General features: G+C 40.9%; 7 protein-coding genes and 3 long non-coding RNA genes across 21 annotated transcripts in view; 5 read left to right on the top strand and 5 right to left on the bottom strand.

Annotated features, from left to right (window-relative positions):
- Nucleotides 1–8,388: 8,388 nt before the first annotated feature.
- On the top strand, nucleotides 8,389–54,832 carry LOC126864381 (protein tramtrack, alpha isoform). Of its 9 annotated transcripts, none has more exons than XM_050615672.1 (7): nucleotides 11,967–12,274; nucleotides 24,040–24,426; nucleotides 24,655–25,408; nucleotides 25,519–25,578; nucleotides 46,912–47,183; nucleotides 48,340–48,578; nucleotides 49,297–54,832. In XM_050615672.1, the coding sequence occupies exons 2-7, from the start codon at nucleotides 24,208–24,210 to the stop codon at nucleotides 49,358–49,360; spliced, it is 1,608 nt and encodes a 535-aa protein (XP_050471629.1). In that variant the 5' UTR covers nucleotides 11,967–12,274; nucleotides 24,040–24,207; the 3' UTR covers nucleotides 49,361–54,832. The 9 variants fall into 9 exon arrangements, with proteins under 9 accessions (XP_050471625.1, XP_050471623.1, XP_050471631.1 ...); XM_050615671.1 differs by having other exon boundaries at nucleotides 11,969–12,274; nucleotides 48,420–48,578; XM_050615670.1 differs by having other exon boundaries at nucleotides 11,969–12,274; nucleotides 48,303–48,578.
- A 317-nt stretch (nucleotides 54,833–55,149) lies between these two features.
- On the top strand, nucleotides 55,150–58,437 carry LOC126864382 (frizzled-7-B). Its single transcript, XM_050615675.1, has 3 exons — nucleotides 55,150–56,156; nucleotides 56,438–56,817; nucleotides 56,900–58,437. Exons 1-3 carry the CDS (start codon nucleotides 55,357–55,359, stop codon nucleotides 57,436–57,438), a joined length of 1,719 nt encoding a protein of 572 aa, XP_050471632.1. The 5' UTR covers nucleotides 55,150–55,356; the 3' UTR covers nucleotides 57,439–58,437.
- A 347-nt stretch (nucleotides 58,438–58,784) lies between these two features.
- LOC126864389 (uncharacterized) lies at nucleotides 58,785–61,291 on the bottom strand. Of its 2 annotated transcripts, none has more exons than XM_050615691.1 (5): nucleotides 61,050–61,291; nucleotides 60,861–60,979; nucleotides 59,832–60,338; nucleotides 59,352–59,607; nucleotides 58,785–59,136 (listed from the first exon to the last, which is right to left on the bottom strand). In XM_050615691.1, the coding sequence occupies exons 2-5, from the start codon at nucleotides 60,922–60,924 to the stop codon at nucleotides 58,905–58,907; spliced, it is 1,059 nt and encodes a 352-aa protein (XP_050471648.1). In that variant the 5' UTR covers nucleotides 60,925–60,979; nucleotides 61,050–61,291; the 3' UTR covers nucleotides 58,785–58,904. The 2 variants fall into 2 exon arrangements, with proteins under 2 accessions (XP_050471648.1, XP_050471647.1); XM_050615690.1 differs by having other exon boundaries at nucleotides 60,861–60,958; nucleotides 61,050–61,289.
- Nucleotides 61,292–61,498: 207 nt separating this feature from the next.
- On the top strand, nucleotides 61,499–62,334 carry LOC126864402 (uncharacterized). The gene is made up of 2 exons (XR_007689163.1): nucleotides 61,499–61,827; nucleotides 62,094–62,334. It is a non-coding gene; the product is annotated as an uncharacterized LOC126864402 (long non-coding RNA).
- Nucleotides 62,335–63,283: 949 nt separating this feature from the next.
- LOC126864384 (synaptic vesicle glycoprotein 2A-like) lies at nucleotides 63,284–67,320 on the bottom strand. The gene is made up of 12 exons (XM_050615680.1): nucleotides 66,700–67,320; nucleotides 66,539–66,595; nucleotides 66,284–66,445; nucleotides 66,045–66,207; nucleotides 65,805–65,926; nucleotides 65,475–65,713; nucleotides 64,934–65,094; nucleotides 64,691–64,865; nucleotides 64,469–64,586; nucleotides 64,065–64,224; nucleotides 63,770–63,897; nucleotides 63,284–63,691 (listed from the first exon to the last, which is right to left on the bottom strand). The coding sequence occupies exons 1-12, from the start codon at nucleotides 66,743–66,745 to the stop codon at nucleotides 63,615–63,617; spliced, it is 1,608 nt and encodes a 535-aa protein (XP_050471637.1). The 5' UTR covers nucleotides 66,746–67,320; the 3' UTR covers nucleotides 63,284–63,614.
- A 5,782-nt stretch (nucleotides 67,321–73,102) lies between these two features.
- On the bottom strand, nucleotides 73,103–92,755 carry LOC126864393 (uncharacterized). Its single transcript, XM_050615697.1, has 5 exons — nucleotides 92,105–92,755; nucleotides 88,646–89,372; nucleotides 81,256–81,374; nucleotides 78,057–78,150; nucleotides 73,103–77,795 (listed from the first exon to the last, which is right to left on the bottom strand). The coding sequence occupies exons 2-5, from the start codon at nucleotides 88,859–88,861 to the stop codon at nucleotides 77,628–77,630; spliced, it is 597 nt and encodes a 198-aa protein (XP_050471654.1). The 5' UTR covers nucleotides 88,862–89,372; nucleotides 92,105–92,755; the 3' UTR covers nucleotides 73,103–77,627.
- Nucleotides 92,756–103,601: 10,846 nt separating this feature from the next.
- Nucleotides 103,602–104,579, bottom strand: LOC126864400 (uncharacterized). Its single transcript, XR_007689161.1, has 2 exons — nucleotides 104,092–104,579; nucleotides 103,602–103,995 (listed from the first exon to the last, which is right to left on the bottom strand). It is a non-coding gene; the product is annotated as an uncharacterized LOC126864400 (long non-coding RNA).
- A 138-nt stretch (nucleotides 104,580–104,717) lies between these two features.
- On the top strand, nucleotides 104,718–106,120 carry LOC126864396 (uncharacterized). Its single transcript, XM_050615705.1, has 3 exons — nucleotides 104,718–104,893; nucleotides 105,229–105,414; nucleotides 105,564–106,120. The coding sequence occupies exons 1-3, from the start codon at nucleotides 104,836–104,838 to the stop codon at nucleotides 105,779–105,781; spliced, it is 462 nt and encodes a 153-aa protein (XP_050471662.1). The 5' UTR covers nucleotides 104,718–104,835; the 3' UTR covers nucleotides 105,782–106,120.
- A 370-nt stretch (nucleotides 106,121–106,490) lies between these two features.
- Nucleotides 106,491–111,328, bottom strand: LOC126864398 (uncharacterized). Of its 3 annotated transcripts, none has more exons than XR_007689155.1 (3): nucleotides 110,382–111,328; nucleotides 108,672–110,238; nucleotides 106,491–108,576 (listed from the first exon to the last, which is right to left on the bottom strand). It is a non-coding gene; the product is annotated as an uncharacterized LOC126864398 (long non-coding RNA). The 3 variants fall into 3 exon arrangements; XR_007689156.1 differs by having other exon boundaries at nucleotides 108,672–111,012; nucleotides 111,186–111,328; XR_007689154.1 differs by having other exon boundaries at nucleotides 108,672–111,328.
- Nucleotides 111,329–111,522: 194 nt separating this feature from the next.
- LOC126864388 (outer mitochondrial transmembrane helix translocase) overlaps nucleotides 111,523–111,580 on the top strand; it is a 2,274-nt gene continuing 2,216 nt past the window's right edge. The window contains exon 1 of the mRNA XM_050615689.1: nucleotides 111,523–111,580. This exon is cut by the window's right edge and continues 345 nt beyond it. The gene's annotated coding sequence lies outside the window, so the exon portion shown is untranslated.

Below are 111,580 nucleotides of genomic sequence, written 5' to 3'. Positions count from 1 at the left end.
TCATGAGAGGCACGTCGTACGCGATTTGTCGGGGCACGGGGTGTGACGGGGACTCGAGGGATCGTAAAGGCAATGCACTGTAAGGAGCTCACGACGACTATACCCTCCTCCCGCCCCTCGCGCGATCGCGCTCGCGCGCGCGCCGTCCTCCCTCTCGTTCTCTCGCCACCGTCCCTTTCTCTCCCTTCTTTCTTCGCTCCCTCCCTCCCCCTCCCTCTCTCCCGCCATCTCTCTTCCTTTCCCTCGTTCCCTCTCGTTCTTATCAGAGAGCCTCGACAGTACGACCACATTCATACTCTCGTTCTATTGCTCGCTCGGCTGATCTCTCGAGGAGGGCGCGTTAGGGCGCTCGCCAGCCACTCGTGTATCTTTCAATTCGTGCTCTGTTTCGAAATTTCTTCGATACCAAAGGAAATTCGCTGCCCCTTCGGAATCTCTGTGTCATCGCGTTCCCCGATATTACTCGCTCGCACACGTGCTCCCGCAAAGGGAAACAGCGAGGCCAGAGGACTCGGAAGTTACGACATCCGGTACACAATACTACCGTTTCCTGTCTCTCGTGACCCTTGGTCCCACTTGCTCTAGCCCACGTGACCCTGCCGTTTCACTTCGCGCAGTTTCGATTTAACACGCACGCGCGCGCGCGCCTCTAACTGCCGCGGCACCGCGTGTGCACGTAATCTCTAACGAATATCGCCACGATTTTTCAAACACGTTTTCTCGAGTTTCAAACCCTTTCCCAGGTACTTGCTCTTTCGAATCTCACTTAGACACGTTACGCGATGTGTAAAATATGGCGCGACTCCTTTGTACCGATTATAAGGGTTCGATGTAGCCTCGTGAGAATTCTTTGATATCTCCTGTTGCTCTGCGAGCACGCACTTAGCACCGCGTATCGGCACAATACATTCTCCACAATAGGTGGTTGATTCCTTTCTAAATCTCCGTATTTCCTCGCGCGGTTGATGGTTGAAGAACGGATACATTCACCGCCATAGCGGCCAATTGTTCCGCAGGAGCATGCGTGTGGTGCTGTGCGCACTTGGGAAAAGATTCGGATAAAAGAGGCGAAATCACTCTGATTTGGACTTTTTCGTTGTCACAGTCCTACGCCTTGCTTCTCTCCAGCGCAGCAGCGAGCTTCCCGTCGTCACGTGCATGCATGCGTGCATGCGTACATCGCGGCATGGCGAGTGCATACATGCCGGGTCGTTGAACGAGCAGGGGGTACCGAGGACAACAGTAACGACTGCACCAACCCACTTGTCTCGACCCTATACAAGTCACGTGCACGTACAGTGCTCGGTAATAATGGTCCCCAGAGGGTGTGACCTATTCTATATGTTGGATTCTCGCGCTCGTGCACGCGCCAGGCCGACTTGCTGGTACCAACATGCTTTGGTACCGCGGCTCCCCATGGAAAACTGCATAAAGGAACGTTTTATCATACAGGCACGTTTTGTCTACCTCCGCTTTATTTTTTGAGACAAGATATCGGTGTTTAAATAAGATGTTGGAAAATTAATTTGATTAAAATTGATCCTCTCAGTTAATGGATGATATTATTCAGATTATACTTTATTGATCACTTTAATTAATAAGAATATTCATATCTTTATGCATAAATGAAACATCATTGGAGGAATAAGCAACTACATAATCTCATCTTTCGTTATATGAATAATTGTGTCCTTCAATAGAAAGTGGATAAAATCAATCTTATTAGCGAACGTCGTTTGCAACGTAAATTTCATTACATCGATGTTGGCAAATTCGCGTTTAGGAGATTAAAAATGAATATATCCATGTTTTATTAATGGTAGCGATGAATAAGTGATCGTAAAGCATTCTCAAGCTCACTCAACCGGTGATACTTTGTTGCAAGACACGCCCTCTCTTTTTCTGCCTCTCTCTCTCTCTCTCTCTCTCTCTCTCTCTCTCTCTTTGTCTGCACTATTACTTTCTTGGACGAATTTAGCGTGGTGAAGTCCCACTCGTTCAAATATTTTGAGCCCCTGACTCGAGATATTCTCTCGGTTGGTGGATTGCGAAATACGCAGCTCGGACGGTGTCGGACGATGTACGAGGACGAAAGTAGGTAGGTAGGTAGGTAGGTGGGCAGACGGAAGTCAGTTTAACGGTATCACCTGAGAGTTCAGTCAGGCTTCGATCCTTACGCGTGGAACGGGGTTTCACGAAATTCGTAGTTTCCTCGTGGCGTATTTCTTCTTCGCAGCGCTCAGCATATTTTTTTACGATCCGTACGCCCACCTGCGAGAACAGTTCGATGAAGGAACGGGGAATTTTCGAGCTGTTCCGAGGACTACCACTGTAACTGCTTTGGTCGTTAGACGCCTACTATTGCATCGAACTTAGAAAAGAGCATCGGATGCATTCCTTCTTCTCTTTCAAGGGCTAGTCGTGTTATTCTTTTTATAGCGATGTTTAGGTGGACGTGATCAGAATTTACGAGTTTGTCGTGCATTTTAATCTTATTTTATCTTCTATCGGCATTAGGTGAAAAAATGAAGAAAATTCGAAATAAATTATGTAAACAACGCAACTTTTATATTATAGGAGTGAATATTTCTAATTTAATATTATTTATATCATAAAATTTTTAGCCAATAAACTTACCTTGCGAGCAACTGCGAGAACATGCGAGAACTATCTTCGTATTTCCTTTCTATTAATCTTTTCTTTTCTCTCCTTCGTGACCTTTAGATTCAACGAAGGAATTTAAAAATTTTGCTTAGACGCAATTAAATCCGTATATACAAATTACCGCGGAATTCAACCGAGTGATAGGGTGAAGCGAGGTTTACTTAGGAATGGTTCCTAGTTCTTTCGTTTATACGGGGTTGTTGAGGAACTGTGATCGCCGGGAACCAGGGCATTGACCCTCACTGCCACGCCACTCCCACACCGCATTACGTCAGGCTACGTCCACTGCATCCTGCTCATCTTCTCGACGTTTTATGAGGGCTTTGCTACCCGCGAGTATTCACGGAGCGGGGTTGCGGTTCGCGTAATCCTTCCGTGTTCTCTGAACTTATCAATTCTAAGAAAGAAAGAAGAAAACAAAGTTTGAAACTCGAGCAAATAGAAGAGACGTTAGGTTGATTAGAACGTTCCTCGGAACAGTTACCATTCTTGTTCTTGGCTCGCTGAACCGAGGAAGTCAAACAGCACCAGATACAGGAGAACAAGATGTGCATGTGTTTAGTAGAGGCAATGCCCTTCTTTAAGGGCGATGATATAAGATAAAATGATATCTTTATCGCATACGACAGTAGCTATCGAACACAGAAGAACAATATCGATATATTTGATTTGGACACGCGCATACGCACACAAACACACGTCCAGAGACCCGTACGAATACATTAATTTTAGAATAGTACCGCGTACCATGATCACCTTCGACTTTGGTCCTGTGGAGAAAGTATCCGAATAATCATGGGGACTCCCTAAACGTCGTCTCAAAATGATCATACATGCCGTAGCTAGTCAAGTTGCTTGGTGGACCAAAGGGAGCCGCTGGTACTGGTGATGGTGCTGCTACAGCAACAACCTGTTGCAACCACCCCGACACGCCATAGCCAGCGGGAGACGTCCAACTGGTCCGGAGCAAACTAAGAAGCTACATAACCATTGGCAGCCGAGTTTCTCGTTTACTCCGGTGGACTTGTGCCATTTAAGACTAATACGCTATCGTTTTCAATATTTACTGTATCTAGTAACACAAATTATCGGCCCTATTGTTATAATAATAATTTTAATATTTCTTAAAACACACGAACCGCAAACGGCGAAATTTAAAAAATTGATATGTACAATATAAAGTATTTCGCTGAGAAATAGTTCTTTGTTTTAATAAAAAGTCGATTATGTATGGCAATGGGGAAACAGGTGTATAGATATCGCTGTTAGGTTAAAGTATCTTTAGTAATCCTGTATCGATTGGATTTAGATCTTCCTGAATCGAATTGAAATTGGCTTTGCTACCTGTCTATCTACTTTACCTGCGGCCTTTTAGGGTACCGAGGGGGATACGAAATAAAAGAGAACGAGAGAAACAGAGAGGCAGGAACGAACAAAGGGCGTATTCACGCGTCAAAAGTCACCACAGCGTGACGATAGGGTGGTCCATGGAGAGACCTGTAGGACCTACTTTGGTATTTCTGCGGCATAGCACTTGTCGCGCATTTATTCCTCTCGCTTTACGAGCTTCGCTGTGCATCTACGTGACTGGTTATCCCGCGACCAACTTTGAAAAATGTTAAAACTTCCAGGCTCAAGTGGAAATTTATTCGAACGATCAACAGAAAGATAATATAATGTAATATATGTATTTTTCATTTATATGCTGTTTGCTCTTGGTTTATCGAACAGTATGTAAATTCTTTACCAAAAAAGGTCTTTAAGTTATACGAGATAGTATAGTGAGAAGTCGAAAAGATAGGGCTGAAAAGAAACGAGAGAAAAGTCAGTTCTTTAGTAGGTCAACGGCGATGTTGTTCCTTCCCTTCGGAGATTACGTCATCGCGCCTCCCAACTCGCGCCCGCTCAGCCAACACTGCACGTATCGCGCTAGTTGGTGTATGTGAAGATATGTCATACATGTGTACCAGCTCTGTTCCTACGTGTGTACTTGACCACCCACCCGTCCACCCACTTAGAGAACTATGGCTATGTTTTAACATACCAGGTGTCAGTCACGTTTGAATTTAAGCTCGAGTCATACGAAACACAAATATGAACCACTTATACGACATTAAACATTTGTCGGAACTATCTTTTATCTTTTATCTCTAATTGAAAGATCATTCGAATTTTTCGACGGTTTTAATAATGAAAGAAATATAATTTTCGTATTCAGGTATACATACATAACTGTTGGGAGCGATGTAGCCAGTGGTAAATTTACCACTCACTTTCAGAACAGCACTATTCTGAATATTGAGCGCGAGATCGATGTGCCACGAGGGTTTACGTTTCTATGCGTGAGACTGGTGAAAAGGAAGAACAGGGAAGAACGGTGGGAGAGGTATGCGGGTCGGGGTCGAGTCATGCATATCGATGACGACTTGTATGAATTTTTCATAGTCTTTTACAATTTGAAAAGCTGTTTGGCCTGAGTTTATGGTTCTATAAACCCAGTGACCCCGGCGGTGGATCTGCTTCACGATCTTTGTACCGATGCCGTCTCATCGTGCTTCGAACTAACTGTTTACGGTCGGTTCGACTGGTTCCAAATGGTCGAGTCGGAGGAAGATTCCGCGATCAACGAGAGGATTCGTGGCGTGCACTTCCTCCTCTCCTTTCTCGATATAGGTGCATAGCAATTCACCATTGATACACTGGCTGATAGACAAAAAAAGTACGTTCCTTCGTGTAGAGTAACGCGTCGCAGCAATGGAAAGAAAACAGAAAGGAAAATGAAAGGAGATGGTGACGGTTAGTACCTACAGTGGGACGGGGGAGGGTGAGTGGTGGGGGTAAGGGAAAGAAGGTTGGGGTGCAAGAAGAGTTGGGAGGAAAGAGACGAGCGAGGAGTGAAAGATATTGGTAATCGAGGAATCCGGGAACCCAGAACCGTTCGAACGGTTGGCTGCCGCAGACGCAAGGTCGTTGTCCTTGGGGGATCAACGACCCCTCGATGAGGGATGGCGTGGTGGGGATATATATACACCTCCCCATCCATGACGCCGCCGTCTGGGTATAAGGGCGCCTCCAGGTTGGGTTAGACCTAGGGTTAGATTTAGAAGTCAGGAATAGGGATGCGGATAGTCACGTAGGTGCATGGGCAGATAGCTGAGTGGAGGGGGCGGAGGGAGACAGAGAGAAGGGAACAGGCAGAGGGAAAAAAGCTGAAAGGCAGCCCGGGGATAGAAAGTGTATGTTGGGTGGTAAGGCAGGAGGGCGCTGTGAGAGAGGTACAGGGATAGTCGCGTTGCGACGACAGGTTCGTAACCGAAAATACGGCACATAGGACCAGGAGGTTCGATCGTAGGGGTAGAAAGTTTTATCTTTCGGTCGGAGAGTCTCGTAACCACCTGTTGGGGTGGTGATTCCGCTCGAAAGCCATTGGAAATATTTTACTAGCCCTTTACTTTCGACATCGAATTAATCTCGAATATCCTGCGGCTTCGTTGTGCCTTGATAGCGCACCTTTGAGTTTCTCGAACGACAGAAAGTGGAAAATGGATATACATTATACATATATATATATATATATATAGAGAGAGAGAGAGAGAGATGCGAACAGTATCGAGAAGGGAAGGAAACGTGTTTTCGAACAATTGTCAGGAATGCTTAAATTTTTCTACGTTTTACTTTTCATTCTTCTGAAGAAGAAGTTTTATAATTGCATCCCAGTGATCGGAGTAAATCATGGCATCGACAGATATTCTACTTATTCCTGGTCACTTATTTCGATCTTTCGCTTTTGCGTTTTCTTCCCGAGGCGACTGAACAGGAAGTGTTTCTTGCGAGGTACCTGTCGCCGGAAGGACCCGAACTCGAGGTGTCACGGTCCGTAAGGGCCGTGAGAGTGCAGGACGATAGGTGGATCCTTTCTGGACACAGCAGAACAGAGCAGGGCAGGCGAGGCCAGGGAGCAATGTCCCTTCGAGTCATCCCCTTCCTAACGTATATGTAAGGTATGCACGCCGTTACTCGCCTCCACGGTTACTGACTCTTTTTATCGAACGACAGACTTTTTTACGATTCCTTTCTAACTTCCCCTTTTGAAACGTTAACCCTCTTCGCTATGTCTGTCTGTGATTTCTCTTTTTCTTTCTTTCTTTTTTTTTCTGGAAAAGCCAGCTATCAATTTCTATTCGACGTTATACGTTCAAGAACAAAGTATAATCGTTCGAGACAAGAATCGGGGAACAATGGTACGTTATTCATTAGTTACAGTTTAAGTACTGCACTTACTAATCGCGCACTTTTCATGAGAATTCAAGTAAAATGGAATAAAGCATCGTCTAAAATGAATGGAAGGAACGACAGCCTGACCGTTTCCTTCTGCTCGTGGTTTCTTGGAATATCCTTTGCGGTCGGCAATGGATAAGGATATCTGCTTTGAACTCTGAACAACTGTCCGTCCGGCCGAGTCATGCTTCGCCAGGAAACTCGATGAAATCTCATCAGCGTATCTCGCCCTTTCTATTTGCGTTGACCTCAAAAACTCTAACGTTGACCTTAAAAGGGCCTCTCTTCAATCAGCACGGGGAACCACTGTACTTTCCAGAGCAAATAGGAAAAATATCGTTTACGCCTCTTAGGGTGTAGCTGGCATGATAAGATAGTCACTGCTGTCGCAGCGCATACATGTATACGTGATATTAAGGAAGGAGATAGAGGAAGAGGCATGGTTTAGATTTCTGTTATATATCTATCACATCGTTTTTTTATGCTATTGCTATTTCCGTTATATTTCCAAAACATCGATTCGACATTCTACAAACAAATAGAGATTGTACACTCGATCGGTATCCTCGGAGATCGTATGACATTATTGAATGACGAAATAAAAAGGAACGGGGGACGCCCTATATACAACATCTCTGTCTGTCTTTCCTTCTCTTCAATGGTCCTAATTAGGTACATACAGTGTACACACACGACTGTATTGCGACATACCAGTACCGTTCCAACTGGAAACCATATGCGACGGGGGGTTAAGTGTCGTCTTAACCTCCTTTCAGTGTTTGAATTCCTAAATCGACACCGATATCTATGTAAAAATTAGCTTTCCGTGTTTTTTATTTTCTCGGGTCTAATTTGCTGTTTATGTTAGATTTCTAATGGGTATATTATTTTATTTACTTTCATTATTCCATAAAATTAATAACGTAGTAAGATACAACCATACACCAACTGACTACATTGTTAATTCAATAAGGTTGAGTAGTTGTATGTGAAAACGTTCTACTTCTCATTTTACCATAAATCACAATATTTTTTTCGTTTTAGAGTTACTAGAAAGTGTGGCAACCGCGATACTATCATACCGTAACCTGTCACCCTTGACCATGTGATTAGCTATACTCCACCTTCGGCACTAAGAAGTACATGTATGTAAATCATAATGTAAATTCACATATGGTTGTCTCATCATAAATATCCGAACTGAACACATGTCCAATTTTGGTGTTCAGAAACGTACGAAGATATGAAGACTGTGATTGACAATTCTAGCCTCCCACGAACGTATCTTGTAAATTTCCATATGCATATCATTAACCCAAAATTAATTAATTTTCCTCCTTCCTAACGGAGTTGTTTATTTGAATAGAGTTAAAAAATAGGATATCACATATGCAAGTATATAACTGAATTATTAATTAAATAATATTACAATGTGTACAATTTATATTATATCGCATATTTTTTTGTAGGTTTCGTTTTATTTCTGTTTTACATTCCGACAATTTTCTTGGCTTTAAATATACCTAAATGTAGCATAGAGTATAATTGAGATCTGCAGGAATTGAGAGCACATCCCTGATCTTAATTATAACATTGTGGTCATGGTGGTGGCGGGCAGAGAACCGCGCAAGTGGCTTTTCGAGTATGAAAGGATCGTTGTGCTATACATCTAACGGGCAGCCACGAGCCTTAAAGGCGAGGCAAGGGCTTGGCTTTAGCTAAGAAGTCGGTTGGCCATCGAACGACGTTGCTAGTCGTTTCTCAACCCTTTCGTGGTTACGTCACGTTAAAAAAGCTATTTGGGGTCAACACCCCGCTGCAGCGACACGTGTAGTACTCCTCGACTCTGTCTCTCCGCGTCCTCCCTCGACCCTCTCCGCCGTCCTCTTTTCCCTGGTATATGAAGGCAACCGTCTCCTCTCTGCCTACTCCTCGCGATTCCCGACGCCATTGCTGCCACCTCCTCCGATAGTATCCCTTCTACTCGACTTAGTTTCCACTGGATTTCTAAGTTCCCTAGATACTAGCTGAGCCTGTGTTCTAGCCGCGCACGAAGGAACGTCGTTCCACAGGCACTTTACTGGCCGAATCGTCGCGGCTATCAACGGACAGACAGTTCAAGGCTGTCAAAAGATCAAGAGACTACGGTCGACACCCTGTTTATTCATGAGTTACGTTATGATGGTATTAATTTGGGGATCGTAAAAGAAAAATAGCACGGTAGTGTGTTATATGGAAAAGATGTTTGGAGAACTGCGCGAAATCACGTAGATACACTCCTGCCGCTATAAATTAGGAAAAACCAAGATTTCTGATAAGATAAGGTATATCGGATCAGAATAGCTTGTAAGAAAAAACAGTTACTGATAGATATTATTTGTATGTTGGTATTTGTTTCAAAAGATAACCAAAATCGGTCGTACATATCGAAGAAGAAATTTGCTTTGGTACATATATACTTATACGTATATATGTATTGTAAAGGAATACAGTATGATGAAGCATAGCAGGGAAGCCATGAGATTAGAATGGACTAATACGCAGCCCCAAGCGATACAGCCCTGGCCGTGGGCGCGCTAGCAGTAGGAGAGCCAACCAAGTTTCTCTAAAACCGCGTCGACGTAGTAGAATTAGCACGCTGGTCTTGCTAGAGCGAAACCAAGGACACTAGAGGAATACAGCAGAGAGGAAGTAACAGCAGCAACAGCGGTGGAGTGGCCTACGGTGGTGGTTACAGTGGCGGTAGCGGTGGCGGCAACTAGCAGAGGAATCGAATCATCGTGTGGCGGCGTCAGCGGCGGTAGCGAGTAGAGTCAAATCATCGTGGCGCGGCGTCGACGACGAACGACGACGACAGCGGCAGCGGCAGCGGCGGTGGCGGCGGCGGCGGCAGTGTCGGCGGTGGTGGTGATGGTGGTGGTGGCGGCGGTGACGGCGGCGATAGCTCCCCTTTACCCCGACCCACGTTGTCTACGTGTATGTCTCTACCTCTTTACCCCGTCACCGCTGGTACCGTCCCCGCCGTACCTACCGCCCCCACCTCAGCTCCGCCACCGACAGACGATCCCTCCGTTCCCGCGTGCTCTGTTCTCCCCTGCCCGACTCTGAGACTCTCCGGAGCTTCCCCTTCCAGCGACTTTTTTTGTCCGTATACGCCTCGTCCATCGCGACAAGGCAGCTTCAAGCCTTTTTATCAGTCGACCGAAAAGATCCGTGGGGATCCTTCCGCGGCAGCGCCCCGCGTATCGCTTCCAGCCAACCCTCGTGTGTTGGAAACGCGTTACCTCGTGGTATACGATACATACATGTATTTTTCGTTTGAAGTACCAACCGAATTTTCATCGTTCATATTTACTTCACTTTCTGCACTCGACATTACGTTTAAGGGAGTACAAAGTAAAAGCGCGGGAAACAATCAGTGACTTGGCTCTTTCGTCGTTTTAAATCGATCGTATCGATAAAGATAGTGAGCATCGTATAATAAAAGCTTCCGATAATGAAGTCGTTTCGACATTATTGTAGTGGTGTAGAATACGCGTGTCGGGGTAAACGTGTCAAGGTGCCGTCAGCGTAGCGCAACGATTCCGGTGACGACACGCAACCAACACACATTGATTCAACGAGGAAATCAGACGAAGGTGCATTTATTTCCATAGCAACGTGACGACACTCGGATTCTTGTCCACGGATACGCAACAAGCCTCGAGGTACGAAGCGGAAGCTGTACCAGCGACAAACTACTACCAGGATACGCAAATGTGGTTGGTACTTGTACATTTGCAGCTCAGAAGTTGAGAAACAGCCTCGTGGCGGAGAGCGTTTGTCTCTTTCTATCATTCACTACTACTTGGCGAGTCTGTACAGAAAAAAGTGCGCAGACGCAAATCGTGGTTGCGTGTGTAACTCACAACGCATCTCCTCCACAGCCGTCTTATTACATTCGTGAGTTTCTTTCCAAGCCCCCTATGCCCAACCCCTGGTATTTTTCTACTCGATCATCCCTGAAACGAAACGTAGTTCTCGATTACGAATCTCTGTTCTGGATGTATCGTCATCCTTGCCCTTTGCTTACCGTATAGCTTTAATCTCTTTTCTTTTTCTTTAACATTAAAAATCACATTAACGACAAATAGAAGGAAAAAATAACAAAAGAAAGATGAATGAGATATCACGTTGCAAGTCCGTAACATAATCCGTGTGGCTCTATTTTAAAAACTTGAACAGAAACTCCGTGCCCCTTTAACCCGCATTTTCCTTTATCAAAATAATACGACAAGCGATAAGCGACTGTCGCAACCGCTGGAACCGCACATGACGTCGTCAATGGGTAACAACTTTGCGAGTAGTTGCACGAGCTCGTGGCGACTTTGCCAGAACGAGTGCGCAGTAACACGACGTAAGAAGTAGCTAGGAGGTAGAGAGGGAGAGGGTGTGTTCGAGAAAGAAGCCCGAGGAACGAGGGCGTATAGGCAAGGGGAGATGGTAGGTTTAAGGAAAGGTAGAGAGAAGGAGAAGTTGGTCACAACCGTGAGAACAAAGGGGCGAAAATAAGTGCCCTTTTTGGAGGGTGATCGAGGGTGAGGAGCAAGAAAGAGGAAGACGAATTGAGAGAGATTGCGTTTGTGTAGGTTTCGAAGAAGATAGAAAGAGAAGGCGATGGTTAGTAGGAGAGAGAAAGAAGTCAGGCGATTCGTTCCTTGCGGGCTAAGGAAAGAGTGGGAGAATCGGTGCGAGAGAGATAAAGTGCGAGAAAGAAAGAGAAATTAGAGAAGTGTGAGTGCGAGAGAGGGGAACCGAGAAGGACGAAACGCGCAGGATGAGGCGAGAGGGAGTAGAGGGTGTCGCAGACCTAGGGAAGGGAGGAGTGCGTGACGAGGAGGGTGAGAAGGTGGGGGATATAAGGAGAGGGTGAAGGGTGTAGTGGGGACTATTGGGTAGGTGGCGGTGGTAGGATTGCGGGAGGTTGTGCGCGGCTCAACTTCGGTGGTTCGGTTGAACGAGGGCGCGCAAACGGGCGGGTGTCGTGAGCGTTGCAAAGCGGTGAAGGGTACCACGAACGGAAAGCACGGTCGTGGCGCTAGGCGGGCGTAGGCGAGGTTCCGTGACGGCCGTTCGGTGGCGCAGCAGGAATTCCCAGCACGGCAGGCACCGGGTTGGTCAGCTACGTGGTGTTCGTGCGCTCTCTCTATCGGTGTGTATATGCGCGATTTGCCCCGAGTCCGCGCCTCGACTTGATGACATGGCGTCCTAGCGCTGCACGGGCGAAGTCGTACGTCCTCGGTGGAGAGGCTCTCACCCCGTCGTCGAATCAGCCGCATCCCAGGATGCCAAGGTAAGTCGACGTGGTGTATAGTGTAAATTCTCAAAAGTATCGTGTATTAAGTAGAATCGTGCTGCTATCGAACTCGGGTGTCATCGGGAAAAACCGGGCGGTGTCGATAAGGTGAAAACGTTTCGTGCGCCTCGAGCTCATTTCATCAAACCAGGTAGGGTCGTTGCCATCGTGCTTACCCTATGAATCGATATTACCAGTGCCGAAGAGAGGACGCTTCTTTCTCTCTCACTTTCTTAGCGCTTTCTCCCTTTTTATTTGTGCATCTATCTTTCGCTTTTTGCCTCTCGTTTTATTCGCCCCTCGTTCCCTTCATTTCACAATTCGTGTCGTGTGTTCTTCGTTATCGTTGTTGCTGTCTTCGTCGTCGACATCACCATCACTACTATCACCCTCGCTATCGTTGTCATCGTCATCATTATCGTCGTCGTCGTCATCGTCATCCCAGTTGCTGTGTGGTGTACTTTGAATCAAAAGTGTTTGCCAGTGCTTCATATGTTTATACGCTCACGTTTATGTGTGTGAACGTGCGCGCCACGGTGCGATATTGTGTATGTACACGTAGGAAGGGTTAACGCAGTAAGAGGAACAGAGAAAGAAAACGTTCACGGGGTAAAAAGAAAGAGGTTAGTTTCGCAATTTCTCGGAAAAACATGGAAAAAAGTGAAGTACGCATAAGGAGGAGGATACTACGTGGCTTATCGACGCATCGACGACAGCGTGCCTCTCGACGTGGATTTTCGCTTGGCGAGAGAGGGTTGCGTAAATCTTCTCTCCCTTCTCCTTCCCTCGTCTCTTGGAATCACTCTGTCTTCCTCGTGCACTTTGTCTCTCTCTCTCTCTCTCTCTTTTCCCCCTCTCTGTCTTTTTTATTCTCTCGAACGTGTGTCGCGGTCGGACATGGCGCTGCCCATAGGCGCCGATACGCCCCGGGGTGTCGAGGCTGACTCGACTCGAGTCGAGTCGTTCGTTCGTCCATCCGCCGGCCATCCTCCCCCTTGTTGTGTTCATTCAGCTGCTAGTTCCCTAGTCCCAGTAATACCTTTGCAGTTGCTTCCCTGATGAGGGAGCGTCATTGTTACTGTCGTTCGTGTTCACTTCCTCTTAGTGATTTCCCCCGTCTATATCGTATTTTCTCATTTGACTAATATAGCCTTCGGTTTAGATTGCAATCGTTACCACATACCATAACAGGTGAGTTGTGTACACATACCTTACTCGTCTCCGTAAACGCGCGAGATCGGATCAGTGCCACAGCCTCGAGTTCAAGCACGTGTCAGAATGTGCCTTTCGGTCGGCAGTCGACAGTGTCACCACCCGTGCGTTAATTAATCTCTCCGTTCTTATATCGTGGTGAAAAATTATGTAACTTGTGCTACATCGGGGTGTATAAAAAAATAGAAAGGAGTAAGAAAACGCTATTCGGTTGTGCAAATTGTTCGTAATCGATAAAAGAAGGCCTTGCGATTAAGTAAGTTTGTGGATGGAAGTGGAGTAGATGGTGACATACACGTATATCAGCGTATTACAGGTGCATTGTGCATAATTGTGATGTATTTATAACCTATGCTTCCACTTGCAGTTTTGCGATTCGCTTCGATATGTTTTCATCGTCTTCGTTTAATGCTGTGTGAAATATCATCAGAATTATTTTAAAAATTCGTGAAAGCATTTACTTTTTGAGGTGAATTTTATTTCCGTGTCTTCAACTTTGTGGGTGATCCAAAATTTTGTCCAACTATTTGTATCCCATTTGGATTTGTTTGCTTCTTTAACAGTGTTTCCCATTTCTTGAAAATCATTAAATTCATATATATATATATTTTTTTTTTGCCAAAAGATTAGAATCGTGAGTACATCGTATAAGAATTCAAAGTGCACATTTACCGTTATTCGTCGAGCCAAGTTATCTCAAACAGGGATTCGTTGTTATCTTTGAGATATAGACATACTTGAACAAAGATTGTACCTAGCTTACAAAATTGTGTTGTATAATTTCTCAACAGCTATCTCTCGTAATACGCATAAAATATATACACTTGTTTCATCACGTAAATTTATAGATGCAAATAATTAACATGCTTCCAAAAGTTATCGCATGATTTTTAAATACACGTGAAAAAATGTCAGGAAAGAAAAAAGCGTTCATCTATTGACCTCCCGCCAAGTGAAATAACCTAACACCCAGCCACGTGGTTTGGACACGTGGTGTCTCCACTGGTCTATATTATTCCATTTTGGATAGTGTATTAGTTTCTTATCTGTTGGTTTTACATGTGTTACATTAATGTCAAAGTTATACGCTTATAAAATATAATTTAAAAAACGAATGTTTTAAATCATTTTCTATTGAGACAAATGTTGCAAATGCCTGTATTGTTCATGCGTTATTTAAAAACGATACTGTCTATTTTTTTTACTATCAGGTAAAGAATTATGTATATTGACAGCATTTTGCGATTGAATATTGTTTAGCATCTGATGGTGAATTGACTATCTAATACTTTGTTTATTCGAAGAAGTGAGGAAACGTATACATTTTTGTCGAAATTTATTTCCATAATGTTGTGTCTGAAAACTACATTGTGAATCACGGAAACGTTTGAAAAAAAATGATATAACCTGCACATAAGCGACAAGTGTTAGCTTGTGCACTGAAGCTCAACATATTCGTACCCACGTGTGTTTCGATGAGAACTTACATGGAACTTCCTGCGGGTTCCTGATTAAAGTAGCGTGACGATTTTATCATGGTACCCGCGAGGGGTTGAAGCGTCGATTATAATGGTGATGATGGTGGCCGTTCGCATGTTATAGGGAGAGTTATACTAAATAACTGTATACCCTAGAAAGTATCTTTTGTGATGTTAATAATTTGTTAATTTACTAATGTGACAAGTATCATTTGTTAACTCAGAATGAATCGATAAGTGCTATATATTGACCTTCCTTTATTCAAACTTCCCGCACATCTAGATGTTGGTCGATAATATAGATTACTACCTTTGCGATACACTGTCTATTCTGTTAGAGGGTTATGTCAGCAGGTTATTCGAAAAAAGACGATTGAATAAGAAACATTTTTGCCAATAGAGGAACATTTTTGACATTTGGTTAATCAAAAAATATATTTTGTGCTCGTTTTCAATCATGTGAAATATTTTTGTGGTGAACAAACTTGAGAAACGGTGGTAACTTGTTAATTGTTGTTACGATAGAACACGTAGGAATAAAACTTTGCTGAACGCGTGTTTCACATTATGTTTCGTATTTTTTAAATTGTCGATAATGTTAAGATGAAGTAAGCTTTAAATTACTTTAGTATAAGATAGTATGAATTACCAATTTCTATTTTATGTGCAAAAAAACGTGTATACGATCTTCGTGCGCCTGCGCATTCGTGTAACGGTGATGACTGTGCAACGTGCTGCCTCTCCCTGTACTCCCCATCCGTTGTTCCTTTTATTACGTGTGTGGATTACGACTGCGTGGTCGTCAGGATATATCCATTACAAGAATGTCGAGCTCCGACAGCAGTTTGCATTTTTGCCAACTGGTTGCAGTTTTGATTCTCATGCAGATATAGTATGATACATTTGTGTTTTCGTTAATTGCTCAAGAACCCTAAATCTTTCTGGAAAACAATGGTGCTGTTACTTTTTCAGCGACACTAGGATAGTATATTTCAAACGGGTACTTCTCGAACTATATTATTCCATTTCTCGGCTGATCGGCAGAAAAGGTCGACTGATAGTAAATATATGAAGAGATACAAAGGATTTAACTTTATATATTAATCATCATAATGTGGTGACATACATTCTAGCTATATAATCTTCTCAATAGTGACGAATACTTCACCCTGTTTGCATTCTATTGTTGCATATTACACGTCACATTGTGTATAAGGGGTCAGTTACTTTGATAATGGTCCGCAGTAATAGATTCCGAGAGTAACGTTTCGAAGTATGTATTTATTTTCCGCTGGTCGTTCTTTTGTCTGAATCTCCTTTATCCTTGGAATGATTCACCGGGGATGGTGTGTCAACAACAGTCCGGTCGGTCTAAACTGGACGTCGTAGAGCAAGAATCGGGTATACCTGCACCTGTTTTCATAACACCATGCAACTATATCGCGAAATGGTTGTTCAGCTTCGCGCCCTAGTTACACCTGCTAGTATCGTGGTTGTACGTAATACAGTAATACGTTTGCACGACACTGTACGTCAACCGAGGTTGCCACGTTTCTCGTGACTGCGTGCTTGAAAAACTGAGGTCGCATTGAATAACGAGTTACAAGCAAATTATTAGTCAGTCCTTTAACAGCGCCGTAGTTGATCTAATCGAACAATTTTTTTCTTTTTCATGCTAGCTCAGTTTCCGCCGAAACTATGTTATTCGCGAACTAAACAATATTATATACCGACCTTACCTGCTCTCGATCTTATTAAAATAAAAAGTTAATAAGCAAGTAATAATCGAAGTTATTAATTACAATTATTTACAGCTATAATTGCTGCAGTACCATTTATTAATAGCATCGTTACGACATAGTAGTATCCGTGGAAATAATACATCTGAAAATCGTAATTGTTAACGGTCGAACTGCAGAAGGTTATTTTACAGCGCGGAATATTATCCTTTGGAATGAAGTTGATTTTTTATAGGATACTAGGGAAAAAAATTTAGTGAAAAAAGAGGGGTGACCGCCGCAGCAATGCGCATCGAGGGGCGATCATGTTTAACGGAGGGTCGGCAACGGTGCATAGATTTAATCGCTCTATGGGAACGGAACGTTGCGTAGGAAATCGCTGAAAAGCCACGCAGCTCGCTACAGGGTCGACCACTTTTATGTATAAACTCCAAAAAAAAAAAAAAAAAAAATTAACATAATATGTCCGTTAAATACAAGTCAAAATGAATGACCAAAATATTCGTAAAATATTTAATATCGCTGTTGAAAATTGCGTCAAGGTTTGACTTGACCACCTTTTTCTAAGTAATGTCCTTGTGGTTGTTCTCCACTATCGGTCGTAAATTTTTATTTTTCCTGTCGTAAACTGTCGTTATTCTGCATCGAGCCATAATGTTTGTACAGCTATTCGCAGAAACCTTTGAGCATGTAGAGGATGATGTTTAGGAAAGTTTTGAGAATCGAGAACGTTCGACTGTGAAAAAATGTAGGGTGGACGCCAATGCGCGTAGCGAGGTCGACCGTCGTTGTCGGCGGAAGGGTGGTGGTCGTGAGGGCGAGGAGCGTCAGAGAGGGGTGGGTACGAGGTTGAGGAGGTGTAGGAGGGCGCGATGGCGGGTAGGAGGAGTAGGGTGCAGGCTAACAGAAAGAAAGATGGCCGACCTGTCTGTGAGTGCATGCGTGAGTGCGTGAGAGTGGCTCAGACTAGTCTGTGTACGTTGAATCTGTGTTTGTGGTGGTCACATGTCTGAGAGGGGCAAAAGAGCAAGCTCTTCAGAGATGAGATTCAACGTCTCGGAATCCTGTGACGGAGTACACGATATTCTTTTAGGGTTGACGATGCTTTTCGACGTGTCGAAAAACGGCTGAAACTCGTTAAATTTCAATTGTTCGGGAAACACGATGTCAACACGAAAACCTCTCTTACGGTTACTAATGTGTGCGTGGTTAGACATTTCGGGCGACATCGCTCGTGAGTTTTTGAATTAAACCTATGCTTTCGAAACCTTTGAACTCCTAATTATGTAAATAAGACCGCATTATTCATTGAATGTTTTGAATTTATGCATGCATATTTCTCGTATATACACAATAGTAGTAATCACCAATTATTTTCGCTAAAAGCGGGGCGAATCTTTTCGAATATGCAATAAAAAGCTTGATGCGATTTTCCATTTGTATGGCGAAATGAAACCAAAAACGCCGTATATTCCGGTGTTGTGTGTGGTGTCGGCTTGTTGGCGAATGAACGAACGAATCAGAAATGTTGCGAGTATTTCTCCACGAAGGCTCTAAAATGTGGGACACGTTCTTCAGTAGCCAATCCCTCTTCCCCTTTGCCGCAAAATTCTCCGTTAACTTCGTACCTGGTGCTTCCACTACAACCTAACGGAATGAGCTGTACCTGTGCCTCGATGCCGACAAACTATCACGCGTATACGCGTGCCTCATGCACGCCTTCATACATTTTGCCACACACATACGCAGCCACGGTGTGCTCGGGAATGTGTGAACTGTGAGCGCGTTCATCGTTCCAAGCACATCCTGGCACTCCCCCAGTGGGAGGAGGTGCGACAAGGGACAGATATCCGAGTGTGCACGCTTGCCTCACTCGATTTGAAACACTCCCGAATTATATCACCACCACGCGAGGAAAATCTCGTCAGAAAGGTTACCCCAAATCGCTCTCTCTTTCCCCCTCTTTCCCTCTCTTACCCTCCCTTTCCATCTCTGTCTCAAACGGCTGTGCCGAGACTCTCGATTTGCTTCGAGCGTTTATTTCGTCGCTGGAGATATTGATTATTGTAAGCCCAACCTCGACGCTCGCTTCAATTTTCTCTCAGTTTTCCATTATCGATGGCAAGGAAGATGTGCCAAGAAACATCCCGCTCATCTTTTTTCACGGTATGATCCTGCAGAATTTCGAATCGATTACCAACGTTCCCTTGTCAAACAGAATTTGAATCTTTTCCACGTTGACCTATCCATTTAACCGCTTATCTAGCCATTTCACTTCTTCGTTGCACACTCGGTTGGCTTCGACCTCGATCCACCATTAAAATTCGGTCGATCGATGAAGCAACCCTTATTCTAGACCGGGTAGCGCCTCCGGATGTCCCTATTTGCTTCCTTTTTTCTCTCATATTCTGTATTTCCTTCTGCTCTGTTTCGTGACGCTTTCTTAACCGTACTTACAAATACGAGAAAATTTGAAGTGTAAAAGAGTCGGTTCGCAATGAAAACTCGACAGTGTGGCAATTGCGAGGACGGCCCTCGAGAATCGGTTCAAAGTGGCGGGGCGTGTCGTTATTACAACCGTGGTTGGTTTCACGCGGGACCGAGAAAAACGGAAAAATATTTGCTGGCGCAACGACGGTGCACAGCGTGACCGGCCGCAGAATTCCTTGCAGAAACGATTTTGTCGACTGACACGTACATCCTTGAGCGATGACTCAGCGGAATGTTCTCTCTATCGATACGTATCTCTCGGCTGAATCGCAGTAAGAATAATCCTAGGATAAAAACTATCGTCTTTAAACGCTATTAATGGATCCCAGAATGCCTAGTAGAGAACACAGCCACACTACGTCCGGCTCTTAGGCGTGCATGCGACGTGTGTACTGTACATATACCCGTATCCTCTATACGCGGAAGCGTCGAAACAGTAAAAGGTAGGAGGCACAGGCCAGCCAACAAGGGGAGGGCACGTAAGCAGAGGAACAAAAAGAGAAAGAGAGAGACGTGACAAGACAGAGGAAGAGAGAAAGACTGAGAATGGTGTACGAGGGAGGAAAAGAGTCGGAGAAACGAAGAAAGAGATAGGGAGGACGAGCGAGGATTTCAGGCTCTCGAAACGCAGCGGTATTTGCCGCGCTTTGTCGTTCGTTTTGTACCTCGGCGTGACTCTGCCGCTGGTGCTGATTACGCAATGCGTGGCCATGAGAGGAGCGAGTCGCGTACACTCACGTACGAACGCATACATGTATTCTCGCTTTAAGGACGTGTGCGCGTCAGAAACGAGAATGTAGCCCAGCCGTGTGCGTGACACGCATACGGATACGCTGGTGCACGCACGTGCGTGAGCAACAGGCGTGCGTGTACCGCCACTGTACGTGCGTGTGCGCGTGTATGTGCGTAGATTTGATTAGCTTTCTGCTACCGGTTGCATGAGTATACGTACGCGTGCTAGAGAACGCACGCGCGCGCTGACCGCTCAACATGGATCGTATACGACGTATCATCTCGCGGTGTCATCGATGATGGCCCACATCTCATTCTGTTTACAACATAAATCGCGATCGAGTACGCGTGCCGCGAAACGTTCTCTTCGCGCAACGCGCACTCGAATTCTCTTTGCGCTAGCTTCTATACTGTCTGCGGCTCCACGATTCTTTCCGTCATCGTTGCCGTCACGGTCGCGAAGGTATTCTTCTCCATCAATCGCGAAAACCTTGTTGTTTTTGGGGTCAACCGCGTCGGGAGACTCGCTCGTTCCCTATAGACGCACCGTGAGTAAACGTGTGCGTGTTGCATGTGACTAGCCATAGTAGCGTGATAGCGTGCAAATGTTTTTGTGAGCATCGTTAAAACTATCTTCGTAGTAACGATGAATATACATAGTCGTGTAAGCTAGGAACAATGGGGTCGGTTACGATGACAACGTTGTTCAACTAATTGTAAGAAAGAACCCAGCGGTGACGCTACATATCGTAATATCAATGGCAGTGATCGTAATCGTTAAGGGATTCTAACGGATCGAAGTTCGTACGAGAAATGATCGAGAGGGTGGTACATATACGGTCAGATAAAACCAACAGCAGCTCGATCGTCCCCTCTACTCGTCGCTCCTCTATTATTGTGCAACCTTTCACCGATTTGTAATCGGCGTTTGTTCGAACGACGTTATCTATCGAATGCAAATGTTTTAGCAGCATAGAGATGCGCGCACATGCATGTTATACAGGCTCTCTGTCGCGCAAATCGATTCGATAGAGAAGTTGTAAATATCATTTAATCGAGTTTTATCGTCCACGTAGAACACGGTCGCACGCGTGATCGAACGAATAGTGTACGGTCGCTGGATCCCCAACGATTCGCTTTCGTGCTTCCTATTTCACGAATTTCTCGATTTCCCGTTATTAGAGCGAAACGTACGTTAATCGGCGTTCGAGACCGCTTCCACATGTTGGAACGTCATGATACACCTTCAACAAGAAGAATGATACGAAAGCATAGGAAGTAATTAATGGTTTAATTATATCGCGAGAAGTGATCATCGCTAAAGCTCGAATAGAGACACGAGCGTATTCGCCAGGCGGCAGTTGTCGATAATCTGAATAGCGTTCGAGAATCGGTGATGACGTTTCGATTGGCAATCTAGAGACTACTTTTATATTTCGAGTCGTTAACACGGCCCTGTGTGTAGAAGCGTCAGGTTTTTTCATGTTCATTCGAAAACTGGTCGAACACGGTCCGATGTGTCTGCACGACTAAACAAATATGACTAAGAGTGGTGGTTCGATATTGGTTATACGTGCACCTTTCGAGGAACGCAATTGTGTACACTGTCACGGTCTTCATTTACGTCTGTTCCCCTCTCGTCTCGTTTCCTTCTCTATTAACTTTCATGTACGGTTCATTGAATACAAGTTTGCCAATCTTTCGCGTTTCGCAGCGATATCTATTTCGATTCGATCGAAAATATTCCTTTAACCCAAGTATTATCAAAAAGATGCTAATAATACCGATCGAAGAAGCAACGTATTTCAGTTGATTCAATAATTTTTTACGTAATCACCTAAGATAATGTCCCGGCAGAATAAAAACTGATTGGTACCCCGTAGATTTTCTTTAACGATCCTTATGCATTTATTCGCGTAAACGTTATCTCTGATACAGTCTAGAGTCTAGATTATTCTCGTATCTGCCATCAGGGGTCAGAATTTTATTTTAGAGTAGACGGAATGTCTACACTGATTAAAACGTCATCTTTTTTTTCCCCTCTTTCTCCGCTTGTACCACATGTATGTCGTAATCGTTACGCGAAAAGCGACTTCTTCTTCTTCTTATTTATTTAATTTTTAGCTCATAAGATGGAGAAAGAGAAATGAGCACATAGAAAAAGGTTCAAAAAGCGCAGGCTGATCGTTAGACGCCGATACACCGTCATATAGTCTTCGTAGTTACGTTGGTCACACTGTGAATTCCACATTTTTGCAGCCGATTTAATAAAGCGGTCGAGAGTTCGCACGATTTCATTACGTAATCCATTTATCAGGAAGTCGAGGTTGAATCGAGCGATGTCGAAAGATGAAGGAGTCGACTATCGAAACTCGCGCCACGACGTTTCAGAAATCTTCGATCGCGATCGTTTAACGTACCGCCACTGAGGTGTGTGCTGCACCATGATGACGTGCCATTCACCGTGAAAACCATTCACTCAAGGTATTAACAAGGTCGTGCAAGGTCGTGCACTGCTATCCTGCATTTATACCGAATATATAACGATACGACACAACGTTCACGATGAACATTCTATGTAGACTTCGCGTGGTTCATCGTGTACACGTGTCCATGGATATGTGTGTACGTGTACACATATATCGAGATTTGCGCGCGAAAGCAACGGAACACGGTATCGATCCGAATGCGTAGAAAATGCTATTGATTCTCTCGGCCGACCCGTCGACCTCTTCCACACGTTGTGTAGTTCCGAGGACTGAGGAGGCGGAGGCAGGACTTTTCTCTTTTCCTCTCGCTTTTATTCTCCTCCGTATCATTCGCTGAAAAAGTTGCTTCCCGTTTCTCGGATTTTTCATGCGGATATTTTTCTTGTTGCTCCATACCTATGGATCTTCAACGGTAGATATCACGTTCGGTACCTGTTATCGTTTTCGATGTGTCTTTAAATTTAATGCATTTCAACATCGAGGATTTTCTCCGCGACCAAAGTTTTATTTACTCGGTAGAAAAAGAATCTGCAGTGCAATGTAGTTTCTCATTTTGATATCAAAATTAAGAGCCAGTATGTATGTAAATAGACGGTCTTATACGAGTTCAATAATATTTACGATAATAAAATATAATATAGAGTATATAAAATGATAAGTAGATAAAACGGAATATGAAAGATATGACTATAAGATATGTAACTTCCAAGTTATAGAGGGTTCGTGAAAAACATAAATAATTTATGCTATCTGCGTTACGATTGCGCACAACGTTTTTGCACTTCTTTTTCTTTCCCCCTTTTTTTACTTTTTTTTTTCTTGTTTTCCTTCTGATCATATTGTTGACTCGCAACTCTGTACGAATATAATCTAAACTCGTCGTAGAAATGATCTGAAGGTATCGAGAGTCAACGGTTTATCTCTTTTTCGATAAATGGCACCAATCGGCTGATCTGTTTCTTTTGATCGTGGGCGACGGTTGGATTAGCGACCTGTTCGGCTATTTCTAGCCTTTTCCCTGGTGGCAGATTACGAATTCCGCCCTTCGACTAACCGAGGAAAGTCATTTCTGCCGCATCTCTGCGGTCTTGGCGAAACAAACGTTGCGTACGTGACCGTGATTGGGCTGGTGAAGGGGTGAGGAGAGAATTACATAAAAGGCACGAACGAAGCGAGTCGCCTATTCGCCCAACCTACGTCCTCCAGGGTCGTACACCCACGTTCATACTTCGTGCGTATCGTCTCGCAAGCTTATATGGACGATTATGCATGCAGGCGTTATCGTATATATACGTGGAACGTTTAGAGGACTCGTCCAGGATCGTACATGATTTTCAAGAAATTTTCCATGTGTAGGAATTCTGTCGAGCCACGGTTATCTCCTAGCATTTCCGCACGCGTTGATCGCGAGAACGAATTAGTAATATATATAGTGATTCATATTGAGATGAATCATTTACGTCGAAGCAAGTTCGACTATCGTGCAAGTAATTGAACAGCATTTTGTATAATAAATCTCGTATTAATTATATGAATGTGTAGATGCGTGAAATAATTTTATTTAAAGAAAATAAAGATTTTTAGTTAATTGTTAAATAAACGTTTCGTTTTTGTTGACGCAGATCATGTGAAGGAAGGATATGATAAACTGTGGCCGATGAAGAGAAGAGCACGAGCAAGAGTACGAGCAGGAGCACGAGCAAGAGCAAGCGGCTTCGTCGAGGAAGGCGAGAAGAAGCGACGACGAGGCGGCAGCAGCAATACCAATAAAAAGATCAACACTAGATCTGATGTTAGCGGACATTAACGGTAACTTGGCGGATCTGAGAAGTGAAGCGATGGCGTCGCAGAGATTTTGTCTGCGCTGGAATAATCATCAAAGTAATCTACTCTCCGTTTTCGATCAACTACTCCATGACGAGTCGTTCGTCGATGTTACGCTGGCCGTCGAGGGTCAGTTACTCAGGGCACATAAGATGGTGCTGTCGGCGTGTAGTCCCTATTTTCAGGTAAGGACAAGTCTCATCCAGAGAGAACAATGCATCGTCAAACCGGAGATCCTGGGGGAAACGTATGCTTTCTTTTTGAAGTCCAATGAATCGCGTTCTAGAACATTATTAATAATTCATCACGGTAGATTAATTCATGACGCGTATTAATAATTCATAACGTTTTCTTACTCGACCCTCTTGCCGAATCTATACCGACCGAGTATTTTTTTCTTACTATCTTTGCAGGCCCTTTTCGTCGGACACCCCGACAAGCACCCGATAGTCATTCTTAAAGATGTCCCCTACGTGGATATGCGCAGTCTTTTGGATTTCATGTATCGTGGGGAGGTCAGCGTCGACCAGGATAGGCTAACCGCTTTCTTGAGAGTCGCTGAGTCTCTTAGGATAAAGGGCCTGACCGAGGTAAACGAGGACAAGTGTGACTTGCCTAGTATTACCTCTTCGTTGCTTGGCAATCAAAACACAGTACCTCCACCACCACCGAATCTACATAGAATAAACCAAATCGGGCCTCACCACCACGTCTCGCAGAAGAGGATGCACCATATGTCGAGCCATCCTCTCCTTGGTTCGGCCTTATCCGCGCCAAAGAGAAAAAGGGGCAGACCGAGGAAGCTCAGCGGTTCTTCCGATACGCCGATCGGCGAGATCACGGGCCAGGAGCTGCAGTCCTGTTCGGGGACAGATCTCGTACAAGGTTCGCCAGAAATGATGGAAATGAAGATGAGTATCGACTTTCAGAGCGAAAGCACCGGTAATAATGGTAGAGGCGGAAACTCCAGTACTGCTTCGGCGAGTAGTAACAACGTGAACAGCAATAACGTCGGGAACTCGGCATCATCGGGAGCCAGTCTGGCTGCTTCCTCTTTGTCGTCGACGAGGAAGGACGAACCAACGGAAAATGGTACTGACACACCCGAATCACTAACATCTCGTGTTAAACGGGAACCTGAACCGACGCCTAGCACCTCTGCCCAAGGTAAAGCACTTTCTCCTTTTTATCTTAAATAAATGTGTTTATTTGTTTTTGTCATTCGTGAAAATTTGCTTGATTGTCAATAATCTGACTGGTTCTTGTTTATCTGTTAGCTTCCGATGAGACGTTCGCGCGGCCACACAGTAGGCAAGGGAACGAAGGTTTCAAGCAAGGTAAGGAATTCCATTATCAGCTTACACGATTAACGCAACTTTTTAATCACCATCTATGTCGTGAATAATCGAAGTAACACGATGTCATTACATATTTTAAAACATTCTTTGGTACAAGTACACTAGCTTGAACAAATTTAATCTTTAATCAATGGATAGTAGTATCAACTGATTTAGCTCTGTTCCTAAGTTCAAAAATTAAGAATTACGGGTGGTACGTATATCGGGTGGAAACGATACAGCGCGATCGTGAATTAAAGTTTTAAGAAGCGATATCTATCGATGTAACCGCACCCACGAACGTACGTGTCTTTTTTTGCAGTGTCAATATGATTTATACTTTTGAAAAAAAATAGAAAGATACGAAAGATACAAAATTGGCATTGTACGGTTTTAAAAGGGATCCCATACTCTTACCTTTTCACAACTATTTGAAATTACATGTTTCGGTGCACATAACCTGTAAACTTAGCTTCTCGGTAAATTAACGACAACATTGTGTCGTTTCCATCTAATATACGCACCAACTATGCCTATCACTGAAATTAAAAGATAAGACTCTGTTATCGAGTATCTGTGAATTGATTTCAGAATTCCAAATAATATTTATTAACTTGAGAACAGGATACTCTAAATGCACTCAGGATAAATATTAAGTAATTGAATGTATATTACAATATTGATATGTAAGCGGTGTAAACGTTCCCAATCATTTTTTATTAATGGAAAAGGAGGATATCGTGCCTATTTGGCAAACGTAGGTTTTCAATATTTAAATAACTCATTTTTTGCTCCATTTGAATTACACCGAATTAAATTTAACTTCCTGATACAATTCGATGTTGACCAACAGTGATTACACACAAATATTCCGTTTGCAATCTTTTCCAGGTGATATTGTATTCTTACCCTTAACAAATATTCTTACGTATTTACCTATCATTTGTTTTATCAAAATTATTACAATCATCTTGACAAATTTGAGTGATGAATATGCAAATGAAAATATTACAAAACACTGCTGTACGATGTGCTAATCAATTTAATTTTTCAGAATTTTCATCTGTTAATTTTATACCTTGCTCGTCGTTGCGCGACTGCAAACTAATTACGAATCGCAGTATCGCAGCAATATTTCCGGGGAGGCTATTTTTGGTCGTAGACTCAAGTACACTAAAAAAATAATAATGAATAAAAAAAAAAAATAAGAAAGAATATTGAGACTCGAGCCGATGAATTTGTTGACGAGTGCAATTCGTTAAGATGTTAACTCGAGGATACTGCCTGAGCTAGCATCCTTACATGGAATTAAGGTCAACAAATCTCGCTGAGTATTGAAAAAAGTATTTGTGATTTGTATCCGGAGAAGGTGAATAGGCTCCCAGGAGTTTATGCGTGTCACGGGTTTCACGCGGTCTGTTAAAAATATCAGAAAAAAAGAAAAAAGCAATACTACTACTAATGATAATAACCGTTTCCTTTTTCCGTGCAATCTGAAACGAATTTTTCGGCAGTGTTAAGCCGCGTAGGCGAAACATATCGAAACACGATGCGCACAAAGTTTAACGGGCTTTCGAAAACGAGACCACTACTTAAGTCACGCGTTGACCTGTGACAACTCGAAATAGAAAAAAAAATCTCGAAAAAATATGTATACATATGCGTGCCATGTGTATATATATATATACATACATACACATATATTTACGAAAAAAGAAACAAAGTGTATGAGAGAGAAAGGAAGCCGTCGTCTCGTTGAGCCCATACAGGCGTTTGTGTATGCTCCTCTGAAACGACGAGACGTTCGAGCGGAATCAAAAAAACGTGCCAACAAACACACAAGATATATATTCCCTTTTGAATGCTGTAGCCTCCAAAAATCTAACCTACCACCCACCGATTGTCGTTAAGGGACATAATATAAAATATACATACCCATTGTAATTTATGCTCGGCCAATGCGCAGCGCTTCGTTCCTTCTTCTTTACGCTCGTTCTCCTCACTCGTTTCTCTAATCTAGACTTATATATTTATATATACATTTCTATTTACTGCCACTTTTACTTACCTTTTTCGATCCCATTTCACATATTGCGCGCACGCACAGACACACACACACACAGACACACAAACACACGCGCGCGCGCGCGCGCGTGCGTGTATACAATATGTATATATTGTTATACGTATACATGTGCAACATATAAATATATACACATGTACATGTTATTATATATATGATTTTATAATCCCCGCACGCGAATGAGAAACGCTTCGCTGTCATTGGCCATTTGGTAAAAGGAGGGGGTGGAGCCAGCTTTTAGCGGTGCTTACTTTTTTCTGATTTTTATTTGAAACGCTGGTTTACTTTTTTTCACGTTCGTTCATTGTAAGAAAGTTGAACGCAATTTATGTTTGCGCCGAAGTGACGGACCGTGGTGAAATGGATAGATGTCATTACAACGAAAAAAAGAAGTGTGCGTAGCTCTTTTTAACAGACAACGAACGTCGGCAGGTTATCGCTTCCGCCTTCTCTTGCGTTCTTCTCGTTGCCTAATTGAGTTTTCACGACGGAGGAATGAAACACGGAGAAACAGAAATTTGGGGAAAAGTCCGAAACATGAAAACGAAACGGGAAGGAGAAAACAGATGAAAATATACGACAGGACGGAAAGAAATGGACAAACAAATGTAGTGACGGAAAAGAAAGAGCGAATGATGAGAGAGAAAGAGAGAGAGAGAGAAAGAGAGAGCGAGAGATCAATATAAAAAGAAATTGGTATCGAGAGTGTGACGTACATTCTTTTCCATATGATGTTCGAGAAAGAGAGAGAAAGAAAAGAAAAGAAATTACTTTACTGACGTACGCACGCACGCACGCGCACACATGACAGAGTGCTTCGAAGATGTCGAACATGATGATCGTTCGGTAGTGACCGTGAAACGTGTTGCTTTGTTCTCTTTGCGCAGGTGAGTTGAGATTATCTGAGTCACCATTTGATCTCTGAGAGATTACCTTTGCGCGGGGGAAGCGAGGGAACTAGGGGAGGCCAGCCGCTCAAAAAAATACAAAAAAATATATAACATAAAATAAAACAAAACAAAAAAAAAAATAATAAAATGAAACCGTTCCGAAATGCCAGAATCTAAATAAGAGAAAGTCGAATAAAAGAATCTGATGTAAAGTGAAGCCGAAAGCGGATTAAGTATAACAATATATAATTGCATCGAAGAAGAGAAAACGTTGCTTCTTCTCGAGCGTCCTCGATCTCGATGGATCGTCTTCCCGTAGAGAATGGATAATATGCGTATACGGTTTAGACTGACGGGACGCACGGACTATTTAAAACGTAAAGTTAATAGGGAGGGGGTCTTTTTCGAGTGTACATGATGATGATGTTTATTAACATTCGCATATACGTGCATTCTGCACGCGTATGTGTAAGCGTTCGTCTCTGACTGAGTGATGTGTTGCGTGTATACATGTATTTGCATACATTCCGTAGCAATAGATACGAGAGCGAGTCCAGGTGAACGGGAGGAAAAATACGAGCTAAATGGTGTAAGACTGCAAACGCGAGAGGGTGGAATGTAAGTGTGCGTGACAGACGAGGAAGAAAGGGTGCGTGAGAGCACGCGCGCCTGTGCGTGTGTGTGCGTGCGTGCGTGTGCGTGTGTGTGTGTGTGTGAGAGAGAGAGAGACGCATGGGAGGGGAGAAAGAATTATACGCGCGCGCGCGTGTGTATGAAAAAAGATTGTACGTACGTGTGATCGCGAGAATGTCTGAGCGCGTGTATGGTGCATATTTATTTGGAAGAAAGAAAGAAAGAAAGAAAGAGAGAGCCATCGTTGAGTCGCTGAAATGCTCTTCATGGTATGGCAAACGAGACCGTAACGGTCCTCTTCGCAGCCAGCCGGTACGGGATCGAGGCAAAGCCGCGATCAACAGTGAGCAGTAGCGAAAGCGTGCGTGAGAGCGAAAGAATCTGAAGAGGGAATGACGACGAACAGGGGTGGGGACACGGAAAAGCGGGTGCGGCATAAAACACTTAACATGGGACAGAGTTGACGGACAGCCGGTTCGAATACGGTGACTCTTTTTTGCTGGCTCTACCCTTCCTCTTGCTTCCCCCCACAAATATAGAAATACGTTATTATATCAGTACATTATTATACACTATTATATATTACTAGAAATATATGATAATTTATACCTAATGCATCGATATACTTAAGTTCGAATGATGTTATTATAACATTGATATATATATACATATACATACGTACGTATGTATGTATGTATATATGTATGTATATATATATATTATACGATACAAAGGTGTAGGCGTCGAGAACTGTTTAAAGAAGAAAGTTTTCTTCGTTTCAGACCCGGAGGAGACGTCGAGTGGCGGTGGCTCGCAGTCACCGACTCATATACGCATCAACTTCGAGCGATGCTTTCGTAAGGAGTACAGCACGTCTCTTCAAGGAAAAACATCGTCAACGGCAATTATGGCGTCCATGGATGACTCGCAGCAATATTCCGATTCCGAATCGGAGCAAAAGGTGTCGAAAGACAATTTGAGCAGTGCCATATTTAATCTGGTCGCCGGTGAATCGGAGATCAGTCAAAGCGACTTCGAAGGATCGTTTAAGGTCGAAAACGAGAGAACGGAAGGTTCGGTACGGGACTTCTGCGTGAAAGAGGGCGACGTATACCGGTGCACTGTATGCAATCGTACCTACACACACATCAGTAATTTCTGCCGGCACTACGTCACCTCACACAAGCGTAACGTCAAGTACTTTGCTTGTCCGGTTTGTTATAAGGAATTCACGCGGAAAGATAACATGGTCGCCCACGTTAAGATCATACATAGCCTTAAGTCGCACATGGCTCTTAGCAGCAGTGGCAGCAGTAGTATGGGTCAGCAGCGGTAGACCGCTGTCGGTGCGTCCTCTCTTCTCAGGCTACGTTCCTTGGCTCTTTCCCTTCGTTCTGCCTCTTGAGAAAGAATCCAAATTACCGTTACGATGCTCCTCCTACGTTTCCGGAGGTGCTCTTAACGGCCAAGTATCACTTCGCGTCGTGCAATCGTCGATAAATCGTTGAACAAATCGTTGATCGATTTCTTCGTCGTCGTGGTAAGGGTCAGGGGACGTTACGCAAGGAAGAGGCAGCAAACGAAAAAAATCGCGTGAAAAGCTCAAGAGCGATGCGAGCGTACGTGTCAGTGGCTTTCCGGATAAACCCATAGCTGTAAAAGAAAGAAAAGAAAAGGTCGCAGTGTTTCGAACGGACAAAGAGAGAACAAGTAGTAGTAGTTAGATTAGTCTCGTAGTTAATAAAATACAATCGAGGATTGGTTTTTGAAGACAACGCTAGTAGGACGAATCAAGAAAGGACGATATCAGAGATATGGGGGTAAACGGATAGTCAATCGAATATACAAATTTTAAACATCCGATGATCATCGTCATTGATACGTAGATAATTGTACATCTGTTTCCTTTATACAATTAACGAACGTTTGATAAACAACAAACAGCTAAATCCGAAGACGTTGTTTCCGCCAATATGGGGAAATTGAATCGTAGACCATGTGTCTACTGCAGCTCAAAACAGTTTCTCCTTTTTCAATGGATCAACGTGAAACGAAAGAAACTGGACTTTTAACAAATGGATATATGATATTAATCATAGCAGCTAGTAAAGTCAAATACAGTCGAACGGAGTACCTTTTATGTCCGGTTACTTTATTAAACGTGATATAATTCGTGCTATATCGGATCCTATAACTACTGGTTTTCTCTTGATTCGTTCGAAAGTTCGCTCTTTCGGACAAAATCGGCGGGTGTATCTCAGCCTATTTCGTAAACCGAAAGCTCCCTTTCTCGAAAAATGATTTTCGTGCGCGTAACACGAAACGGGCATTAAGTTACAAACGAAACGAGCTTTACCGCGTCGCTTCCCTTCAAGGGAATCGCGGATGTTATACAAATAAAAAGAAAAAAGAAGGAGGAACGTAAGAAAAAGAGATATGCGCATACAAAGAGTTTATATATGATTGAACCGGTGTACTCGTTTGGTCGTCTTAACGTAGTTGTACGACAACGAGGATCAGTTATGAAACAAAGAGGAGAAAAAAGTAAGCAAGATAATTGCAAAAGAAACGTGAGTCCAAATCAACAAAGAGTATATTTACTATTGTGTGACTATAATATTACGGAGAGAATCAAACGTGTTGCATGTAGCATCGAAAATATGCATACGTTTATTGAAGTAAAACGGCGGTACATGCACACACAATATAAATAAGGGAACCACGTAGACTGAGTAAATGCAATATATATGTACGATGACCGTTCGCCATGTTGTTGAGCCGTTGAGCTGTTGTCAAGCTGTCGAGCCTGATTCGAAGTTATATAGTAGCGTAATAGGGAGCCAAGGTGGAAAGAAGTCCGCGGTTAGGGCAGGCAAGGATGGAGATAGTTAATGGGGAAATTAACGGAACGGGACATGCAATTCTTGAAAGACTGCAGAGGGACGGTTTTAACGACACCAAATACAAGATAGTACTGACATTGGATAGACTGAAGGCACTTTAGTAGTAACTTAACGCCATATCGTACTGTACCGTACTCTATTGAACAAAACATTTGTGCTTAGCCAGTACAGCTGGACACAGTTTTACTACTATATATTCTATATATTCTGTATATTATATATATTATATTAGAAAACATGGATTTTATCGTTACCCAAAAAATGATACGTTCGTTTATTTCCTGTTTAACTTGAAATGAATCGTGGGTAAAATATCTATATATATATATATTGTTCCCAAGAGCAAAAATATGCGATTAAAACGACTATTAAATTTGTTACATAAATTCATAATCAACTAAAGCTAATCGTTATAACGTAGATTCTCTTTTTGTAAATATTAAATTCTAAATAACGTGAGACAAGGATGTGTGTGTGTCCAGGGTCATAGAAATTATCGTTGTTAAAAATATATCCTTGTCTTACTTGTTACGAGTTTTACGCAGTTTATCCGAAGCATAATTTTATGTATAATTTAATTCAGAAAGACCATGCTTAGAAAAGAAAAAAGGATACAGAGTTCTTTGTGAGTTCTTTTAGTCTTAAAGACTATAGCGTGCACGCGCAAACGGTCGAGTCGATTATCGATTACTGTTCAAAAGGGATACGGCTACAGTGATGGTACATAGGCTTAGTCGTGAGAGACAGCACTAAAATACGATTGTAGCTTACTATATTTTGCACTTTACACTTTGTCGAATCCTCTCTAGTCGGACCTTCGTTCATAGATCGATTGTTATGATTATGAACGACACGCATGAATCGGAGAGGAAGCGAAACGATTTATATACAAATTTTTTCACTAGTTGGGCATAGACATTAGACGACTAGAGGCTATATAATAATAATTATAAATATTATTACTGCTACTATTAATTAATTATAATCGTAACGGAGACCTTCGTTGTTATTTTAAATGCGTGGGATTTCAAGGTGAAAAGAAAAATGAAAGAAGAAGAGACAGGACACAACATGATTTATACGATCTTGTGTCCGATATCGCCCACGATTGACCAGTGTTGTTCGTTCGTTATTCAAGAGATATCTAGCGTTGCAAAGATAAAAAAATTTTAGTTGTAAGAAATACGGAGCGATCGGAAGATCGATCGCCTCCGGATGCAATTACGCGTACTTTTAGGAAGATAGAATGATATATTATTAGTTAGGCAGGCAGCAATGATTAGACGAGTAGGTAAAGTAAAGCAAAAAAAAAATAATAAGGAACGATAGAAAGAGAAACAAACTAAAAGCATATACGGATGTTTTAATATTTCTGATCGTAATGGACCGTGCCGCTGACTCGCAAAATCGATATGCTCTCAGGTCAATTATCTTCAAAATTTTTAACTTTCATGGACCAAAGAGTATCCACCATTCCGCGTCGGTGGATTATTTTCGGCGGGGAGAAAAGATGTGTGTGTGTGTGTATTCTTTTGTTTTAGTTTATCCTATTTTAGCTTGTGTTTTTTTTTGTTTGACGTACAGAAAGAAAATTTTAAGGACGAGAGACAGTTGCAGGCCGGTCTTGGTGAAATTGTTGTGTTCGCGATGGGTTAACGCAAAGCCCGTCCAAAAAAAAAAAAAAAAAAAAAGGAAGAAAATATGAAAACAAATTGAGGAAAGAGGGTATAAACTGATAGTTGAATATAAATATTATATATTAAACAAAAATAAGTGCAAAGAGGCAGCGGCTAAAACAGCTTATATCGATTTAAAATGGAAAAAAAATAATAATTAAAGTAATACACTCACATTTGATAATCACTGAGAGGCTAAGACTAACTCAATTTTAGATGGCAGGTAAAGAGGACGATTTATAGAAGCGGAATAAAGCGTGTCGATATGAAATGGAAAGTACAGTGTAACAGAGCTCTCGGATCGCCTAAAGCAAAATCAATTGCCAAATTGTAACGAACGACAATTCAATCATTTCGATACTAGGCTCACGATCAATTTCTCACTTTTTTAACAATAGATCAGGAAAATAGATCCACGTGCTTGTTTCTTTTAAACGGGGGGCTTTCCGTGATAGCTCGTTTGGGATATCCAATTTTATTCGTCCGTACGAAAAGGAGCGTTAGTTTACCCTAGTCGACTTTTGCGTGAGAAATCGCTTGGAAGACCTGAAACTCTTGGTGATCCTTGTTGACCACATGTTTGTTTTTTCTTTAAATTTTATTTCTCGCATAATATATTATTCTGTTAAATATCTTATTTGTCGTCGTCGTCGTCGTTGTCGTCGTCGTCATTGTACAAGAAAACAAAGATCCGCAAATGTTTCTATCCGCCGTTAAACTTTAGAAAGACAGTTGCAGAGCATTTGGCAAAGAAGCAAAAAAAGAACATTTGTAACGACGCGTATGCGAATCAAGTTGTTATCTCTGCTTACATCGAATTCCTTAATGGTATCTTAAGGCTCGTGATCAGGGTAAACTGATACCTAATAAAATTGTTGAAATTTAGCAACTGATCTTGAAGCTTGCTACGAAAATTTATCGTACAACATTCGCTCACGTTCGTTGCCTTTAAATGTTGTTAATCTTTAGAATTAAGGTTGTAAAAAAGGGGAAATTCATGTTGCCAATCAGTAAAACTTAGTAGAAGCTTGCGAGGAGTGTTTTTAAGGATTAAGGATTATAACGATACGAAATCCTTATATTCGTACAAAATTAGTGTTCAAGCTGTAAAAAGTGTTCATAGCGGAAGAAATAAACACTTTGAAGTGTTATGAGGAATTGTTTGTAAGGGGGTACCTTGTACTTGTACTACGCATTACATAAAAAATGATTAAAAATTAATTTCAACTAACGTTGTAGTGAAAAGAGAAAAAGGAAGAATCGGCCGAGTTAAAATTTTCTACGAAAATCTGCAACTGTTTTGCCTTCGTTTAAGTGAATTTTACTGGAAGCAGAAGCGAATTTCTCACGCCAATCGCGGTTAGGATCACAGAGGTCTCGTTGATGAATTTCGTGTTGAACATATTTTAATTAATTTATAAGTCTACGGACATTGCGGGTGGGTTACGGGGGAAAGAATATGAAAAACAAGAAAAATTTTACATAGATTATATTATATTTATATATGGTTCTTGCAATGGCGACACGCCAATAACCATCGTTCCCTTTTATTCGTCCCTTATTTCGAAAGCGGACCACCAGTCAATACCGATTATTCTAAGTTTCTTTTTCACGTGTTATCGGCATCAGTCGCTCTTGCAAGAAACCAACGCGAAAGAGTAACAGAGAGGAAGAAAGAGAGAGAGAGAGAAAGAGAGAGAGAAAGAGAGAGAGGTAAATTACGAGGCTTAAAAAGCAGACTGTACTATCGGATAGATTTTAATATATATATATTAAATATAAATATATATATATATACATAAACATATATATATATATTAAAAAAGAAAAGAATCATAGTTTATTATCGCAAATAAATTACACGCATATGTACACAAACACGTATACAGAGAGAAACACATATACAAAGTATGCGGCAAGCGTAAAGATGGTACATATATATATATATATATATATACATATTATTATTATTATTGCGATTATTATTATTAATATTATTATTACGATTATTATCATTATTATTATTATTATATTATATATATATTTATATATATATATATTTATATATATATTTATATATATAAACAAAAGTTATATCGAATATATTTTAGCGCTAGTTGATAATACCTATTAACGTCGTTGCAGTTTTTGAAATGATGCGTCAGAAAATGAGAGTAAAAAAAAAGAAAGAAGCAAAGGAGGTATGTGGTTGACTTTTAACTTTATATATTATACGTTGAATTAACGTACTTCAGTGGGATCCAATAATATGTAGCGGTGTAATCCCCGATTTGGTGCCTTTTTAAGCGACATAAATAATGACGATGAAGAAAAGAAAAGTAAAAAAATGAAGTAATAATAATAAATTGTTATCGACGCCCGCGATCTTAGGCGCGCGCGTGCGCGTGTGTGTATATCCCTTTTTTTAAAAAGCGCGCCCGATGATCGCAATCTAGTGCCAAATAAGTGAGACCTTGTCGTGAAATGAGCGTAAAAGAGTAATAAAGGGAAAATAAAAAAAAAAAAAAATAAAGAAACAAGAAAAAATTTTATAGGGAACTTTTTAGAGAAGATGAGTCTTTTCTGACGCTGGGTAGACTTAGTATATTTTATATGCACTGATTGTTTGATTATGACTATCGATAATAAAAAGAACGGTGTTCAATAGATTGTAATTGAAGGATTTTTAAGTCTCGCTGTACCGACTTTTGTCTCATACATTCACGTCTCCGTTGTTGCGCGCGCAATGCATACTCACGTTTTACATGCACTTTTAATCGTGCGTGCCTGGTCGATTTTACGAGATGCGCTGATAGAAATCTGAACGGATAGCTTTTACTTAAGGATCAATGAAAAACCGAAAACGTAACATCAGCGTTATCGTTCGAGAAGAATATTTAGCGGGCATCTCGAAAAATCGTTTAGTGTATCCAACGTACAAACTAGCGCATCGAAGGAAACAATAAGACACTGTGTTAAATGAATGAAAGAGGAAAGAAAGTTGTTTATTGTCCAACAGTTTTTTTTTTAAAGTTAGCGACTCTTATTGTTTAAACTTCTTTGAAAATCGATCATATTGTTTCTCCTTGTGATAACATGTGCGTAGAAGCCCGATATTTTATCTTTATCAGCGCGTAAGTCAAGCGAGTTTCTTGTATGAAGCTTCATCCATTAACTGCAATAACACCTTTAGTAAATTTCAGCTGTTACGTCACTTTTAATTTTATGTTATACATTTACCAATATTGTTTTCTTCCGTTACAACTTTTTACAAAGAAATCGACGTTCTGCGTCGTATTTTCTTATTTTTTTAAATGGTTTCCACGCGTTACGATAAAAAAGAAAAAGAATGGGGAAAAAGAAGTGATTGAAAAACTAGCGAATAAGCGTACTAAACTAGCGTACGTTGAAATATTTTGTTACCAATGGTTTATTCCGAAACGGAAAGAAAAAGGAAACAATGATCGAAGAGGTTGTCGTGCGAATTGTGTGTTGTAATGGAAATCGACCATAAATTAATGAGCTGGATCGTCTGTCTAGTATATGTATACGTATATACATGCTTGTCAAGGAAAGTAGCAGACTAATTGAAATTCGAAAAAGAAGGTAATTACTATAACGACTAACAGCGCAATGCTACACGCAGTAGAACTTTATTTTACTTCCTTTCGTTACGTTTTTCGTTGTTTTTCCGTTATGATATGCGTTATTATTGTCGCACGTATGTGGAACGTGAGTGTAAGTAGGCTCAGAGACTCGTGATCATTCATTAATCGTTTACATACAAATCTCTACTGTCCCGCGTAGTTGGAGGATATTTTCAAAGCGACGCATCATCATCAAAGTGCCATAATTTATTTCAAAACAAAGGATTTGTCACACGCGATTAATTCGCCACGAGTTGTCTACAACCATTCTCTGTCTTCTTCTTTTTCTTGTCTTTTTGGAACGAAAATTTTCTCTTTCTTCGTTTGTTTATATTTTCTTGTTTTTTTCTTCTAATTACCCTTTGTTTCTAATCTTGTTACTACGTTCCACAGCCGTGTTCTTACGTAGAGATTTCTCGTTAGTCACTTGAAACAGAAATCATATCGTCCCTTTGTATATCTCGATATGTTCACACATACACCAAATTCAAGAATTCCCGCATTCACTACGAAGCACCGTTACTCTTAGCCAAAAATTACTTTTATTTAGTTTCGTTTTAGTGATTGTGGATGCATCTGGTTGGTCGATAGCGATCGTTGTCTCGCCGTTGACGATTATCCATCAAAAGACACGCTGCCAATAAAATCATTGAAATGGCTCTCGTTAACGAATTACCATTCAATTTTTTATAGAATCGTCAACACAATCGGCGAGAAACGATTGTCAGAACCGATCGGACGATCTTTAGATATTAAGATTCCTACGTTGTGTGTGGCTTACTCGAATAAAAGCGAACGTTTCTTATTTGAAAATAACAGAAATTCGACCGATTTGCTCGCACGTTCGAATATAGAGCAGTCATCAGTGTTGAAAATAAAAAGAGAAAACAATCGACGTTCCAACTGCTTGAGAAGCCAATCACGATAGGAAATCAGCGATTATTATTTTTTATGGACTTTTGTTTTGCATGTTGCGTACGCGTATTGTTGATTTATTATTTTTACTGTCCGGACAATGAAGCAAAGTGAAATATTTGGAGATCAAGAAAAAAGATAAATATATATATGTACATGGTTTTTTTCGTTGCATTTAACTTCTGATTTTTATAAGTCCGCTGGCTGTTAAACTCTTTATTTTTTGTTTTCTTCTCATTATCTCAACGTTTTCGTTGCGAGAAACGATTTATAACAATTTTACGCTGATAATGTTCATTTTGATCGTTATGTAGAAGTTGAAAGACTATTTTTTGTTCTATTTCTTACTTATTAGCTTGCTTCTAATAAAACATTGCAAGATGTTTAAGCGAGTAAAGGACAAAGTCTGTCACATAATTTAGTCGCAATGCCGGAACTGGTGTCGTTTCTCGCATCGATCGAATTCTCGATACAAAGTACGACGTAGAGACCATTTTGCACGACAGAATCACGACTCTACGACGTGTATCTATCTTCTCCGCGAAATCACCCGACGTTTTCGATTTGGAAACTTTCCAGTGCATCTTGGGATGTGCATATTGGGATGTGCCAAAATTACTGATGCTTAAAAAGGGAGAAAAGCATCGGGTGAATTCTTTCTTAGTTATCATTGCCATTATGTTCCCTTTGCTTACCTTTCCCCTTTTTTAAGTTGATACACGATCGTCAAGAATTTTCAGCGCGGAATCGATCCGTCATTCTGTATATTACGAGTACACAAAGTACGCAATGAAGGCCCGATTTTTGCCTGACAACTTGTTAAAAAAAAAAAGAAAAGAAACTGGTACGACTATACTTTGTTTTGGTTTTGTTTGATCAATGCGAGATTTTTATTTTCATCGATATCCAAAATTCCCGATTCCCTCGTATTATTTATTGGTACTTTATTAAGTAGATTATTGTTCGTTCTTTTATATTATAATTTTATTTTCAGGTGTTATTTAGATTTTATTTGTATTACTTTATACAGAATCATTTATATGCCATGTTGATTTCACATCAAGCTATAAATTCCCTTTACGACTCGCAGTAGCCTCTCGTATCTCTGTTCTGCACGCATCAGAGTATACAATCATACATCGGTATCATTAAATATTTATTTTCAGTACGAATTAGATCGCAGTTGCATGCAATTTACACAGCCTTTACCGTAGCCAGAGAGCAAATCATGTTTTAGAAAGTCTCTTTGATAATGCTCATTGTCGTAATTGTTGTAACCATGATCGTTACTTATTCTAGATAAGAATCAGTCTCTTTACTAACTCGAATCTTTTCACAGAGTTTTCATCGGGGAACACGAAGTCGGATGGCGAGACGTGGAAAGAGAAAGGTCGAAATTCCGGATCAGGATCTTCGGCGAATCAATCGAGCACGGACACATCAAACGCGAGATCGAACACCACCACTTCGTTGACCACAACTACTAGCTCGACGTCCAACACAGCGTCCAGTTCCGGCACAACGATGACCACCACGTCGACAAGAAGTTCGTCAATGTCACCGGCAACCGGTAGGAACAACGCGCAGAACAGCGGCGGAAGTAGCAGTAGTAGTAGCCCTGCACCGACCACCAATTCCTCGTCGACGAGCAGCGGTCACCAGATCGGAACCATGTCGGCTCCGCCTGGTCGACAGGTGCCGAAGAGACGCATGAGGCGTCGCGCCACATCGCACTCGCAGGATCCTGCTGAACAGCTGACCGAGATGTCCGTTCGCGGTTTGAATCTCTTTCGTTACGCCTCGATATCCGAGGGTGTCTATCAATGCACTGAGTGTGCGAAGCTCGACATTCAGAAGACGTTCAAGAATAAATACAGCTTCCAACGACACGCTTTTCTTTACCACGAAGGCCATCAGAGGAAGGTATTCCCGTGTCCGGTATGTTCAAAAGAATTCTCCAGGCCTGACAAAATGAAGAATCATATGAAAACCGTGCACGACTGCTTCATGCCGAAGGATTGCGTGATGCCGTTTGGTTTTTTTCTCTCGCCTTAGCGGGCAGGGCGAGGGCGAGGTGGGATGGCGATCGGTCCAGCACGAAGAACGACCACTGAACCAGCGGAAGAGAACGCTGGCCGAGGAGAAACGACCGTCGCGACTAGTGACGTCCAAAGGAACTCGAGGAGCACGCTCTCGAGGACGACGTTGAAGCACGTGGCCACCTCGAGGATGCTCTCCATATTCAGGCGGGGGCGTGTTTGAGAAAGCGAAATCTTCCTTTCGTTTACTCTGTCGTCTTCTCAGCACCGCCCTAGTCTAGTCACCCGATAGTGAAAATACGTGGTCGTACAGAGAGACACCGATAGAAAAATCGATCAAGTTGTCTTCGGTCTGAGAAAACAAAATATATATCATAACCTGTGTGCCGCGGACCAATCGCATAGCCTATCTCACCCCCGCGATGATCGACTCCTCACGTTGTATTAAAGCGAGATCGGATTTCCTACGCGTGCGATCAATTTTTGATAGTCGTTTTTAATGGAAGCCCGACGAGTATCGTCTTTTCGGGAAGAAGGGCGACCGACGGTTGATATCGGCCAGTGGAGGAGACTAACGTGACAGATCGCATACAAACACTGCTGAGCGGAACGACGTCGAGTTATCGCGGGGATTTTTTTCTTTTTTCTTTTTCTTTTTTTTTTCTTCCTTTTTTTTTTTGAATTAAAGGACAAAGAGAAAGAGATGTCTATACTCGAACGTAAGTGCTCGAGTAGTGCTGCTGTGTACATTAGTATTATATAATCCTTGAACTGTGCAATAGCGCGCAATGCTTGTGGACGATCGATGCCCGGCTGTGTCTCCTTCACTTGCACGACCATCCTGATCGCCATGGTTTTACACATGGAAACGTAAGCCGCGTGAAATTTCAAAGAAATTCGCGGAGAAAGCGATTTGGCCAGTGGGAAAAAGAGGAACTTTTAACGATAGCGATTGAAAAGGCTATACTTGTTTATAGGTTTTTATCGTGTAACTAATATTGTAGGCGGTTACGTTTGCGTATGTATCATATATGGGAACCATTGTTTCACAATGTTGAAAGTAATGTTTATCGTGTCGAGTCCGCGTTACCGAAAAGTTTTCTTTTACTAAATATCGTCGCAGTATTTTACGCGGGCGTAGTCTGCATATAAAATTCCAATTTTCTCTTTATATTTTGAGAAACGAAATTTAACGATATTGGTGAACAAAAAGAGAGAGATATATATTCTCGCAAAACTAGCCAGCTTTCTCGTGCCTTTATCAACCGCGTATCCCCTTTTTCTTTTTCCTTTTCTTTTTCTTTGATACGAACGCATCATTTTTGACATGTAAAATTTATGTCTAGAGTATATCTTCCTTTTCTTCTTTTTGAAGCAAAATATAACGGAGCAACATAAGCAATACGATTAATGTGACTGACAAAGTATCGTATGGGTATATTCCCGTTTTAGATTATATCGTGATAGCTTTAAAAAAACTTCCAATGCTTTAACGCACGCGCGATGTTTTTATTTCTTTTTTCACTTCTTTTTGTTTCCTTGTTGTACCCGCTCTTTCAAATTCAGCAGTTCACGTGTGAAACGTTGGTTGTGAATATGTTCTCTCTTCTTTCCAGATATTTTCCAATTTTCCACCTTTCATAGTTCCCTATACATCTGCACAAAACTGTATGCAATCACGATCAAACTAGTTGTTTCCCGCCAAAAAAATGAAATTTGGATATTTTTCCCCTTTGTTTGTATCGGGGAATGTCACCTGTATCTTCAAACTTTCAACAAACATTCATCTATGCTTATCAATTTGCATAGAAGCTTATTGGAGCGATAATAACGTGCTTCCAAATTTTTGTCAGATGTGTTATATTCTAAAGTAACGAGAAGAAAGATGAGCAGATGGATTGTTATCAAAAGTGCAGAGTTTCATAGCCAGGATTCGTATTAATATTATTATAACTGTTATTGCTATTTTTCTCTTTTTAATGTTTCCTACGCCTTCCAACAGATTTGATTCCAATGGTGCGTAATAAAGCATATTAGTAAAATATTAAAAGAAAGAAAGGCAGAAAGAAGATGAAAATGTATATTTATCAGAGAGTTTATTAACGGTTCCCTACGAGGCACAGAAGTCTCGCAGAGTTCATTAGATAGTGCCTAAAATAGAGAAAAGGGAGGAAGAAACATGAATTATACTGCATAACAGACCGGTATATGTACAGGTTTTCTGGGAAAGTGTATTATAGTTATTACCAATAATTAATTATTATTCTTACTATTATTATTACTGATTTACTATTACTCGCACTACTATTAATGCAGCAAAAATAATATTATTTTTATTTTCACCGTTACTATTATTTCTATTAATATTATTGTTTGATAAGAATTATTAACTTTTAGATATGGACAAGCACCGATAGAATTGGTTATTATTGCTAGGTATATAAGTTAATAATGCACAGGCAAACACAGACAAGTTATAAAGAAAGTTATCTATACAGGCATAGTATATTTAATGACCCTCAGTTAGTTTTGGGTCTGGACCGTTTGTTTTTTCTCCTTGATTTATTATTATTATTATATTATTATATTATTATATTATTATATTATATTATATTACAATATTATATTATATTATACTTTTTTCGTTCATTCGTTCGTTAAAAAATCTGAAAGAAATCTATTATTTGATACATTGTTAACACGTTTTCTTTTTTTTCGGTGTTGGGACACCGCAAAGTAGAAATAGTTGAACGAAATATAAATTTATTCGCGCATATGTACGTGCGTGCGTGCACGTCCTTATATATATATATACATACATACATACATACCAATAACTTTTTGGGGAAATGTTCAAACATCGTTCACGCAGTCGAGCAGAACTAATGCAAACGAAGTGTTATAATTTGTTAGTAGGAACAACGCGTTACTATCCCTCCGTATCAGTTCTAAAACATAAACCAGGAAAGAAAGAACGAGAGGAAAATAATTCGCCATTCGTTGTAATTTCTACTATTCTCCATCGTTTCGTTATTTTTCAACCTGATAAAAGATAATATTATTCAGCAACAAAATTAAACATATCATTAAATTAGATGCTTACAAGAATGTATTTGTTTGATCGCATAACAATTTTACCCATAGATCTGACGTTATAAATCCCTTATTTTACAAAATTTGTTATAAATTAAAAATTAAATTAACAGCGAATTAATATTTCCTCTTTCGTCCACTCTTCCTGCTATTTTCCTTTTCTATAATGCTATAATTCGTTGCGAGAACTTTCGAACGAATACTGAACGGAAAGCAGTATTTTGGTCTTCCGCATCGGTGTTATACGCATGAGAGAAAATGAGCATGGATGTTAGACGTGTGATGTGTATGTCTCAGAATGATGAGGATGATGATGATGATGAGGATGAGGATGATGCTGATGATGATGATAATGATGATGATAATAATGATGATGATGATGATGATGGTAATGACGACGATAATGATGATAATCATCAAATCTTAACTATTACAGAGAACTATTTAAAAGAATATATATAAAGAGAAATATATTACGTGAGAGGGAATGTGAACCCGCGTGTGATTTCGTTGCCGTAACACGAGGAACTCGTCGAGTTTCTCTCTCGTAGATCCAGCTCGCACTCGTAGTCGGTATTTAAAAGGAAAAAAAAAGCAAAAAAAAATATATCGATATATATATACATATATATCTTTTATATATATATATATATGTGTGTGTATAATATATGTATTATATATGATTGATAATCATATGTTTAATATAACACATATATGTTATATATATATATATGTTATATATATGTATATTTATATATGTATAACGAAATTGCGTAAATGTAAAGGAAAAACAATGATAACTGTTTAGTTTCCGTTAGGTGAAGCACGAAATTTATATTCGCGCACAATTCTGTTTCTTGCGTCCAATTTGTAGTTGTTATGTAGGAAGCGTAACGTTCATTTTGATATTATGCATATACGAAAAAGCACACATCTACAATACTACCAGAATACAGAGCACGTTTTGAATTCCGTATCGCTTGTTAATCACTGAAAGATATATTAACAGTTTCGGAGAAATTGTGTATGGATTCGCAATTTGAGTCAGTGATTGATGTATAATATGTGGGATCGATACGTACGTTTATAGAAAATGGGCATCGTATGCAATTTCGATTGATTGCTTGTGTTAACGAAGAAAATTATTACTATTTGGAAAGATAAGGTTTGCGCCATACGTATACAGTTGAAGGCTCTAACGTCATTGCGATACCAATGAGTCTTAGGAAAGAAAAAGGAAATGACAAAACGAATTTCTTAATTCTATGATGTGTGCAAAAGCAATCGAAAACGATCGTGTTATACTTTTTTTTTCTTCACTTTCCATGCATTGTGACTACCTTACTTCTTACGTTTTAGTTTTATACCATTATTGTAATAGTTCTATTATATTATATTATATTATATTATTATTACACTATTATATATATTTATATATTATATATATAGCATATATATAATATATATGTATATATATTATTGTCATCGTCAAATAACGTTTATTATTTTATTTTTAGTTTTAACTATAACATCGGGTAATTAGGTTACGAGATAAGGTGCGTTAGGCTTTAAAGGAAGCCACACGATTAACACATACGGAATGAGGATACGAAATAACCGAACAAAATGCAAATGCGGTTACTTGAATTTTTCATGATGCAGAGATATTTTATTCGAGCGTTAAATGCTATTGTAGCTTGTGACATTAATGCGATGCCTTCTATTACGTTTCCAATTTTATTCGTTGAAGTAGAATGCAAGATATAGATGATATATATTTATGTATATTGTCACGACGTTCTGGCGAATAGACTTATTTATATTTACCATAGTTAAATCTGCACGTTTTATTCGTGTGTTAGCGACGAGTACGTTTTTTCTTCGCGTAAACCGATGAAAAAGTCGCAACGCATCAGTGTCGTTTGTGTCTCCTCGTCTATTACCAGAACCTCGACCCACTACAAATCTTTCGTTTGCTGCGAATAAAATTCGCGGTTTACACGCACGTTTAAATATCTATCGATAAAAAGAAAGCACCGGCAGACGTCTTAAATAAAGAAAAGGAAAAGGTATATACACGCATGTCCACCTGCATTATTATTCCTACTTACTGTTCTTCGACGCTTTAAAAATGGAGATAATGCAAGTGAGTTTTATGAAATTCACCGTAATGTTATAAAGATATACAGACATATACGAAATATATAGGTACCAGTACTGACACTTTTATTTGCACTCGATCCTGGAAGCATCACTCGACACTCTGTTTCGATAGAAGGAAGAAGCAGTACATAATTCTATTAGTGACACTAAAAGTAACAAAACGCATTCATGCAGGATGTTAAAACTACGAAAATGTACTAATAAGTAATGGTAGATTTTTGCAATAGAAGAGAAGGAATTGTGAGAATTATTAAAAGATATAGACGTTGCGAATACAGAAAAAAATCTATTATATATTATATATAAATACTATATTATATTATATTATTATATATTATATTATATTATATTGTACGTTCGCCCCGTTTGAGGGTAGAAGCGCGCTTATACAAACAAACAAAAAAAAGTTATATCATATAACAGTAATAATAAAGAAAATGAAGCTATACGTTCGCAGATTATCGTCGGTCGTTGACTGTACATTTAAGTGTACGTACATATGTACCTATTATAATCAATGCCGGGTGGCGATAAGGACTATAACAATTTAATACCTATTATTATTTTTATTTGTTTTTATCTAATTGTAGTTTCTTTGTAACTCTTTGTGATATACAACTGCAATACCCGACCGTTTATTTCTTGTATCGATTAGCGCAACCTTCATTAAAGCAAGACAGAGGAACATACATCTCTCCGTTTAGTCGTTCTTCTCTTTTGGTACTATTCATCCTTTGCTTTCGCGAAATACGCCATACGGAAATATTCATTGAACTTAAAATCGACCAAACGGATACGTTTCTTAAATTAATTCTTAAATTATCTTTAAATCCATTCTTAATCAAGTTTTTAATTGGATAAGACTTTTCACCATAATTCAGAGGGTTCTTGAATCTTTATCGAAAGAAACATAAGAGTTAAATTACTTTATCGAACATTTCAGGAAATCAACAGCTTTTCCTCCTTTTCCAAGTCCTGTTTTAAGATACTAACGTGGTTTGTAATACTCCTAAGAATCCAAATCACTAAATTTCCTAAAAGCTCAGATTAAACGCTGCTCGAACTGATAATAAATTCCAAGACTTTCAGACCTATTTTCAAGCTACAGATTGTAATATTCCAAAAACTATTCCCAAATTTCAATTTAAGACATTGCTTACACTCGATAATAAACCTCATTAAATTGTCCTTGTTCCTCGCCTCACAAATTCAAGGAACACAACCGATGACTAATCTTCCAGCTGAATGATACTAACGCTCCTGTACCTGTTCTCTTTCCATGTCTGCCCAGATCAGCTGCCGAGTCTACCGAGCGACATCACGTTCGAGATCTGCACGTCGTCGTCCTCGTCGTCGCCGCCGCCTCCTCCTTCAGCACCTTTGACGACGGCGACGAGGAGCGGCGATGATTCGTTCAGCGAAGGAAACACAGGCAGCACGTACATCAAATCCGAGCGAGTGGTTAGCGGAATGCACTTCCTCACCGACCGGGAGGAGGATCGGGGAGATCTGTTGCTACCTAAGTCAGAATCCGGGGAGGCCGAGCCGGAGGTCAGGAAACAGGTTGGTTGGTCTGCTGCTTTTGATACTGCTTCGGCAGGCAGTGCACCAGCTGTGCCACCTGGCTTCGTTCAGAGGACGATTATGAGAAGGAGGCGCGGTTTATCACCATGTCCTCGCGGACACGGCACCAACAGAAATGGGCAGAGCACCAGGAAGCCACTTGGAAAGCTCTTGTCGCCGCGCATTTTATAAGGTGTTTTCCATTCGGCTGGTTCGACCATTCTTTAGACTAAGAGCATTTTTGGGAAGTTCGTTAGAGAGTTAGAAGTATGTACTTACAAGTAGATGTATATCGTTACATACTTGTTTGATTGCACTAGAGTATAGATTAAAATCTTATTATAAGAGAGGAGATATAGGGACTGTTCATTGGTGTAGAAAAAAAGGCATAATAATCATTTTAATTAGTGATCGTGATACTTTGTATCCAGTTGTTGGAATTGTCAGGTAAATGTGGAAAGAATTTTACGGTTTTGCTTTACGACTGAAAGGTTATTTCTAATTATCTGTTATCCTAACCAGTTGGCAATGTGCATGCATTTTCGCAGACAACCGAATGGAAAGCATTCTGTAACGTTATCCGGGCATGTCTTATCTGGTTTGTCCTCGTATCTTTTTCATTAGCGCGCCGTTTACTTTTCGCAAGGAATTCGTTGAACCGCACTTTCTCTATATATAATTGCGTGCGGAGAAGTGGATTTTATTTCTAATCTCGTTTATGTCGGGTGACGCCTTTTCTGTCGGTGTATCGTCCGTCCAGCAAACACCGCGCCACAGAAACAGAGAACTCGATGACTGCATAAAGAAATCGCAGAACAAAAATACGAGAATATCTCGAATATTTGTTTTTGCCTGAAATCCAACAAATTCATGGTATCATGGTAACTCGCAGCTAAGTTCCAATCCGATAGCGATAGATTTTTGTCTCGAATCATCACCAACACCAGGTCAAAGGGTTTCGAATTCTATACCAAAGGGAATAAACCTAGAGAAGGGAGGAAAAGAAAGATAGGGTGGATACGATCGAGCGCGACGTGATACGATGGGGCGAGCGAGGATGATTAAAGAGGAAAGGGTGAGAGAGGGAGAGAAAAAACCAAATAAACGTTGTTTTACAAGCTGCTGGAATACCTCATTCAAAACGACGGTTCCGTAGTCTGCAAGTGGTGCGGCGAGGTGCTACCGTCTCGAACCCGTTGGTACAGGCACAAGTACAAACTCCACGTCTCCACCCAGGTCACCCAACCGGCCCCGCTGTTCAAGTGCCACAGCTGTAACGCTTACTTCAAGTCCCGTAAGGGTTACATTGGTCACCTCAGCTCCCGCCACTCTGACAACGAGAACGACGAGAACAGAGAAGAGCCAGCCAACAAGAAAGCGCGGAAGACCTCGGAAGTAAGTCTTTGACCGCTTCGCCATCTAGCCATACTCCTCGTACCCTGCTTGCCGCATCTAATTATTAGAAAACGCGTTTTATATAAAGAAATGATTTAATAACGATTTAATATTGGTACGGAACATCATACCAGCTTCCAATATGGTACATTCACAAAACATGAAGCTACTATCAATCACGCAATGATCCAAAATAATGCACGTTAACGAAGTTGCATCCTTAATATGACTTTTCTTCATCGCAATGGACTTGCATAACAAAAAAAAAAAAAAAAAAACTGCAGTTTGCCTCTGTATTTATTAAGGCTGCTTCAGATATCAGTTTTCGTCAATTCCAGTGAAATTTAGTGAGATACAATTTATATTTCTTCCATCCAAATAATTTTGCAATGGCCAAATTATGTTGAGGACGATGGTCTAGACGATTTGGAGAATAGGAGGATGAGAAAGTATTTTAAATACTGTCGAAAATTTGTTTGAAATTGGCGAGGACCACATCTGAGAAAGCCCTGTATGTATAGTAAGTAGAGTTAGATATCTGTCAGTAGCCGATCAAAAGCACCAAGCATGCGAAAACGATGGAAGAAAAGCTTTCGATATGACACTCCGGTTTGCGCGTGTTTGCCTGTCTGCTTGTTTCGCTCGCGAGTTCTTCGTTCGATCAATCGGATTACGGTCGAAAGAGTAAGGGCAAAAATTGTGAAACGTGCCCCAACAGGTCGGAAAAGGACCAGATTGGGAGCAACAGAGGGAAAAGGAAGAGAAGCTGGTGGCAGACATAATCGATCGGGTGAAGAAGGAGTGCGAAGCTCAGGGTGAAACGGTAACAAGACGAGGCTACTCCAGGCGATCCACCGTGATGAACAGCTAAGGAATGGATAAAGAGACGGATAAAGGGAAATATTGTGCCATATCATCGTCGTACGATGTCTTCTTCGTGATACGGCTCGAAGAGCATCGAGCGCAGATCGTTCTCTACCCACGTTCGATCTCTCCGCGTGTTTTAGCCGGTCATGAGCCAACTCTGTACTTTAATTAAGCGATTAAGACACTCGTGTTTAGGGACGCTACTAAGATCAAATTAGGATTAGTTTGTACAGGTTTTACGTCGGCGTTCTATGCTCAATCGTTATGTAAAAAGAATATCGTAAATCGATTTTCACTGCGACGACAGGACGTGATCTGTCGATTTGTACGAGAGGTCACTGATAGAAGTAATCTCCTCATCTGTGAAATTTATACATAGCTAAGATAGACTTCTCCCTCAGAGTAAAAATATTTTTCATACTTTGAAACGAGTATTTTAGATAAAATTTTACTTCGAGTAAAATAGAATCACACGTTTTTAAATCCATAGTTTAATTTTATTAGATGCAGAAAATATTCTGTATTTTTAGTTTTATACTTTATATGCTTTTATTAACGAAGTGTATCTACGCACTTAAGAATTGATTTCTTAAATTCGGTAATTCAAACTTTATCGTCGTATGCAATTCAGTGTAACGTAATACACAAGATGCGTACAAATTTCTATAGCTTTTCGTTCAGAAACGCCGAAACGAGGATGTTACTTGTCAGTCATCGTCCGTATTTATCGATATTCTGGCTTGACGACATTCAAGTCAGGTTGTTGTCTCACGAAATCGTCGTACGATCGATCTATGTTCTGTTGCATGCACACATGCAGCGTAACGGTGGATACGCGTTTCAACGGTGATGGAGAGACGAGCGTTGGCAGGAATGACAGGATCGATGATGATGATCTTCGATCGCCGAAGCGAGGACTACAAAGCTATCTAGTCATAATACACGCGCGGTCGCGTATATTTTTTTCATATCCTAGACGACCGCGCGTTGATACACAATAACAAAACGTATTTGCCGGTCCGTACGCGCGATTCGAAACTATTGAAACACGGGGCCTGGAAGTCGCGTCCATGGCTGCTGAGTCCGATAAGCGGAATGAACGGAGCGTATACGCTGTTCTCCTCGTTAAAATTCTCGATCGTTGCTCCATATCGTTCCTTTGATCTCGATGGGTTCCGCGGATCTTAATCGCAGCGATACGCGAACAAAAACGCGAAAGTATATCCGGTATGTAGCAAAGAAAAACGGTATTTTGCGTCGCTCATTGTTGCGACAGTGTTTATCGCTTTGTTCGATCCTGTCTTAGTAATGCCGGTTGTTGGAATTTTTTATTTTTGTTCAAATTCTTGAATAGTTTTATACTTATCGTTAGGATGTGTCTCAGAACGGTTTAATTTTCTGAGGCGAGACAAACAATTGGAAAACGAATAAGGAGACCCTGAAATTAAATGGGACAGAAATTGAATAATCCTTTACCTTTTATACTGACAGTTTTAAACGATAAAGATATTTATTCTTTGAAGAAAAGATCGACATTACTAATATAAGGTCAGCGCGATCGTAATTAATTAACGCGAGATGAATTGCGATTTGAGCCTGAGAAGCTCTGTCGACGGGAATCCAGTGCCAAATATATATCTTCCCAGGCGTACGATATATCTCGTTGCGTATAGAAAAAATATGCGAAATGTTCACTACGATACGCGATGAGAGCGATCGTTTGCTCAAAAGTGCAACTGTACTACTAAATTCCTTCGGTTTCGTTCGTTACTCATTTTGTTACATTCGACGTGTGCAGGTATCGCGTGTTATATCGTGATCCGCGTAACCAAGTGAGTACCTTTTTCCGTGAAACGGACACACAATGGCTGCGTGCGTGAACGTCACGCGTGAAATTCATAGAAATTATATCGGTATACGGGTATTGATACGTATAGATTACCGTGAATGACGTTCACGACCATCCGGGAATAAAATTGAGTGTATATTTCCAAGACAAACTGATCTTTAAAACTATGTTTTATAGCGTGCTCAATACGAAATTTTATTGCGTATAATTTCTCATTATTTCGGCGTAAGTTTCTGTGCTTAAATCACTCGAGGTAACTATAAATCATCGTTCCTTGGAAAGTACTAAATCCTTTTACAAGTGCCACAAGTAGCTTTTAAATTATTTTTCAGAAAATTACCATAAATTTCAAATCTAGGAGACTTTCGAATATAGATAAATATTAATCGTGAAAGATTTTTATTAATTTTAAGAAATTTGAGAATTTTGAATTAATCTGTTGAAGGCACGATTCAAAGAGTGGCCTAGTTACTGTTGCCACCATAAAACTTTATTGCTGAAACGATAGTGGAGAACATCGTATATAGCGATAAAAATTTCTTTATAGCGACAGTATCAAGATACGAAGGTCACTGTTAGTTCTTTGGATAAAATGATGTGTTACTTAATATGGTAAAGGCTCTTTAGATGAATACAAGCACTAACAAGTTCATTATAGCTACACTAAAAAGATTTAAAACGGCCTTCAATGACCATATTCCATATTCAAACGTCTCTATATTCGTCAAGAGATGTTTCAACACATATTTCGTACACACATGCAAAATACATTGTTTAATACAAATAAAGAAAGATGTTTATCGTTATAGGAAATATTTGTCAATCAAACTTTTCTTTAGCTTCTAAAATTATACAAGTATTAGGTGACAATAGTTGCCAGGCCACCTTGGGTCACACAAAGAATCTTTCTCTTTATCTTAATTTACAACAATTATCTACTTAAAATTTGATCCAAAGTATATGACAAGTATATTTACATAAAGATTTTACTTCTTATCCATCTTAAATATATTGCCTAAACTATAAAATTATACGAACAAGAGCATAAATCTTAAGCCTAACATTGGCTTAAAGTTTGATTATAAAATCTAGTTATAAATTAACACTTGATATTCATATTTGGAGAACCATAAAATTATTGATTGTAAATAGAAATATTTTACGGATACATTATTCCTGCATGTAATTCGTTTTTCATCGTGTACAAAATTACGCGATGCGATATACACGCACCTGACACACTCGGACAGGTTAGTTGGGCACGGACTAGTGTCGCTAGAAGAACGGTAGATAGAATGATAGATAGATGAGAATATATCTACACGTACGCGAAGTACGAATAAATATAATATAATGCGCACTGGCGATAATTTACGCAAGAGCATTATATATATTAATCTTGCTGAATATTCCAAGAAAGTCTGTCCATTTTTTCGAATGTCTCGAAAGTATTTTAATCTCTATTTACTTGTTGCGTGTCATACGGCGCAACGGCAGAAGAATGAATTGCATTTCACTCGAAGTTTTAAACACACGATTACACTTTAGAGTAGACCGTGCGTGGAGACATAACACGTACGTAAACTGACTAGTAGTTAAGTTCGGTGCTAATCAAGAAACGTGTATTAATTATACACGCAATTTTATTACAAACACGATTGCATCAATTATGTTTTTTCGGAGCGAGCGAACAGGCTTAACTCTTTGGAGGAGAAATGTAAATTTATCTAGCCACGCCAAAAATCCAAGATCAATGGCATATATGCTTCACATGTATAACATAACCTCCAAAGGGCTAATCACGAAAGAGGCAACTCTCTTCTGCATTGCGCGCGGATTTTGCACGTAATTATGTACAGGCGCGTATTTGCCAGCGAATCTCTGACCGTATACCACAATTCTAATCCTATATGTGCATAACGAGACTTGCGTGCACACTACGACGTGATTGTGTACGAGCAGAGGATAATCGACTTCTGTCGAGGTAAAACACGAGGCACGAGCCACTTTTCGTCTTCTTTTCAGATTCAGGATAATACATTCGTATACTTCTAAGTAGGTATATTACTGGATGTGTTTTAAAGAAAACGTTTATTTGGATATAATTACGTATCCCTAACTGATCTACCAGACGCTTATAATTTGTTACGCGTGTTTAATTAATCATAACCTTTAACGAGTTAATGGATCAGCTAGGTAATATACAAGGCGTAAAAGCTAATATATATTTGCGGGTACTCGAGAAGAAAGACTTAAAGCATTACAGCAGTAATAACAGTGATTTCACGTTTCTGGGACGTCTTAAGATAAAAAGCGCGCAGGTCGTGCCATAATTTAATGAACGTTTGTCTCATAATCTTAGTGCGTCCCATTGCGAGTGAGAAATACAAATAAATCATTCAGAGTTCAGAGGAAAGTGAGACTCGTAGATGTCTCACGGTACACTTCGCGAAGCACCTCGTATTTTGTGCCAATCATAACGTTTTAAGCCGCCCAAAGATCTTTAGATCTTCCCGCTTGTACAGCTGTTCTATACATATATGTATTCCAAAAGAAAAGAAGAATACTAGGTCCAACGAACGTATACGATCCATTTGAGAATTAACTTCGGTAATAAAATTTGAAAGGGTATAGCATTTAATATAGATATGTGTATATGGTATTACGCAAACCAGTTTTATGCACTTCACTAAATAATTTTACTTTCCTTGTCTACCCTCGCTATAAAAATTTTAAACCCATTATTATCAATCGTCTTCCTCGTTATTATGTTGTTTTATACGCGATAAATCGTGGCATTAATACAGATATGTATATGTATATGTATATTATAATCAATAGGTATTTGTGTATAAATGATTTGTAGTTGGTTCCCTCGAGCAGAGTGTAAGTGGTAACCAAAGTGACCTTTTTCTTCTTAATAGGAATGCGTGTTAGAAAAGTAACGTTGATTTCGATCGGAAGGATCAGTAGGTGCGACAGGCAAAAACAGGCGGAGTTCATTCGATCGTTCCGTCAGATCGTGTTTTCTTTAATAACAGGCTTCTCCTTCGTTTTATGCCGCAGAATGGTCATTAATACTGTTGAAATTGCAAGAAGACGAAAAAGTGGCTTCCTCGACATATTGCAATCTTCCGTATTGAATCTTAAGTGTTACTAATCGTAAGATCGTAAGGCTGACCTCCTATGTCTAATGTGACGATTCAAGTTGAGAATATTCCGAGGAGATAAATTATTTATTTGTTTACGATAACGAGGCCGTTTGTGAATCGTATTTCGGGTAATTCGTATAGACTCGAAAAACTACCATTACAGTATGCAGTGAGATAACCGCCCGAAGGTGCGACCCCGTCTGAAAGTGCACGAATTCCACGAGTACGTATGTACTATATAATTAAAACAGAAAATATAACAATGACAACCATAGTACTTACGACAACGCTAATCATCTGCGATGAATAAACATTACAACTAACGAAATCGAACGTATTGTGCATTGTATGTCGGGAAAGAAATAAAATCAAAATGAATCGATTGACATCGAGTCTTCTCATTTATGTAACCTCTACCTTTAATAAAAACATTGTAATATTAACTAAAGTATAATCATTTACTGATTATTTTTATTTTTTTTTGTTTAGATTTACTTTAGATTTATATTTATTTACACATAGATATATTACGCATAATTTATGGTTTAAAAAATATTATTTTACCTTTGAAGGTATAGAAAGAGATTTTTCGAATGTTCTGCTAATTTGAAGAATGCGTAGTGTTTGGACGTATTTTCCACAGATGGCGGTAGTATCGTTCATAAATTTCGGATAAGTTTCCTTGCTATCAGAACGTATTCACCGTGTTCTGTTTACAGTACTGCGGTCGCGTCCATCATCATCACTACGTACTAGGTACGCTCGTTTCCCTGCTCCTACCGTTCAGTATTATTATGTCTCGCACGATTCGTTGGTGATGTCCAAAGGCGTGGTGCATTCGCGTATTTTCGAAAGCTACTTCGCGTGACGATTGATCTCGGAAGTGGCGGTCGACCAACGATACGCAACAATGATTCCGTGTTACGCGACGATCTATGTTCTTTCAGTGGCCGTATTCAGTGTCAATGCTTTTCATGCAAAAGATCCGTTGGCGCATCACGGAAGATGTGAACCGATCACGATCAACCTATGCATGAATATTCCGTACAATGAAACGATTATGCCAAATCTGATGAACCATCAAAAGCAAGAAGAAGCTGGCCAAGAAGTTCATCAATTTGCACCCTTGGTCAAGATGAAGTGCAGCCCTGATCTTCGTTTCTTCTTGTGCACGGTGTACGCGCCTGTATGCACTATCATTGACAGAGCAATACCTCCGTGTAGATCGCTATGCGAGAGTGCTCGAGCAGGGTGTGAACGATTGATGAACAGTTTCGGCTTCGCGTGGCCGGACAATCTCGATTGTTCTAAGTTACCTGAAAACGGCGGTCCTGAATTATGCGTGGGTCACAACGAGACCACACCGCCTGAACCCTCTCCACCGGTTTATACGCCACCGCTCATGCCTGTACCCGAATTTCAACCGTCCTGGACCGGAGGACCAAAACCGTACGGTAGCGGATTTATGCTCGGTGCCAGAGATTTTGGTTTTGTTTGTCCAATGCAGTTCAAGGTCCCGCATGAACTTGGTTACTCGCTGAAGGTCGGCGACAAAGTTGAGCTTAATTGCGGCGCTCCTTGTGATGGAATGTTTTTCACCGAAAGGGAACGACGATTTTCAAGGATCTGGGTTGGCACTTGGGCCTCCATTTGTGCAGCTTCTTGTTTTTTCACTTTCTTGACGTTTCTTATTGACACAGATAGGTTCAGGTAATTGTATTTGTATTTATTTATAATAGATTATTTAATTATCATTAAATAATTAGTTATTAGTTAGTCATTAGTTAAAAGCACAGTCTTTTAATTACATGGCTGTTTGTATTATATGGTATGTCTTTATGAGATATACATTATAGTAAATTTTATCACAATACAAAAAGTATAAAATTCTCATACTAATATGATATGCACATGTATAACTTTCCTTGAATATAGTATATAAAATATATAATAATGTTATATTATATTATGCACATTACATTTATGTGTAGGTATCCCGAAAGGCCAATCATTTTTTTGTCAGTATGTTACCTTATGGTAGCATTGGCATATGTGATTGGTTGGGCAGCTGGCAATTCCATTGCCTGCAGAGAGCCTTTTCCACCTCCTTTAGATATGAGAATTCAAATGGCATCAACAATATCCCAAGGTACCAAGCATGAATTGTGTACAGTACTTTTCATGGTGCTTTACTTTTTTGGGATGGCATCCAGTATCTGGTGGGTCATCTTAACATTGACATGGTTCCTAGCTGCTGGGTTAAAATGGGGCCACGAAGCAATAGAAGCTAATTCACAGTATTTTCATTTAGCAGCTTGGGCTGCTCCAGCAATAAAAACAGTTACTATCCTTGCATTGGGAAAGGTAGAAGGTAAATAATCTAAAACACAAGAAGAAATTATTTTTAATATAATTCATGTACTTATTATGAATGCATTACTTTATATTTATAGGAGATATATTGTCTGGTGTTTGTTATGTGGGCCTCTGGAATGTTGAGGCTCTACGCGGGTTTGTTTTGGCACCATTATGCGTTTATCTAATTCTCGGAACTGCCTTCTTATTGGCTGGATTTGTTTCTCTTTTCCGTATACGCACTGTTATGAAGCACGATGGTACAAAGACTGACAAACTAGAAAAATTAATGATACGTATTGGCATATTTTCTGTGTTATACATAGTTCCTGCATTGATTGTCATTGCTTGCTTATTTTATGAGCAAGCATATTTTGATCAGTGGATGTTGACTTGGAACATGGAGATGTGTTCAAGGCCTGGACCACAATCTTTATATTCGATGCCATGTCCAGTTGGAGAGCGTACCCGCGATGTCGGAAGGCGGCCAGAATTTGAGGTTTTCATGATAAAATATTTAATGGCTATGATTGTTGGTATAACAAGTAGCTTTTGGGTGTGGTCAAGTAAAACATTGACTAGTTGGCGACAATTTTTCAATCACATACAAGGACGTCGTGCTGAGGCATACGTTTAAAGACTTGACTAGTTTTATGCAACAAAAATGGAAAAATTTTGCCTTTCTAATTGAATATCACGCTCAAATAATACATAATCAAATTAAAGTGGAAAAATATACATTTTGTTGCATCTGAAATTATTCAATTTATATAATGTAATGTTACTAAATTTGATTTAGTAGGAAGAGATCCGAATGATGCATTCGATGAAATATGCATTTTTATATTATTTTTGTATCTTATCAGTGCATTATAAAGAGTAACAAGAATTATACAAATGTACTGTGCCAAAATATTTTTTTATCGAGATGATTGTATGCTTCTTTAAGATATTTGTGAATCTTTCTATTGTATTTTTATGAGAGTTGCGTAAGATCTGTATAAAATGTTAGAACTAATCATTGCTTAGTTTACAAGTATTATTAGATGATTTTTGCATCATATTTTAAGTAATAAATTCTTCCTGTTTGCATTAATAGAACTCATAATTCATCACAACACAATAGCTCATCATTTAAATCGTTTATAAATGCTCTGAAGAAAATGTGTTCAATGTTTATAAGTGCACTGTTCTAATATGCATAAAAAACAATAGGTACTATTATGTGTCATTGTAGCTTCAAACCTCCCTTTTTAGGTTTGATCAATAAATTGAGAACAATTACGCTTACTAAACTCGCGAACAACTTTTATACTTTAAAGAAACAGTTTGAGAAATATTTTACAATATTTAATTAAGACCTACGAAATATTCAAAATTTTTCTACTCTTAACATTGAGCAATTTTATTAATGATCTTCTTAGGTTTCTTTTTTGTTATTGCATTTAAAAAAAGTTTGCCATTGTAGAAAACAATTGAGGCAAGCATAACTTTGAAATATATAAAATTACATAAATTGTAAGATGTGTATTACTCTAGGTTAACTGCATTGTATATATACTTATACACGTTAATTTTACTATGTACTATAATATATTTTTCAGAAGTTATGTACATAAACATGTTTGCCAAGTGATTGGCATTTTCGTATGTTTCCTATGCATAATCAAATCTCGAAGGGTTCGATAACTGCGAGCCGAATAGAAAAAACGCAGTAAAGATTTGCGTATCGAACGCAATCATTGTTCCAATATAACTGATCAATTCGTCCATTGAAACTGCCGAGCTTTTGTGTATGTCATGTATTTACGGCGATTAATAAAAGAAAAACTTATTAGTAAAAATATTGTAACTACAACTGCCGTACTTATAGTAGATGCGCAAAGTATCATATATGAAATATACGTGACGTTGTGTAAAGTAATTACAACTATTATATTCTTTATATAATAAACCTGAATATATATACATAAAAACAAATGGTTTATATGTGTATGTTAGTTTATTTAATCAATTTGGTTTATAAATATTTAATTACAAAATATACACATGTGCAAATCATACAGTATCAAGCAAATAATTATTATAATCAATCACTGAATATTATTGCTGTGTTTTTTTTGCTATATTTTTTGGAGGTTTAAGAAGTCCTATTCTTCTTAAATGCTTTATAAGAAATGGTGTTACACCTGCCGTTATTGGAAACCGAATAGGTGCCATGAGTTTATGAAAACCATACGCAACCAAGAAAGTTGAAGTATTACCAATGACATTATTTATTTGCTCATCTTCTACGTTGAATATAAAGTGAATGATAGGTTTTAAATCTATACCTCTGAAATCAATATTTCTATAATCAATGCATGAAATTATTTTAAATACGAGTAATATATAAATTCTATTTTTTCAATATTTATTTCTCGAATAATCTTAATGCTTATGTTTTATTAGGAGAGAAACCAAATAATATTCTGTAGAATTAAAACTTTTAAAAGCGTCAACGCAAAAGAAGCTTATATGTAAAAAAAAGTGGATTATGCAAAAACGAACCTAACTACGGCTACATAACAAGCACAGAGAGATACCAGAGAAAGTGCTACATGAAATATGACAACAGTAATCCCATAATCCTTTGCTACTATTTTAAATCTTTCTTTCCTGGATAAAGGCGGAGTAGGTGTAACCACCTGCTGTTTTCTATCATTCAATAAATTATTTGGCGGTTGAGATGCTTTCGTCGAATATCCCATATTGTAGATGTATTTTGGTTTAAACAGTGAATTTTCTGTGACACAGCTTGTTAGACCTGAGTAATAGATTACAATTTCTACACTATTTTCCTCGTCAATAAGAATTTTATAATAATTATTGATAAAAGCTTACTACTAAAATACATTTTGTAAAAAATATTTCCTTTTTATGTAATTCCTACACCACATGCAGAAGTTTTGATTTAAACCACCAATATTCTAATAAAAAATATTATGGAAAATCATTGAGAAAATTTGTCTTCATAGTATTCTTACTAACTGATTTTATTCAGTTTTAGTTGAGGTAAACGAATGCTTCGATAATGAGATTTCTGCATATCCTCGGCGATGTATTTTCCGTCTCTAGCCCATTGACCGCCTGGCATGTTCAAATGCGTTGATTTTCCATTCGAGCAAAATGGTTTCGGGACGTTGCTTTGCATCGATCCATTCAAACTAACTGCTCCAAAACAATCGTACGAATCTACATGTGTATCACTGGAGTTTTCCAAACCATTTGAACGCTCTGTTGGTTTTGATAATTGTTGCGAAAAAAATGATCTACAATCACTCTTGCCATATAACAGTACCGGTGCAGCGATGTCTCGTGCCCTTTCAGGTGTAAATCGCCCGGTCTCATTAGCAAATATTTCGGAGACGTTTGTAGGAAGCGATAGAGTAGGAGTATCGGGATACTGACGGACACTTGTAAAGTGAAGATTTTTCATGCGATTTTGATGAACGGCTGCATACCGGATACACTGTATTTTGCCTAACGATGTATTTGCTGAAAAAATTGTCATCAAAAGAAATCAGATAAGAAATGACAGTGTAATGAAAAAAAAGAAGTAAAAAAAATTGTAAGAAATCTGACAAGTAGTTAAAATATTGTTTTTTATCATTTTTATCGTTATATATATTAAACTGTTTTCACGCAACGAACTTCAGTTCGTTGTTAATTATTATGCAACTGATACAATGGAACAGTCATTGTGAAAATGTTTATCATTGTTATTGTTCCTGATGAAATGTATGGTTGCAGCATAATATAATTACAGCAATAATGTAACATATATACGTATAATTTAATACAGGTAACAATATTTTTCTATTAACATAATCGATATTAGTTGTTTATTTAATTAATTTAAATGTATAAGATATAATATAGAGACATCGGTTTCAATCTGCCATTTCATAATAATACGAAATGTTATGAGAGCATTATTTAATTTAATCGATTTCAATTTTTAGAGATAATAGTAACAGACATAAACTCGTACATAAAAGTAAATTATAAACTTCATACCTGTATGCGAAACCTGTGATAAACTTGTCGATAAATAGGAGTTACTGATACGGGATAATGCCATCTTAAAACCTTTAGAGCACTTGTAAGCAGTGGTTCTGTTAATATATCACATAACACTATTTTATATACACATAGAAAGTAATGTATAAATATATGCCTGTTGAAATATATAAAAGATAATCTTACAATGCAATCTCGATGGAACTGCTTAACCTAAGGATAATTCAGCGTTTATATTTCTCTAGCTCTGCAGTATAACACACATTTATAGATTTCTCGAATATTCATTGGTTTCTTAAGAAAATTCAATAATGCAAAAACGTCATACAAACCGGTTAATACTTTCTCTCTCTATATATATATAATAACACTGAGAGGCACGTTATAAACTATTGATGCATATACGGACTAATAGCCATTTTTGCTAGTTATTACTCCTACTTTACTCCTGCGTACATAGCACACCGCACGCCCTCTGTCATTCGTATGTGTGTTTAGAACCAGAGTTGGTATTGACATTGACAGGTATTGATTATCAGGTGTTATCAGTAATGTTGATAAAAGTTGACAATGATTGAAAGTAAACAAAAAAAGTATCGTCGTGTTTAAGTTTTATTGATAACCGAAAACAATTTTCGGTATCAATACTAATTACCAGTAATCAGAAGAACCTTGATCATTTGTCATCATTATTTATTCGTAATTAAAATCATGTGAACTAAACTATTAATTCTTACACTACAACATTTAACATTTTTATAACTATTATGATATTCGGTTTTTGTTATGAGCAACGTACATAATAGGCTATCACCATCATCACCATTGACCAACGACAGGAGAATAATATACAAAATATACATAGAACAGATTTACCACCTTATGGAACTTTGTATCGCATGTTCTGAAATACCGATCGTACAATATATTTGAGATTTCATTGTGCCATCTACGATTTAGAGCGGTGAGTATTGGAATTATCATTGTAATATTATTTTATGCTGAAACGATAAAGTTGGGAATGCCATTAGAATGACAAGAGAACTTTAGAGTTTCTAAAATTATGGCACAAAAATACTTTGAATGATATATAGTGATCAGTGGATAGTTCGCAAATGGTCGTTGATAAGAAAGATTACAAAATAAATAGATGGAGTTTATATAAATAGACTTCTTAGAGATACTAAATACAATTTCTAAATTCACTAGCTCCAAGTTATGATCTTCAAGGTCCCTACTTCAATGTATCGGTATGAAATCCAATCGGATGTACCGTAAAGTCTTGTCCGGACGTGGTATTTATCTCGCCTGTATCACAGTTAAATATCCTGATTTGCTACATTTGGAGAAGTAATAAGATTCTTGGAAGCAATCAATATTTTGGTGATTAGTATCAATATTGAAGTTTATGTACATATTTATGTATATTGTTAAAATGTGTTTAAACAAAGACGCTAATGACACGTTTTAATGTTTCGGTCGTTTATGCTTGTACATTAATTATCGTCGTTCCCTCGAACTAGTCTTAAGGAATGTTACACGTTTGAAAAATGTATAATGTTTGCATTTGTCTTGCATTCATCATAGAAACTTGATTTTGTATACATATTCTAATATGGGTGTGTGCATTCTGGACGCGTAGGAGCTTGATCTCAAATGAATAAAATCACTCCTAATGTGCATATGATGTAAAAAGACTAAATAACGTAGCGACGTGTTACAAAACTAACTTCTATGGAATTTTACTTCTAGTACAAGAAAACGTTCCACTCGTACTATTATTTCCATAGTTCTTGTTGAACTACGTCCTTGTGAAATTTGTTGCGAGGACTGAAACGCTTCAGCTTTTACATTTAACACTGCCGCAAAGTTAAGAGCGCCGTTGATCGTAACTTTCGATTCCGATAAAACGACTTGCTTTGCGCAACAATACATCGTACTTTAATAATGTGCCTCATTTATCGTTATAATCGCATTATCGACATTCCATTAGTCTGACGTTAATTAGATTTCACCTTGATGCTGTTTTCGTGACATTTATCAAGCTACAAAATAGGAAAGTTACGATCGTTCGTTTACGCGGGAACTCTACGAACGACGTTTTACCATGCGACATCGCTGCGATAATATGTCTTTGCAGTTGCTAATAGGAAAACAAAGAGAGAAATATGGTCGTAGCAGGATCGCACGGTAAAATGTCGCTCGTGTGCATTCAGTCTTACTTTGCATACTGAAGTTTCGCGAAATGAATCATCGATGGATTTGTCATCTTTTGCGGAAATCAATCTCCTAAAGGCTAATTTGCTTACGTTTTAGCGTGTTATTACATTTAGTCGTTACGACGTACGAGAAAGCTTTTTACGTTAACGTCAACGGTTGGATGTTTAAGGAATTTTGAAATGAGAAATGAAATCATGAAATTAGAAACTACGTCTTTTAATCCAATTAGAAAAATACTATATTTACAGTAATTCGATACTCGGATAGAAGTAACATAAAAATCGTTCGATTTGCACGTGAAACGTGGATAGAAAAGTGCGACCTGGCCTGGCTCCGAATGGAACTTCGAAACGGATTGCAAAGATATCACAGTTGCACACAGAGCAAAAGCATTCTCTTCGGCGTGGCTCTTTTTCACATTACGCCAAACTTGACAAGCTACGGAAATCTGCGTTATTTCCTTTCGTTTCGTTTACATTTCGTATGTAGTTCGTTTCCCTTCGTTTCGAGTTTCGTCCGGTCGCTAACGGGTTACGCGTTGGACATAGAATGATTTTTCTCCGACATCTTAACAGGCCTTGGATGGAAGAAAGACAGGCAAAAGCAGACTAAACAAAGAAGGTGAGCGAGTTAGAAAATAGTGACATACGTATGTAGCGTTGCATTCGATTTCCGTACTCACTTACCGAGTAATAAACAGCCTATTCCCATGAACCCGACCAAACACTCCACGTCCAATAACGCGGAGAAAATAAAATTTCCCAAAACAGCTGCTATGTTCCCAACGGTGACGAGCACGTTCAAACTGGTGGACCTGGATTAGAAAACGGCTGGTTACTCGCGATCGAACGTCGCGAACCGTGGTATGTATTTAAGCGTTCGGGCGAACATAAGTTTCGCGACAATAGACGAAAAGAGAAACGAATCGCGTTATAACGAAGGTATACACGTTCGTCTGGTTATTTGCGACACAAGCATTACCTTAATGGAATAGGAATAACGTCGATGTTCATGGCGGTAACGATATTACCCGTTATCCTTGTCGTCACGATTATAGCGGCTGCCAGTGTCAGCATATAGGGAGTTGATTGCGCCCAGTTTATTCCAAAACTGCTTATCACCGATATAAAGAAAGCGGCAACTACAACAGGAGCGATTGGTCATCCGACGAGCGCGGGGTCCTCATGTATCGCGGAAATTTGCGACACCTGAGTAAGACTATAGTTACGGTGGATGAGTTCTGACGAATACGTTAAAACAATCGGACGTATATAAATTGTTGCGAATATATGATGTTCGTTGTCAGATGTCTCATTCGTTATTATCATACATTTGTAACCATAGCTTAACGAGTAGTCGATCGTTAGCGAAAAAACGGTTCTTACGCATTATTATTTTCTTCCTAAACTTTGAAGTGTATACCATGCCAGCGAGGAACGAAAACACGACTGCCGAGACTGCGATGATGGAGGAATTTTGGTATACCACCGCTTTGATTTTCCACTGAAAAGTAAATGCGAGAGAAAGAGAATTAAGTAGAATTTCTGATTATTCCAATGTTGGGAAACGATCGCGGGTTAACAAGCGTTGGCCACGCACTTCCTCACCGTTATGCAGATGTTGTTGAAATCTGGGTAGTCCAAGTAATCTCTGGCTGGAACCGACATTCGACGATCCAACATTTCGCGTATGGTCGGCGCTCGGTCCTCGGTCCACCTCTCGTAGTCGAAATTATTCAGAATGGTGAAGAGATGCGGCACCCAAAGTCTCATCGTGTTAAATCTGCGCTTAATGGACGGTCGGATCAGGGTTTCGCAGCGCAACATTCATTTTCGAACCGAAGAACTTACCCCAGCATGCTACCGAATTGGAGAAAATTTAGAAACATAAAGACTCGCAGATACGGAGAAGAGAATAAAAGTTTTGTGTTGTAATAGGCGAGTCGTATTTTTTCGGAATTCGTTTTAAACACGGAGCCCTGCGACGATGGCCATACGAGTAGCGTTTTAATCTGAAAGGGAAAACAGGAAACAACGATGCAAGCAATGGTTAGGATTCTAGAGTAAATTATCATCCAGGTATTCGAACTGTATCTTTGCATTGCGTCTTATAACCATAGAGTCCTCTAAAATTTTTATGATTTTTTATGATTATGATTTTTATGATGAAACAAATTATTCCATATTTGAAACTTCGAAAAGGATAGACGATATTCATCGAAGAAAGGGGAAACGGTCCGCTTGTGAGACGCAGCATACTACTTAGCAAAATAAAGCAAGTAACGTAAAAATATACGTCATAGTACGAGAGATGACGTGTCTCGAGTACGTATCCGAATTCTTGCGACGCGATTAGGTAAAATGGGAAGGATTCGAAAGATTTGAATCTCACCGGAAATGTGTCGGCTGGCTTCCTTCTGTTAACGGAGTACATTCTTTTAAGCAGCATCAGAGCTTCGTCGAGTTTACCGTTCTCTACGAGGAACTTGGGACTCTGAGGCAGCATGCTAGCTGTTACGAGACCGAGAACTGGTACAATCGAACAGACCAACAAGTAAATCCGCCAAGCGGTGTATCGTTGATTGAACACGTTGATGGTCAACGGCAGAGGAGTGATCAGAAAAGCGAGGACTGAAAAGAAACGGTCGTTTGATCGATGACAGGACCGAGATGGGACGAGAGAAGCAGGAAATCCGAAGCAGGTAGTACACGCATGGCTTACCTGCTGGGATAATGATCGCTACGTTTATAGCGAGGTTTCCCCATCTGGTGAAACTGGCCTTGTAGCTTGGGGAGTGAAATTCAGAAAGATACGTGGCAACCATCGAGAACGGTCCTCCCGCGCTGAAATTCGTACTCTTCGAGTGAATGTACCGAAGCGACGTGCCACACGTGTGTCACGGCACACGTGTCGGGTATCGGATATCACAGGATTGTAGAACTGACCAGGGATGATACTCACAGAACACCGTTGAAGAACTTGATGACCAGAAACCCGTAGTAAGAATCGATAGCGCTAGCGAGTAAGTTTAGAATGCAATCCACTAGGAGGCCGAAGATGAACAAATTTCTCATTCCGACATGCGGTGTTAAGTGGTCCCAGAGGAAACTGGTCAACGCCATACCTGTGTGCGTTCGAGATCACATGAATCATGGTATAATAGTATCATGGCAAGTGGCTCTCGACGAGATCGAGATTACCTAGGAACGGGAACCCGCAAAGAACACCTTTGTCAAAGAAAGTGAGCCTGAGATCGCACTCGGCGGAAGCTATGATGAAGGCGGTCGTGGTGGTATCGAAGATGCCGGTCCACGCGACCGGCAGAGCCGCGAGAAACAGCATCACGTTGAACATACCATAGCCTGTGAACGAGAGGGAAGGAAAGGTACACATACGAGAGTAAAAGGCATTTTGAGCCGCGAATCTGTCGCGACCATCAGCACGAGTCCTCTAACCTGTTGCCGATATAGCTTTGTCGACGTCCCCTGTTTCATCCGTGTCATCGGTTCTCACTGAAAATCACGAGAAGCTTGTCGGAAGAGCGAACACGCAGAGCAACGCGTTGCGCAACACCAAAAACCGAATTGTATAAACCGAATCCCGTCAAAATCCTTACCGGTTATCGTCGATATTTTTCCATTGCTTCCACTATTCGTCACCATTTTTTCAATCTTACTGCGCGTCCAAGGCGAAAAAGGCGGAAGGTCGTGGCGACTCGGGATCCGAGAACCGAGAATCGAGCAAACCGAATCTCGCCGAATTAGACGAATCGAAAACCACCAATCCAAATTTTACGCTCGATCGTCGCGTTTATGGATTTATCGTCGAATCGAACAACTTCCAGCCAGGTGTGTAAACGTTTGCGCGAATATCACGAAAGCCAACGAACTCTGTGCGACGACTCTCCTCCGATAGAATCCACAGCACTCTGAACTAGTAAGCGCTTCGTTTACTGGCGAGCATCCCGTTCGCAACGGTGTAACTTGCCAATTAAAACGGGTCAAACGATTCAATTGTTATGGTTCGCTCTCTCGGTCGACGAGTCCTCGTTTAGCGTCGCGTTAAATCGTCCTCCGATATCGCCGATAGACCATAACGATATCCACGATGATAATGATGACCGTACTGCAGCAGCAGCGACGGCTGTTTGACGGTAGAGGCGGCGGCAGCGGTAATGCTTACGAGATTAACTGACGAATTCGCGTCGCGGATTTTTGCACAAAACCTAAGTTTAGCTGTGATCGTACTACGCTAGACGTAAGTAAGAACAAGCATCGTCGGTAAGGAATGGGAGGGCGCCGCACTCGGGACGAGCGTTCCTCCCAATTTGAATCGATCGAAAACGACCTTCGACCCTTCGATCCGATGATATTCCGCGATAAGATAACCGCACGTGCCAGTAACAACTTATTCTCTAAATATACGACGGCATGCTTCCAACGTTATCAAGTAAGAAGATACCATTTCCTGAAAAAAAATCTAACACGAAGAAAACGCGTGTCGTCGGAATCGGTGAAAACAGAACTAGTTCGCTCGATCGAATCTTGATTCTTCCGACCAATCGATCGATCGTCGAGTCGCGAGAAAAAGAACGCCGAACAAGTTCTCTCGCCTTGCTCTCCCACAATCGACTCGATTCTCGAGATTATTCCGATTACCATTGCAAATGCACGCCAGTCGTTTCGAATATACGTTCTACGTCTACCTTGCGATCTATCGTCAAGTTATGATTTTCTCGCTAGATGCGAAAATCTCGTAAAAGAATTGGCAACGACGGATCGCTTGGCTCGATCGAGAGGGTTGCTCGTTTGTCTGTTTAAACACCGTGATTCTTATATTCGGATAGTTTGTTCGCTAGCTCAATAGCGACGCGTACATCGTTGACGCGATTTGGTCGCGTCTGCGTTGCGCAAAGTTTTGCCAGAGACCTCGAATTTATATGCCGGCGCATCACGTGAGAATTCTTCGTACGCAATCGTGATTGCCGAAATTATTCCCGATGCGAGATATTCACAGTTGTGCTATAGCATAAGCGCGCTATCTGTTGCGCGTTGCGAGCTGCGTCTCGTACGTATCGTAACCGACAAAGCTGTTCTCCCACTTTACGAGACAGTCTTCACGGTCGCGTGACAGGCTTGTGATCAAAGCGCGTCATAATTGCCGTTGAAACCTCGCAGCGCGTGATCGATCCGCGTTAACGCGTATAGAACGTATCGAAAAATGGTTCTCGCGATGCTACAGAGCCAGCGAGTTGACCGAATTGGTCGATCGATCTTTTCGGACGAGAAGCCAAGGATTTCCATCGTGTTCCTAGAACGAGTTAAAACGTGGCCGTACACTCGAACCAACTAACTATACATACGTATATTCGAGGCGCTTGCTTCTCGGTATACGCAAATACGAAATCTTCGAGGTTCCCTGGTGTCGCGTCCAAAGCTAATGGCACAAAGATAATCCCTTTGGGTAACCCTCTTGGTTCTCGTCTGCTCGTCCCGTTAGTTTCGAAGGTCTTCAAAGCACTAGGTAATTCGCTCCCTCGTTTCCTCCTTGACGAACTCTATGATTCCCGAGATTACGCGCGTTTCTTTCTCCTTTCGATATATCGCGGTTTCCTTGTCCCTTCATTCTCGCGAAATTAACATCCACGAGAGGAGAAAGAAAATCGTGGTTGTGCGCGGCCGTAGCTACGTGCAGGCAGAGTAACGTTATTTATTCGGTCCACGTACACTCTTAAAGATAAGGACGCCTAAGCAATAATACCAACAATGGTAACCGACTCCTCGCGGAACGATCGTGTTTCCCTCCCGTTTCCTTCCCATTTTGCGAAAATTTATATCGCTCGGGATCAGTTCTCGCTCTCATCTTATTATACTCGTACGCCAGTGTACACGCACTTGGTCGAAAGTTTTCTTCTTTAACATGGATGGCGTTCGAGTTGGGAATTTTTTGAAACGACCGTTCTGTTAGATTGACGATTCTCTTTGATACAACGAAGAGAAATGTCAACGTTCGAGAGTTTACGATTCGATTTTTACTAGTCCGTCAAAGCAAAACGCTATGGAGCAACGCTCGAAATTCGCGTTTCCAATGTCTGTCTTTCGATTCGTGTTTGCAACACGGATCGCTAGGCAAAGTTCCACGACTACTTTTGGTCTTTCCTTATTTTTTCGTCTGGTTTGTCGGTAAAAGCTTTCTCGCTCTTAATGCAATTCAAAATTGGACCATGCCACAGGAGGGTGAGAAGTTGAAGTATCGTTCAAGAATATTTCAGAGACGAGATCGCGATAAAAAGGGCGGGAAGAGCGGAGCTTTCTCGTCGCTTTGTTTCCCGCCGGCAGCGTTAATTAAATTACGCCGAGAAAAAAGAAGTGAAGAAAAAAGAAAGAGTAGAGAAGAGAGCAAAGTTTAAAACTGGCGTTTGCCTAACCTCGTCCAAACTCGAACATCGCCTCTTCGTTTCGAGATCTCGAGGCAGTTTTTTCAGCCACTAACGAAAATTCCGCATCGATGGCTGTTATCCAGCGAACATATCGGTCACGTGGTATGTAAACTCGACGTCACGGATAAACCCTAAATGCATCCACATTTGCCGTTGGTTCTGCGAAGATCGTTGTTCAAGAATCGTTGGACTCGTACGTGTCTTTCAAACCGCGCTGCTCTTGAACGCGCTACCTGCCGTTTGCATATTTTACGAACCAACCGGATGGTTTCTGTATCTTTCCCTTCCTTCCTATTTTCGACGGCTTTCGCGTTATTTTCTTTCTTATTATTTTTTATCGGCGATACAGTCGATTTTGGCGAATTAGTCGGAAATGTACGGAAAGTTTAAAACCATGTTTCTGAAATATCTTTGATATTCGAATAAAAAAGCGAATAAAAGGTAGCAGATTGATCGTATTCTAAATATATTTATTCTAATACCGAATCTTATAATTACACGAACCTACAGTTAAGAGAACTTTGTGGAAAATCGACACGGAATTTGGCACGAAGTGTATTCGATTGGAAAGAAATTTGAAAAAGAACGCCAAAATATTTCGTAGAGGTATTATTGTTACATCCGGTGACTCTTTACGGTCGAAGCGGCCACTAACTGTGCACATAGAATTAAGCGGACCGCAATAATCCTAAGGAACTGTCATAAAACGAAGATTTTCGATTTACTTTAAGGCCGTTAATTGGCATAAAACACCTTCGAGCCAAGAAGTTCCTTATGGTTATTGCTCCATCAGGTGAAAAAGTGGGGAAACGTGGGTTTGCCCATTTTTCACGGGATTCCACCCGCAAGCGACCAGTGGTGGTGCGACCACCACCCAGCAAGAGTTTTCCTTTGCGACAACATCGTCACCGAACTTCACTAGATCAACGACTTTAGATCGGTCGATGACTTTAGATCAGTGAATGATGACTTTAGATTAGTCTATATCTACTTTAGATCAGGCATCTCTCTAACTTACACATCCGCACCGAGCTTAAACATCTTGTTTACAAGTTGTTGGAAATACATAATATCTTTGAACTGTTAATCAAGTGTTATAATGATTCAACCACTCCCATTATCCTAAACGAAATAGGGGATTGATCAGTTTCGTGGCATCGATTGTATAATATAATCGTAACGGGAATTTACGACTACCTTTGATGCGCTTCCTATCGTTGACACGATAGAGAAACAATTATATATGTATCAGTATCGGCTTAAGCAGGGCAGATAACCACATTGTTCTTAATGACTAATTGTGGAAGATATTTTTAGCAAAATGGTGAATAGTATGTCTTTTCACCTTCGTGGTTACTGGAAGACGAACTAATCTTCGCACGCTGAGTTTACGGAAACCAAACGATGACCAGACGTAGATCGATAATTTCGTGAGAATCAGATTGACGATCTGGAAAGGAAGCGAGATCGAGATGGTGCAGACCCAGGGCAAGTAGATCGACCAGTTGCGAGCAGTTTCGTATCGTGAAGAAGGCGAAACGAGAGTTCGATAGATACCCTTTGCCGTTACGTGGGTTTAAGTTTCAGGGAATTTTGGGGCGCGCTTCGTTTTCCTACTTGCGATTAATCGTCGAGAAGTTCTGCTCTTTCGGAGATCTGGCTGCAACTCGACCGTCTCGGCTTTTCGAAAACGGCACGATAAACATTTAGATGCCGATCGTTCTAGCGATCTCGCCGATAAGTTTCACGAGTATCGGCCTTGCCTAGTTAAAATATCTAAAACCACGTGGCTCGCGGGGGATGTCGATCGATTTTGCAGATTTTACCGGAGCAGAGGGGAGTTCGATGCAGTTACGTTTCGCTCGTTTTCGATTCGTGTCACTCGGAAGAGAAACGCTTGCTATGAGAGCGAGTATTGGGAGCGGGAGTGGGTTGTGTATCGTGAGACGTTGCGAGGCGATGAGGTGAGGGTGGCACGATACAATCCGATACAATTGGAACGGTGAGAGAAAGCTAGAGAGAGAGGAGAAAGGGAGAGACTAAACTGTCGGCAGACCGTATTTATTCTTGTTGCTTGCAACACGCGGGTTACATTGTACTCTCTAGCTAACTTTCCTAACGATCTCGTGGTTCTGCTCGTGTTTTCCTTAAATACGACGAAACTCTGAGATAAGCCGAAACCAGTTAAACCTAAGCGTTTCCTTCCCTCCTTTGTTGCCGCTCGGCAGTCGTTTAATGCTTGCGAGAAAACGAAAGGGTTCAAGAAGGAGAACTGGATCTTCGCTTCTAGAAATTCGCTCGCCGAAAGGGAACGATGAATAGGACGAGAAAGGAATAGAAACGGGAATAAACAACGAGAAGGGCAGTTTGCGAACTTTTGGTTTCCTGTAAATTCTTTCGGTCTTTCTGCTTGTTGGGACAGACGCGGATTGTCTGGTGCGTGGTGTCGCAGGAAGTTTACGATTCGAGAAAATATTGATTGCGTTATCGAGATACAGCTAATGGTTATACAGTGCAGAAGTGCCAGACAACCTATGGGAGACTCGTTTCAAATTCATCGCGTCTCGCTCTGTCGCATGATCTGTAAACAATGCGATTAGAGCCGCTATCCGAGCCGAAATAAAGTTATTTCAAACTGCGATAGAAGCTGCGATCAGTTCGCTGCATACGAAATTTTGACGAAGTTTTAGAGGCGTCGATATAACGTGTTGCTGCCAGTGTACATTATAGCGAACACCCGATGTCCCGTCATAGCTTGCAAATGCTATCGGCGCCCGCGTTAATTAGATACTCGCTCCAATGTCCGATAATTGCGCGACAGTCGTTAACTAGATCGTACTCGTTTGAGAGAACTTTTGTTCGCGGTACATTTGCGTTCGCGTTTAATGCATGATAATGACCGATATGCGTTCCATATGTCTTTTGCAAATACGTAGGTATACCGTTTTATTTAGCGCGCATGTCACTTTCCCTCCTCCTCTGTTGTGAACTTTTGAAATTTGTGGAACCGTGTTAATTTGATCATGAACATATTTGATCGTTCGTGTTAACCTTCCGACATGGAAAGAAATAACGAAGAATATAAAATAGATAGAAGAAGATTCAAATTGTCATAAAAATCGTCCTTTTTAGATTAGCAAATTCTTCGTTTCGTAATCAAATTCAACACGAAACATTTTTTTGTTTAACTATAAGAATCAAATATCGTGGTGACCGACACATAGATTCCACCCCTTCTAGTAGATTATTTAGTTGTAGAAATTATTGTTATCACAGCTGAAAAGTGATTGTAGAACATTGATATACCATAATACAGTATCGCGTGGCTGTGAGCGGGCGGAATAATCTCCTTGACCCTACGTCGTTTTAAATCTTCTGGCTAACCGATAGCCCATTGGTAATTTTGCTGATAATTTCATTCGTTAAGAAACCGTCGAAAAATTTCAAACAGTCCGAGACTCGTTTATTTTCCGTCTGTTGAAATAAGCTTTGCCCCGATTGAATATGCGTTTTGCAACGACAGGTTTGGGATATACGCGTATATGAGACAGGGTAAAATAGCGAAATGGCGATCGTTCCGCTGTGCGTAAATGTAACATTTATTTCGGCATAAATTATGACGATAGATACATAGATTAGGTATAAATACAAAATGAATTGACTGTAGACAGGACTGTAGTGAAAATACATCGATGCGTTTGTCGCACCAGTACTCGTACTCGATTCGTTCCGCTTATTCCCGGCAACTATGATCGGCTCGACGACTCGTCGATTCGTCGACGAGCAATACTCCACAGAAATCGAACAACGTGATCGAATCGCGTTAGCGGTGCTTATAGAAAATACATACCAAGTCTCCGATTTTGTGAGCAACAATTTCTCGCACGGCGAGTTAGATTTGATTATTGGCGGGAAACTGCTCTATCCATCGTTCGCAAACGCTACACGCTCGGTACGATGGCTAGAGAAATTTGCAATTTTTGATTTCGTATAGCGGCGAGAGACCAGAAGAGGTGCACGCGACCTCACCTTTCTTTCCTTTCCTCCATTTTGATTCGCTACGGGGTGCGGTGGTCGTCGACGACGTCGTCGTTGCCACCATTTGATTCTCACGAAACGACCATGATCTTGGCGAAACGGCAACGATATTCGCTGCTTTCGATGCCGGGGAAAGGGCAGACTGGTGAACAAAGAAACATTACCGGAGAAACGATCGAGAAAAGAACACGCAACTTTTTAGCACCGGACATTAAGAACGTAACGCGTTCCCTCGAGCGCAGTCGAGTCCGTGTAGAATATGTACATGTTCGGAATAGCGGAAGAAAAACGCAAGCCCGCGTGAAACGCAACGATTTGGCAAAATATCGCGTCGCTTGTCGCTACATGCGTCGTCGTAACCTACTTACATCGTATATGTATATAGTTTTTACGAACCGGTTCACGATTAATTAGGATCACAGCCATAGCTTTGAATACGAATACCTCTTGTTCGCATTTTTAAGACCGATACGATTATAGTTAATAATTTGTTTGCTGATAGTCGTAAGATTAAGTTGCAGGCTTTTCTACCATTACATCTCTCTAAAGCGACTACACATTGATTACGAGTGGTGTAGATTGCCGTTAGTTGTACGAGTTACGGAACTAGGAGAAGCAGAGGCGGAGGGTGAGAATGAAGTTGAAGGCAAAGATGAAGATGAAGGCGAAGATGTAAGAGGTAGAGCGTTTAGACTAGACAAATCGGATGAGAAGCTTTGAACGAAACCGGACTAGAGGCGAGAAGCCGATTACATTTAGCTATGTACTATGTACTACTTTATGTATCTGCTGTCCTATGGTGTCTGCCGCGGATCGACCGCATCTACTTACAGTACTCCTGTAGCGTACTAAATACTATGCTTGCATGGCAAAGCTCGACTACCGTGTTTCAAGCGGAATTCGAGGGTATTTCGTCACCGCGACGATCAGCCGTTCGCGATCCGATCCGATCTGATCCGAGTCGATTCGGTCCGTTTCATTCGGCGAATCGACTACCGTCGACATCGTGCTGCGGGTTTACGAGATTCTGTCGATCGTTCGTCTCTGTCGTCTAGAATCTAGAAAAAATAAAATTTACCTACCATTCGGACGTGATCGCAAGATCGACGAAGACCAGAACAGTGGACTCGCCGTGGAGACTGCCGAGGTGAAACACGCCAAAGAAAACGGACCAATAGGAATTATAGAATGGGATTTGATCGGATGATGACGGTTCTAATGGCTATTACGATGACGATTATGACGATGATGACGGTGACGATGATGATGACGATGACATTGACAACGATAACGATCACATCAACTTTTCTACGACCACTACATGATATACGTCTACTTTGTTAACTCTCTCTACTTTAGGAGCATAAACACATCTAGCCCCTTGCTTCGTTCCGTTTCAATCGTTCGATAATTTCTGTTTTAGGATCTTCGATTTGATTAAGATCAGGATCCGCGATGGAAAAATAACTCGAATCTTACGATGCGCCATCGTTCGACGATAAGAATCATATAGCTTCTTCGAAAGAAGTGTCTACACGCAGCGAATAACGTCACGTGTAAACCGATCGAACGATTTCAAACGGAACCTTGACAGTGGGCAAGATGAAAAGAGACTGACTAGAGACCCGTTGTGCACCCGACGAGGATGGACCGCCGTTTTCGTTTCGATTAGACGAAAGCGTGCAACGGTGGGTCGAAGCTACTGCTAAGTAGTTAGGAGGGACCGTGATATCGGACGTATACGTTCACTTAAATCGTTATCTACCGATCTAAATATCAGCTAGTCGAAAAAAAGAAGCGAACACAGGATTAAGACTGTGTCGATAAGCGAGAATAGTGTTTACCGTTTTACGAGCGTGCAGATATCTATCTAGAATTTAGAGACTCGAGAGTCGCCTTCGCCTCCAATCAACGATATCTTATCGTGATAAATCTGGCGAAAAAAATATATACGAATAATAGTAGTAGCAATAGATGGAGTAATCTTCGTAGAGCTTGTTCGCCAAGATAGATAAAAATTTAATTTAGTGCTTGATTTCGTTTCTTTCCATCAACGTAGCGAGCTTATGCGAGGATTACTTCTCTATTTTATCTGTTTATCGGGCGACGAAAGCGACAAAAAGGAAAAGTCATGCGCGAGCCTAAATATCTGACGATTATTCGATCAATTCTTCTCCAGCCTCTTTCAAATGTTGAACAAATCTACGACAGAATCGCCTTTACTTATCAGCGATTCGGACTACATCTAACAACTACGATATCTGCTAGACGAAGCGTTACGTTTCTACGTCTAAACTAATTGTCTACGACCTACGGACATCGATCGAGTTTTCTCGAAACTTTAACTTAGCTTTTAAACGAATATTTGTACGCTGTTTTCGTAGCGATTTTCTATTCGGTGAATCGCGAATCGGCGAGAAACGATATCAATGAATTTTCCACAGTCTTAAGTTGTCGTTTTGCAAGAAACGTTAACGAAGGAACTTTCCTTGGATAGGAAGGATAAAAATAAAAGACAGACAAGGATGATTTGAAATTTAGTGGAAGGGTAAGCGATCAATCGGTAAACAGCTCGCTCAACCTCGCCGAATCGCGAAAAACCATTTGAAACCCTGTAACGCGTAATAGCACACGACTAAATGGCACGTAGAATCATACTGGGTTCATTCGCGATAGTCTACGTTTGGACAAATAGAAAGAGGAACGGACGCGAAGAGATTGTTTACATTCAAGTACGGAGGAAAGAACGAACAACAAGAACAAGAAGGTGAAAAAGCGTAACTGAGGGAGAAAATAGATATAGAGAAAGAGAGAGAGAGAGAGAGAGAGAGAGAGAGGGAGAGAGCAAAAGGTAGAAAAGGAGGGAGCATTGTTCGGTTATTCAAAAAAGATGGTGTCGCCGTAAAATCTTGACTATAGAGACACGAGTATCCATCGAGGTATGTTTAAAGCGAAACTTATCTGGACACGGGCGTTCTATTGGTCGATAAACGCTAATTTACGATCGATTGTAACTTACGTCTATGCCGTTCGCATTTGGTATCAGCTAGATATCGTTGAGCAAAGCCGAAGGTACAAAAATCACCGGGCTCGCGATCATTGAACGCGATCATTCGAAGTTGATTCGGATCGAGGGAGACGTCGCGTCGTGTTACGGCCGCGCGTCTCTCTATTCTTTAACAAAAATAAGTATCGCTTCGAAGTTAGGCCGCTACACGACAACGATCCTCGACCCTGGCCAAGAGGATTATACATATGTGTATGTGTTGGGTGGAAGCGCGCGCGACTAACGGGGCAAAGTTTCCCGCGAGCTCCGTTCCTCGGAACGGCACGAGGAGGTAGGAGCTCGAGGAACGGGAAGCGTAGGAAGCTCGATCGCGCGTCAGTAATAACGATGACGATAATCGATCGGTGGACGAGGAGCAGCGCGTGTCCACGAAAGAAGGACGCATAGGAAAACTTATCGCCTGCGAGATTTACAACTTACGTGCTAATACTTTGGAAAATGCTTTTCTCGATCTTCGATCACATTACTTTTGTATACTCCACTTCCATATCGTTCGCCACTAGTTAAAAACTACTTAATTCGACCTAAGTTTAAACGCTACCTTTGGACGTGTTGGCTTTTGCTCGTTTGTCGGGTGTCCGATCGCCCGGTTCTTTTTCCTCGATTTCTCGTATCGCGTATCGGGTATCTTGTGTCGCGTGTCCCGTATCAGATATCGCGTAACGCAACCGATCGGTCGCGAATTCGATTGCAGCCTTGATCGCTAGTTTTCGATATTTTTTTTCGTGAATTTCAAGAGAATCGAGATCAGATAGCAGAATCGAGAACCGCGTTGTTGACGTAATCGATAAGCAACCCATTTGAAAACCACGATGTAATCCGCGTAACGATCTGCTGGATCTTCGATACGGAAAGTGATCCTTCTTTCCAAGAGAACGTTTGTTCCGGATCGAGAATAAATCAGAAGGGAAGCCGCGCGCGTGATTTGGTTAACACCCATTTCCTTTTACGCGTAGTGTTCGCAATCCCCACACTCGGACAGCGTGGGTGTGGACGGGCACTAGGTGGGATTCGAGTCTTCGTAGGCCTTTTCGTAGTCTCGTCGACGAATCACCGCAAAGTGAGTCATTTGGAAGGTGTTGGTCTTCTTACAGCCACGCTCCAACGTGCCAGTCATACTATAACCCATGTTGAAGTCGCTCGACGACACGTTCGACGTCAGGTACAACTGACGACAAAAAGAAATAGGCAACGTTCACATTTGCTAACATCTGCTATGCGTATATGTCTAAATTCGTGGTACAGGTGAAGTGAAGGCAGCTCTTCGCTTGTATCACGAATTACGACCTACGGCGTGTAATATCGCGTTTGATAATTCGCTTGCCCCGACGAAAGCTTTTGATCATTTCTAGCAAGGAAACGCACACACGTGGAACTTAAAGTTCCGACTCGCGCGATTCGGTAACGAAGAGATTGGAACGGTATGTACCTTGAAATCGGGATCAGTGGTCATTCTCTTGAAAGAGCCGATAATATAAAGCGTGCCCGTTCCTGTGTCTACCATTTTTGCCTGAGTGCTGTACCTGAAACAACGTTAATTCGATAAGTAACGCGTTGACCGAACGATACGCGTGAAACGACGATGCGACAAAGTGGAAAATGCATTTTAGACCGTTATGAACTTGTCCGGTATGTTAACCACGCCTGCCATTTTTCTGAATTTATACGACGCATAGCATTCGATTAAAGTTTTTGATAGAGACCAGCAAAGCATGCAGAAGCGTTTATCCACAGCAAGCAATTGCTTGTCGAAAATCGTAATATTTGTCGAACGGTACGTGTGTACAGTGCACAAGTGTAGAAGGCGAAAAGGATACGGTGAGATCATAGAATCGGACAATAATTAAAATTGAGTTCAAAAGTTAATTTATGTCTGCGTACGCCCGGATTATGTATCGTATAGCCTTAACTTTGGCTGGATCAGTCGATGACCTTACTTGATACTTTATGATCTCACTGTGTTGCTTTCACAAGTATCCGTATCCCAGCGTCGCATCAAACAACGGGAGTGGCGATGACCGGCCATGATAAATTAAAGCCTTGGCTAGGTAAATTAAAAGGACAAACATATAGCGCTGATTGTAGTACATCAACATTTTCCAGCTGTTGCCAATTCTGACGGGCAGCTTTGTTGTAAAAAAAACATGCGACCGCTCGATTCTGTGTGTAAGCGCTTTACCGTTTCGTGAATCAGTAATACGATTACCGTCGCGTTTCTCTGCCATGCTTTGATACGATCGTTACAACGTTTTGCTCTCGAAGCGATAAACGCACAACAGATTGAACGAGGAAGTTTACTTTGTTCGACCAGGCCTAAGGTCCGAAAATCGATTATCGAGAACGGTAAGTGAGAAACAACAAGGATCAAAATGTCGTTGTGATAACGTTATACTGACCAACGATGAAAGAAGGCAATATCGGATTAAAGAAATAATTTGTCAATTGGCAAGTTAGAAATTATTTGTAAAATTTCATTTACTTCACGAGCAAACTCTAGTTATTAGTACTAATAACTTGTAACTTGTTACTTGTAAAATATCACTTATAATATTATAGTTGGATTAGGGAGCAAACTATCGGGAGGTCTCGTGTATATGTAGTTGAACGAAATATGTGCAGAGATGATCCATAGAACGATCGGGGTACATTGCGAATAGGAGGAGAGAAATCGCGAAACGAAGCGTGCCGCTACTTGGGCGTGGAGTCGTACCCGCGAAACGAGCCAAGAATAATTAATAAGGAAAGAAAGGTTGGAAAAAAGAGGGAGGAATTCGAAAGGGAAAGAGTGGCGAAGGAAGGGATTGGACCGTTTTAGGAAGCAGGGGCGAAGGGTGTGAAGGGAACGAAGGATAAGCGAGGAATAGAGCGAGAAGCGCGAAAAAGGAATAAAGAGAAGAAGGGAGAGGGCAACCCTCCCTGGTGACTCGAGGGGCTTATTCCGGCAAGCGCTTCAGCCGGCGACGATCATTAAAAGTTTAAACGCTCTCCATTGAAGTGCGGCGGATCCAACACTCGGTTTAAAATCCACCGTGGCTGGTGCTTTGACTTTTCCTCCGGTTCTCGATTCGCTTCACAAAGGAAAGTTCCGAGCCGGAGCACCCTTTCGATGCTCGAGCTGTCCGCCAACCTCTACGTACCTACCTACGTAGCTACTCGCATCGATTGCCTACACACGCTTCTGCTTGTTTCGCGACTAAAATTTCTTTCGCTCGTGCTTCGATCGCTGGGCACCGTGTTGCACGTCGAGCTGTTCAATAAAACATGAAACGAACGAATTTCAATTGGCGCCGTTTGTCGACCTGTCCTAAACGCGATCGAAACGTCGCGTCGCGTCCGTTGCTCGTTGTTAGTTTCGCGCGGAACTTTTGCTCAAGAACGGGAGAAAGGTTTGTCGATCGCTGTTGATTACATTTTTTTACACGTACGTGTACTATTGTACGTGTGTTATCGAAACGAGATATAAAGTGAATGTGTGTGCGGTTCAGTCAGGCAAGGAAACAACGCGCCAGTTATACACTGTCAGCGAGGATGCAGGATTTTCGGGGCGTAATCGCGAGCTTTGACCGGTGTCGCGTGTGAACGTGGTCCGAACTTGCAAATAGCGCCGTGTTTGCTTCGCCGTACGAAAGTTGGAAGCGGTTCGAATCGAGGATTCACCGACCGCGGACCGGTTTGTTTGTCTTGACTTAGCGCGGTCTGGCTCCCATGCCGTGGGCGACTCACAAAATTACTAGGTGGAATATTTCGGAAAATTCGCCTCGCGAGTGCTGCCAAGCGTGAGTGTCGCAGAACGATCCGAATACGACACACGACTCTGCCCCGTTTGACTTTGTAATTAATTGCACCGTTTTCCAAGGCGAACGCGTGTTAAGTAATTTTCAATGGGATACGTTACAAACGATAAGCTGTAATCAGAGTTGACCCTGCATCGCTCGATCGTATGGCTGCAACTTCTCGCAAATCGGTATGTTCAAACGGTAAGTGGAAAGTTTGCACGCAAGTCGACACTCTTGGCAAGTCAGTTTCTCGATTAATTGGCTCTTTCGACAAGTTTGGGAAGTAATTGGCTGTTCTTCGACGGACGATCGAGGATCGAGGGCGACGTCGAGTCGAGCGCTCATTCCACAACTATTTCTCAACTACGTTGACCCTGTCGCGCATCTCGGTCCTTCGATATGAAAGGATAAAAAAGGACAAGAATAATGAAAAGGACGAACTGTTGGATAATGACATTATAGAAGAGCCGTAATTAGCGAGACATTGGAATAAGTGGAAATAGGACACATACGTCGCGATGCGTTGAAATGCGTGGAAAATGAGTCGAGGCCACAAAGGAGTAGTTCGTGAAAAGGAAATAAGTGGGTAGTGAAATTTCGGATGCATCGTCCCTGTAATCTTCGGCTGGTAAAGTGGCAAGCAGGGTATAGGCATTCCAACCACGTAACCTAAAAGCACGAATTTCCGTTGCCGGCAGGAATACGGTTATGGCAAAACGTCGTAACGATGTACGTGTGCATCGCTCGCGTCCTCTTAGAACGAGTCCGTTAACGTCGTAACAATGGTATTATCGTCGACAACGTGTAAACGCTTCGACATCTCCAGCCATCCTGATACCACGCAAAACTCACCTCCTGGTTCCAGCAACTTCGACTACCTTGCATCGACTACGACTCCACCAAAACGGTGTCAAAGTCCAGTAGGAACTGCTCGCGCTTCTCGCCCAGCCTTCCTCCGGAAATAGAAGCACCTGCGGCATACAGAACATATTCGTTGCTTTTGCGCGACAAGAGATACGACAGCGGAATGTTGAAATTTCACGATCCAACGAACATTAAAGGCTGAACATGAAAATCGGACGAAGTGGCGAAGAAATGGATCGAAGGGAACAGGGCAAGCACAAGAGAGTTAGCTAAAAGGGGAAAGAAAGAGAGAGAGAGAGTGAGAGAGAGAGGGAGAGAGGAAGCAGAGTTCGTAAAAGGTAGTAAGTTTTCTCCAACGCGCGACAAAGGAACGCTTCGGGCGAGCCACGATCCTCCTTCCGGGGCTAAGCTCTCCTTTGCGTTCTCTTTAAACTTGTCTCTCGTGTGATGCCTTACGCGACCGATTTTTTCGTACACTATAGCCGCGATTCTTTTCGCGCCTCTTTCCCATTGGTACATTGTATCAACTAGGATAGATGGAATACAAACCGACACCCCGTGATTTCTTATGCGTTACGATATTTTAAGACAATCTCGTCGATATGGAAATACCATCGATAGCTTACGAATACTTGGTCTTTTCGTAAAACGAATTTGTAATGAAAAATGGTAAAATTGCAGCGAATCGTGGGAAGATAGAGAACGCGAGAGAAAAGTTGATAGGAAAGTTTCTCGCCTGTTCGGTAAACTGATGAAACTGATGCGTTCGCATTGGCCAGCGTTGCTTGCTCATCGAGGCGAATCATCGAAGAAATCAGTTCTGTCGTCTGGCTTATTTAAGTTCGAATAACGAACTGCCATCTTCGTAATTTCTCTGGCAACACGACTCGCGAACAAAACGGAAAATACTTTTACGGGCGTTTCCTCCGTCGCGAGCGCCCTCCTTTGAATATATCCCTTCGTTCTTCTCGCTCGTTTTTCCGTAGCTGAACTCGGAGCATCGACCTCGTGTTCCGAGCAAAGGTGGCGTTTATTCGTTCTCCAACTCGTATACCTACGTAACTTGTAGCTCGTAATTCCAGGTATCGTAAGTTAATTTCGCGAGATCTCATTGGGGATATACGATACGGGATACACCCTCCGATACACCATCCGATCCGCGGAATCAGTAAGGGTAACCAGCTTGCCTGAGTACCTTGCCCACTACCTTGCCCGTTCTACGCACACCGGATATACCTACCGGTTAATCCGATAATCCGCTACTTCGGTCCATTGCCTCGTCGATCGCTCTATTCTCGTCTCTGGCTCCACGCGCGTGCCTCGTCTCGTCTCATCGTTCTCCCTTTCTTTACATCGTTTCCCAACCCTCCCGTTTATCTTTCTAATACTACCTGTTTGTCACCCTTATTTGTTAGCTGAATCTCCTTTTCCTTTTTGCGTGCTTGTTCATATCTGTTCGCTATCTTGCGTTACACACACCAAAGCACAGTCGAGATGTTCACCACCCTCGATTCCAGATAAAAAGTACGACAATTATTGCGTACTTCGATCAAATGCACTCATCAAATGGACTCATCTCGGGAATTCGCAAAGTTTCGCTTGATTTAGTTTCTGAACACGATTGGATGCGCAACGCCATCGTGGAATATCAATGGTGTTGTAAGAATAAGAATCGGGAAACTCTTGACTCGCCAAATCGCGCAAAGAAAAACGGTGACACGATGTTGGATCGAGCTATGAGTTACGAGCTATGAGCCACAGCCACGATAATGAATTCGACCGATCAACGTGACGCGTCGAACATGAAACTTAGCGGGTCCAACAAAGTCTGTCGAGTCTCGCGTTTTGAGAAATTGCGAGTTCCCGTTTCTCCCGGGGCTTCGCCGAGAAAAGTTTAGCCAGAGAATTGGCGAGACGATGCGAGCGGAATTTTAACTAGAATTCGAAATGGCGAGGAATTTTCTCAAGGAATTTCTCGTTTACCAATTTCTCTCTCCTTTCCGTTCGCAGCTAGCGAAGGCTCGAGCGATCGAGTTCCCGAGGACAAAGCACCGGGTATTTTCTGGGTTAGTTGCTCGAGAAAACGGTAGCCCGGTAACGCGATGCCGTTCCGGACGATAAATATACATATACCTACATGTACATCTATACACATGTACGTTATATAAGTATATACATCTACAAACATGTAGGTTATATAGGTAAATTATGTATATATATATATATATATCCAAGTACACGTACATATTAGGTTGTACACGGGTACAACCTAGATTAAATCCGGTTCTCTACGAAATCCCAGAAATCGCGGTACCCACCGATCCGTGCGACGCGACGCTACGGTCAGCAATACTTTACACCTGCCACGCTACAAACCTAATTAGATACGACGGGCTTAATCTTGCACGCGTAATGGGGTCGTTGAACGAAACGGGTAACGACCTCTTCTCGTTTCTCCTTTCCTCTTCTCTTTTCCTCTTCTCTTCTCTTCTCTTTCGCCCGTCGCGAGTAAGCCGTGGAAGATTTTCCTGCGAACATTCGACTCCATCTCGTTTATCGATCATCGGACCAACTAATCGTAATTCGAATTTCTATCTGCCCTTCCTCTATATCCGATTTGATAAACCGGGCTCTACTAGCTACGTTCCATCAGCTATTCTGCCTCCATTCACGTACTACCCTTAAGAAAGAATCAATCTTCGAAACGACTCGTCGAACAAATACCGCGAAGTGTGCCTCGACTCGATTTCGATCGATCCCTTTCGCATTTACCTTCCCCTAAATTGGGGAGCGCTTCTTTTCATCCAGCCTTCTCTGCAGTCTTCCATCCGCGATTCAATTTTCATTCGGCAGCACTAGGTCGCCTCCGTATCTCGAATCGGCAACCGTTGGACGATCGCGTCGCGTTTACGCGTTAACAACCGTCCACAACCGTCCTCGTTAATCGTTAAGAAGTTCGTACACAGAAGTAATTAAGCGGCGCATCGTCGACTCGTTAGCGTCGAAATTACGTTTTAGGCAGCCACTCGAGCAAACTTAACGATTCGGCTTTGATGGTCGGTGTCGAGGAAGAAAGAAAAAGGAAGACCCGCTGGCGGCGATGCGACAACGGAACGATCGATCGACAAATTTGTCTACGATCGGTCGATCAGCCGCGTAAAGGAACGCTCATGGCGGTATCACTCGTCCTTGGTTTTTGGTTTCTCCGATTTTATGCAAGGCTGGAAAGAAGTGGAAGAAAAATGGAGTTACGATAATGTTTTGTCGCGATTCGATCGCTTGACCATCAGAGGGCCAAGCGAAGAACGGTGTGAAAAGAGACGCACGAACGTGAAGTAGATAACGGATAACGGGTGATGGGTGATGGGTGACGGGTAACGGGTGACAGGAAACGGGTTGCGGGATAGACCAGACGGGTGACAGAGACGGAGGTTGGGGATATCGTGGGGTTGAAGCGCAGTGTAGGGACTTAAACAAAGGAGAGCCGTTAGAAACAAGTGGCGCCGATTAAAAACGCCGACGCCACTCGCTGCGATGCATCGACAAACACGTCGTGTTTTACTCCAACTTCGTTTTCCTTTCTTCTCGTTCTGTTTCCGTTATCGCATTTTTTACACGCGGTCAATCGACGTCCCGATGGAATATCCGCGCTAACATTTCCACGATTCTTCCCTTCCCTCGATCACCGTTATCATGTTCTTCAGGCAGTCGATCGTCATCGTGAAAAATCGTTTTCCTGTATTCGGTGGGAAACAGGGAAAGCAACGAGAACGTGTCGATACAGGCACGAGAGAAGCTGTACGAGAAATACGGCGAGCAGTACGAAAGCGTAGATAGGTATTCTAGAAAAGCGAAAAAAGAGGGGAAAGAAGTTGGAGTAAGAGGTAGAAGTAACGGGCGAGAGGAGTAAAAGTGGGGGAAGGGGGGAGAGAAAGGAGAAATGCAGCGTAAAAAGTAATTGCGAATCGTGACCGGTGGTGAGGATGTCGATGAAAAAACTAGCCTTCCGTTGGTAACGCGGTAACGTCCTGCGACCTACATCAACGAAAGCGAGGATACATTATTACTATCATCGGAAAGCAAAGCTCCGATGGTGCGACGGCCGCAGGGTGTTTCAGGGTCGGTTGCCATGGCAATGCGCTGGGACAGCCACGGGGTGCAGCCTGGAATATCCACCCTCTTGCCTCTTTTCCGCGATTCACCCTGCTCCCCCAACTCACCCTCCCTCTTTCGCCTCTCTCCGTTTCTCTCAATCCCCATACCGTCCTACCACCTCTCCTGTTCCACGTTTCCTCGCTCCACATCCTTTCCGTCTACCATCTCCGTTCCTCCCGCAGTCCTAACCTCTGGATCCAGCTCCTCTCTGCCTTCCTGCAACCCCAAGCCCCTTGGCTCTCCGCCCCCCAACCCCATTCCCATTCCTATCCCCATCCTTCCGTCACCACGGCGCCTCGCCGCGCCGCGCCGCGTCATAGTCATTCGGTTGCCGTTCCTGCTCCTGCCACACTGCTTTCAATCCTCCTCCCTACCCTTGTTCGGCGTTCTTCCATCATGCTTCTCTCTCCGTATCGTTACCTTTCCGATTGACTCTCTCTTCCGCTACCTACGCTACTTCGTCTAATCGTACTACCAGTGCGCGCTTTATTTCGTCACAGCGGATATCATCCGGTCGCATGCTTTGTCTCGTTGTCGAGGCCGTCACGATCGATCACGCGCGAGACCAACGTATAGCAAGAAAGATACAGGTATAAATATAGTTTTTGGCAAATTCGTACTATGAAAGAAAAACCTTGTACCTTTTGACGTAGCAACCTTGTTTTCCCTTATATAAGCACGATATTACCTGGGATAAAAGAGTAATCGATTCGCGTACTCATCGAACGAAAGAGGAAGAAAGAAATAGTATCGTAAAAGGACCCTACGTTCCCGAACTCTGTTCGATTTCTAGCCTAACCCACGCTATCCTACGAGAAAAAATCGAGACGTTGCTTTACCGCCGTTGGCTTTTCACCCAGCCGAAAGCTCCTCCGCTAGTTCGGCCGTTATCGGAGCTATGCAACGTTCCTTGGCTCGAGAACAAACCAGTCTTTTCGAGTCTAGCGGTTCCATCGATCTCGATACCGCATTCGAATCTAGCTTTTTCTTCCTTTTCCACACACGCGTACACATACATGTTCGAAATATCGTCCCTCCAATGTTGCACTTTCTCGTTTCGAAACAATAAAAAACTGATCGTATTTTTAGCAATTTTAAATACCCACTATCGTTTTCAGGCGATTATTTATCGTATTTGGAGATGGATGTTTTGTAACGCTCGTTTTAGCGTATCCTATGACACAGGATAAGTCGATACGAAGAACGAGGATCCAAAGCATTTTATTTTCTCGTTATCTCGAACGAAATAAACTCCGCCGGACGAAACTACAAGTAGTGAAGCTTGTCTGCCGTTTATCATCCACGCGATCGTTTGTGGCAAAGCGGAACGGAACTGTGGCCATTTTCAAAGCAAAGCACGACATACCAGGACGACAAGAACTACGGGAAAAAACGATAGAGAACCGATAAATGATTTTCCCTTTTTGGATGTATTCGAGATCGGTCGATTCTGTCAAAATTAAATGCGAAGAAAGCGGAGAAGCTGAAATAAGATAGAACAAGAGTCGATGAATTCATAAATAGAAACAATAGCTTTTGCGACGAGGCTATGTTTTTTCCAACCTTTTCCTCCTTCTGAAAGATTCCGTGACCTTTTCCTTTCGTTGGTCCGGCGCAGTCTCGCATAAAAAGGGAAAGCTGCGGCGGACGAAACGAAACCCTTTCATCCGAGATATCTTTAATCGTGCCGACATAAAGAACGTCTGCGACACTGAAAGTCAGAGAGGTCACCGCCTAGGCCATTCATCGTGCTAGACAATGTTGCCTTTTATCGTAGCTCAACCGCGCGGAGACCTGTGCGTCTGTACACCCGAATACGCATTCCTTTTTCTCCCCTTTTATCCTTATTTGTCGCTTTTCTTGGACGATCCACGTCTCTCCAAGCGAAAGTATGTAGCTCAAAATAGAACTTCAACGACCGAGCACAGAAATTATTTGGAGGTTGACGCGAATTTTCGTGACTACGCGACGCATCGTCGTCGTCGTCGTCTTCGTCGTCGTCGCGGTCGTTATCGTCGTCGTAGCTCGGGAGATCTAAAGACGACAGGCGGCTGTTTGGTCGCGTCAGGTTACTCAAAAAAAGAGATCGTCTCTCGTTAAAAGAAAAGTCGGAGGGCACTTCTGCTTGAGGAAGTCTTTAATATGCAGATAACGAAATTAGCCAAGGAAATCATACTCATCCATATTCAAAACATTCGCTAGGAAGAATTACCATCCAGCTGGATTACGGATTGCAGACGTGAGATTGGATTAACCGGTCGTCTTGCGATTTCCCCGCCGTGCGTGTTCATTGTCGCGTATAAACGTATAAACGAACGTCCCGGTGCGGGATTTTATCGCGACATACAGCGATATGTCGTGATGTATAAGACGAGAAGAAAAGTTTCGCTGCGAACAATTTTCGGTCGGCCAAGGCTAAACAGCTGACGCGATAAGATCGAAAATATAATCTTTCGTTGGATGATCCGATGTGATATTTTACGAGCGATCGTCGATCGGAGTAACCCCTCGTAAAAATACGCCGGATGTTCTTTTCTGATTCGAACGCGATCTCTCGTTTCCCTCGCAGAGAGGAAAATTCGATTCGCCATGAATCGAAAGAATGCTGGCCGTTTGTATGCGCGAGACAAGATTCGAAAGGTGGAAAAGGGGGAATAGGACAGAAGGAAGGTAATAAATGAACGCGATGAATAATAACTTGGTTATTGAAAGAAAATTCCGGCCGATACGAGTTTTGGAACTCCGAAGCATTAGCCCAGTTCCACCAGCAACACGGCTAAGGGACCGACTTTCCTTTTCCCCCTGGCTTTCTCTTCTTCTCTCTCTTTCGCGTTTCGTCTTCTCCGAGGCCGAGTTCTCCGAGTGTACGCTTCGGCTGGCGTTACCGATGAGCCAACCTACCAACCTCCCGGCCTCCGTACTTGCCTCCAAGCCACGTCCGCATAATGGCTATTCAGATAGCGAATCGATTTATTTCCCCAGGGACTTTCGGATACTTGGAACCTTTCCCGTCCTGAACTTGAAACGGATCTTTCACCATTCTCTGTTCTCCGAACTCCGAAAACTCTTACCGGGCACCATAAAAACATCATTTTGCAAGAACTGAATTTTCTCTTTGCCTCGAACCAAATGAAATCGCGAAGGAGATATTTGTTCTTATCTTCCGAGTGATCGTAACAACGCTTAAGACGTAGAAATGACTATAAAAAAGACATCCGCTTACCTTGTTTGGATATCCGTTGTATCGGAGAAGCTTCTTGCAGCATTTGCCGCGATTTTCGTAATAAAACATCTGGACCATTTCTGCGCGATCGGTGGCCGCGCTGACGGTGAACGGCGCACCGTCGGTTCCGAAGCTCCTCGAAGAGGAGGCCGACTGCTGCTGGGCCGGTGATTCCCGGCGGCCGATCGGCACGCACGGGCACCACCCCGAGACCATCACACCGATCGACCCGGATCCAGCCCGATCCACGTCTTTATCCTTCGCCTACCGCGATCTTTCCTTCTCGCGCGCAACGTTGTTTCTCATCATTCCCCCTCTTTTCTCTGCTTTTCTCTGCTTCTCCTTCTCTTTTTATCCGCTTCGCACTTTACTTCCCTTCTTCCCCTGTCAGTTTCGCCCTTCTTTCCCCTCTTTCTTTCAATTCTTCTGTTCTCCTCCGTTAACCTCTTAGTTTCGCGATTTATCGCCTTACAGCTAATTTTTCGCAGTTCTTTGGCACTTCTTTCTTGGATAAATACTTTAGAACAAACTTCGTTGGCATTGACGTTATTTCCTCGTCTGTGAGCTCATTGTCGCCGCCTTCGAGATTGCTTCTGCCGTTACTGGTGCTGTTACTCTTGCTATCGCCAATGTTGTCAACGCAACCGTCGCTGCCGACGTCGTAACGATGAAATTTTGTTACTTGCCTTGGTATTATCGATCCCTGCCACCTTTCGTTACACACAACCTGAAAATATCGATACGTTTTTAGAATAGCTGCGGGAATTTAGAAATTAAGAATTCGTTTCCGTTAGATACGAATTTTCACGAATAATTGGCAAGTGTTCAGGATATCGTCCGATACGAATATGTATTTTCGACAAATCTCTGTTCGAGAGAAGAACCTTAGGGGAAAGAAAGCTACGTCCGGAAACGACATCGAGACGACACCTTACGCGAGTCCATTGATCCTTCCTTTTACTAGAGAAGGGCGTACGAAGGGATTCGATTACGTTGGTAATCTGTAAACCTGCCATCTGGTAAAATTTTTTGCTGGCGGAAGTCGAGGAAGCTGATAAAATCGATCGTTCGATTATATAATATACTACATGAAACTAATATCGAAATCGATAGAATTCGAGTGGTGTTGTGAGTTGTAAGGAAGGTACGAAGAGAATAAAAAATGGTCCTGCAATAATGCTAGGCTCATAAATCGGTTTAATAAGTTCGTTATATGGAATACGTTGTTTTCTAAAAAAAATTGAAGTTCGACCACGCGGCAATAGCGGCAGCGCAAGCATGAAAAAAACTGCACGCGCGAATTTGCAATTCATGAGAGGAGCCGACGGTATTTGTCGTCGGCGAAGCAGCGATATTTGCAGGACACGCTAGGCGACCCAGTTCAAGGATGGAGCCTAGCGCCTAGTGCGTGGTACCTTGCGACTTTTATTTCCTTTCCCCTCTCTCTCTCTCTCTCTCTCTCTCTCTCCCTCTCTCTCTTTTCCTCTACTCCCTCTCTCTCTCTTTCCCTCTACTCCCTCGCGACCGACTTGGTGACGTACTCGTACTACTTATACAGTTCACACGTACCTTTGGAACCTTTCTTGCACGAACTTTCGTGACAGGGAAGAACCGCTTAAATCTAAAAACGGCAGACTTAAAGGAGCAACAAGAAGCGAACACGAGTTTGCAAAACTACGTTTGTAAATTTATTTCGATAAAGGAAACGATAATTTACTTCCAGTTACGTTCGAAAAAAGAACCTGACGTACCGTTTAGACGTTTCTATGTATGAAACCGATTTATGTTTTTTTGAAGAATTTTTTCACATTCCTTGTCTTTTCTTGTCATTCTTCTATCTTAGTTATTACATCCTACTTATCTTTTATTCGATGAGAATTCGTGAAAAATTTATACATGGCGGGACGATGAGCCGGACGTTCATCGACCGCAAAAAACTATTCAAGTGTTTTATACGGAGCTTTCGATAGAGAATGACCGATTGGCCGGCGCAGCGATGCATCGAAGGGACAGAGCGGGGCGGATGCAGCGAAATGGAAACCGCAGGTTCGACGAACTCCCGGAAAATCGGAGGGAAACTCGCGCATCTGACCGGTTTGTACGCGTCCAGTTTTACCAGAAACCGTGAATCGGTATCGGTATCGATATCGGACGATGCGGTTTTATTCCCGCTGGAACCGGGAAGCGAACCGAATCTCCGACAGAAAACTCGACCTATCTTTTTAAATTTTCAAACTTGGCTCACCTACGCAAACGCGACAGTGCCATGGAAAAATGTTCATTGCACGCGACAGCAGTAAGCATCGAATTCCCCTGGCAAACGTCATTCCCTTTACGTGTGTTACGTATGATCGTCATTTTAATTTTTTTTCCGTGATTACGAGTCCGTTCTTCGATTTCGTTCCTACATGGTTCTTAGGAAGACAAAATACAGATAGGAAAAAGAGAGAATAGTTGGTTTCGTTTTTATTGAAAATTATTACAATTTCTGTCGTTCAAGTTTTTCCTGGATTTCTTGGCGCCGAGCTAGTACCATAAACGAGTACGCAAACATTTATGCGATCACCGGATTACGAGGCGTAAATTTATCTTCAAATTAGTAAGGTAAACTGTCTGTTGCTAAGTTCAAAACGATCAAATTAGTATTACAATACTATAAGAAATTTTCGATGTAAATAATCTTTTTCTCGATAATCGCGGAAACACTGTATATTTTTACTGTATATTTTACTGTATATTTTTACATTTTAAAATTGTTTCTGCGTCTTAATTAGATTCGTGTTAAAAATTTAAAGACGTTTGATCGAGGTAAGTTTACACTTATATATGCATATACACGCGTAACAAATTATTAGAACAAAAGCCTGACCCCCCAAAAGTGTTTTTTTTATGATACAATTTTTGCGCGAGCAAAATTCTAACGTACAGAAGTCGAATAGAACAAAAATCACGGCGGTATTTTTCTCGAAGCAAACGATTTCGCGTAATTGCAACCATTCTAAAAATGCACTTTAAAGTCGCGTTGTAGACGTCAATGAACGATTCTCGTTAAAAATTGCACGCCAAGCTTTAAGCGATTCTGTCGACCGTTACAAACGCAACAAACGATTTAATCGTGCAAAAACAGATGAAAATCATTGTGAAACGAATGTCAAGCGCGTGTAAAAAAAGCTTCACGAAAAATTACAAATCAATGTTCCATTATTAGTATGATTTAAAGTAAGCGATCCGATCGTCGCCAGGTTTGCTCGTATGGATTTGTTTAACAATCAGCCAGCGGCACGAGAACAACGGAATAACGCAACGGTCAATGGCCAATGGTCAAGGATCAACCGTCGATTCTTGACGTCCATAACACGTACCGACTCTCTCATCATCCATCAAAAAACACGAACTACATTTTCTAGCAGAGTGAACGCTCATAACAACGAGAAAACGTAATCGTAGCGATGGACCTACCTTGACACGAAGGTGGTCGATGCACGGCTCTCGATCAAGTCCGTAGCAAAAAATCCAACATTGCCGCGTTCATGGTTTTTGCGAGAAATTCAGCCTTGAACATTCGCTTCTATCGCGTCGTGTGAAATGGCACGAGTCATAGGAAATAAGCAAGAAAATATTAGACAATGCGTGAGAAACGGGGATGCGAATAGAAAGAAGGTGGTTCGTGGTAGAAAAAACAGGCTAAGCACGAAAGAGAATGGGAGTGGGAGAAACAAGGAAAGAAATGAAAAAACGAAAAAGACAGTGTGTATGTAAGAGGTAGAGATGGACAGAGAGAAAAAGGGGGAGGAAATAGATTATCGGAGGTACGGCGAGATTTTCCGATGGGATAAAGACGGAAAAATCAGGTTTGGTCGCGTGATCAGTATCGATAGGCAACTGGGAGAACTGGAAGAGGAAAAGAGGAAGAGAAAAGCGAGGAGCGCGCGCGTTCGCGCAATCGAAACAAAAGGAGAAAACGCGACTCTCGAGACGGCGAGCGAACGCGAACTAAGAGGGGCACGGGCTCGTCGGCTCGTCGGCTCGTCGCGCTCGACGTCGCGCTCGACGACGAGCGGCGCTTCCTTCGTTTCGACGGCGCAGGACAGACTGAGAACTCGCCACCCGTTGACCGGCCGCCACCACCGAACTCACTAAACCCCACACCCCCACCTAACTCTCTTATCCGTCCCTTCCTGGCTTACCGTTCCGTTCCGTTCCGTTCTGTTCTCGTTCTCTTCCTGTTCTGTTCTGTTCCATTCCGTTCCGTTCCGTCTCGTTCTATTCCCTTCCCCTCTCTTCCCTTCCACTCCCTTCACTCCGAGCCAACACGCGTGCCTTCCTTCCTTCCGCTCTTCCCTTCCGTGCTCTCTCTTCCGCCGTTCAGCTCTTCCTTTCGACGCTCCAATTCCTCGCTCAACACCGACCATTCGATTTTCTTTCCTTCCCTCTCCTTTCTTTTCTTCGTTCCATTTCTTAACGCGATTCTTTCCCTCTTTTTTCAGACTGTCTTTCTGGAATGCGCTTTCGGAAGAAGCAGCGACTCGTTAACCGACCGAAACGCGATACGACGCGACACGCCGCGGCTCGACGCGACAGGACACACGTTACAAGACGATGTGCCATGGAAAACAAGGGGATGCTTCTATTCGCGGTCCATGTGTGGATCGGGACGCGCACGCGCTTCCATAAATCTCTCTGTGAAGTCCACGAACCGCGTTTCGGACGTTCGTCCGTGCGTTACGACCGCTACGTGTTCATACCCGTGAATCGTCGCGTTCTCCTTCTGTCGTTTTCCCGCGTGCAACGATCCATCGATCCTACCACCTAACTTCCGTTTTGCGCAGATATTTTCAGGATATTTGCGACATAGAGAATTTATACTGGCTTTTCATAATGTCGGATAAGAAACGCAAGAGAAAAGTAGGATTCTTTGCTTTATCGCGTTTCTTTATCCTTTCGTAATCTCGGCAACGCATGATTTGTCACTCTTATAAACGAAACGTTCGCTTGTTTCGTTCGTTTAGAGTTTAAAAGTGTCGTAGATTTACCCGTTGTCATGTACAGTTAGTTGACAAATCAGGATATAATCCTATTTCCGTTCGGCGGTTTTGAGATTTCCAAAGTCTTCGTGTATGCGAAACGAAGGAATTTCGAGGGTCGCGCCGGCGAGATATTTCGGCCTCGAGAGCAACGAGCGAATATAGGGGAAGCACCCGCTTAAAAACGTCTCCCTAACGAACCTATTTACATTCGATAATTAAACGAACGCCCACGCAACGAAGCGTGCACGGCCAGACTTGAAAACAAAACTGCACCCCATACTCGACTCGTTGCTCTGTCGTCTATCCCGATTAATAATGCAACTTTAAAACCCTCGCCCGGTGTCGTTGTCTTAGGAACCTGAATGGTCGGTGTGAGTCAGCAAGATCCATTGGTAGAGCGTCGAGAACGTACGAAATACGAGCTGCATTGTCCTAACATCCCGCTTGTCGCTCTCAAGCACGGGAAGAGCAAAGCGAGTTAAAAAATCGCACGCGAGTCTGCTCGAACGACGGCCGTATATTCGGTTCTTTTCTATACGCGAACGGAGCTTTCGTTTCCCCGCGAACACGGAATGGTCTTCGCGAACGATAAGAATACAAAGATAGTGCTGTATACATGTGTACATATACGAAAGTTTCAGATGGGATGAAAGAAAGAAAGTCGTTTTCGTCGGTTCAGGCGGTTCTCGAGATTCGCACGCGCTTAACTACGAGACTCGCCGAAGGATCGATGAGCTTTGAGAAAATCGTCCATGGAAAGGGACAGGAAAAGGAAACCGGCGGCCGAGCGAGCAGATGAGCGGAAGAGAGAAAAAAGAGAAAGTTGTTTCAGATCCGCGCGTAACTCGTTGCATTGGCAAACGAATAAACGCGAAAATAGGTAGGAAGAAAGGGAAGGAATATAAACTCAGGCAGAGCGATGTAACGCGATGGAACAGCATTGGCCGTGTTCCAGATTTTCCTAAAATCCCCGCGGGAAAGCTATTTGCCGAAGTTATATGGCAGGAGGGTGGGTGTAGGGTCGATACTCGGTTTCGCCGAGGATATAAGCGGATTTTTTTACACGCGCGATAATTGAAGCACGCTCATTGTTTCTCGGTCGAGACCCTTTCGAGACCCCTTTATCTGCCGCGCCTTTCATCGGTCGGCTTTTTCGTAAACAGCGGGGCAGCGTTAATAGAGAAAACGGACGACATAATGCTGTCTGCGATTTCGAGCATTGTTTCAAATTCTATGTATATAGATACACATGTATATGTATACGTTTCGCTCCGACGACAGCAATTTGGCTGTTCGATAGACCGGACGTAACTCATACGATGCCCCCGTTGACTAATAAAATACGTACCGCGCTTGTTTCCTCTCGTCTCGCGGTAGCTCGACACACGGCGTACCACGTACGACACGTTTGCTTCCACGACCGGTCTGAGTCTGTTGCAGCCGCAACCGCATAAGAGAAACTCGCGCCTTATCCTCGAAAAGCGACCGGTCATTGTTTGGTTATTAGATTTCTCCTGCCTCTACGGCCGTGTTCGCGGCCACGCTCGTGGTCGCGTTCAGCTCCATTCGTGTAATTGAATTTCTACCGTTCGGTTCGCTCGGGATCGGCCGAGACAGTTGCGTCCTGTTGGTCTAGGAACGATCCTTCCCTTTGCATTATCCATGTAAATTGCATAAAGGATGGTTGCGCTCCTCCACCATTTCCACCCTTTTTCCTACCATCTTCCTGGAAAGTTTGCATATCGCCGACATGCATTCGCCTCTAACCTGTTCGCCCCCAGTAGTTGGTGCAGACTCTTGAGCGATAACCAATCTATAGTCGGCCCACGGAATCAAAAACTGATTTCGCAACGTCGTTTCCGTATTTCGATGTATTCGATCGCGTTCGATTCGACATGATCCAAGACGAAGAAGTATTCGAGTTTTCCATCGTGCAGGTAACGCACGCTATTCCCTAGATAACTATTCGTGGAACGCGGACGTTCGCTCGCGAGCTTCGAATTGACCTCGCTTCCATTTCCATTTCAACTTCCATTTCGAAACGAAAGGAGCAACTCGACGTTACACGTTTGTTCCCAAACTTTCGACTATCGACGAACAAGCGGAAAAAGTGACCGTAAAAAAGAGAAAGCGAACTCTGACCGTCAAGTTTCGCGATGTGAGAACGGAAAGTCCTCTTGACGGTAGAATTCGGGATTACCAGTCGTCGGGAGAACAGTTTGCTGGAATCGAATCGAACAAAGTCGAGAGCAGAGACGGTTGGCTTCGAAAGAGACCCGAGGTATTAACGCTAGTCGTAGCTTCGCGTTAACTAGGTCTATTCTCTTCACCGTCGGGGATACAAGCGACTGTTGGAATTTCGAGATTCTCGGACGTTGCACGGCTGACGTTTACGAGCGAACTCGCGGGACCGCTGCACCCGATTTACCTTTCGCCCTCCTCTTTCTCGTCCTTTTGCCCGTAGACCATCCCCCGCTCACCACTCCGTGCGACGCGACGATCCATTCGAAGCTTCGCTGGAAACGTCATCGACTTATCCATGTGTGCTGTTCACTGGCTGCAAGTAGATTTCGAGCTTTGGATAATCGATGCGTTTCGCCATAAAAGCTCGAGGTATAAAAGCATGTGAGTAAGTTTGCGTAGTCGCGTGTCGCGTCGTGTCGCGTCGCCACGAGGCGGATCGAGCACCGAGATAACAAAACTTTCATAACCGAAATCGGGAGACGTGTTGTTCCTAAATTCCCAGCGAAGCTACTTCGCAAGCTCCCTTTATTCTCTACTTCGCGTCTCCGTCGAACCGTTCTATTCCACGTGCGATTTATTGATCCACGCACAATTCTACCTCGACCACCAACTCAAACTCGCTTCGACCAGTGGCGCTCAGTTACGCGTCGCTACTTTCTCTTCTTCTTTCCTTTCCCTCTTTTCCCGGATATTCCGGAAAACGCGAAATTGTTTATCTTCACTCGCGGCTCGTATCACCACGCGATACAACGTAGAGAAACCGATCTGAGGAAACCGAAGCAAAAGTTAAAGGACGTTGGCAGGCGGTTCAGATCGGACGAGGGAAACGGCGAGAATTCGACCGCTTTAACAGTCGAGCTTCGCGTTCCGTAATTGCAGCCAGGCGTTTCCATTACGAATTTAAATATTGATTCCCGCCGCCGCGCCACTGCCAGCCGTAATGGAATCTCGAAAGCTTGGAAACTGGGCTTTGGAGAGTATCGGTTGGACGAAGCTGCCTCGAACTCTGACCGAACTGTTCGTGTGTCGGAACCCTCCACTTTCCGCCTCTTCCGACGCATTCGGAATGGTAGATCAAAGTTACCAGTAACTAAGCGAAGTCGAGAGCTATGCCGGTTAATCCGCACTCTATCCCATCGGTGCGATTCGTTATTAACTTCGACTGGATACGTTCTTTCGCGACTTCCTTTCTCTCTTCCGTTTTCTCTACTTCCTTCGGTTTCGTTTCAGACGTTACGTAAAAAGAAGAAACCAACGAAAAAGAGGCGAAAGGACACAGCAAGTGAAGATCGATCGACGCGAGTATCTCGATTCCATGTTTGCGAAAATCGCTGGTTGCGTATATTCTCTCTTATTGACATTCGATATTTGGGTTAAACGAGCGCGTACGTTAGAGAGAGAGAGGGAGAGAGAAAGAGAGAGAGGGTGAGAGAGAGAGAGAGAGAGAGAGAGAGAGAGAGAGAAAGAGAGAAAGGAGCGCAATCATAGTGAAAGATGGATAAGCGGTCTCCGTCGCGTTGATCGCGTTTCATGTAGACGAGATGTCATTGGCATCTGTGATGTACTCCTGTAATAATAAGAGGTAATATAGAAAGGAAAATCTAATACGATATGGTATTTTAATATGTACATATCTACGATCGGTAGGGTAAGTTAAATTCCGCTACATCTATGAAAAAATTGACGAGAGTATGATCGCGGTATCATATTGAAGAGTTTCGAGTTTTCAAAATATTCGATTTGTTTCGGGAAGCTAGTTGGAACAATTACGTTCACGATACGCACGTACATGTTCGATGATCCAGAATATTGTGACGTTCTACCTGGTCGTTCCATTACGTTTTCCAATTTAGAGTTTAGAAGGATTTGCTACCATCAGAGTGACTTATTCCCGCAGCGCGGCGATCGGATCGCACTGGCGCATCAATATTTACTTGTTCGTATTCGACGAACGACTACGATCACAGACTCATTGGTGCCTTGAATGCAACCTTACTTTACCTCGAAACTACAACCATCCGTGAAGTCATCTTGATCGTAATTTTTTCTCTCAGTCATATTGGAATCGAAACCGCGCAAACACTGCAACATACTTCGAACGAAGTACCTTCGATATTCAGACACGGATAATTCTTTCAGAGATCCCCTGGATATTTCAAATGTCCCGATCGAGCGATGAGAATCATGATTGTCGGTCCACGTATATTTCATACGAATCAGAAGTTTCGGTAACTATTTAGAGAAGTTGTCTTCTATCTTATAAAAAAATTAGGGTATCTACTAATATACAGGGTGGTTGGTAACTGGTGGTACAAACAGAAAGGGGGTGATTCTACGCGAAAAAAGAAATCGAAAATTTAGAATAAAAATTTTTTTTTTACTTTTTTTTTAATTTTTCCATCGAGACAACGATCTACAGTGAGATCCGTTATAACGTACCGCACGCGTACCGAGCGAAAATTCAAAGTCGATTTTCTCGAAAACAAAACAAACGAAAAATTTTTCTTCTATATTTTCGACTTCTTTTTTCGCGTAGAATCACCCCCTTTCCGCTTGTACCATCAGTTACCAACCACCCTGTATATAATATATAATATCTATATATCTATAATAATATATAATAACTAAGCTTCGATTTACAATGATATCTTAACGATGACTGTTCCGACGCGACGTTAAAAAATCAAACCTTTATGTGGAGATATCTTTGAAAACTTGAGGAAGAATAGAAAAATAAACGCAGAAGCGTCCTCGTAATCGACGTTTTACATAGTAAACAGACATTTTCATGCCAACCGCATTTCCTGTAGAATCATTCGCGTGCAACGAGATCGGAAAAATTGCAAGCTAGCGTCGAACAAATTGAATCAGCTCTGCTCCTTGTAATTCATCGATCGTGATCGATCGACTTGTTCTCGCGAATATGGATAGGATCATTTGATTATGCGGGTTACCAACGCTTCCCTCGCTCTTTCGTTTTCGTCATATTATTATATCAATCTTGAAATGGCACATGCTTTTCGGACTATCACACGTCATATTCGAAGTTTGACGTAATTCTCACACATTTATGATTTCTGAAACGAAAAGAAGAAACCATCGATGTTAAAGAAGTATCTTGCTAAATGAGGGGAGAGATGAGAAGCAACTAAACGAAAACTCCAACAAACTCGTTATTTTCTTTGTTGTTATCGGACAAAGTGTTGTACTAAAATACCTAGGTACAAAAGAATAAATAAGTAAAGGTAACGATAAAAATGGCGCAGGATACTACAGGAAGCAAGGAAGCTGGAGAAACGCAGTCGTTTGGCGATCTGCCTGATACATTGTGACCAACGCAACGTAGCGAGGGTTTGGTAGGAATTCGTTGAGCGTGTAGGTCGATGCAATTTCCGAGCGTGGGAGAGCGAAGCGTGTCCGAACCGATTTTGCGGTCCTCCGAGACATTATTGTTCGCATCCGTTACTATTCCGGACGTAACGCGTAGCGAGATTAACGATTCGTCAATTAGCACGGCTAATGTATTTATGAGCCAACCTTGTAATCTCTTCGAATCTGTCCCCTCATTCGTTTTGCTTCTTCCCACATTCGTTAGAATGCTGGGTCCATACTGTTATTCGCCAACAGTTCGCTATCTGTTGGACAAATATATGCATAAAAGAGATCGGTAAAAAGAACGAAAAATATTAAAAATCTTAAGTGATCCAACTAACTATGGGTTGTACTTGTGTGTACTGAGTGTTCTTCTATTACGAAGAAAATTTCGTTTCTGACGTGAATTGGTGTATCGTGTAACGCACATACAGCACGCCAAATTCTTTTAGACAAACGAGAACAGAAAAAAGGACAAGCGCTCGTGCGCAAGTTTGCTTTGATCATAAACAGTTTATATTCGAGTTGACATTGATATTGCGAATCAAGGCATGGAACGTATTTCGTATCGCACCTCTCACTCAGTCGGATACTCGACTACGGATTTAGCTTCGAATAATAATATAATTGGACAATTCATAGAGGGTAAGTGCTCGTACTTGTGCCTATGAAACGCACGCTCTATTATTACGAACTACCGGCTTTGTAATGCAAAATCAATTTCCTCCTCCCATCTCATACTCATACGTCGCACTATGCAGTGTCGCGTTATCTAAGGATCAACGATCTGCTGCTCTCTCCTTGCCTTAGTCATTTTTTGATACTTTTTGTTCCTCGTCGTTCTTTATCGCGATTATGAAAGGCTAAAGAATTATTCGAATGAAAAACAATTGAACGCGAATCCAGCATATCTGTGTATATACATATGTATAATATATAACGGTAGTTTGCGCGAAATACGGAACTCGACACCCTCCTAAAGAACAGGAACAAAGTTTGGTAGGATCGGAGTGAAATCCTTTGGGGAATTTGATTTGCGTTTCGCGATGGAAAGCTTGGAAAATGCGATCCGTCGTTTGCGTAAAATCGCTTGGCTTAATATCAAGAGCTAAAGAGTTTCTACGAAGCTTCTTAAAAGAAACGACGACGAGAAGAAAAGGAAAAAACAAGGATAATAAGGATAGTGAGTGCAAAGGAGTAACGAGAAGAAAGTTACAAAACTACGTAGGAAGGAAAAAAAAGGAGGGAAGAAATTTGTGAGCTTACTACCACCCTGTATTCAACCAAGATCGTTTCTAGTTTCGTAAATCTTTGAAAATATCCAAAGATAGCTAAAGGCTTTTAAAAGTGTCCATTCTTCTTCTTGCCTAACCAGTACAATTTATAGTCTCACGGTCGATTCTGCGGCACGTATACCCAATACACATAGGACCATGTCAGCCATAACGAACGATTCACCAACAGTGTTTACCAATCTCGGCCACTAAATTAGCCGATAATCATCGGCTTCTTTGATCCGAAATTTAGAAATTCTCTTACGAATTATCTTTGTCTACTTTTCGAATTCTACCTGCAAGTTTTCTTTTACTATAATCAGGTATCCTTGTTGGCTAACATTGTCCTATACATATAAACTTCGAAACGTTAAATAAAGGTGACGTCAAAGTGTCAGTAAACGATCAGAGGTCAAATCGATTAACAAAATACCGTTAGAAAGAGAAAAAAGAGAGAGAGAGAGAGAGAGAGTAAAGATGAAGGAAATCGATAAAAAGGCTGAGAACGCGTTTTCGCGAGATTCCGGTGAAGCGTGATCAAGAGCAGGTAGTCGAAGAAATAGCGAAACGAAGAGAAAGTACGTGATCCGGAAGCTAGTACCGCCTATTGGAAAATCTAGCTATTATACGATGCGTCGTCCTCTAGGAATTGAGTCGACTGACCCCTTGGCGGCTAAGACCGTGCTTTACTTTGCCTTCTCGGAGAACCCATCCGAGGAAGAACGGTATTTTTATTCAAATTTCATTCGATCCGTTCTCGAACTTTCCCTCTACCCATCTCAGCCGGGATCGTATTATGCGGCTTCCCTCCAGTAAAATCGTCTCGCTCTAATGCCGAGACTTTGCAAATTTATTCTATTTGCCAAAAGCTGATCGTCGCTGTTATAAATTCGAATCTTCGTCCTTGACTCTGTTCGATGTTTGTCATTGCATTGCTACGTTATATGTGGTGTCTTATGTTCACCATGATCGTATCTGGACGATTCATCCGACGAATTAACATCATGGCAAGCACATATTCCACGTATCTACGGTTTCTCAGATTAATATTCAAGTCACTACACTATCTTTGACTTTATTGCTTTGCACACGAATGGGTCGTTGAAATATCATTTTTAATCACATTACATTTAAAATTAAATTTTCACTAAAATTCCTTTTGACAAGAAATAGACATGCGTCAATAAAAAAAGAATAAAGATAAGAACAAGAACAGTGTGGTCTTTAGTTGGTGAAGAGATAATATCTTCAGCGTCATGTACACGATAAGAGTTGCAAGTGCCGTAGCAATGTCAGCGCTGAGTTATCGTCTGGTTATTTGCTGCGAAATCGACCCACGCTTTGCCAAAGGCGTTCGGTAGCCAGAGTGAGGTGGTGATGGGGCTTAAACGAGAGCGGAACGACAGCCAAAACAACAAATATGGACGCCATGGTTTGAATAGGAAAGGAACGAAGTCGAAACACGATCTATCGTTACCATCGCCTCTACGTATAGACGTGTATATACATATTTTGGAGCTGACAATGAAGTGTGTATTGAGCAAATAGTATCGCTTCAGAAAAATTGATTTGATGAAAATATAAATGTTACAATTGTAGAACAGAAATACGTTGCGTGAAGTGTAAAAAGATTAGGATCGCAAAATATTTTGAAATAGGACAAGAAAACGAAAGAAGACGATAAAAGAGAGCGGAATAGAACAAGCCGCGAGCATTTGTTGCGACGGTAGTTGCAGCACGAGAAGAGTTGCTAATGATTCGCTAACGAGATACGTGCTCGGTCTGTTTCGTACCGAAACGAAAGAAAAACCGACTACCTCAGAAATAAGAGAGAAGATCTCTTCCTCTCGAGACTTCCTCTCTATACCACCACTGACGAGCTTTGTCTTTATTTCGTTGTCTCTTCCTATGATTTCTTTTCTCTGGTTCTCTCCTTATTTCGTCGTATACACTAGCAGTTGCTGCATACCTGTTCTGTCTATCGCATTCTGCGAATATGATACATAAATGTTATTAACACATTGTCTAAATGATTGTTCGTAGCAAGATCGCAACAATTATTATAGCTAACGATAGATAAAAGTCTGATAAAAGTTAAATACCGATTAAACATTACCAATAAATTTGACAATTTCGCGTCAATGAAAGATGATATTAGGATTGCACGAAATGAACGATTATTCACCAAAATATTTATGCGTTGCAGACCTAAATCAACTCGCGACCAAATTGCAAAATCCCTGGTGAGAATATATCAACGAGAAGCAATGGTCTTCGTATATGTCAGCTTCCTCAATGGAACGATTTTTCCTCTTCTCCTGACTTTCTTTCCTCTTCTTCGCATTACTACCCCTCAGTCCTCGATCTAGGCTAGTTTTACTTCCAACCGCTTTACCTTCCAACTTTTATTTACGTGTCACCGGAAAAGCGTTCTCGTGTCTCAACATAGACGGGACCACTCTCTGACGCTGCATCTGCACGGATATTCCGATGCCTATAGTTTTCAAAGGCCGCGTTTCCATTAAAGTCTTGCCAACCAAGGATCTTTGCAAATCTATCGAGTAGATCTTTGTCTGCGAATATGCATTTACATCTTGATCGATGAATTTTTTCCATGTTATACGCTACGATATTCTTTCGTATACGCCAATTCCGTATTCGTGATTTTGGAAAATATTTATCTTTATCGCGACATATCGTTCTCGTCGATAATAATCGTTAGAACATTATCTATATTTCGAAACAAAAAGAAAACGCGTAACGCGTAAAATGTTTCGGGTGCGTCTGATAGCTCTTAAATTTTCTTTCTTCCATGATTAAAGGACGAATATTCCGATGTACGATAGGGAATCATTCGTGTTTTCCTCAATGTCATTCAATGGGCATTCGTATTCATTTGTTAAGACGTATGCACTGAATAAAAGTGATTTTCTGTCGGTATCATGACTGAATCCCATCGCCACGCGATGTCGCCATCTCCAATGCTTTAATCTTTAATGCTTATAAAGCGAGTTATTACTCAATAGTTAGCAAAATAAATTCTTTTCATTTTTTTTTTTTTTTTTTTTTTTTTTTTTTTTTTTTTTTTTTTTTTTTTTTTTTTTTTTTTTTGTTTATGTTGATACATATTGAAACTGTCTTGTAACATACTGAAACTGAATCATAAATGATTCTCTCTCTCAAAGGGGAACTTTCGCTGACGAATTTTGAATATACGTATGTCTCTTAGAATTTTTAGGTCTCGTTTCTTCCCATTTCTTTAAAACTAAGACTAGGTCTGAATTAAGATGGAACTTCCAGGCCACTGTCTATGTTTCCGATCATCTATTTGATTCCTTATAGTCAGTGTTTATACACAAATATTCCTTAACTCTGTTTTAAAGTATCTAATATATCTTCCATAAAAATCCGAGATTTTATAGCGCGTGCCTCTCTAAAAATATATAATTAGTTAAAATTTGGTGCCTTAATAGTTAAACATACATATGTATATATATTACATATACATGTGTATGTTTATTTATTTTACAATGTTCAGTTTTTTGCCTTTATCGTTAGAAACAAAAATTCCAATTTTTCTTTTTCTCTTTCTCTTTCTCTCAACAACAGTACATTTCGGGCTAACCATGCCCAATGTATCTTGACTTCGGTGATCTTATAGGTACTTAGTACCCGGTAGTTCCTACGTGTCTAAGACTATGATTATACGGAAAAACAATAAGCGGCAAGCGTTGAGCGGCAGAGCGGCAAAACAAGCGACGGTTGAGCGACAGAAAATAAATCAAACCTATAGATTTATACGGAATAAGCCACACAGCTGAGCGATGAATTATCACTCACCGTTTATCGGTATGATTTACTCTATATAAATCTATAGGTTAGGTTAATTTTCTGTTTCTCTATCGCTTACCACTTATCGCCCTCTTTTATAGTAGCACGAACTAAAACACGAAGGCCGTTGAAGAAGTGTATATATGGATGTATAACAAAAGCGGAATTTGATTTTATCGACTTCGGCAGTTGGATTGAATATAATATGTACTTACCGCTCTAAACCGTAGATGGCATCATTGGCATAACTGAATGACAACATGCTGCAATAAATTACCTCGTCGGTGCCAAAACAAAACCTATACTTTTTTACACGATCGGTATTTCAGAACATATGACACGAAGTCCCACAAAATGTTAGATCTATCTGTCTGTATTTAGTCAATGCTTATACTAACCAACGCCCATGAATAAGTAACTATTCTTCCAAAAATATCTCAAAATGATTGTAAAAAATGTGATCGCGAGTGTTAATTTGTTACTTTTATTCTCAGTGGTAGGTAAGTGTACATGTTTTCGAATAAAAATTACTTTGGCATATTTTATTTTACATAAAGAATCGGTTCGTTCATTTTAAGGTTATGAATAAACTGCGGAGTTTTGTGTAAATTTATATTTTTGAAAATATAGTTAAAAAGGTATAGCCTCAGTACAAGGTTGTTATACCAAGTATTATAAAAAAAACATTATACTTTGAACATTTTATATATTTCTTCGTAGTATGCACATTCTTTGCAATTTGTCACTTTCAAAATCTTTATTACTGCAGAAAATTTCGCAGTCTAGTTATTACTATGTTTCGATCGATTTTTTAGTTCGTTTAAATAAATTTTAGGCACTCAAGCGATTCGTTGTTATCAATGTAGTAGTGACACCGACCCTAAAGGCGAAGATTTGTGTGGAGCGTATGAAAAATTTGATAAAGACAAAAATATCGCTGTAGAATGTAACAGCGAAGAGTCATACATGCCTGGCACTTTCTGTGTTAAAATAACACGTCAAAGCCCTCGTGGTTTTATTTGTAAGTTTACTTCTTCTAAATTTTGTATTACTACATATTTAGCTCTTCTCAACAAGTTAAAACACGTGGTGCGCTTACTACTACATCCATTTGATAATTTCATTGCTAATCTAGTTCTCATTGTTTATTATTTTGATCAATTTTCGAAGGGGACGGTAGATGGCGACAAGTGATCCGTCGATGTTCTTCCGTTGCCAGTACCGGAGTCACGGGTGTTTGTAACTGGGGAGTGTATGAAAATGGTGTATATTGGGAAGAATGTTCCTGTTCTGAAAATTCTTGCAATACGGCATCAACTTTATCGTCATTTTCAATAATCATTTTATTGAGTCTTGCTATTTCGATTATTATATTCTCTTTAAGATGACAATATAGAATACTAAGATAACATCACCAAGAATAAGGGAGATTCGAATGGTTGGTTACAAACGTAACAGTATCATATAAAAAGTAGCCTTATTTTAATAAATGAAAGGAATCCGTCCAGAATTATATCAGAATCCGTCCGTTTTCAATTATTACATAAATTTATATGATTAATATGTATTTCATAATTTTATAAGGTAAGCAAGTCAATTTTTATCGTACATTTTTGTATTAAATTCAGCCTACAATTTTGTATTTAATTAAGTGTAAATAATCTACAGTAATATTCAAAGCTGCTGTATAATTACATGCAATAAACAACATTGTTGGTATAAATCAACTTTGTTAGTAATATAATTTCTTCTGAATCTGTATCTTTCTTTCAATCTTTCTCTTTACATAAATTGCTCTTAGACCTTTTCGTCAGTGATAATATTGACAGCTAACAAAAATTTATGTAGAAGAGTGAACTGTTTACATGGGAAACATGTTTGGATAATTGAGGTTCTGCTGTATAAAATATTTCATAGCTAAGTAAAATTATTAAAGTATTATAATTTAAGATATCTTATAAAACTTTATTAGATGTTAGTACTTAACCCTCCGTGAGCAAGCATATTTTTTGCATCTTCCATGGGCAATCTGAGTCATCTATAATTAACCTTCTTACTATTCTTCTGACTTCCAAAAAATCTCAAAAGATTCTAAAATACTTATTTTTATTTTTTATTACTTAAATACTTATTTTATTATTTATTTAAAGAGTTGTTAACAAAAATAAAAATTCGAAGGAAAGTTTAAAAAAGGTAGTAATTTGTTTAAAAATAAATATTTTTGCAATATATAAATATAAAAGAAAGTTATTACATAGTTTTGAATTTTTTGTTATAATCTTTTAGAAAATTGCATGCACATTCGCAACGGCTTCGAGAAGTATAATTATTTTAAAATCTGAATTTTGAGGAATTTTGAAACAATAATGCAGGAAAAATCAATGTATGTATTACAAAAAGTTACGGAAAATGTATAAAAGAAAACCTCATCGATTTCGATGATTTTTTAATATGTGATGGAGGGCATGATTAAGAACGATCTCTTTTTATACATATTACTGGCGGTCAGCCTTAATTTCCGAGATATTTGCAAAATACAGTCGCTACTACTACAGTGAATTTTGGATACAATTGTACATTTGTGGCAGTGCATGCGTCAATATTGGTTGCTGGCTGCCTTACGCTATATTAATACTCACACTCTGCTATAGGATTTTATTTTTATTACAGCGATCAAGGCGAATCTCAAAAATTTTATCAGATATTAGGAAAATAACAAAAAAATAAAAATTTACTTACTTCCGAAAATACTAACGAGCAACCTTGGTCGTTCACGGTACAAGAACAATTTTTATTACTTGCTGTTCTAGAATAAACCGACTTGCACCAAATTCCCATTAGTTCTAACGACCCAGTTAGTTTTTGTCTGAAACTTTTGATTACCTGCAATATAATACATATGAATGATTCCTTGCTTCATAATTTCTTCTTATTTTTACATTTGAAGCAATTGATACTTTTTTACCAAGTAACTATAACATGAAAATGGTTTTGCTGGTGCTGGTACATAAAATTTCAAATTTGATGTGGCCTTATCAAATGTTATGTGTTGATTATTAATCTTTATTAATAATACGATAAATTCAACAATGATCCATAATAATGTATTATAAAAATAGACAGTCTAATAGATGAAATCTCATGCACATGTCTAACAAAGATTTCATTAATTTTAAGAATTGTTGAAATAATTGACTTTGATTTAAAATAATAAGATTATAAAACTAAATTATGTATATTAATTTGTATAATGAAATTAAAATATATGTTTATATTATAATTAATATAATGTTGTTTTTTTTATACGTGGGGAAATCCTCATGGACACTCCCGCCGCCTGCTCTTCTGGGAAGTGTAGTATAGGTAGTGTCGGACTTTACCGACTAAAACCCCAAGGTGGACCACTTGACACTCGGCTGGGATGCCCCAGAACCTCTTTCGAATTACTGCTGGAGCACTGCTGCGTCTTCTCCTGTCTGAGGGAGTCGTTCCTTGGTTAGTTCGGGCATTGGGAGGGACCATCCGTCTCAATGCTATCCCCTGGGCCGTTGTGCAAGTCTAAGGAGATCCAGATCCTCCTCGGCGTGTCGGTCCCTTAATATAATGTTGTCTGCAGAAAGGCTATTTGCAATTGTACCTGTTTGAAATTGTAAAATAATATCTGCTTCTTTATTAAAATCAAACATCAAAATGATTTTTTTGCAGAATTGGGAAAACTAAAATAAGAAATATGTCATAATTAATATTATAATATGAGTTAAAATATTTCCATTTCTATTATTTCCACAAGTACAATCAGAATATACTTAGAATGAAATAAAATGAATATTTAATATGAAAATCTATAAATTCTTCTACATGTTCTGTATTCACACAATTTTTTGTAACAGCAAGACCCATAAACATTATTGCAACTTTATCTTTTGATGTCAAGAATTTATTTATTTATTTATATTTCTGGTGGTTTGACAAAACAGTAAATTAAAATTGTTAATTTTCAGCACTGTCAGAAGCACTTATATATATCTCACATTGATTGCAGTGCAAACTCAGATGTTATATTTTAGATATGAAAGTTGGTAACTATACTGCGAATTTTCATGCAAATTCATATATTTTAAAATATAATTAAAAAAGTAGAACGTCAATAGGTATTGAAAGGAATTCCCGAAATTCAATATTGCTATCTTATTTCGAATTAAGCAGATTTTGTAAAATTTTTTCATATAACAGAGAATGAAATTAAAAAAGAGTCGGTAATTAACCTCCAGGAAAAACATAAAACGAATAATAGTATTTCGCTGGTTTAAGCAAAATTTACTAGTTATGTAAAAAAAAAACAACTAGATATTATATTTCAGGTAGGCAACCTTAGCTAGAAACCAATGTGTTAGGAACTATAACCGGAGAAGAAATCTTTCCTGTTTGATTGCACGCCAGCATATACAAGAATCTAACTATTTAATTTCGATGTTAGGGATCTGCTCTGATTGGTTCCACACTAGAGTAAACAAGAGCCTATTTAGTTCCACGCTAGAAGAACCTATTTAATTACACGGTTTTACGGAAAAGTTCATATCTACTTTTCTATCTGAGATAGATAAGTATGAGAATAACAAAATCGCGTAATAATTAAATTTAGTTGTCTAAGAATGAGAAATTAATCATTTATAATATTTTTTTTTAGAAAATAAAAGCAAATCCTTCCTTTCAAACAACAACGGATTAGTGCAATTGTACAATAATTTTAATAAAATTCTTTATACACAATAGATTTAACAATTTTTAGATTTGAAATTAAATTTATTTTCCTTGCGATAATATTTTTATTATAAGAAAACCTAAATTTCATTTTAGTAGTAATTTTAGTAGTTGATAGTTTGCGAGTAATATTTTTGGCGCGATATATCTGTTTTACTTTCGTATTTGTTTATAAAAATGATAAAAACAAAAGTATAAACTAACTGTACATAAGATTTGAGGTCATCACACATTTTTTTTCTATGATATTTATCCATCTTACTTTCATTACTGAGTAAAGCTTATTAATTCTCTGAATCTATCTATAATTCTCTTAATCTATAGATTTAATCTATGAAGGCTTATAATACATCTTGAGATTGATAATTTAACGCAGATATGCTTAATAGATTGCTTACCTGAGATTGTATCCAAAGACCGCCTTTTGTTTAAATGCTTAACATTATAAATAACAATATGTAATGACACGAGAAAAATAGAAAGAACAATGGGCTAGTATGCTATGGTATATCATGTTCGTGTCTATTTTTATCACCTATTAAACAAATGTAAGCCTTAAGCTAAAGATCCATTAACAATCAAAAATGAAACAATTTGCTCCAATGTATTTATATGGAACCGTTCCTATAGACCAGCTAAACTGGAAAATTATTTGAAAAATTGGTTTCATACAAATATATGGGACCGTTTCCACTGAAGCCATGTTCAAGTGCCTTGAAGGCCGATTTAGCACGGACTAGCATGGAGATGCCTCGTGAGCAATTTTTCGGCGATGTCACAAAGGCCCATCAAGCCCTAACCGCATCGTAGTCCATACCACAAACGGTTGATCGCTACGCTATTGTTTCTGCTTGTCAGTTTGTAAACTTGTTACGATTAGCAACCAAAATTTATTCGAATGACGAATAACAAAAAAAGAATAAACAATAAATACATAATTAACATTAAGCACTTAGTATCATAATGATGAAAAGTACACATATTTGGTTGTTAATATTTGACGGAAAACTAAAATTTAATGATTTTATTTATGTTTTTCAACATATCTAAAACATTTTCTTGTTTTTTACTATTATTTAACCATCTGAAAAATAGTTTGTATCTATTTAATCATCAAACATTCCAATTTACAAACAAATAAATTTAATACATATACAAATAAATAACAGACAGCAAATTTCAATCATAAATAGTAAATAATTTATATCATTATGATGCATGACTCACCCATCGGAAAGGTCCAGATCTATTTGTTGTTTCTATTAACATGGGTCACATGCGGCGGATCTGATGATTCTGGAGGGACGTGTACATTATAAAGCAGCAGTCCCTCAAAGGGCTTTCCCGCAATCTTGTGAAGGCCCTTTCTTCAACGACATAACAGTTTTTGCCTGCTCTTAAACAAAAGAACAGCGCTTCTGCTCAACTCTATGCTGTAAAACCGGCAAAGTGCCTTAAAAAATATTCATGCCAATATAATTGGCATGCCGAGTGCCAAGGGTTAATGTTAATGTTAATGTTAATGTCTGAATGGTGTATAGAAAACATATTAAAATTATTGAATTATTCTACTGATCCATTATCGGTTGAAAGGGAATATTCTCTTGTTTTCTCTAACAAAAATATTGTAAGGTAGATCAGAGACGTGTTCAATATAGGTCAGCTTCTAACATTTAACTTTTACTGAAAATGGTTACATCTATACGCAATGGAGTATACTCCATCTGACTATTTTTTCTCCGTGGAAACTTCGCGTATTTTCAGCAGCACGTTTGGTGGGAGTATTGTTACTAGGAGATGTTGGTGACGAAACGGGTTTGTGACACCACCAATTTGCTATTGAGGCCGTACTGAAAAACTTTAAAGAATCATGCCTTATGAAATGTTCTTTCTTGGAAATCATGGCTTTCTCAAAAATAGATTTTCAGTCATAAACCGTGCTAGCCGTTTACACGACAATTTCTTCTTTGTTAGCGTAGTTAGCCGCTACAATATAGTAAACAATTAATTTCTCTTTCTTAGGCAACTTACAATTAATCTAATTATTGCGCGATTTTTGTGATTCTTATACTTGTCCATCTCGAATAGAAAAGTAGATATAAATTTTTCCATCTAACCGTACAATTAAAAGGTTCTTGTAGCGTAGAATTAAACAAGATAGATCTCTAACTTATAGGTTCTTGCATATGCTAACGTGAATTACCGTTCAGTATCGTCCATATGGTGCAGCACTAGCTAGGGAATCATAAGCGTGAGCACTTTCATTTCCACTCTGCTATAGTTTGTCCAATGAGACGAAAGAGTAGATATAAACAAAACCTGATTGCTGTGACTGCAGCTATTGACTCCCAAGTAGTGACGCTGTATATTGGTAATTCTGATTATTGTGAATTGTGGGGAATTTTATATTAAAATTGTTGGATTTT

Source organism: Bombus huntii, chromosome 4 (assembly GCF_024542735.1).
Source record: "Bombus huntii isolate Logan2020A chromosome 4, iyBomHunt1.1, whole genome shotgun sequence".
NCBI classification, from domain to species: Eukaryota; Metazoa; Arthropoda; class Insecta; order Hymenoptera; family Apidae; genus Bombus; species Bombus huntii.
The sequence above is the reverse complement of the archived record's forward strand: the minus strand, read 5'-3'. Positions and strand labels throughout refer to the sequence as shown.

Bases quoted from the DNA above. Each gene is read 5' to 3' on its own strand.
- LOC126864393 (XM_050615697.1), bottom strand. From the start codon at position 88,861: ATGGTCTCGGGGTGGTGCCCGTGCGTGCCGATCGGCCGCCGGGAATCA. The intron at 81,375-88,645 runs GTAAGCGGATGT...TGTATGCCGCAG, and splicing joins ACAACGGATATCCAAACAAG to GTGCTTCTATTTCCGGAGGA. The intron at 77,796-78,056 runs GTACATACCGTT...TTTTGTCGTCAG, and splicing joins CCACTGATCCCGATTTCAAG to TTGTACCTGACGTCGAACGT.
- LOC126864382 (XM_050615675.1), top strand. From the start codon at position 55,357: ATGATTCCGTGTTACGCGACGATCTATGTTCTTTCAGTGGCCGTATTC. The intron at 56,157-56,437 runs GTAATTGTATTT...ATTTATGTGTAG, and splicing joins ATTGACACAGATAGGTTCAG to GTATCCCGAAAGGCCAATCA. The intron at 56,818-56,899 runs GTAAATAATCTA...TTATATTTATAG, and splicing joins TGCATTGGGAAAGGTAGAAG to GAGATATATTGTCTGGTGTT.
- LOC126864381 (XM_050615668.1), top strand. From the start codon at position 24,208: ATGTTAGCGGACATTAACGGTAACTTGGCGGATCTGAGAAGTGAAGCG. The intron at 24,427-24,654 runs GTAAGGACAAGT...CTATCTTTGCAG, and splicing joins CGTGTAGTCCCTATTTTCAG to GCCCTTTTCGTCGGACACCC. The intron at 25,579-39,664 runs GTAAGGAATTCC...ATCTTTTCACAG, and splicing joins GAACGAAGGTTTCAAGCAAG to AGTTTTCATCGGGGAACACG.
- LOC126864384 (XM_050615680.1), bottom strand. From the start codon at position 66,745: ATGGTGACGAATAGTGGAAGCAATGGAAAAATATCGACGATAACCG. The intron at 66,596-66,699 runs GTAAGGATTTTG...CGTGATTTTCAG, and splicing joins AAAAATATCGACGATAACCG to TGAGAACCGATGACACGGAT. The intron at 65,714-65,804 runs GTAAGCCATGCG...GTTTCTTTTCAG, and splicing joins AGCGATCATTATCCCAGCAG to TCCTCGCTTTTCTGATCACT.
- LOC126864389 (XM_050615691.1), bottom strand. From the start codon at position 60,924: ATGGCATTATCCCGTATCAGTAACTCCTATTTATCGACAAGTTTATCA. The intron at 60,339-60,860 runs GTATGAAGTTTA...CAATTTTTTCAG, and splicing joins ATCACAGGTTTCGCATACAG to CAAATACATCGTTAGGCAAA. The intron at 59,137-59,351 runs GTTCGTTTTTGC...TATTGATTTCAG, and splicing joins TGTTATGTAGCCGTAGTTAG to AGGTATAGATTTAAAACCTA.
- LOC126864396 (XM_050615705.1), top strand. From the start codon at position 104,836: ATGATTGTAAAAAATGTGATCGCGAGTGTTAATTTGTTACTTTTATTC. The intron at 104,894-105,228 runs GTAAGTGTACAT...AATAAATTTTAG, and splicing joins ACTTTTATTCTCAGTGGTAG to GCACTCAAGCGATTCGTTGT. The intron at 105,415-105,563 runs GTAAGTTTACTT...CAATTTTCGAAG, and splicing joins AAGCCCTCGTGGTTTTATTT to GGGACGGTAGATGGCGACAA.